Raw genomic sequence first — 117,500 nt, forward strand, 5'->3', positions numbered from 1 at the left:
GCAATGTGCAGTACAACAAAAATGTTTTTTTTTTTTTTAATTAAACCATGTAAACCTATTCTGGTACAACCTCTAAATACAATTATGAACCTGAAAATGCATAGCGTAATATGAGTACGTTAAATCCAATCCACCGCTGCAGAACGCGGATCAGTACTGACCTGGAACGGAGGGTTGTACTTGGTGACTTCCACGGTGAAGTGGTCGGAGATGGCGCCGCCGTTGTCCTGCAGCGTGACCAGGCAGAAGTAAGCCAGGCAGGGAGTGTCTGACGGGTGCCAGGCTGCAGCCAAAACCACCAGGCCGGCGCTGAAAACACACAGCACAGACTCCGGCTCAGTTCGGCCTCACATATACTCAGTTTTACTTTGGATTTCTTTGAAAAAGTACTTTGTATCAGCACCCAGAAATCCTGTGAGACCGTGTCAGTAATTGAAAAACGGTAAAGGTTCCCTGTGATCAGGGTTGTAATGTAACAAAGTACAAATACTTTGTTACTGTACTTAAGTAGAATTTTCACGTATGTGTACTTTACTTCGTTATTTATATTTCTGGAAACTTTCACTTTTATTACATTTCCTAAATAAAATGTATACTTTTACTCCGGTACATTTCCCCTCAGCATCTTCTTTACTCGTTACTTGCAAGAAATGTTTTCGTACGTAGGAATAAAAATAAATAAAAAATAATAATAAAAAAAAAAAAAAAACAGTTTTTCTCTTTGTTCATGTCAGACTTTGAATTTGATATTTAAGAAGCCGTGGTAACCCTGAATATTATGTTTTACTATAAGGAAGCCACAATAAAGTTCATAAAAGTTTGTTTTTTTTACTTTAACTTTTATTTCTAATAGTTAAGTACATTTAATATATCAGAAAATTACTTTTGATACTTAAGTACAGTAAATATCAGATACTTTAAGACTTTTACTCAAGTCATTTTCAAGACTAGATATCATCTTAGATTTTGGATATCGTGATATGACATAAGCGTTGTCTTTTCCTGGTTTTAAAGGCTGCATTACAGTAAAGTGATGTACTTTTCTAAATTAAAGTTCTAAAAGGTGACTTTAACTTCTACCAAAGTCATTTTCTTGTAACATACTTACTACTTTTACTCAAGTACTGCTTTAAAACAAGACTGCCTGTGATGTGTGTGACCACCAGAGGTGTGGAGCAATGATAAGTTTAGTTTATGTTTATTATGAGCATAGAGATATCACAAATGCTTTTTTTTTTCTTCAAATATATGAAGTACATTTTATATATTGCAACTTCTTTAAAGCTATAAAGCATAGTTTTCGTTCCCCCATGAGGAATTCTAAGTAATGACAACAAAACGGTCGGTGCGTCCACATGATACAAGCCTTCTGTGATTGCGCACCGCCCCCACACAGCTGCTAGTAGCCAAGGAGGACACGGAGGATCAAAAAAACATGATGGACTCTTCAGAAGAGGTAACTATCTTCACTTGAGTTTCTGCACAGGAAAGTCGCCGGACGCCACAATCTTCTGAACATAGTCATACTGAGAAATCCAGAGAGAGTTGTGTGGAGCTGATAGTCTAAATTAGCTTTGTAGAAACTCATTTGGCAACGGCCTGAACGTAACGGACGTTCATTAATATCAAAAAGTTAAAACACTAAAGCTTTAATTCCTTAGTACACAAGACTTTCTCACACAGACCATTTCTGTGATCAGATTATATCTGATTATTAATTTTAATTCGAAGTCTCGAGCTTCCATTTGTCTCTTTGCATGAAGAATTTATTTGCTGATTTAAAATACTGGCCTTGATTTAAAAAAGGCAATACAGTTAGAGAGGATTAATATAATGTTCAGGTGGGTAGACTGTTTAAATTTAGAATCCACTGAAGCTTAAAATACGGCAGAGGCAAATGAAGTCCTTTTATTCTGAGGTGTAAAGCAAGCAGGAAGTCATTTGTGTGGATATAAACACACAGATGAACACACTCACTGGCCGAGCTTCATATCCAGGTAGGTCACCTTCGCTCCCTCCTTCAGCTCCTCGTAGTTGCTTTCTGATCCCTGGCGGGAGACAAATGTTGAGCATGAAGGACATTCACAGTGTTATAAAGAGAACATGGAGCAATATTTCCGGTATAAATGATAGAAGTTAACGGAGGATTTGATTTAAGAGTGTGTAGAGTGTGTAGAGAGTGGAGAGAGAGAGAGAGAGAGAGAGAGAGAGAGAGAGAGAGAGAGAGACGGGCTGGGGATGGTCGTACTGACCCAGATGGCGTCGCCGATGCTCTCGGTCAGAGCTCTCTGGGCGTCCCAGCTGAGGATCTGCTGCTCCCAGCTGTCGTCCAGCTCCCATTTACTCAGACTGGAGCTGGTCAGCGTGTAGAGGCAGCCGGCTCCGCCCGTCCACAGCACGCTGTGGAGCTGCAGCAGGCAGACAGACAACAGGTTCAATCTTAAAACGGTGTGCACCGCTCCGGGTTAAAACGACATGTTTCCTCGGAGCGGTGTCAAACAGGCTTTGAGGTATGTTTTTTCTCGCTTGGTGGCTGTGTCACAGGTGAAACCCAATCAGCAGCGACGTGCATGTCAACTTATGGTAATAAGAAGGCGGTGTGCTTGCGCACACAGCAGGGTGTTCAACGGACCCCCTGTTTCAGTTTAAATTATAGGTATTGAGCCATCTGATGCTTTGACAAACCGTACTAAGACCTACGGAACTCCACACTTTTTGTCTTTACAGTCAAATCCGTCAGCGTGACTCACTGTGTCGCTGGCAGGTTGGGAGAGGATGCCGAACAGGGTGGAGACGCGGCGTCCGATGCCGGAGAGCATGCCCTGGCCCTGCTGCAGGGCTCGGTACTGCAGCTTCCCCGAGGAATCCACACTCGCTCTCAACAGCCGACTCTTCTCTGAGGACAAGACGAAGCTTCCACCCTGAGAGAGGAGAGAAAGGTCAGAAGTAAGGCCGCCTGCACACGGCCTGTGTGGCGTGAGCGCGTCAGCTGCGTGGCGTGTCCGTCTTTATTTTGACTCCCATGTAAACAGGTTAGAGCTTGGACGCTGCCTGCGTGACACGCACGTCTCAGGCGCGGCTCGAGCGTGCGTAAAATAAATAATACGCGTGCATGCTGGAAATAGGACCAACGCCTATTTTTCATGCGACACGCAAGCGTATTGGAAGCGTTTCCAGGCAGAATAGAATAGGAAAAAGATGTTTATATGTCATTTTGACACAAATACATATAAATAAAGGACATTTTGATGTTTGAAAGTCTCTACGTTTTGACATAAATGCAGATATAAATGTAATATAAATCGATTTTTAAAATATTGCACCTGTCAATACAGAACGAAATATTCTGTAGCCTATTTTGCCGTCAATACTGCCGACGTTGTCTTTGCTGTAATCAGATCAGTATATATTTATGTTTAACATGAAGTATACTACTGCTTGAGTGCATTTTAGGGGAAATGGGAAACGTACATGTGTACAGACAAGGCCAGCAGCAGCAGCGCCGCGTCAGACACGTTTCTGGTGTGCGAAGACATAGAAAACGCCACGTAGCCGCCACGCAACAGAAACGCCACGCTCACGCCACGCAGGCAGGGGCCCTAAAGACAACAGCTTGAGTTGTATCAGGATCAGTTTAGAGGGTTTAACTGCAAAGTCATCAAACTAATTCATATTTGCTAAAGATTGACTTACACGGACAGCAACAACAAAGTTGCAGGGGTCTCCCAGGTCCACGTCGGTCTCTGTGTAGTTGCCCTCCTGGGCCAGGCTGGGCCACAAGCGAGCCGTTCCCTCCACGGACACCGCCAGGACGGAGATGGACTGTACCGCGGCCGTCTCCAAGGGCGCGGCGGACGACACGGCCACGAGGTCGGCTGCGTAGTTGTACTCGCTGCTGGGCAGCTGTAGCTCCTTACACACCGACAGCTGCAGGGAAAACACACAGAGAGTGGGTCGATTTTAAGACAGTTTAAATTATAGGTATTGATATTGGTTTTAAAGGCTTTGTCTGAATCCACCAAAGTCATACAGTAACGCAAACTACGCGACTGAGGCAGCAGTAGAGCAGCAACTCCGGTGTTCTGCGAGGTAAAATGACGTCAATTTGATGTCAAAGGAGTCTGATGGCTTTGAAGACAGCACGCCGCGCATCGACTGTAAATTAGGGAAGAGGGCTTTTAACTTTTACGCTCCTGACAGATGGAAGTGGCTGCAGGATTCTCTCAAATTAGAACAACTTGTCTCCATTGGGACGTTCGTCATTGGATGATGCTTGAAAATGTGTTACGCAGGGACTGCTCTTGTTTTTAGTGGCCCTCTTATTGACTACAGCAGTAATTCTCACATGTTTTTGTTGTTGTATTTACATACATATTGTAATTTGGGTATTGTTTTTTTGATCAGAATATTTATTTGTACTGTAATTTCTTGAGTGTGTTTTTATTTCCTTTAATTTGTGCTGTAATCAGGACGGCATTGGAAAAAGAGAGCTTGCTCTCAATGGCCCTCGCTGAATAAATAAAGGTTATAATGTATAACGGCTTCAGGTCCCCGTCGTAAAGGGCTGACATCAAGGAAAGCGGTGATAATATTCTAAATACAGTGTCCACTTAAACGTATAGTTTGTTTTAGGTTGGCCTTTTAAGCTGCTGCTCCCGTCCACTGACTGTGGAGAAGGTCCTCATACAACCCCACTTCCAAGGATCCAAACTATCCCTTTAAAAAAGGTCCAATGTGTGGGAATTTCTCCCGTCTAGCGTTGACATCACATATCGCAATCAACTCTCTCGCACCACGCAGTTCAAAGTACGTTTTACAGCTACGGTAGCCGTTCGGCGTCTCTTTTGATCCCGTTTTCCTTCATCAGGGCTCTCCATCTTTGGAAGGCAGCTCCAATGTTCATTCTTTTTTATGATGATGCCGGTCTCTTGCTCTTTTCAATCTCCTTTTTTCTTTTTCTGGGTGAAGAAGAAGAAGACTCCTGTTCCTGAAATCTGGATTTTGAATACATGTGGTCCTCCATGTTTCCTTCTTCAAACTTGCCGGGGCCGGGAAGCTACGATACCCGTTAGCAGCATTAGCAGCAGCTGTGAGTTTATCATGTGACAGAGAAAACGTGAAAGGAGGAGCAGTATGTCCTGTATGTCCCTTACCGGCTAACGTATTTTAAGATGGAGCATGAATATGGAGCATCTACCCCAGTTCATGCAAATACACATGTAACATTTCAAGCCAATAGGAATACTTGGAATTGATGGTGGTGGTAAATATTCATGAAAAAGGGCAACACAGATTTTGATAATGAACAACTGAACACGTTACACACTGGGCCTTTAATTCTCCGTACTGGACTGGTGGACATTGTTTTGCTACTTTGCAGCTTTCAGTTTGTGGATCTTGAACCGTACCTTGGCGACGGCAGTCTGGCAGATCTTCCAGATGATCAGTCTCTCTCCACAAACCATCCAGGCCCAGCCGCTCTCGTTCACCTTCACCGAGATCTGGTCGTCAACTAAAAGGGGGCCGACAGACAGAGAATTGTTCAGTGGCAATAATGTTGATTTTGTAGTGGTGGCCCGCCACGGCAAAATTTCTGCCGCCACGGTCTCAGAAATAGGGCAGACGCACAATGTAGTCGCGGTTGCCTTTTAAATGATCCTGCCGACATAATGCACCCCCCCGTTGGCTGCCGCTCACATTGCAATTTAACAACAAGTAGAACTATTCAGAGGTTATTGGGCCCGTCCAGTTTAACAACAAGTAGAACTATTCAGAGGTTATTGGGCCCGTCCAGTTTAACAACAAGTAGAACTATTCAGAGGTTATTGGGCCCATCCAGTTTAACTCCACATATTGTTGTGTTGACGGAGTTTATTGTCAAAACATTCGCTTTCTTCCGACTATTAAACAAACAGCTCCACCAAAAACGTCACCGCGGTGGGTCCGTTCTAATTGGACAACGTTCAACTCGTCAATTCTGTCAGCTCATCGTCCTGATATCAAACATCTGCAAACATTAAAACGGTGAGTGAGTCAGTGTAATATTTCATTCTATACTTTGGGTTTTGGTTTCCCTATGAAGAATATTTTGTAAAATTCATTTTGTAGACCTGTTGTAGATGTGAAGTGCCCTAGAGTTCCTCCAAAAACACAGTTCAATCACAACTGAAAATATGCCTCATTGTATTGAATAGAGGTGAATAAATATTTGTGTTTGTGTTGCAGCGAAGTGTCAGTTCCGTTGCATACGTAAAATATTTGGTGGCAGGGCGCGGGGCAGGGGGGGCTTGTTGCTCGGACAGACCTGCCCCCCACTGCAAAAAAAAAAACAAAATCCCAACGGAAACACTGATTAACAAACCCAGACGGACAGAAAATGACACCAACAGGAACAGAAACTTCATTTCCCGTTAAGAGACGAGGTGTTCTTTACCATCGGCCATCGTCAGCGCCTCCATCACTTTGACGGGCAGCGACGAGCCGAAGGTTTGCACGTCATAGTTGAGCGAATCAGCAGCTCCGTGGCTCTGGCCTCTGGTGGGCGTGGACCTGATGGAGAGAGAGAGAGATTTAGAGTTAAACAGAGTAAGCAAAGAGTCAGGTCCACCCGCTGAATATTCAGCAGCAATTTCTTTTGTGGTGCTGTTGAATTGTAACAAACTACTATCTACTACTATCCTCCAAAATGATCATACAGTTAAATCAACACCTTCTGTAAGTAGAGGTGTGACTCTTCACTGATCTCCCGATTTGATTACGATCATCATTATATACATTTTTCTATTAAAGCCATATAGGATGTTTAATTCGTAGCATTTTGTCGGGACCCCACAATTATATAATAATAATAATAATAAATATATATATATATATAAATTTTAACCATTTATTTATGTCCACATGAAGAAAAATGGTACAGGGACACAAATGATGCAGTACAATACATACGCAAACTCATGGACCAGTGGCATGCAGCAAGTCTTCACGATATCACTTAATAAGCACAATACTCAGTTCTTAAGGGTATAAGTAGCAACGTATCCGCCATATGTGGCGGATGCCAATAATAGCAGATATGACACAGTACTTTGCAAGCTGTTTAGCCCTCTTTTTGGCCATCCCAAGTTGTTGTTGCCTTCTTACTACCAACCTGTGTGTGTCCTAGGCTACCAAATATGAAAACTAGTAGTCTGCACCTATAGCCTAGCTCCCTCTCTCTCTCTCACACTCACACACACACACACACACACACACACACACACACACACACACACACACACACACACACACACAGTGCGTCTCACTATCTTTGTGGGGACCTGTCATTGACATAATGCATTCCCTAGCCCCTTACCCTAACCTTAACCATCACAACTAAATGCCTAACCTTAACCCTTACCCTCACCCTAACCATAACCTAATTCTAACCCTAATCCTAAAACCAAGTCTTAACCCTCAAACAGACCTTTAAACTTGTGGGGTCCAGCATTTTGGCCCCACAGGTATACTGGACTCCCGGTTTTTGGACCCCACGAATATAGTTAAACAAGAACACACACACACACACACACACACACACACACACACACACACACACACACACACACACACACACACACACACACACACACACACACACACACACACACACACACACACACACACACACACACACACACACACACACACGCTAACGTGTGACACCGGTCAGTGTTTTCACTCGCCTCGTCGACAGAGACGTCCTCCGCGGGGAGAACAGCAGACTTGTGGCCGCTCCGGAGACGCTCTTCCTCCCGGTGGTCCTGCCCTGCTGCCTGCGGCCGGAGCTCGGGGCGGAGCGGGGGGTAAACATGCCTGCTGGGGTAACCCGTGCTGCTCAACGGTAGAGAAATATGTAGAAATATAACCGTGAAAACAATATCCCCACCGACAAGCAAGCCACACTGTAAAACCCTCACCAAACAGCGCGCGGTGCAGTCGCTTGAAATATGCGTCATCAACGGGTGTACGGAAAGTCCCGCCCTTCGCCAAAACAATTGTATTTATTATTTATTTTTAAAAATATTTTTATATTATTTTTTACACTTAACAACAAAAACGCCAACTATCTGGATCAATAGACGCATAATATTATATATTATTTTATTATTATGATAATAAAAAAGGCACTTATTATGATGTCATTTTAGCTTTTACTTTTTGCATCAACAGCCAACCGACAGTAAATAATACGAACCACTCCCAAAAGTTGATATTTAATTGAAATTATTTACTGTTTATGTCCAGTTTGGTTCAACTTTCGCCGCCCACGGAAAAGACTTATCCAGACATAGGTAGTAGACCGTCGATAGGTTTACCCTTGTGATGATGAGGGAAAATCAGGATGACGAGTAGATCATCGATAGCTGTTACTCATCAAAGATGTAGCTAGCTAACCGGGGGGGCGGTAAACCCGAAAACCACGATGGAGCAACGACGGGCAGCGGCTTAGCTTCAGCTGGGAACCGAGTTGAATTAAAACCTCACCAGCTTTTACACAGTAACCGAGTAACGGAGAGCAACAGCACGATATGCAGTGAGTACCGACTTACAACCGGTAATGCTAAGGAAGCGGATCAATCCCGCTAAAAGTTTGGAGCCGCCAGGCCCGCTGCTACTGGCGCTAAGTTAGCCGGTTAGCTCAGTCCAGGAATCCTCCTCTAATGTGGAACACAGCAGGCTTTTAGACTGGATTAACGCGTTAAAAACGCGTTGTGTCAGGCCTCCACGTTAGTTTTACGATAACACATATATTTAAACTGTCAGCAAAGGCGTATTCAATGGGGTTACTTTAGTAAACACGTTAGCTCGTTTCTTTGCTAGCTAGCTACTAGCTACAGAGAAGATGCTGCGCTCAGGAGGGTAAATGTTGTCATGGAGATGATGAATCGGATTTAAAAGCACTATAACGTGACGCGGGAGACGTACAGCTTCTTTTGCAGTCTTTTGACGACTTAAAAAACAGTTTGGAGTTGGAGTGATTGGTGTTCTTCGTGTGTGTCAGTCAGTCAGAGAGAGAGAGAGAGAGAGAGAGAGAGATGGGTGCAGGTGTCTTCTCTGAAAGGTCTCAGGTGTCTGACACTTTTTCTTGTCCAGGTCATGAAGCGTGTTCGCACTGAGCAGATCCAGCATGCCGTGACTCAGTACCTGAAGCGGAGGCAGTATGTGGACACGGATGGCTCCCTGAAAGGAGCCAAGCTCTTCCAGTCAGCGGAAGAGATGGCTGCCAGCCTCACAGGTGAGCACACTGTGAAGGTGAAGATGTTGGTATTTGCCTCTACATGTCAGAGGGGAATATTGCACTTTTTTTATTTTTTTTTACTTTGACTCCACTACATTTATTTAGTAACAGGGTTTTTCCTGACTCAGAAAAGTCATCCACCTTTTAGGGGGGGGTGACTACGCAAGACAGCAAGCATGATCGGTTTGGGTACAGTAAAGGCAATGAGTCTGTGTTACCTTATTTGACAGAAATCTACGCATGTGCCCTGGGCCGGATTAGATAGATAGATAGATAGATAGATAGATAGATAGATTTTTATTGATCCCAAAGAAATGGGAAATAACGGTACATATATACAATTTGGAAATAAAACGTACAACTGTTTCAATAGATTTTAGATAGGATTAACCATATGGGCAACCGGGCAGGGGCCCAAGGCCCAAGCCAAACATACAGTTAGCCTAGATCACGTTAACCTGTCGGCCTGGTGCCACTTTTTGTAGTTGCCTAACAACACAGTGAGACTGCGAGGTAAAAAAAAAAAAAAAAAAAACAGAAAACACTGCAAGGTCAGTTTTTCTTTTCAACAAATCCATATTGAACATTAATGCATCTGTTCAATTTCTCTTGAATGCATTTCATAAGATATGTATTATTAAAATGCAATTGATGATAGTGACTCTAATGCAATATTATTATTTTTTTGGGAGGGGCACAGTGAAGTGTTAATCTGTCCCTGATCATCATCATCATCATCATCATCATCATCATCATCCGAAGAATTATCCACAGATTTTAAACCAGTTAAAATGAATCAAGTACAACTCAGAAATGTTAACATAAATGGTTCAAAGTAGCTTCACGCAACCAGCTACATTAAAATCCATAATAGTAATAATACACCATTGTAATATATATAACACTGACCGGGGCCATTCTGCATAATTGTTATTTTACTTACCCGTACGTGATGGTGTTTGGGTTTTCTCTTCTACCTCCTTCTCTGAGCAGCGCAGACAGAGTCGGGCTGTGCCAACATCGTCTCGGCTGCTCCCTGCCAGTCCGACCCCCAGCAGTACGAGACCCAGTACTCCAGGCTGCGCTCCTTTCTGTCAGGTACCCCATCCACACGCCCACCTGCACCACCCTCACTGCATCCTTATCTGATGAGGAGTGTGTGTATGTACACAGCTGTGTGTTCACCACATGACCATTTAAGGCTACGTTTACATTGCTACGTTTTGGTTTTTAATACTATACTGGGCATGCGCGTGGTAAACAGGAGGCAGCGTGTATACTCCGTCTGTTGCTGGTAGTTGCCATGGTAACGTTAGTAGCTTAGTCTCAGAGAATGACGCGTCATGACCGACAAGACCCAATCAGGCGACGAAATGTTGGCGTTTGGTGTTGCCAAAGGTCTTCGTTTGCGGCCGTTGAGACTGCAACATAACCCCGCAGATTCCAAACCAAAACGGGTCAGAAGTGTTTCCAAATGTCTCCGGTCAGAGGAGGAAACGCCAGAGCAGGGGGAATGAGAGAGGAGGAAACGCCAGAGCAGGGGGAATGAGAGAGGAGGAAACGCCAGAGCAGGGGGAATGAGAGAGGAGGAAACGCCAGAGCAGGCGGAATGAGAGAGGAGGAAACGCCAGAGCAGGCGGAATGAGAGAGGAGGAAACGCCAGAGCAGGGGGAATGATAGGGGGAAACGCCAGAGCAGGGGGAATGAGAGGGGGAAACATTTAAAAACATTTTAAAGTGCTGTTTTCTACTGAAATTTTCTTTCAACTAACACAAAATCTCTATATATATATATATATATATATGTATATATATATATATATATATATATATATATATATATATATATATATATATATATATATATATATATATATATACGCCCTGGTGCTATGTGACCTTGTTTTTAACTACAAACCCTCCCAACACAATTTTATTTTTTTTATTTCCCCTAAAATCAGAAACTGAAATATCCTGGGCGAAGGAGGTGAGCAGCCTCCTCTACCCGCTCTTCGTCTACCTCCACCTGGACATGGTGCGCTGTGGCATGAAGGGGGCCGTGGACGGTTTCTACAGCCGTTTCCACGGCGCCTTTCTCCAGGACGGCGAGCAGCGCGCCACCATCGAGCAGCTCCGCCACGTTCTCACCGCGCAGGACGTCGCCGCCAACCCCAAGCTGAGCGCCTTCCTGGAGCACAAGTACGTGGTCCACCTGACGGAGCCGGCCTACAGCTACCTGCTGCGCTACCTGCAGAGCGAGGACAACGGCGCCCTCTGCCGGGCTCTCAGCACACACCTGCAGGTGAGCTCATTCAAATATATATATATATATATATATATATATATATATATATACATTTGTCTCAGTTTTTATATTTTTTTTATGTTATGTGTGTTAATGTCTGTTTCAGTGTTAATGTGTGTGTGTTAGTGTCTGTGTGTGTGTTAATGTGTGTGTGTTTCAGTGTTAATGAATGTGTGTGTGTTAATGTCTGTGTGTGTTAATGTGTGTGTGTGTGTGTGTGTGTGTGTGTGTTAATGTGTGTGTTTCAGTGTGTGTGTGTGTGTGTGTGTGTTAATGTGTGTGTTTCAGTGTGTGTGTGTGTGTGTGTGTGTGTGTGTGTGCGTGTGCGTGTGTGCTTCAGCCCTGGTTAGGCGTCCTTCCTCAAGAAAATGCTGCGTTTTTCAATTCAAAAACTCTGTGTCCCCATACATTTTGTGTCTCTTTGTGGGTTTTTGTTCAACATGTTGTCATAGCTTCTTGGTCCATAACGGCTACCGTAGTTGCAACACACATTTGAAAAAGCGAGGCACTAGAGAGCACTATTCGTTTGAATGCAAATTACAATTTCACCGCTAGATGGGAGGAATTCCTACACAGTGTACCTTTTTAAGACAAAACTTGCTAAATAAAAAATAAAAAAAAGTCCAACTACAATCATAAGATCTGAGAAACGTCTTTTAGTTTACTTCATTCTTAGGGCTTAAGGTGCTGCACCTAAACCTTATAATGGCGAGGAAAACCCTGCTTGTGTATGAATTGTACTACAAAAATAAACTTGCCTTGCCTGCAGGTGGAGGTCTCCGCCTCGAGGCGCACAGACTACCAGCTGTACGGCGCTGCCGGCGGGCCGACCGCCGCCCCGAACTCCACCTCCTCCTCCTGGGCGGGATTGGACGGGGCGGAGGGCGGCGAGGGGGTGGAGGTCCCCGCAGGGATCCCGCAGAGCGAGGCGGCCCTGGAGGCGCTGCAGGACTGCATCAAGAAAGTCCGCGAGGGCCCCCCGACGCTCACCACCGTGTGCTTCTACGCCTTCCACCACACGGAGCAGACGCTGAACACGGCCGAGGTGTCGGCCGACAGCCGGCTGCTGGCCGCCGGCTTCGACAGCTCCACGGTGAAGCTGTGGAGCCTCCGGGCCAGGAAGCTGAAGGCCAAACCGCATCGGGCCGACGTGTCGCTCATCCACCTGGCCTGCGACGTACTGGAGGAGGAAGTGAGTTGACCGAAGGGATTAATATCTTTAGGGCTGTCTCGTCTGAGTCGATGAGTCGAGGAATCGGTCTTATTAGACTAAGATGTCTTTTTCGATTGGTCTTTGTTTTGTCCTTTTTCATGCTGAAGGATTTCTTTCTTGATTAACTGATTAGTTTTTTTTGTCTGGAAAATGTCAGAAAATGGTGAAAAAACGTGGATCAGTGTTTCCCAAAAAGCCCAAGATGACGTCCTCAAATGATATTTTTTTGTCCACAACTCAAAGATATTCAGTTTACTGTCACAGAGGAGAGAAGAAACTAGAACAATAGTCACTTTTCCTCTAAAAAAACACAAAAAAAACTAATCAGTTGAACTTTGCAGCTCTAAAAAGATGCTGAAATCCCCCCACGATTAGTAGATCACTCGATTAATCTTCCACAATTTTGATCTTTCATTGTGAATGTTTGCTGTTTTTTTTCACATTTGAAGATGTTATTTTGCTCTCTAAGAAACCAGAAAAAGCTAGTTAACGCTACACTTAGCAGCAGCTAACGTTACCTACCGTTAGCTAGCAGCTGGAGTAAACACGGTTAAAATGCTGACAGCTAAACGGTGTAAAAGTGTGACCGTATTTCACTGGAAAGGATTCTAACACCAGACTGTAGCTGCTGCTGTTGTTGAAAAACACAGACTCAGCCTCGCCTCGCCAGCCTCGTGGTGCATTCAAAGTTATTGTAAAATACCCTTCTCCCATCCAGTGGTTGTTTTCGCTGTTTAAAAAAAAATATATATATATATCTCTCTCGGTTCAGGCACCGTTTTAAAAGTACCGTTGTATCATGTTGATAAGAGCATTAAAATGAGAAAAAGTAATGGGAGAAAAATAAATCAAGAGACATTTAGAATAGAGAAAAATGTGTGATTAATTGCGAGTTAACTATGACATTAATGCGATTAATCACGATTAAATATTTTAAGCGTTTGACAGCACTAATAATTAACACCGTTAACACTTTTTGAAACTATTTCAGCTTGTGTAGGCCTGTCAGTGCTTTCTAAACATATTGAATACACTTTTAAAAATACCGCGATAATACCGAAAAGCGTGATAACTTTGTTCACTATAACCGTGAGTGTTGAAGCTATCCTATAAGCCTCGGTATGGATGGCATGGTGTTCTCAACGCATAGCAAAAAGATCTTAGGTCCAGAGATTAGTTCTCTTTGGGTGGTGTTCCCGTTTATTATAAAGGTAAAAAAAGGGTATTTCACATAAAATAGTACTTCACCCAGTGGTGATTACTAAAATGCTGTGGCTTATTGTCGGTGGAGTGGGTACTCGCTCGGCTACGGTAAGAACCGTGTGTTCCCCGCCATCCACACCTTGCCCTCACTGATTGCCACACCTGTAGATATACCTAATTCACAGTGACATACCACACCCAATGCAATACTCCCCCAAGTGGCTAAAATAAGTATTAACTAAATTAATTTAAACAAAAAAGTGGATATAAATGGCTCCTACAGTGAGGTTAAATTTTCATACCGTTACATCTCTAGTCACATGTCACCTTCCCCCCCCCCCCCGTTGTTTCTCCCTCAGGCAGATGAAGAGGACGCCTCCGGCAGCGAGATAAAGACGCTGCGAGCCCACAGCGGCCCGGTGTTTCGCACCGCCTTCCTGACGGACAGCTCGGGCCTGCTCTCCTGCTCCGAGGACACCACCATCCGCTACTGGGACCTGGGCAGCTTCGCCAACACGGCGCTGTACCGGGGCCACGCCTACCCGGTGTGGGACGTGGACGTCAGCCCCTGCAGCCTCTACTTCGCCAGCGGCTCGCACGACCGCACCGCCCGCCTCTGGACCTTCTCTCGCACTTACCCGCTGCGGCTCTACGCCGGCCACCTCGCCGACGTCGACTGCGTCAAGTTCCACCCAAACTCCAACTACCTGGCCACCGGCTCCACGGACAAGACTGTCCGTCTGTGGAGCACCCAGCAGGGGGCGTCCGTTCGCCTCTTCACCGGCCACCGCGGCCCGGTGCTGTCCCTCGCTTTCTCCCCCAACGGGAAGTACTTGGCGTCGGCCGGCGAGGACCAGAGGGTGAAGCTGTGGGACCTGGCGTCAGGGGCGTTGTTCAAAGACCTGCGCGGACACACGGACAGCGTCACCAGCCTGTCCTTTAGCCCCGACAGCAGCCTGGTGGCGTCGTCGTCTATAGACAACTCGGTGCGGGTGTGGGACATCCGGAACTCCCATGGCGGGACGCCGGCCGACGGATCGTCCGGCGAACTGGTGGGACTGTACACGGGGAACACCAGCAACGTGCTCAACGTGCAGTTCATGGCCTGTAACCTGCTGCTGGTGACGGGGACCGCACAGGAGAAAGCAGAACCGTAGCCGCGGCTGTCTGGGTGGGTTTTTTGTTTTTGTGTTCGGGAGAAAAGCTCGAATATCTCCAGAACAGGGCTGCACGATATGAGGAAAACACACACACACACACACACGCTGATAAATAGGATTGGGCATTAAGAACCGATTCCTACTTGGAATCAAGAATCAATAAGAATTGGAATCAGAATTGTTAAAATCCAAACGATGCCCAACCCTACTGATAATTAGCGCGTTAACGATATTACTTGTGATAAATACACAGATATTAAAGTGTTCTCAGTTCTGCTGCTTTCAGTATTCTGCTAAAATACGACAAACTGCTTGTTGAATTCGAAACAAATGAAAGTAAATCATTTCCAGCGTTCTTCTATTAGACCAACTGAACACTGAATCGCATATAAAGGGCACCACTTAAAGTGACATTACGACGTGATTCTGCTGATATTCAAACAAACAACAAAAATCTCAGTGTGTCTTCCGCGATATGTCGAAGCCTTTCGCGATATTATTATTAGGGATGCCCCGAATCCAACCATTTTGGGGGTTCCGCCAAATACCGAATCCACAGGTTAAGATTCTGCCGAATACCGAATCCTCCTCCCTTCCTCAGTAAACACAGAAACCGAATACCGAATCCTCCTCCCTTCCTCAGTAAACACAGAAACCGAATACCGAATCCTCCTCCCTTCCTCAGTCCATTAACACAGTAAACACAGAAACCAAACCGCATCAAAAAGCCCAATATTTGGCCGAAGCCGAATCCTGGATTCGGTGCATCCCTAATTATTATTGCACAGTTGATATTGTGATGACGATTAAAAAAAAGACGATATATTGTGCAGCCCTACTCCAGATGTTTGTTTGAAGTTGCGTTTTTTTTTGTTTTTTTTTCTCTGAGCCAGCCAATGAGAGGTGAGATCTCACCACCTGCACACAAGTTTCTCTCTCTCAAAAAAGAAGCAAAGTTAAGCGTCTTTATTAGCAATCCACAAAGTCTCATCCTTCTAAAACTGTCTTAGATATTTACCTATAGGTCAATGATAATTCGTCCTTGGTTGGTTGTGTTTTCTTATTACCAAAGCGTCTTGCCTAAATATCAGTATTAAATTCTCCAGGGCTGCAACTAAAGATTATTTTCATCGTTGATTTAATCTGTCGGTTCTTTTCTCGAATGAATCGATTGGTTGTTTGGTCAATAAACTGTCAGAAAAAGCCCAAGATGACGTCCTCAAATGTCTCTTCAGGAGTGGAGAAACTAGAAAAGATTCCCATTCAACCAGCTGCAATCAGAGAAAATCAAGGACAACTAATCCATTTTAACTTTGCAGCTCTAAAATTCTTCCTCAGTGTAAAGTTTGATTCACTCTGCCGTCATGCACACGTTTTTTTTATGATTTATCAAAGCAGCATATAAAATGTGACTGTTTTGGAAAATACATTTCCTGTTAAATGAAAATAAAAAAATTGGAAATTGCAGACGTCACCCCTAGATTTCACCAGGCGCGTTTAGGGTTGGGCATCGTTTGGATTTTAACAATTCTGATTCCGATTCTTTCTTCCGATTCCGGTTCTCATCGATTCTCGATTCCGGTTCTTTGAGGGCTGGAGTTGAAATGGGTCACATGCCTATTTTTCTTTACAAATAAGAGGACCGTTTTATTTTGATTCAATGGTGGGTTGCAGTTTTACAGCTTTTTCAACGTAAAATAAAGCCACAGTACAGTAGAGCGCCGCTTACTGTGCTCCAAGGCTGCAACACAACAAGCGCCTGGTCGCTACGGAAACCAAAACTTGCGCTAAATGTTAAATTGGGAAGCGATGATCGGCTTTGAAACCAAATCCTCCAAACGATTCTACTAGAATCGTAATTTTTGAAACGGTTCGCAGTAGGAATCGGTTCTCGATGCCCAACCCTGGCGATAGATGGTCGGCATATCAAGTTCTACTTACTCATCCGGCGAACACGGCAACATCTCATCAGAGGCGTGTTCACAAGCTCGCATCGTCCGTGCGTGTGTGCGTGTTGCGTTGTGTACAGGCAGCACTGAAGGCAGTCTGGCACATTCAGCCCATGGCCAGGCATGTGTGAGCACAGAGCCGCATACGCTGCAGTGAGAGCCAAGACGATGCTTGTGAGTCCAGCGCATCCCAGAAGCGTCTCTCCGCTCCGTTAAAAACACGCCCCAGGTCTGTTTCTGACGGAGCCGTGGGGGGGGGGCGTTCAACACACCGTGCAGGGAGTGGAACGGCTAAAGCATCCTGTCAATATTTCAAAATAAGAATCCCATCACTTCCCGATTTCAACAACTTAAACACAGCCGCACAGCTTAGAATCTGTGTTGATCATAACTGGACTAAATGGAAGAAACCACTAATGGGATGTAGACTGCTTAATTTTATAGGAGATGCACAAATCTGCAGAAAGAAATTACCAAAACAATGAAAATCTGAGATTCGGGCACACATCTGAGACGCTCCCGGTGTGGTACGACGCGTGGCGGACGTCAACACAAAACCACGGCGCGGCCGGAACGTGGCACATCCGCGCCTGGGGATGTATTCCAGGGTCAGTTTTATCCAAATTAGGAAATTAAAATGTTTTCATATTCTGAACGGAGGAAATACGGAAATAAGTATATATAATAAATAATAAAAGTTAAAAGGTTTTGTCGCACCGATGAGTATTAAGAGGATAAACTGTTCGCTGGTGTGGAGAATATTGGGAGTAGCCTCTGCAGTAAACCGTACACGGAGTTACACCTTCGTCATGTGGAAAGAACAGTCTGACATTTAGAGAAGCACATACGTTGAGCTGTTTTACCCAAAAGTCATTTCAATCTCTGTGCATCCAGTACGGAGAGAGCCAGGAAATGTTTAGCCTAGCTTAGCACAAATACTGGAAGCAGGGGAAAATACCCCAGCTTCAATCCAAAAAGTACACATATATATATATATATATATAGGGTTGGGTATCGTTTAGATTTTTACGATTCCGATGCCGAACCGGTTCTTGAAAAACTGAAAAATCAAAGAAAGGCTCTTTCATAGATGTGGTAGCCGTAATATGCTTTTACGTCCGTTTTGGTGAGCCCAGAGGGAAAATATGGCATTTTAAAAGTAGCCTACATTTACGGTAGCTAGCTAACGGTAGACTACAGAGAGAGTGTGATATTTTTACGTCCCGTTTTGGAGCGACGGAGGGAAAATATTTCAGTCGACACATTAAGTGGAACCGAAATGAGGAACCGGAATTTGCGTTCTAATCCGGTCCGATTCCTACCGGTTGTGTAGGAACCTAATTCCATAGTGGAACCAGGTTTCAGTACCCAACCCTATATATAAATATATATACTAGGGCTGCACAATTAATCGCAATTTTATCCAAATCGCAGAGGGGGGTGCAATATTTGTTAAAGGCAAAATATGTGTCTAACTCTAACCGTTCTAAATTAAAGTATCGTGGTGCTGCAGAGACGTCCCGGCCTACAGATCGTATCCTACAGACTAAAGAAAAGAATCGTCGTTTGGTACAAAAACACTCATTCCCTCCAATATCAGGTGAATCATATCTCAATCACAATATCAGTCAGAAAAAAATCGCAATTGGATATTTTCCTCCCATCGTGCGGCCCTAATACATACACCTTTCAACGACTCTGAAACCATCTTGTTTACATCCTGTTCCCCTGTTGTGTAGCTGGTCTAAACGTGTGTAGGGCCGAGGATCGTTTCAGTACAAAAGTAGTCAAACCTTATTTGGATACTTCACTTTGAGGAATGTTAACGTGATTGTTCTTTAAACACAAGCAGACGCTGAAGAACTGAGAAGCCTAAATAAATAAAAACTCAACATTTTAAATTGAATCCGAAGTCGGTACGATTACAAATCTGACCAGACATTTTCACGATGGCTTCGGCCGCTCGACAGTTTTTGGTACTTGGTGCTACAGACGCTTTAAAGCTTTAGTGCGTAACTTTTTGATATTAATGAACGATAACGTTGCAGTCAAGCCGTTGCCAAATGAGTTGCTCCAAAGCTAATTAAGACTATCAGCTCCACACAACTCTCTCTGGATTTCTCAGTATGACTATGTTCAGAAGATTGTGGCGTCCGGCGACTTTCACGTGCAGAAGCTCGAGTGAAGATAATGACCTCTTCTGAAGAGTCCATCATGTTTTTTTAATCCTCCGTGTCCTCCTTGGCTACTAGCAACTGCGTGGAGGAGGAGGAGGGGGGGCGCGTGTGCGATCACAGAATGCTTGTATCATGTGGACGCGCCGACAGTTTTGTTGTCATTACTTAGAATTCCTCATGAGGGCGACAGAAACTACGCACTACAGCTTTAAAGTTGGTACCAAAAAATAGATGCAGAGAGCCGAATGTTCAGGGCTTTATGAGAACTGGTTTTCGTTAAAGGCCTCAAAACATAAATATTGAATAAACAACGCGATGAGATTGTTTTTGTCCGTCACTTTCTGTTCCAAACCTTTAGTCAGTATATTATGGCGCTTTTCCATCACACGGTACCTGCTCGACTCGCCTCGACTCTACTCGACTTTTTTGGGTTTTCCATTACGAAAAAAAAGTCCCTGGTATCTGCTAACAGGAACTTTTTTTTTTTTAGTACCACCTCAGTCGTGGTTCCAAGCGAGCTGAGGCGTTACCAAAAGGTGACGTGAGAGCGACAGAGGGGGCCGTCCTGAACAAACTCGCCATTTTTAAACAGTTTATCCAGCTGTGTTTTTGTTTTCGCTGCCTCCAGCCAGTCTTCTGGCTGTGGAAACAACAACACACCTTCCACGTTCTCTCTCTCTCTCTCTCTGGGGTCCCGACAGCTTTGTGGGGCCAAAATGCTGGACCCCCCCCCAAGTTTAAAGGTCTGTTTGAGGGTTAAGACTTGGTTTTAGGATTAGGGTTAGAATTAGGTTATGGTTAGGGTGAGGGTAAGGGTTAAGGTTAGGCATTTAGTTGTGATGGTCAAGGTTAGGATAAGGGGCTAGGGAATGCATTATGTCAATGACGGGTCCCCACAAAGATAGTGAAACAAACTTTTGTGTGTGTGTGGGGTGTTAGGTCACGCTATGACGACCAGCCACGCTGAGGCGGTACTAAAATCTGCAATGAAAAACGGACGCACAGTGCGTCGAGTCGTGGCGAGTCGAGCAGGTACCATGTAATGGAAAAACGCCTTTAGTTACAAATACGACTTCAAATGAGGTTTTTCTTACTTCTGGAACAGAAACCGGAGCTTCTGATTTTTTCACTTTGGCGCTCGATTAAAAGTTTGATAACCAGTCCTAGTTCTGGACTCATCTGACTCTGGGTAAGACAGCAGAACATAAGAAATCTTCTCTAACTATTGCTCTGTTCTTTTCAAGTTCTCTTTGTTTGACCTGCCCCTTTAGTACTTCATCATCAGCTTCCTTTCTTTAGGATTTGAAATAGATTCATCAAGTAAAAAAGTCAGTCCGTTGCACAGACGGACAAAATGAGCCTGATACTCAGCGACGTGCAGCTTCAACTCCGTTTGCTATTGTTGCACAAATTCACATTTACAGGAAGACAACTTTTTCGCAAATGAAGGAAATGTTTCCCATTGATGCTTGTCGAGTTTAGAGACTGTGTTCAGAGGTTTTAAAGGGTCTCAGTTGTCGAAAGTTTGCGCGTGCGAGCAGCTTTTAAAAAACACTAGAACAGGAAGTGGTCGTGCTTCTTCTCTCTTGGTTTTTGTCTCCGAGTCGGCCTACTGTAAGTTTTGTTAAAAAAAGAAATTGTAAATAGCCTTGTGGAGGAAATTTCTAAGAATCAAAGGCTGTATTTTTCGCACTATTCTGCGAGTGTAAAAGTGTAAATAAACTGTATTTTTGTAATATTTTGGCTACCAAGAGTCGCCATCCAGGTTGTGCTTAACTTAACGAGGACTAAAAAAAAAAAAGACTGATTTTTATATTTCTGTTTTCATACATTCAAAGTGTGATTGTATTATTTTTTGTTGTTGTTTTGAATATTTCATTCATTAATTCAGCCTGGAAGATGTTCTTTATGTTTGTCAGTACACTTTTCTTCCCATCCTGTTGCCCTAAAACAAGGAATAAATAACAGAATTTATTTGAACTAATGCTGCAGTAAATTCATTTCTTTCTCTTGTCACTTGTTATCCTGCTGGTTTCAGTCTCGTGTTACGTGTGTGATTCAGCTTTATGTCCAGTAAAAACACTCTGAGGCACCAGACTGGATGGACAGGACACACACACACACACACACACACACACACACAATTTACAGTCCTTCCAGAAAAATGCTTTTTTTTGTGATTGTTGTGGGCAAAAATCCTTGATTATGCGGAACGTTTTCTTAAAAAATGCGATGGAATATGCAGACTATTTATTCAACTTTATGCAATGAAATTGCGGGAACTTGCAAAAATTGCGGGAACTTGCAAAAACTGTGATTTCATCATGGCTTCATCGCGGGTTTTTTTTTTTATTTTTATTGCAGCTTTTCGATGATGTTCACGTTGCGTAATTACGTCACTTCATAACGTTCCCATGGCAACAGGGGAAAACGGCTGCTCTTGTGTGAAGTAAACGCAACATTTTTCAACTTTCTGCTAAGATATGTGTGACTTATTTGCAACGAAAATGCGGGGATTATGAAATCATGCAAGCCCCGCATAATTTTGCGTGGAAATCAGCAATTTATGCGGCGAAAGTGCGGCGTGTTTGAAAAAATGTCACGTTTTTCTGGTGGGACTGAATTTAAAAGTGGCTCTGGTTATAAAGTCATATCGTTCTTATTTTTTTTTAAAGTCCAGGAACAGACTCAAACTTAATTTCACATTCTCATGATCAGGATAACAGAAGAAAGACAAGACGGTCAACTTTTGAATAATGACTCGTCATCTGCTGGAATGATGATGACAAAACAAACACTGAAAAGTGATGCTCCATGCAAGGGTTAAACAAGCAATCCTCGGCTCGTATTCAAGAACAAGAAGCTTTTTATAGACTGTTTAGCTTAAAAGGTCCAATGTGTGGGAATTTCTCCCATCTAGCGTTGAGATCACATATCGCAATCAACTCTCTCGCACCACGCAGTTCAAAGTACGTTTTACAGCTACGGTAGCCTTCACGCTTCAAAAAGCCGCTCTCTTGCTCTTTTCAATCTCCTTTTTCTTTTTCTGGGTGAAGAAGAAGAAGACTCCTGTTCCTGAAATTTGGATTTTGAATACATGTGGTCCTCCATGTTTCCTTCTTCAAACTTGCCGGGCCGGGAAGCTACGATACCCGTTAGCAGCATTAGCAGCAGCTGTGAGTTTATCATGTGACAGAGAAAACGTGAAAGGTGGAGCAGTATGTCCTGTATGTCCCTTACCGGCTAACGTATTTTAAGATGGAGCATGAATATGGAGCGTCTACCCCAGTTCATGCAAACGCAAATGTAAAATTTCAAGCCAATAGGAATACTTGGAATTGATGGTGGTGGTAAATATTCATGGAAAAGGACAAGTTTGTGAACGGGCAACACAGATTTTGATAATGAACAACTAAACACGTTACACACTGGGCCTTTAAGAAGGAGGAGAGCTTTCTCAACACGTAAAGGAAGACTTCATCCTTCAGTTTATCACAAACATTCAACATCAACCCATTGAAAATGGAAATTGAATTGAATGAATAAAAAAGAATATTTTGTAGCCAGCCTAGTGGAAGAGGGGGTTCTTTTTCTCAAAATGTGGAAACATTTTTTTTTTTGAAAATTATGAGCTATAAATACTTAATTTTGGTGACTTTTTATGCTGGATTTGACATGCAGGAAACCGCAGAAGGCCGGAATCGAACCCGTGACCTCTGCGTCTATGACTGAGCCTCTATATATGGGCGCTCGCTCTACCAACGAGCACGCTCTTTGATGCACTGAAAATATTTACTACAACGTTGTCAAATTGCTTACCAAGATCATGTAGCACCTTTTTAAGTGCACACACACACACACACACACACACACACACACACACACACACACACACACACACACTTTTGTTTCACTATCTTTGTGGGGACCCGTCATTGACATAATGCATTCCCTAGCCCCTTACCCTAACCTTAACCCTTACCCTCACCCTAACCATAACCTAATTCTAACCCTAATCCTAAAACCAAGTCTTAACCCTCAAACAGACCTTTAAACTTGTGGGGTCCAGCATTTTGGGCCCTACAGGGCTGTGCAGACCCCACAAGTAGCCTATACTTTATTCCACGGTTTTTGGACCCCACGAATATAGTAAAACAAGCATGCACACACACACACACACACACAGTTCACAAGTTCAAAGACCACACTAACTTGTTTACTATAACAACAAAAAACGAGTTCAGAAAAAAACGGACTTAACCCTTGTGCTGTCTTCCCGTCTTTTTCAACACTTGTCGCTTTAACCCCGAGGCTTTCGAACCAGCCGAATGCCTCCCCCCTTGTCTACGGGCCTGCACCAACACAAAAGTAATAACAGCACAGTACACGTTGGGTAAATGTACTTAGTTTCGGTCCACATGTGTATTTATTGCAGGATTGTGTCTCAGACTGCGTTGGTTTAATCGAGGTGTACCTATAAATATAAACTATTATAATTATATTATATATTATAATATTAATATAAAATAAACAACTGAGTGCATAATATATATTATTATAGATTAGGAATTTCACTACATTGTACTATGTGTATGTGACCACTAACAATGCTGTTTGTTATTTGTGGATATGATAAGACTTCATTGATCTCTTGGTGAATTTCACAAACTACCCAGCAGTATGTATAACAGAGCAGACAGATTCCATTCTGTCAAGATACACGGCTGCCGATTGGATTTGTATTGTGATTTTTTTTATTTATCGTGATTAAAGAAGTATTGCTTTTCGATAGTATTTAGTGTTGCGATTTTCTTTTTCTTCTTTTACAAAAACAAAAGTTGAATAATACACTTCTAGAGACAATATACCATGAGACATTTCTAAAAACTAATTGTTTTCTAAGAAGAATGAACATCACGTCAGTCTGACATTTATTTCATTTTTAAAGAAGAACATAACATGGTTTTTCTGCACTTTCCGCTTTCCTGCGGTGGCCCTGAAGTGCAAACAACGGCAGCAAATCCCACAACGTGACAACATTAGTAAGACTGAAACGGAAAGGGTAGGTACATATTTGACACTAATCCTCGTCATGATGTCTGTCATTTACAAATGGGTCCGTGTACGTTTTGATAGTTCAGATAGTCGTGCAAACATTCATCGTGCAGGGAATGTTTATATGTTTTTCTTTTTAACAATCTTGTCTCTTATTTAGAGGCTTTTTTATTTGTATTATTCACCTGTTTTGCACTTTTGCTGATGTTTGCACTGATAGGACTGCATCCATTTTTGTTGTTCATGTACAATGACAATACAGACTATTCTATTCTGTAACTTACACATTTCTACACTGCGGTACTTTTACACGAGTACTATATCTGAGTACTTCTCCCACTACTGCTATCTACTGCCCCCCTGAGGCCGCAGTGCACCATGTCCAGGTGGAGGTGCATGTAGTTAAAGAGCGGGTAGGATGCCCACCTCCTTCACCCAGAATATTTCTGTCTGTCATTTAGGTCAAACTGCAGTCTCCTACTCCAAACTGCTGAGGAAAGAAGGCTAAAAATTCATCAAAAAAGGGCTTGAACGTGAGATTTTGTCGATTCTTGTATTCAAAACGCCTGAGAGCAATCAAGCCCTCACAAACTGTAATCCCTCTGCGCAACACACACTGTAACTGTACATACATACTCGTCTGAAGTTATGTAAGGAATGCGGTGTGTGCAGCAGGAATGTCGCTGCTGACAGGAAGGAGGACAGCCTGAGATCTGAGTCTCAGAGTGATGAGGGTGGGGCGGCAGGGTGCAGCAGGGACGATGGTGGCACACCCAGACTCTGTCTGCACGGCCTAGAGACAGAGAGAGAGTCAGACAGACAGACAGAGGGAAAGAGAGACAGAAAGAGAGAGAAACACACAGAGATAGACAGGGGGGGGGGGGGGAGAAAGACAGAGAGAGAGAGAGACACAGAGAGAGAGAGAGAGAGAGAGAGAGACAGAGAGACACACAGAGAGAGACAGACAGAGAGACACACACAGAGAGAGATAGACAGAGAGAGATAGACAGAGAGAGACAGACAGAGAGAGTCACACAGAGAGAGATAGACAGAGAGAGAGAGAGACAGAGAGAGATAGACAGAGAGAGAGAGACAGAGAGAGGGGGACAGAGAGAGATAGACAGAGAGAGAGAGACAGAGAGAGGGGGACAGAGAGAGAGAGAGAGAGAGAGAGACAGAGACGTTGGGGGCTTAAAACACCATCAAGCTCACTCAGTCATTGTTTTTTTGTCTCTTTTTGGTCATTTTACTTCTTCTCTGGGCACACAATTCCCCACCCAAAATGCATAACATTCCGGCAAACTTTGTAAAATGTTTACATTATAATTATTATTATCAATTGGCTTTGGCTCAAAACCTGGAGGTCACAAGATGATTACAAAAGTAAAAAAAATATAATAATTCTTGTTTTCAAGAATGTCCTCTCATCTTTGCTTATTGTATTTTGAAAGACTGAGAGACCTTTGGCCTCTAAAATGATTCAAGTCATGAATGAATGAATGAATGAATGAATGAATGAATGAACCCACTATAGCTCAATAAGCAACAACACGTCTGTGGTCCTTTAAGTGCATTAAACCCCATTCAGAGATGCTGATTTGAACGAGTACTTCAAGTTATTTAATGTATCTGTTGCCAAACCATCAGGACTTCATTCTTACAGTTTCCTGCAGGCCAAGCCCAAAGAAAGAGAGAGAGATAAGAAACTGGAGAAAGAGAGAGAGAGAGAGAGAGAGAGAGAGAGAGACAGCAAGGGCGAGGTTCACTGCCACAGGAGGACAAACCAGTTTGTGTGTGGTGGGTGTGTCCCTGAGAGTCCTGACAGGCTCGTCCCTGCATCAAACACACACACACGCTTCAGGAGCCTCGCTCCATCACACACACACCACCTCACGTCTCCGTCTCCCTTCCACTCGCTGAGCTTCTTCCCTCTGAAGAAGATGCCTGTCCAGTCCACTCTGTCGCCCAAGGGCTCCAACAAGGCCGTGGACACGCAGGCGGACGGGAAGTCCTTTGAGCAGCTGAGGCAGGAGTGTCTGCAGAAGGGGGTCCTGTTTGAGGACCCAGACTTCCCCGCCAACGACTCCTCGCTCTTCTACAGCCAGGCCGTTCCTGTCGATGTGAAATGGAAGAGGCCCAAGGTATGTGGACACACATACAGTAACACTTCTTAGATTTGAACTTTTTAGGGGGCTCGGTTGGTCCGGAGAACTGAGCAAGTTGTGCCAGAAAAGTGTCCAAATGTCTTTAAATCTGTGAAGATTGAGCATATTTGTGTCTTCAATTCAGTTTTTGAAATGTTGAATGAATGAAATGTTGTGGTTTGTAGGTGAACTGTTGGTCTGATGAGAGGTTTTGTGACGGGTCAACACTTGCTTTAATATTCTAGCTGTTTTTGGGGATACAACTGGTCACATTTACTTTTCTTATAGGCGCTGAAAAGTCTTATAAATGTAAGGGAACGGAACTCTGGTTCAGGACAACCTGATTAAATAAAAGACAGTTGACTGAATGAGTGTTAGAAATACAGAATTACTCTGCAGAATTACAGAGAATCTCGAATTACTGATCTGATGGTACTGAATACATGAAGTGAAAGCTAATTTAAAGTTTTGGCTTTTAAATACAACGAAAGAAATTAAGCATTTATCTGGTCGTACTCGTAGCTGCAAAACCAGTTCGGCAAGAAAACAGTGTAAATAGAAGCAAGTACAGGTGCAGTTTGCTCTCTCTGAGCTCCGTACGCAGACTTTATCCCCACACGCCTCAACGTTATCTGCAAAAAAAATTCACTCTGCAGCAGCTCAGACGTTTGATTTGGTTGAATTTAGCCGATCAGCTTTGAAACATTTTGTGGAAGCTTTCTTGATTGACTTGGTATCTTGATGTCTCTTATGTCATTTCACGCTAAAAAAAAAAGTAACGTTTGCATTTCCAGCTTTTCTACCTGTTAACATTCACTGAGCTGAGTAAACTGTGAAAAAAACTCACCACTCATGTTTGCTACAATGACTACACATTTCTTTGTTGGGCGTTCCTTGAGAGTAAATGCTTCAGCTGCCTTCAGCAGGTGTGTGTGTGTGTGTGTGTGTGACTGGCTGATTAATATTGCTGGAATGTGAACACACCTTTTAAAGGTGACTGTGTCACCTCCCAACTGTCATTGTTTTATCTTCTTTTTTTTTTTTAAATAACCCAACCGGTTCTTTTCCTGTTCCTCTACAGGAGCTCTGCCAGGACCCAAAGTTCATCGTCGGAGATGCAGACAGGACAGACATCTGCCAAGGACAGCTGGGTCGGTACACACGGTTGTCTCCATGAGTCATTTTTATTGATTGTCCATCCATCCATCTTCTTCCGCTTATCCGGTCTCGGGTCGCGGGGGTAGCAGCTCCAGCAGGGGACCCCAAACTTCCCTTTCCCGAGCCACATTAACCAGCTCCGACTGGGGGATCCCGAGGCGTTCCCAGGCCAGGTTGGAGATATAATCCCTCCACCTAGTCCTGGGTCTTCCCCCGAGGCCTCCTCCCAGCTGGACGTGCCTGGAACACCTCCCTAGGGAGGCGCCCAGGGGGCATCCTTACCAGATTCCCGAACCACCTCAACTGGCTCCTTTCGACGCGAAGGAGCAGCGGCTCTACTCCGAGCTCCTCACGGATGACTGAGCTTCTCACCCTATCTCTAAGGGAAACGCCAGCCACCCTCCTGAGGAAACCCATTTCGGCCGCTTGTACCCTGGATCTCGTTCTTTCGGTCATGAATTTTTATTGATTGATTGATTTAAATTCATTTTGAACATGTTAAAGAAAACAGAAAGGGTCGTACATATTCAAATTATTTGATAAGATTTTGGTCTAAACAAAAACGACATTTCAGAAAACACAAAAACATTTCAGAAATGTTTGTTTTTGTGTTTTGTGAAATGTCGTTTTGTTTTCTGAAATGTTGTTTTGCGTGAATTGCCGTTTGTGTTTTGTCCTTCAGGGGCCTCCGTAGCTCGAGCCATAATTTCACACCACAGACAGAAATACATAAATGTTTTTTCGTCGTAAGCACCTTTACAGTTTTGAAATATATGTATACATTTTGTGTCTTATCATACGCACATATTTCCCTCATTTACCCACGATGCATCTGTTTTGTCACCACAGGGGACTGCTGGCTCCTGGCAGCCATCGCATCCTTGACCCTAAAAAAAGACGCCATGGCCCGAGTCGTCCCCCGCGACCAGGAGTTTGACCGCAGATACGCCGGCATATTTCACTTCCAGGTACACAGCCGGCCGGGGACGTAACGTAACTCAACTCACGATTCCATATGATTCACGGTTTGAAGTTCACGATATGATTTTCTCAAGCTGAGGAGTGACGCAGCAACCAACAGTCATAATCGTCACCTCCTCTAAACTGTTCTATTTTTAAAAGGCTCAAAATAAAGGCATTTTTTTTTTTAAATTTCAGTTGTTTTTCTGTTACAGAGATATTAGGCTTAGGCATAATTTATATTATTATATTTCCTTTACATAAATCATGACATTTGCACCATAAATTGATGCAGAAAAGGCACAAATTGTTGCAGAAAAATTCACCAGAATGTAGAAAATGAAGTGTGTGATATGCTCAAAATTAAAATTTTGCTCAACCCCAAAGTTTTGGCCTTGGGCTGAGGCTTTAAGAGGATTTTTTTTTTGTGTTGTGGGGGGGCATGTTGGCTTGATTGATTGACAGGTGTCTCGGCCTATCAAAGTTAAATAGAAGGTTTCTGCTCACAAGTGAGCCAAGAATAACAAATTCTCAAAATAGAAAGGAAATTATTCCGCTTTTTGTGTCTTTTCAGAATCAAAGTGAATTGAATCGGGTAATAATTGGTGAGCAGTGGATGAACAAAATGTTTTTCGTGACACATTCTCTGTTGCTCCCTCAGTTCTGGCATCACAACCAATGGCTGGACGTGGTGGTGGACGACCGGCTGCCAGCGGTGAGAAACAAACTCATCATGCTTCACTCCGCCACCAACAACGAGTTCTGGAGCGCCCTGCTGGAGAAAGCCTACGCCAAGTAAAAAAAAAACTACATTCTTTACCTCCTCCTTTATCACCACAGCGCTGTGGAGTTAGGTCTGACTACACCACAGATGCATTCTGGGACAGGAGAAAAAAAAAACGCTCTGGGTTGTTTGCATTTCTTTAAACCAATCACAATCGTCTTGGGTGGTGCTAAGCTGCGGACGCAGGGACGGTGGTTCTGCTAAATAGTCTTGGGACGGAACTTGTTCTAGTGGAATATTTGCACCCTGCAAAAGAAAAGTAACACACAATACAGTAACGTGAGCTATTTAAGTTAGCTGATACATGGTTAAACATCATTAGCTCTTACCAGTGTATCTCTGTGTGTACTTTGTCCACAGCAATCCCACCAATCGGTCCCAAAATGTCCCAGTTAGAGAGGAAATGCCCTAAACATATTCTTTGTAAATCTTTACAATCATCAATCCTGCCTTGTTGCACGATCCCAAATTTCTTCAAAACTTGACATTTTCAAGGTTGTTTGTTGTTGTTGTTTCCCGAAGCGAAGAGATTTTGAGGACGGCAACACACAGAGAGCGGGATGTCAGGCAATTATCCTGGAAATGTACTTTCTGTAGGTCCAGACTATCTCCTGAGTAGGCTAACATTTGATAAATCAAACAAACAATCAAGATGCCCTGTTTTTCACTGAGGATCCGTCATGTAGTGTGCAAACTGGAAAAGATTTATCGTCAGGGGAGCAAAAACAATGCTCAGTAAATTTCATAACATTACAGTTTGATTTTAGTCACGCTAGCAGCTCTTATATATCTCATACTTTGAGTAGTAGTAGTAGATAACTTTATTGTCCCCGTGGGGCAGTTGGGTTTGCGGAACAGTCGCAAGGCACTTCATGATAGGACATCAGACATATGATACAAATAAATAGTCCCTACATCAGACACCAACAGACATAACATGAAGAACATACATCACACACTACAATACACTACACTATACACCCTTGGGTATGACCAGACCAGCCGGACATCTAGCTTATTTTGACTGATTTAAGGCTTTTATTAGCCTGACAAGCCAGACCCACATCCAGATGTTGGGTCTGGGAACTCACCATTGGCAGGGCTCAATCCGAGGGGCGGGATAAACGGTTGTCTTTCAAATTCCCTCTGCACGCAATAGGATAGCTCTACAACCAACCAGAGCAACGCTAGTTGATAGATTCAACAGGTTCTCACACTCATCTCGTAAAATACGGACGCTTGGTCAGGTGCCTTTGTCGTTCTTATTGACACTAAAAGTCTCCTTTAGCGCTATAAGTAAACGTGCTTGGTCGGGACTATTGCCGTCCCTTTAGCGCTATAAGTAAACGCGCTTGGTCGGGACTATTGCCGTCCCTTTTGAAAATAAAAAGCGACTATAGCAAGCGTGACATGGTTATGTTTAGGAAAGGGTCGTGGGTGGGCGTACTGTTCTGTGACACGCGGGAGGAAAATAAAAAGCGACTATAGCAAGCGTGACAAGCGGGATGCGAACCCCGCTCTCCTGGGTGAAAGTCCTGTGTTTGTTTGACCCATCCACCACCCCAACCAACCCCTATACGCGGAAATTCGCCCTTACATACTACTCGCTAAATCCTCTCTAACTGCTGCTCTCCCCGGTGCGTTACACAAACACGCTGAAAGACGCCTTTTTCGTCACATCAGACGCTGACAGCCACTGTCCAAACGTCCTTATTTTACGAGTTCGGAATGAGAACGGGTTGATAGATTCAACTTTGGCCGTATCCGGTCGGCAAAACTCCGAACACATCGTCCTTTTTTAAGAATGACTTCAGTGCCGTTCTTTGTTCTTTTCTCAAAGAAAAGCTGAACTCCAAGTCTTCCAGAGTCGCGGCCAAAGCCGATTCCAAAGACCGCTGTTCTCCAGCAGCAGCAGCCATCTTCTTTGTTTTCAAGTAGCGGGGAATTCACGCAGAACCGTCGCAACTCTGCCGTCATTACGTTAAGCCCGCCCACCGACTCAATACACGATATGATTGGCCTGACTAGAGTTTGTTTTTTCCAGCTTGCAAGCCAACGGAGAGTTCCTAGACGACCCTGGCTGCAAATTACATTTGCTGCCACTAGGGTGCGTCTAGATTTCTAGGCTTTTATGGCTTGTGGTACAAAAGAGAATTTGGATCTGTTCTTGGTCAGAAACGACGCCAAGATGGAAGTAGTTTAAAATGATATATCAGGGGGTGTGTGTAGTCACATACAATGTTATTGATCTTTCTCACCAGTCTGTCTTTGTAAATGTGTTCAATGCTCGGTAGAATCTCTAAGTTTGGCCTTCCACTCCATCTCTTTGTTAAATCACACTGTGATGCGTTTGTTTCAGACTGCACGGCAGCTACGAGTCCCTGAAGGGTGGCAGCACGATGGAGGCCATGGAGGATTTTACCGGCGGTGTCGCGGAAATATACGAAACCAAGAGCGCTCCAGGCAACCTGTACGCCATCATGAAGAACGCGATAGATAGAGGCTCCATGATGGGATGCTCCATTGATGTAAAGACTCTTTTTAGTTTTAGTTATTTATTTTTGTAATATATATATATATATATAAAGATTTTTTTGTGTGCCTCCCCTCATGTAAGAGGTTTACTGCAGCCAAGCTGTATGTTTTAAACCCCTCTGGGTGTTTTGGTTTTCTCCAGATCACCAGCTCCGCGGAGTCCGAGGCCAAGACGACCACCGGCCTGGTGAAGGGACACGCGTACTCCATCACAGGCCTGGACGAGGTTAGACTGGCTTTATGTAAATAGGGGGAGATTGTAAATGTGGTTGTTTCTATGTGTCTATATATACTTGTCTTTATGTTATCTGTTGATCTAAAATCCAAATCACGATTAATTGCACATTTTACCTCGATAACGAAAAATTAACGATAATTAAAGGTGCTGTAGGTAGGATTGTGAAGATCCAGGACTTAGCCAAAATTTTTTTAACATTGACAACTTCTCAGTCCCTCCCCCCTTTTTGCTAAAGCCCAAAACGGTCTCCTAAGCCCCTCCCCCCCACAAGGGAGAATGAATGTGTGTACATGAGCAGTGATTGACACACAGTTAGACACCCCCTCTGGCCTGATTGGTGCATCTGAACAGGGAGCGGTGGATTTTTGCAAATCTCACTACAGGCTGTAGGTGGTGCCAGAGGAGCTGGATTTATTTTTAATGACCTGCTTCATGTAGTTCTACTGGAACATAGGGTCAGTTTCAGCAAATACGACAGAAAGTTAGTTTTAGAAGTCTTACCTACTGCACCTTTAATTACGTTGTTCTAAATCATCTCTTTTTGAAGCCAAAATGTTGACAGACGACGGACACTGCGGTTTTTTTTTGTTGGCACAAGTTGCTCAGTTGACTCTGACTCGGTGTTTGAGTTAACCTCCGTTATGCTTCTCATGCGGCTGACTGGTCCGGGCGAAGTCACGTGACTACACACGCGGTAGAATGTTTTTAAGGAGAAAGTAGGCCTTCCAACCGGAATAAATTATTGAAATTGTCGTCATGGAAAAAATACGTCGATAACAGCTTCAGAATTTCGATACTGACAAATTATCGATTAATCGTCCAGCCCTATGTTAGACTGTCTATCTATCTCTGACTGGAACCAGTATCAGTTCAGTCACTTTATTATCCCTGATGGGAAACTTGAGCTGCAGCCAGCAGTGCAAGATAAAAAAATTAAAGAACACATACAAAATACGTACAATGTCCGCACTGCAGACCAGGGTTATTACAGCAAACCAAAACCACGATAAGCATTAAATAAATAGTTTTAGTACTCTAAGAATAACAACTTTTTGTCTCATTTTTTAGGTGATTGTCAGAGGCCAGAAGGTCCAGCTGGTCCGGATCAGAAACCCCTGGGGTCAGGTCGAGTGGAACGGCCCCTGGAGTGACGAGTAAGCTAACGGACCCAGTCTTAAGCCCAGCGGGTCAGTTTTTGACCCGCTGGGCAACTGAGGTGGTGACCCCACCAATTGCTTTGTAGTTTTCACATTTGATGTCTATGTGGGTGTGTTAACGTGATGTGTGTGTTTTTTTTGTATATGTGTTACATATTTTATGTGTTTTTATGTGAGTTGTTGTGCTACGGAACATGAAAAGAAGATGTGTGGAAATGATTATCCCTATGGGACACTAAAGACTCTATTGACTAAATGAAGTAAAGAAGGGGGGAGAGGTGTCACTTAGTGACGCTCTGGGGCGGGACCCCATCTGCGTCACTTTTTTACGCCAAGGGCCTTTCATGCTTCTCGCTACCGTTGTCTCTCTTCACAATATGTCATCAGCGCCGCGGTCGAGCTGCTACTGCTCTGCCCGGTGCGTCCCATGCCGACACTGAAGGGTGCCTTTTGGTGCCTGAGGGCCACTGACCAAGTATCAGTTTTTGACAAGTTGGGAGTAAGAACAGGTTGGCACAACGGACAATACCTACTTTAGCCTAACTTTAAAAAAAAAATGCATACAAGTATACACAAAGTACACTCATGGATGGATTATGAGGCCCTTGGAAACGGACATACAAAAGACCCATCATGCCTAATTTATAGGAGTAAGAAAATGACTAAAATGACTACAAAACGATATGCAATCTCTTTGTGTTCCTTTTTTTCTGGCCTTTTTGTGTCTGTGGTTAGGCATCTCTCTGTTGTTTTGCGTCCTAGTAGTCAGTTTAGCATCTCTTTGTCACTGTGAATGTTTTAGATCTCTTCGTGGCTTTTTTATGTCTCTTTAGTTATTTATTCTTTCTGAGTTTTACGTCTCTCTGTAGTTGTTTTTCATCTCTTTATGGGCATTTTACATCTCTGTAGGTTTTTGATCTGAAAGACACGGATACTAAGTCATTATTTTGAGAAACTAAAACCCTATTTGCACAGGATAAGCATAGCCTGGTGACCTCTAGTCATTTGTAATAATTACGGAGGTTGTCTGTGATCCTAATCCCATGTGAATCGGCCATGTCTGTGATTTGGCGAGGGTCGTATATCATTTTTTTCAAGATTTATGTTTCCTGTGCGTCTTTTTATCCCTCTCGCGAAGACGGATATGGAATCGCGGGGGGCTGCGGACGCCGACTTTCATGGCCAACCTAGTCTGGACCACTGCCCGAACAGAGACCTCTGTCCCCAAGTCGACGCGCTCCCTGCGGCTTTGTCTGAGGGGCTGAGGAGTGATGCTGTGTAGGTGCCGCCGCGGCGGGGATAGGGGATGCGCTTCTGGTAACCTCTACTGGGCGTGGTCCAAAAAGACATGGAACCCCGACCCAAGTGTGGTGCAGCGGCCTCGTCCTGGCTGTCCTCCGCGCGCCTCCGGGTATCCAACTCTCGGGGTACAGATATGTCAGTAAATTTGAGTAAAAGCAGGCTTTGCTTATCCCGTGCGAATACGCAACATGAAACTCAGATGTGGGGTCATTTCTAAATCACACGAGGTCCCCAGATGATATTAATCCAGTGCAAATAGGGCTTTAGTCAACATTTTAATAAAGTTTCTTATTATAATCACTTACAGGATCTTTTTTTTTTTGTCTCTTGTCTATTTCAGCGCCAGAGAGTGGAACTATGTCGATGCAGCCGAAAAAGCTCGCCTCCAGCAGAATTCATCAGACGATGGTGAATTCTGGTGAGTCCACTGCACGTGATGATCTGGTCCAAACTTAAGATTAAGAAATATATTTATCTGTATTTGTACAGATCTTATCTGGATTGTAAGTAAATATGTTGGGATAGGGGATGGAACAATCCAATTTCAGGTTTTGGTCCACGAACCTTTGAATCGTCGATCTTTTTACAATATGGGACCTTTAAAGCTGCATTAAAATTATTTTATTACTATAAATTAAGACTTTCTTTTGGGTTTTTTAAACTCGTTCCAGACTCCCAAACTTTACTGCAAGTCTGCAAAATGCATTTCAAAAATGGCCATATGAACACATTTAAATCTGCTTTATTCTGTTGTCTTTTTTTTTTAACATTGTCCTACTTTATAACGAAACTCGGTGGTGATGTATTCTGAGCACAAATGTGAACAAGCTGAACTCTTGTTGTGTAATTTGGAGACGATGATGATTGTGTTTGTGAATTCCAGGATGGAGTTTGGAGACTTCAAGAACAACTACGACAAGGTGGAGATCTGCAACATGACCCCTGACGCCATGAACGAAAACCCAAACCGCCGCTGGGAGGTCAGCATGCTGGAGGGAAACTGGATCCGCGGCACCACCGCCGGCGGCTGCAGGAACTTCATCGGTGAGACCGCCAGATCTAAGAAGGATCTGAGAGTCAATTTAGCTTTTTCTGAAAGTCCGACGCAAGTGTCTGTGCCAGTTTTAGACCGACGCAGTTGTCAATTTTCCGTCCAGCGCCCACGTCATTTAAATAGCAAATGCACGTGCGCTCATCTTTGATGATCGCGCCATTGACCAACAAAAACCTGGTCTAAAGTCACTTACGCAGCATTTCATTGTTATTTTAACAGCAAATTAGTAAAATGCACCTAGGTTCGTGCACAGCATGCATACACTATGCTTGTTACACACACAGGGACACACAGCAGCACACACACATGCAAAAGATTAAAAATAAAAATATTATGGTGCAAATCCTCCATCATAACAGCAATGCTCCAAGGTCCAAACGTGCCTGGCTTTTAAAGGGAATGGGAGATGATCTCTGATTGGTTGATTGCATGTTACGCCCAAAACACACCTCTGATTAATGAAGACACTAAGTACAACCCTTTTTTTCCGCCGTCAAACTAGCAAAAGTGGATTTGGATACGCCCTAAATGCACCTGCGCCATGCGCTTCACGCCGTGCGCTTAGATCGCTAAAATAGGGCCGTTAGTGTTTATATCCCCAAACTGCCCTCTAACTCTCTGCATCTTAAATCCGCAGATACATTCTGGACCAACCCGCAGTTCCAGCTGCAGCTGGAGGACGCTGAGGATGACGACGACGACGTGTGCAGCGTGATCATCGCTCTGATGCAGAAAGACAGACGGAAGAAGAGGAAGGAAGGAATGGACCTGGAGACCATCGGCTTCGCATTGTACAAGGTCAGAAAGAAAGCAAGAGAAAAGAGAGACTTGTGCTTTTTTCATTAAAAATAAAGCATAAAGCGCAACAAGGTTTACAATCGACATTTAAGTGTTTACTGGCAGTGAAAGTGAAAGAAGTCATCTGAACAACCTTTGGGTCCGGATTCCTATTTCTATTATTTTACCAAAACTAAAATTAACTACAAAACTTCCGAAAACATGCAACGATCCGTATGACATGTTACGTAATCTTACCGTTCTATTTAACGTTGTGAAACGGCGACCGTTAAGTGACTGTATAGTGTTACATTTAGGCACCAAAACGACTTGGTTAAGTTTAGAAAAAAAAAGGTCATGGTTTCAACGACGTGAATAACGTATAGCATATATACATGCGTATAGCATATATACATGCGTATAGCATATATACATGCGTATAGCATGCGCCTCGGTAGGTGCCAGATCGGATCCGCTAGAGGTGTCGACGTCAAAGGATATGCCTTGTGGCCCGCCTTATTCTGCCTCTGATTGGCTTACCCAGGTAGTCTTAAGCTGCAGACACACCGACCAGACGGCGGACTCTCGGCAGAAAAGGCAGTTGGTCTGATCAGTCTCCCCGAGTTGGTCAAAATAGTGCCTCGGAACACACTGAAGAGACGAGACGTAATACGTCTCCATAACAGCAGACGGCGCTATTTTGTATTGTTGCCCAAAAATGAAAACCAGCAGCTGATTGGACGAACGCGTCACGTGGGTCTGGTATCTCCGGAAATTCAAAGCCAGACTGTCATGGCGGCTTGTTCAGAATACGATCTCATATTGTACTAAAATAGTTCACCGAAACGTGTTTCTGAAAACATTTGAAGAGAGAAATAGGCCGTGCAGTTGCTGAATCTGTCTTCATTTCAGATCAACAAAGGTCAGTTTAACAGATTTTCGTCAGATTTTGAGAGACTCTAGTCACGCTCATTCCGCTCCTCGTTTCCGGGTTAGCACTCCACCAATCAGATGGGTCAGTTGAGTCCGACTGCCGGCAGTGCCCGCCTTCCGATTCAACATGTCCAATCGGCCAAAATGAAGGCCGACGGCCCCTCGAACGGATGACGGCACAGAACACACCGAACAGACTCGAGTCACCGACCTCGCCAGACTGTCCAACGGCCAATTATCGGCCTTGTGTGTCTTGGGCTTTAGCCTAACCCTAACCAATCCCCACTTCCCATGCCTAAACCTAACTACATTGAGCAGTGTAGCAGATCTGATTTCGGATTTACCATGTGTCTCCTGGCTCACGATTATGTGGGATATAGTCTATATCCACGATGTTCCACTTCCGGGATTGCTCCAGTGCCGGCGGAAATTCTGCCAGATGTCTCTGTTTCTGCCAGATGTCCGTCCCTTTCCTCTTTCTTTGTGTTGGTGTTCTAACCTCCGGTGGATTTATGAGGACTATGGTTAATAACTCCTCAGATCTCTGCAGGGTAAATCCAGACAGCTAGCTAGACTATCTGTCCAATCTGAGTTTTCTGTTGCACGACTAAAACAACTTTTGAACGTACACACGTTCCACCAAAACAAGTTCCCTTCCAGAGGCTATTTTGCAGAGGCACCGTTGCTCCGCCCAAGACGATTGTGATTGGTTTAAAGAAATGCCAATAAACCAGAGCACGTTTTTCTCCAATCCCAGAATATTGTGTTGACTAGCCAGATCCTCCTCCGCAGCGCTGTGGAGGAAGGTCTGGCAATGCGAGACTACGTGGGATATTATTAAGTATAGCATTACTTTTGATCAGTCTTGTATAAAGTACTTTAAAGCAATACAGTACTTGACTGAAACACTGCTTTTGATATACTGTATAACAGTGAATGTGAAGTACATGTGTAATGTAATGTGTGTAGCTGTTCGGGAGCTTTCGATAATGTCACTTGATCCTGTGAAGTTGACAGAGAATTACTAGTAAACATGAGAAGTCTTTTAAAAGCTTTTAAAAATCTACAATTCCAACTGAGCAATGTCCATCTGCTGATGAAGGTCAAGTGATATGATTGAAAGCTTCAGGATCGCTACTCAATGGACCTTGAGGGTCAATCCTCTGGCCTTGTACTTCTGTCACACTGCTCTACCTTTGCCAATCACATTTTGTGCGCTAAAATGTGTTATTTAGAATATTTTGATCCGGTTAGAACGAGCTGATTTAATCTGCCGCTTCTGTCCGTTCAGGCCCCAGAAGACGGGGACCACCTGGGGAAAGACTTCTTCCGCTACAACCCGTCCGCGGCTCGCAGCAAGACCTACATCAACATGCGGGAGATAACGGAGCGCTTCGAGCTGCCTCTGGGGAAATACGTGCTGGTCCCCACCACCTTCCAGCCCCACAAAGAGGCCGACTTCATCATCCGGATCTTCTCTGAGAAGAAGACTGCAGCTCTGTGAGTCTTGGAAAGTAACTAAGTGCATTTACTCAAGTACAAGTAAGAGGTACTTGTACTTTACTTGAGTATGTCCATTGTATCCAAAATAAAGCTGCAGTTGTGTGGACGTGAGGCGTAAACGTACGATATGAAAAATATATTCCTTTTTAAAGTTACAGTGCGTAGTCCCATGAGGGATTCTAAGTAGGGCTGTCAGCATTAACACGTTAATTGTGATGCAATTAAGGGCCGAGCATACCGCGTACATTTTTTTAAATCGCATTAATCGCATGCCGCCATTTATTAATTTATTTTACACTTCACTCGGCTTCGCGTCGTGCCTAACAGGCTACTATTTTGACCCTTTGCCGCACCTTTACTTATCATCAAGCTGCCATACTTCCTCGTAACCAGTGGCGGTTCTACATTGAATTACACCCCGAGCGAGAGCAGTCCAAAAGTTGGGGTAGATCTCCGATAGATCCTTATCATCCCGCGTCCCCCCCCTTGTCAGGCAACATAGGCGCCGATAAAATAGAAATTCAGCGATTAATCGCGATTTAAAAAAAAGTAATCGTTTGACAGCCCTAATTCAAAGTAATGACAACAAAACTGTTGGCACGTCCACATTATGCAAGTCTTATGTGATCGCGCACGCACTCCCACCCCTCCTCCATGCAGTTGCTAGTAGGGCCTAGCCAAGGAGGACATGGAGGGTTAAAAAAACATGATGAACTCTTCAGAAAAGGTCATTATCTTCACTCAAGTACTGCGCGGGAAAGTTGCCGGACAACACAATCTTCTGAACATAGCCATACTGAGAAATACAGAGAGAGCTGTGTGGAGCTGATAGTCTTAATTAGCTTTGTAGCAACTCATTTGGCAACGGCTTGAATGTAACGGACGTTCATTAATATCAAAAAGTTATGCACTAAAACTTTAAACCAAAACGTAGTAGTGTAGATGTGTATGAGTAGCCAGTCACGCTGCATATTGAACCCTTTCAGGCTGATTCAAGACCCCTATGCTTTGAACAAGGGTCCTGCATCACCTTTTTGGGGTTTTAATTCAAAATAATCATTATCAGAAAAGGTTTAATGCCACAGTAAGTTACACTTACAAGGAATTTGCCTCTGTGATTGGTGCATACATAAAAAAAAAACATACTAAACACTAATATGAAATAAACAATAAATTCAGAAACAAATATATACAAAATAGTTGTTGCATAAGAAAATGGAGTGGCTCGCTCTACGTTATGCCTTACTTAAGCTACGCAGCAGCATAAAACATAACATAGCACAGATATTTAAAAAATATAAAAAAGGTTTAAATCTTTATAACAACTTGTGTTTGTGTTCCACAGGGAGATGGGGAGCAACGTTGACGCCAACCTGCCAGATGTAAGTAGATCACCCAGGAATCAATAATCACTCACCCGTTCAGTCCCTCAACCTGTTGATTCATTTCTTCATCCCAACCGGTTGTAATCTTTACACATTTATATCAGTTTTTAACCGATCGACGATGCATCCATCAATTTGTTACATTACATGTTACTGGTAGCCTGGAAATAATGACCCAAATCCGAAAGATTAAGGGTCTGGCACAGAGTAATGAAAATGGCCCAACTCGAGGGGCGACACCAGTTAAAGAAATAGACCAACAGATCCCGTTGCTCTGGACGGAGACCAGTGAAGTATATTAGAAGCACTTTTCCGGTGATGAGCGTTACTGAGCAGCCTCAAACTGAGCTTGAAGACGTAAATGTGAAGTGAGCAACCTGTCTGAAAGTTGTAAGTCTTCTGGTAGCTGTGCCAAGAGAAATCTCAATCATTCCCAATCTAGCAGAGACGGAGAGCGTAGGTATATGTAAGGAGATAACATGGACACAGGCTAATTATTGATCACTAAAATGATAGTTAACATTAGTAATTAAACTTAAACAGCTAATGTAAGTCCAAACAGCCTGAGAGCTTCTCCTGTACTATACGGTAATTCCTCTACTATGCGACAGTAAGTCGCGTGGTTATGACACAATCGTTAGCCTATTTTTATAAAAACGTCTGCTACGGAGCCATAACATGAGGTACAAGGTAATGGAGCCTTTTATACATTGTCGTGTTTCTTTAGAAATAAACAATGGACAAATAGAGTCTTTAAACGCTTCAGATGTAAAGTTATTCTCTGTCAAAGTGACGTCAAAATGAATGGCAGTCAATGGAATGCTAACGTCGGGTGATCGCTTTGTAGCATTAAAATGGCGCCATAGGAGATTCGAGCTCTGAGGCGAAGCTTACCCCCTTGATCCAGAGCCCCATACGCTTAGCTACCAGTGGAGCTAACTGGTAGATTAAACTCTTAGCTACCGGTGGAGCTAACTGGTAGATTAAACTCTTAGCTACCGGTGGAGCTAACTGGTAGATTAAACTCTTAGCTACCAGTGGAGCTAACTGGTAGATTAAACTCTTAGCTACCAGTGGAGCTAACTGGTAGATTAAACTCTTAGCTACCGGTGGAGCTAACTGGTAGATTAAACTCTTAGCTACCAGAGGAGCTAACTGGTAGATTAAACTCTTAGCTACCAGAGGAGCTAACTGGTAGATTAAACTCTTAGCTACCAGCGGAGCTAACTGGTAGTTTCAACTCTTAGCTACCGGCGAAGCTAACTGGTAGATTAAACTCTTGCCGTATCCGGTCGGCAAAACAGCAAAAACGTCCTTCTTGCAAATGAACGATTTGAGCGCCATCTTCTGTTCCTCTTTTAGATAAAAAGCCAAGTCTAACTCGTTCATTGTGGCAGCCAAAGCTGTTTCAAACAACTGGTGTTCATCCATAGCCATCTTGCAATATTTACTAATGACTTGGACGTCGCAGCGCTGTCGTCATGTGTTTAGCTCGCCTCTGGCCCGCCTATATCAGATACACCGATGTGATTGGTGCAGCTTGGCTCCAAGGGCATAGTTAATGAGCATTATTACCGAATGCCAGAGTGACTCGCTGAGCAAATTCAAATTGTGCTTTAGCGAGAACTCTGGATTTCCGGGGTACGGCTCAATATCTGCAGAAACAAAAATCAGTAGAATTTTTTGTAGATGGTCTTGTGTTGTTGAGGTTTATGCTGTATTCTTATTTTTGTTGTTCATGCTTTGTTCTCATGTTTATGCTTATATTTTGTCTTTCGATGTAAAGCACTTTAAAGGTGCAGTAAGCGATGCTGCACAAAGATTGTTGATATTTGAACTCAAGCCAAACAAATACAACCCCCCCTTCAGAAGCTCCGCCCCTCAGATTCACGGACAGACACTACTGGCCGACCGGCACATTCACATGCATGCAAAAAGTGTATTGGATTAACATCACTTACTATACCTTTAAGTTGATGTGTATTGAAAGGTGCTATATAAATAAAATTGCCGTTGCTGTTTCCATGAACGTTTCCTGTGCTGATGTTGTTGTTTCTTGCAGCCGCCCATGCCTTCCGCTCCAGAGGAGGAGACAGATGAGGAGAAAGGCCTGAGGAGGCTATTTGATCAGCTGGCTGGTGATGTAAGGAAACACTTTGGAAAAAAACGGCTGTATTTTGCGTATTGGGAAATGATCTTTGATCTTTGATTTTTCATTTCTGTTTTCTAGTGATTTTATTTTTTGTTATGTGAAATAGAAAATCAAAATCAAACCATATTTTTAAATTTCTCTTATCCCCTATTGACCATGAAAAGGAAAAAAAAACACCTTCTATTTCAATTTTAAATTTTATATTTTAAAACGAAAATCAAGCAAATCGTTTTTAATTTTTGAAAACCCGCTTATGAAAGGAAAATCGAATGACCAAAATATACACTGAGCCTGTGGAGGCAATCCCAGCCCACTGGCGCTGGGTATTTCAATTTGTTCAACAAATGTGGACAGAACAGGTTCATTGTAAAATATGACTTGTTATGTAAGCATTACAATCTTTAATGACTTGAATCTTACTTTAGAAACAAACAAAAAAAATGCTTTTAAAAATAAGCTAGTTCTGTCATATCTGTTGATCATGCACACAGCCATCTTGGAAATGTTGTCATGGAAGCACAAATTGACAAACTGTCACATGATCGCTACCAGGATGATCCATCAGCGTCACTCAGGGGCTTTGTCACTACCCGATGTGAGTCGAGTGCAGATGTGTGTTGCGCATGCTCAGATTTAAACGGTTTAAGGCATAACGCCTTTATTATTTTTATTGTATTGACATTACAGAAGTCTCTCGTTAGCATCTTGTAGGCTACTTCAGCCTCCTGTCAGGGTTTCAGGGAATGTAGGACCCAAATGCGGAGAAGGAAAACAGAGGAGTAGTTAGATGATTTAATTTCCAAACAAAAGGTGTCCTGAAAACATCAGGCAATGGAATCCAAAAGAAGTAGCAGTCAAAACAGGAGTATAGGAAACAGCAACACTGAGCCAAAAACGAACACACAGACCTCAAAAACAGAAAACACACCAACAGGAACATTAATCCAACAAAAGACAAGGGAAACACAGAGACTAAATACAAGGGGTAACAAGGACTAACAAGGGACAGGTTATCCAACAGGTGGAACACATAAGACAATCACAAGGGTGGGAAAACTAAAGACAGGAAGTAAAACCAGACAATACAAGGCAGAAAACCAGAGATATCAAAATAAAACAGGAAACAGAACATATACAGAAACTTGCAATCATGACACCTCTAATCTAGAACTGATATCAGGGATCATGCCGTGAAAATGTGATGCCTTACGCTAAATAATAAATTACTGCTATGTAATGTGTGTATATATATATATATCTCATTATTCTGTGGCTAACAGCTAAACAGATCTGCGTGAAGTCGCAAAGTGACGCATGCGCAACTCACATCTGCACTCGACTCACATCGGGTAGTGACAGCTTTCCAGAACATTTACAGTGTCTGACACCTATGTTACCGTGAGTCCTTATGGGTTAAGTACAGAAGAAACTTAACAGGGATTCTCATACATAGCACATTTAAACTACATTTGGTAATATTATAATTAAGACCTTAGACTCGTAGATGAATAGGTGTGTATGTATGAGATTAAAGTTTGCTTTTCCACCCAGGACAAGGCTATCTCTGTCAGAGAGCTGCAGCAGATGCTGAACGGCGTTCTGAGCAGACGTAAGTGGCTGATTTTTGTCAATTATTCATCTTTGGTTTACTTTCTTTTTTATCTTTCTGATTTGATTAGACGGAAAGCAAAATATTGCTGTTACACAATACTATTTATTTATGATTTTACTTCTTAAAATGTAACAGTCTGAGAAGGGAATAATTATGCTCTTTGTTTTGTTGATTAGGCATCACAATTAGACATTATTTAACTTTAAAGGCCCAGATATACTAGCTTTTTAATGATGTGTACGCGTAGACAAGCGGCGGTGGTGCGAACAGCATCGTTTACATACTTGCCTGCGTACTTTGCGTGTACCTGGAGGATTAGTCTCGCTTTAGCAGACCCTCCTCCACAGCGCTGTGGAGGAGGGTCTGGCTAGTCCACAGCATTCTGTGATGGGAGAAAAACGTTCTCTGGTTTATTGGCATTTCTTTAAACCAATCACAATCGTCTTGGGCGGCGCTAAGGGCCGGACGGAGCCACGGTGCCTCTGCAAAATAGCCTCGGGATTGAACAAGTTTTGGTGAAACGTGTACGTTCAAAAGTAGTTTTAGTCGTGCAACAGAAAACTCAGATTGGACAGATAGTCTAGCTAGCTGTCTGGATTTACCCTGCAGAGATCTGAGGAGCAGTTAACATAGTCCTCATAAATCCACCGGAGTTTAACGTGCCAAGAAAGCGTAAGTTAACGGACATCCGGCCGAAAAGAAGCAACATCCTGGAAGTGGAAGATCGTGGATATAGACTACTGAAGGATTAAAGTGGCCATGTAATGCTCATTTTTAGGTTCATAATTGTATTTGGTTGTACCAGAATAGGTTTACATGGTTTAATTTTCAAAAAACACCATATTTTTGTTGTACTGCACATTGCTGCAGCTCCTCTTTTCACCCTGTGTTCAGGTCTGTGTTTTAGCTACAGAGTGAGACCTCGCGACTTCTGTAACATCTTTGTTGGGAGTCGCACATGCTCAATAGCTAGGTAAGGATCACATCATCTAGCTAGCTGTTTGTTTCTACAACTTCAGTAGTACAAGGCTGGATTAGCCGGGAGACTTCTTCTAAACGAGGGCACACTTCCAACTTTGCGTGTGATACCTGCAGACGAGGGACATGGAAGTAGTTCTTTGTAGATTACGGTGAACTAGTGTGTGTTGTAGCAGTGTTTTGCCATTCAGAACGAGCTAGCATGCTAGGGCTAGCATAGCCCTAGCATGATGCGGTTAGCCACCTTGTTTCGGCTAGTGACGTAGAAAGCCGTGCAGATTTTGACCAGCTCACCCAGAGACTGAAGGCAGGATACATTCAGAAACCCGTATCTCACTCAAAACAGCATGGATGCTTTTTTTTCCCAAGTTTGTATGCGTGTGGAAGCACCAGAGACACAAAATAACACCCCAAATCCCAGAAAAAAGTGATTTTTTCATAATATGGGCACTTTAAATATATATCCACTAGGGGGCAGATCAGGGACAATCTCATCCCTGGCTGACATCAGAAGATATTTCTGGGCTGGAGTGTGGAACAGCTGCTGTCAGATAATATACTGCCCCCCACATTTATGTGCTGAATTGCATCTTGCGGACACGTAGCGTTAATTTCTGAAGAAGTGCGCAACATACGCTCCCAAGAAATGCAGGATACGCGCGGCAGCCTTCTTACGTACGCGAACGCGTAGTTAAAGGCAAGTATATCTGGGCCTTAAGAGGTCACAAGACCAAAACGCTGAGAACTGACTATTGGAAAGCAGTTCAGAAGTTTAAATGCAACTTAATGGGTTATTATGTAAAAGAAACAAGTCTTTCAAACCATACGATGATATCAGTCAATTGCTCCTACCCTCAAAGTATCGAAATTATATGTGCGGCAATCATTTGATGCCAAAATACTGCAAGTGGCACTTTTAATCTTGCCTGTCCAATATGTTTCTGTACATGTTTAATCACTTAAGTGATTAAAAATCAAAAACCTCCTATCTGTTTTTCAGGAAAAGAAATTGTATTCGAAGGCCTGAGTCTGAGCACCTGCCAGAGTATCATCAACCTGATGGATGTATCCTTCCACATCGCTCACTGACTCGTTTCAAACTAATGATTTCAAGCTTCATAGGGCAGTAAAATATGATTTTAAAACAACCCAAATTTTTAAGTTTTTTTCCCTTGACAGTAAACCAGGTGGACAACACAGGGATGCTGGAGTTCCAAGAGTTTAAGGTCTTCTGGGAAAAGATGAAGAAGTGGATCGTATGTGTCGATTTATGTGTTTAAAACTGTAAATCACAGATGAAAGAAGTAATCAGATCTTGGAATACCAAACTATAGAAATACTCAGTTAAAAGTCAAAGTACTGCATTCACAATGTTTAATTAAGTAAAAGTACAAACATATCAGCATCAAAAATATACTTAAAGCGTAACTCTCGCCAAAATGCAACCTAGGGTCTTTTTGTGAAGGTACCCGAGTCAAACGTTCGTTTTAAAACATATTTAGGACGGAAGCGCCACTTTTAAGATTTACCGTATTCTCGTTTTCGGTCGAATGGCCTTTTGAATGGGAGAGCTAGGGGCACTACTACGATCGCATCAAAATCACTATTTTTAAAACACTAAGAAGGCTCGACACAACATGAGACTTTGCTCCAAGTATCACCAGGGGCTCTACACCTTAACGAAAGCATTGAGAACATTGTTTGTGTACACAGAGTTTACTAAAAAGAGAGGTTTTGAACAACTCACTTTAGCAGTTATTGTTACGCTATCTGCTATCTTGCCAGTCAAAAAGTGCCGATCTCTGAATGCGAATGAACGGACTCCATAGGAGGAAATGTCATTCTTATATGAGGCTCCTTTTTCAACTACAAGGTCAATATTGTGTTTCACTAACGACAAAACAATGAATTATCCGTGCATTTATATGGAACTAAGCTTTAGCAGCTTTCCATCTTTACTCTCCTCCCTGTGTACGTTGCATTCGGAGATCGACTATTTTTGACTGGCTAGCTGGACGGCAACCGGAAAAACCAACAGCTACAGTGAGTTGTTCAAAACCTTTGTTTTTTGTAAACTCTGGGTACACAAACAATGTTCTCAATGCTGGAGTTCATGTGTAGAGCCCCTGGTGATACTTGGAGCAAAATCTCATGTTGGGTCGAGCCTTTTTAGTGTTTTAAAAATAGTGATTTTGATGCTTGATCATAGTAGTGCCCCTAGCACTCCCATTCAAAAGGCCATTTGACCGAAAACGAGAATACGGTATAATAGTATAATAATAATCTTAAAAGTGGCGTTTCCGTCCTAATTATGCTTTCAAACTAGGGTCCATTCACAAAAAGACCCTAGGTTGCATTTCGTTATGCTTTAAGGTCTGGGTATTATGCTCATTTCCAGGTCCAGTCTTGTATTTTAGGGTTCTACTAGAACATGTTTGTGTGCTTTAATGGTTAGAAAAACACTTAATTTTCCTCATGCTGTGTGTCTGAATATACCTGTATTCACCCTTTTGTCTGAAATGCTGTGAATCAGCTGTGGCGGTGGAAGTTTTGGGATTTCGGTTCTTTGTGCTTCAGGCAGTGAAAGGGTTAAAGGTTAAAGATGGACTTGTGTGTTTGCAGATGCTCTTCTTGTCCTTTGACACCGACCGCTCAGGGAAGATGTCGTCCTACGAGCTCCGTAGCGCTCTCTCAGCTGCAGGTGAGAGTCGCCTAATAGTGCACTTTATTTGGTTTGACCATTGTCTTTTTTTAAAATTCTTCTTAGTACTCCATTTTTATGTTTAAATGCAAAGGAGATGTTTTGTTCATATATGGAGATGTAATGTATTGACATCCCTTATATATCGCACGAAAACGTATGCACACTAATTGGTATGATATCCTACGAAATTAAACCACCGCCGGCTGACGACCGGTCACATGGCATTTAAATCTAGCCGCCAAAAAGTGACTGTCAGCCGGCTACAGAGCACTGTGAGCTGTCTGTCCTTTTATATGCCGTGGCAGTTGGGTTTAGCCGACAATAGGTGACCATTATGCATCGACGACAGTTAAAGCTTTAGTGCATAACTTTTTGATATTAATGAACGTCCGTTACATTCAAGCCGTTGCCAAATGAGTTTCTACAAAGTTAATTAATACTATCAGCTCCACACAACTCTCTCTGGATTTCTCAGTATGGCTATGTTCAGAAGATTGTGGCGTCGAAGTGAAGATAGTTACCTCTTCTGAAGAGTCCATCATGTTTTTTTAATCCTCCGTGTCCTCCTTGGCTACTAGCAACTGTGTTAAAGAGGGGTGGGGCTTGTATCATGTGGACGTGCCGACAGTTTTGTTGTCAATACTTGGAATTCCTGATGGGGGCGGCAGAAACTACGCACTATAGCTTTAGGTTTGGCACCAAAACGACAAGTTAGGATTAGGAAAAAGATCGTGGTTTGGATTACATAAACTCCCGGGACACCAGAACGCATTTCCTGGGTGAAATTTTTTTGTTTTCCCTGGGACACATACTTTTCTCCCCGGCTTGAAAGCCCTGTGTTTTGTGACCCATCCATTGGCCCCCCCGACCAGTAATCTTTTTTTTAGCTAAATTGAACTGTAAAGACCGCTAAACTTAACTATCACGTGACCGGCCAGCTGTCGCCTATTTCGTAGGATTTCACGCACAGCTATTGTGACGTTAATACTGTATATAGGCCTACCGCAAAACCCATGTTTAACATGTTATCTGAATACAAAAAAATAGAGTTCATTTGCATGTTCTGTGCAAGTAAAATGTGTTTTTTTTATAACTATAATAATAATATTTTTTCCCAGGATTTACATGTGATCGCAAAGCATTTAAATTTCTTTTTTTCATTTCTTTTTTAAAATGTATTATCTGTAAAGTTGGTAGAAGATGTATTTGTTTTACTATTATTAGTGGTGTAGTAAAAGTGATAAAAGTATTGGCTCAATTAATAGTGGTAGTAGCAGCAGTTACACTACAGCTAATAAAAATAAAGTCTTTAGTTTTGTTGTGTTTGTGCCTTGTTCCCATGAAGGCATGCAGCTGAACAACAAGCTCCTGCAGCTGATCGGCTTGAGGTTTGCTGACGACAACTACGACATCGACTTCGACGACTACCTCACCTGCATTGTCCGTCTGGAGAACATGTTCAGTACGTCACAATACTCTGCTTCTGACTGGCTAGTAGTCCTTACCTAGATACTGTCAGGGCACGCCCTCATACTCTGCTTCTGACTGGCTAGTAGTCCTTACCTAGGTACTGTCAGGGCACACCCTCATACTCTGCTTCTGACTGGCTAGTAGTCCTTACCTAGCTACTGTCAGGGCACGCCCTCATACTCTGCTTCTGACTGGCTAGTAGTCCTTACCTAGCTACTGTCAGGGCACACCCTCATACTCTGCTTCTGACTGGCTAGTAGTCCTTACTGCGCATGTGCGACTTCCAACAAAGATGGAACAGAAGTGCGATGCACTACAGATCTGATTCTAGAATCGCCCCTGATTATATTTACAACTACTAATGATTGAAGTGAAGATTTATTCATGTTAAAACAACTTTAAGAAAGGTATTTGCCACTTTAAGCTGACTGAAAGTCTATCCTCTTCACCAGGAACTTTCCAGGTTCTGGACAAGGCTAAGAGGGGACGGGTGAAAATGAACATCATGCAGGTAAAAACCACTTTATAATATCACACCTGGATCTTTAATCTCTGCAAATACTTCTGAGGTGATTGTTTAACAAGATGTTTGGGATTTATCCTGGGATTGTCTCTGTGGTCACAGGCTTTATTGTGCTTATTTTTCTTAATTTAAATAGAACTGAATTGATCTTTTAATGTCCTGTTCAATTGGCGTTTATTTTCTCTTCCCCTCACAGTTCCTGATGTTGTCGATGAACGTCTGAGGAGATGCTGAAGGCAAACGGAAGCCACCGGAAGAACAAAAACGTGTGTCCGTTTTCTGAATGTTCAGGCCATAACGATGCATACACGCATTTTCTTTTTCATGTTTCAAATTCTCAACATCTATCTGTTGTATTTTTGTTTTGTTTTTTTTGGACTAAATAATGTGAGATACTGCCTGCGCTAAAGTGTTAGAGAGGTTGAGATCAAATCGTTAAATGTGCTGACTCATGGTTTTGGACAAAACATTGTTTTATTTTCTCTCTGCTCTCTGCAGGAAATGGAAATATATTTTGAATAAAAGGTCTGACTTTGATGTGGGGAAATGACAGATATGAGTTCTCATTTGTGATTAATAAATCACTTTTGTAAATGTCAGTAGCTCTTTTCTAGTCTTAACGACTACTCAAAGCGCCTTTACGGAGTACAGGAACCATTCACCATTCACACACATTCGTACGCTGTGGCCGAGGCTGTCGTTACAAGGTGCCACCTGCTCATCAGATAAACATTCACACACATTTACGCTTCAATGTGGCGGCAGAGTTATGGACATACTGAGCCTGTCTAGGGTTTAGTGGGGACCCCAGACAGGACTCCATTGCAGTAGTCCAAACGGGAGGTAATGAAAGCATGTATGAGGGTTTCTGCCACGGAGTCAGAGAGTGATGGCCGGAGTCTGGAGATGTTTTTTAAGATGAAAAAAGGCTGATTTGGTGATAGATTTGATGTGAGTATGGAAAGAGAGTGTGGAGTCCAGGATTACACCAAGGTTGCGGACCTCAGAGGATGGGCAGATGGCGCACCCATCACCATCCAGGATGAGATCTCCAACCTGCTGGAGCAGCGCCTTGGGGGCCACAACCAAGAGCTCTGATTCTGTTTCTGTTACAGTGAAATATTCAAGTAAAGTACCTCAAAAGTTTACTTAAGTACAGTAGTTGAGTAAATTTACTTAGTTACGCTCCCCTAAGTCTGCAGGCAAGACATTCATGTGTTTGTTTTCTTAAGTTGCAGCCGAGGGGACGGTCACGTCACTATAGGGGTTGTGAAAATAATCGTCATGCAGGAGGAGGATCAGTGTAAAAACTGTGCAGGTTAAAGATAGAAAGACTGTTGATTGAACTGGAAGAACAGGAAACATTTCACAACCACTATTGTTCAGAGTGAGATATGGAAAAACACCAGAGGGAATTTATTGAGGTTGGATAGAAAGACAATTCATTCAGACAATTTATTTACAACCAAGAGTTTGTTGCTACAAAGCTAATTTAGACTATCAGCTCCACACAACTCCCTCTGTATTTCTCAGTATGACTATGTTCAGAAGATTGTGGCGTCCGGCGACTTTTGCATGCAGATATTCAAGTGAAGATAATGACCTCTTCTGAAGAGTCCATCGTGTTTTTTTAATCCTCCGTGTCCTCCGTGGCTACTAGCAGCTGCGTGTGTGTGTGTGTGTGGGGGGGGGGTGGTAGTGGTGGTGGTGCGCGATCACTGAAGGCTTGTATCACGTGGACGCGCTGACAGTTTTGTTGTCATTACTTAGAATTCCTCATGGGGGCGACTATAGCTTTAAGATCTGCCTCAATACAGATAAACAATATTAAAGAAATAAAGGGTGCATAACGAGTAATATAACAAAATGTAAAACAGAACAACTGACATGATCAACAAAGTGAAGTAAAGAAATATGAAGTTAGGAGAGAAGGAATCAAATCAACAATAGATTAAAACTGGCCAGTGCAAACCACCCTTAAAACATATTCTATAATTCCCTTTACATAATTAAAGACATTTGCACCATAAATTGATGCAGAAGAATTCACCAGAATGCAGAAAATGAAATGTTTGATGTTCAAAATTTCAATTTTGCTCAAAAGTGGAGACCTCAACCCCCTAATGTTGAACCCAAAGTTTCGCCCTTATGTGTGGATGCGTAGAGTGACCTAGGGGCAGAATATGGAGTTAGCAGGTCAGTAATGTAAAAGAATTATTATTATTATTATTATTTCACATCAAAAATGTCTTCTTGGAAACCCATATCATAGTATTCATCTTGTTGCTTATTCCCAAATAAACTTGCAGTTAATTTTAGCACCACAAACCAGTGGACACACAGAGAAAATGGAGATTTTGGACAAAGACGTGACTCCTGTGGGATCTAGTCACAGTAATAAACCATTTTGTGTATTTGTGTGACCTTTTGGCTTCATCGTTCCCATTCCATTCCATGCCAGGAAATCCTTAAATAGGCAAGATATTCCCTTTGAAATACTTAACAGACTGCATAGTAAGGGCTTGAATGCTTGCTTTGTTTGGGTTCCTGCCCATGTAGTGTAGGCGTGGATGACGGCAATGTGGATATACCTGCCAAACAGTCACTGGAATCACAAACTGGCTCCATTTAGTAAAAGCTGAGGTTAAAAGTTACGTCTGGTGATGTTCTATATTTTTCTTATTGCTAACAAATCACATTAAAAAACCCAAAACCAACAGTAAATGTATCTACTAACAAGTATTGTCTGTGTATCAAAGCTAGGGCTGAGTTTTAGAAATCGATTTTCCGATTCGAATTAATCATTTGAATGATCCAATACCGATTCAGAAAATTTAAAGAAAGTTAGTTAAAGTTAGAGTAAAGATATTGGTATCATATGAAACTAGACTATCTAAGGAATCCATGTCACATTAAATAACGCTCCAAAGTTTGGCGAAATTTTGGCAAAGGAAAAACTGCCATGGATATTTTCACAGATGTATGTATTTGGGTATACCATCAAACTAATTCTGTCTTCGGGCTGGGCAATATATCGATATTATATTGATATATGAGGCTAGATGTCGTCTTCAATTTTGGATATCGTAATATCCTGATATGACACAAATGTTGTCTTTTCCTGGTTTTAAAGGCTGCATTACAGTAGAGTGATGTGATTTTCTGAACTTACCAGACTGTTCTAGCTGTTCCATTATTTGCCTTTACCCACTTACTTATTATATCAACATAACTCATGATTATTTATCAAAAATTTCATTGTGTGCATATTTTGTGAAAGCACCAATTGTCAACCCTACAATATTGCCACAATATCGATATCGAGGTATTTGGTCAAAAATATGGGGGTGTTTGATTTTCTCCATATCGCCCAGCTCTATTCTGTCTCTATGTAACTGCTTTGGGGGTCAATTCTTAAAGACAACATTCAAAAATGTTTAATAATGCACCAGGTAAGAGTAATTTGTACAACAGGAATATTTTCTCTTTCGGGGTGGTATTAGTTAAGGGTATGAATGAATCAAATGTACTGTCAACCCACTGCGATTACTTTCCATTCCGGCAGGTGGCGGTAATGCGCCTATAAACTGGTTTTCCAACGAGAACTAACACAAGACTATACCAACAATGTATAATGTAGAGGGAACACAATCACAGTCTATAATTATATGAATTACGTTATTAATACAAACACACGTTTACATTTTCGATAACCCATAAAACACAAAGAATAATCTAAATTAATCCCGTGTGCTCTTTACATTTAAGCACATTCATATTGTTTTTTTTACTCCCCCGTTGTTTTTCCGAAATGGTTCTTTCCAGTAATGGTGGCAGCAGCACGTTGAAGGAGAATCCAGCGTGGATAAACAACAACAACGGCACTTTCTGGATTTAAACGGTTAATTGTTTTGAACAGCTACCTGTAGTTTGAGGTTTGAGCATCTCTAACCCCTATTAGTCGAAGGAAACCAGCAGATATTCCGTTACAAGATGGTAAGATGACATTTCTAAACTAAGCTAACGTTGTTAGCTAACAGCGGCTAACGTCACTGACGTGTATCCATCAGAGAAACTGTACTAATGGCAAATAACGTCGTCAACTAAATGTCCGGTTGTATTGTAGTTACATAATTACATTTAAAAAGTTGTAGCCTTGATTAGTAGTTAGTTAAAGTATAATGTTCCCCTTTTTGCTGTTGTTTTTGTAACTAACGTTAGCTAGTTAGTTAGCTGTTTCCTTCTCAACAGTGAAATAAACTTTGTACACAACAAAATTAGTTAATTTAACTACCACCAGAGATTTAGAAGTACCTGACTTTCGTAAAGTTAGTTTACATACCCTATTATTTGAGAAGTGTCAAAGTTGTTAATTCGGCTCATGTAACATGAAGATACAAAGACACAGGGTTGAGATTTGGGGATAAACAGAAGCCCATACGGGACTTTTAGGGATTTCTTAATAACACCAGTAATGGTTTCATTTTAACTTTAAGATTTAAGAAATGCTGAGCAGCATTTGCAATACGTGGTAGAAAAGAGTGCAAATATAAAGAGTGCACATTTAAAAATAACAATAAGGTGCAATGCCAAAAAAAAAAACCGTTAGCTGTATGGATCTTGCTGGTTTGCAAATACACATACTGTAGGCCAGCACAAAATGAGGTTGTGTGTATTAAATGACATTTTACCCACAGCATGGACAGGTTGTTGGTGTTGAGGGGAGTGAGACAGCAGATGGGATTGCAAAGACAGCATTGACATTAAAGGATGGTGAAATACTGAATGTTCCCTTTGGTAAAGGAGAGGCCAAGTCATTGATTAGAAAAGCAGTGAGTGGCGTATGGCAGAAGAAGTGGGACACAGACACTAAAGGGAGACACTATTACAGCATACAGAAATCAATTAAGGTGAAGGGTTTCAAAGGGAAATGTAGAAGAGATGAAGTGGTTTTTTCAAGATTAAGGTTTGGACATACTGGCTTAAAATCTACGCTTTGTTTAATGGCAAAATGTATGTCTGATAAGTGTGAGGTCTGTAATGTTCCTGAAAATGTCGAGCATGTCCTCCTGAAGTGTAGTAAATATGATTCAGAGGCACATCTTACGTGACAAGATATATGAATTAGGACGGGGATGGAATTTAGCAGGGATTTTAGGGATGGGTAAGGACTCAAGGGAGTGCTGCAAAGCTCTGTTTAGCTTTCTTAAGTCTACAGGATTAGATCGTAAAGTATAGTTTTTATTTATTTATTTTATTAAACTGTAACCTGAAGTACTAAAGCCTTGATATTACATACTCCGGTACAGTAGGTGGCGGTATGCACCTCAACAAGTCGGTTGCGAAAGAAAGAAAGAAAGAAAGAAAGAAAGAAAGAAAGCACGGACAGGTACAGTCAGTGTCAGTTGTCCGTGACCCCGAGGGGGTCCTCAGAGTTAGTGCAGGGAGGGCCACCAAATTATGTTAAAAAATGTTTTGAAGTTGCTTTTTCCAACATTAAAATCGGTATATATACTCACACATTAATATAAATCCAACATATTAATAGCAAAGGTAAATTTGTGGGAAAAAAACATTTAATTTACACATTGAAGATAAGATAACTGTAGGTAAGGTAGCCACAGGATTCACTGTACTTTAACTTTAATGACGTTTAAATAATAACCATTTATTTTTCATCCATTCGGCCCAGTTTAATGTGCAACTTGATTGTATACAGTATATACAGTAGGGCTGTGGTTTCCAACCTTTTTGGTCTGATGTATTGTAATTAAAGTATAACTTATTATTATTATTATTACTACGTACCCCCACAGTCCTGTCAGATGAACTCACATACGCCTTCATTGATTCCCAATGTGTATGTTCCTAATGTATAACACTATTCATCATATAAAAGTGAATAATGTTAATTTTTTCACTATGAACTGTCCATATTAAGCCTTGTTTGGGTAGCATCAGGGCTGAGTCCTTACCGCACCTGGGTCCATGAACTTCCTGTTTCAATCCAATCACAATTTTATATATATTTTTTCAAATTAGTTGAGCTACTCTTAAGATCTTTCCACGTACCCTCTGGCGACTGCAGAAGGGTACACGTACCCCTGGTTGGGAATCTCTGCGGTAGGGGGTCCCTACTCGGTCTCTCTTTCAGCTAAGACAGAAGACACACCAGCCTGATGATCGGCCGTCGGACAGTCTGGCGAGGTCGGTGACTCGAGTCTGTTCCGTGTGTCCCGTGCCGTCGTCCGTCCGAGGAGCCGTCGGCCTTCATTTGGGCCGACCTGACATGTTCAGTCTGGAGAAGGCAGTCAAGACTCACCCGGAAATGAGGAGCGGATGAGCCTCTCAAAATCTGACGAAAATCTTTTAAACTGACCTTTGTTGATCTGAAATGAAGACAGATTCAGCAACTGCACGGCCTATTTCTCTCTTAAAATGTTTTCAGAAACACGTTTCGGTGAACTATTTTAGTCCAATATGAGATCGTATTCTGAACGAGCCGCCATGACAGTTTGGCTGTGAATTTCCGGAGAAAAAAGACCCACGTGACGCGTTCGTCCAATCAGCTGCCGGTTTTCATTTTCTGGTAAATAATCAGACTGTTAATGGAAACAATACAGAGCAGCGCCGCCTGCTGCTATGGAGACGTATTACGTTTCGCGCACGCGCAGAGCGTACGCTCAAGTCGGCGTCTCCTCAGTGTGTTCTGAGGCATTTTTTGGACCTCGGGGCAGGGGCGGATTTAGTCATTTTGGGGCCCAAGGCAAACACAGACATGGGGCCCTCTACATCTCGTTTCCCCCCTTTTGTCAATCCTTATTTTTCTAAGAAAGTCCTACTTGTAACTTCTCTTCAGCAGTCTTCACACAGCAATGATGTCTAGACTTCGGGGGTCCGTTTCAGGTAGAAGGTTTAACAAACTCTGAGTCTAACCCTGATCTCTGAGTTGATTTGACTGAGATGGGAAGAGTTTTCGGTTTCAGAACAGCTGCAATGAGTTGGTTCACGCGCGTGCACCACCACAATAAAAAGGCAGCATGAATGGAGCCATGATTCTACAATTCACCATTGTAACAACCACAAACAAACGGGTCGGCGGAAATACTCATGCGCACAAACAGCGAGTTTGAACATGTATTTAGTTAAAAAAGTAAGACAGCGGCTGCTGCTGCAAAAGAGAGAGAATTGGTGTGGGAGAAAATTGCTGCTCGAGTCAATGCATAAGCATTAAAAGTGTATTAATTTCATATTTAATCACAGTTAACTTATAATATTAGCCTACTAGTGAAAACTGGAATTGTATTACACCTATAATTTCATTTGGGTGCAATCCTACTAGCGAAAAAGTAAACTACTAGGCCTACTACTATATCCCATTCTGAGGCTGCAGCACCATGCTCATTAACAGAACTATAATTTATAATCATTTATTTCTTTTTTTATGTCTCTGACTGGTTTGTGTCCAGGGAACAATACAAACAACTTTTAAAAAACGTTTCAGAGCGGGTCACACTTTTCTGACGAGTGGCTTTACTATTAGCCTACAGTATGATCTGCATCACCAATAAAGAAAACTGCCGTTTGCAAAAAACGTAATGCGACACAAAAAAATACCTCTCAAATCGGTTATGTGGAAATGAAAATACATTTAGTCGGGACTCAATATCATCTCCCGACGTAAACTCTCTGTGAAGTAATACAGCTTTTTCATCAACGGGATCGTCGACAAAAGGACATGACATGTTTGAGAAAAAAACGTTTTAAAATCTGCCTAACAATAAGTTTTATTCATGCAGATAACAAACTGCATTAAAATGCACCTGATACAGACTGAATGAATGAATGAGGAAATGAGAGAGAAGAAACCTCGAGTTTCTCTCAGTCTCCTCCCTCTGACAGGAGACTGTGTGTGTGTGTGTGTGTGTGTGTGTGAGTGAGTGAGTGAGTGAGTGTCTGTGTGTGAGTGAGTGAGTGTATCTGTGTGAGAGTGTCTGTGTGTGAGTGAGTGAGTGTGTGTGTGTGAGTGAGTGAGTGAGTGAGTGTCTGTGTGTGAGTGAGTGTATCTGTGTGAGAGTGTCTGTGTGTGTGAGTGAGTGTCTGTGTGTGAGTGAGTGTATCTGTGTGAGAGTGTCTGTGTGTGTGAGTGAGTGAGTGTCTGTGTGTGAGTGAGAGTGTCTGTGTGAGAGTGTCTGTGTGTGTGAGTGAGTGTCTGTGTGTGAGTGAGTGTGTGAGTGAGTGTCTGTGTGTCTGTGAGTGAGTGAGTGTGTGTGTGTGTGAGTGAGTGTATCTGTGTGAGAGTGTCTGTGTGTGAGTGAGTGAGTGTGTGTGAGTGAGTGTATCTGTGTGAGTGTCTGTGAGTGAGTGAGTGTCTGTGTGTGAGTGAGTGAGTGTCTGTGTGTGTGTGAGTGAGTGAGTGTCTGTGAGTGAGTGAGTGTCTGTGTGTGAGTGAGAGTGTCTGTGTGAGAGTGTCTGTGTTTGAGTGAGTGTATCTGTGTGAGTGTGTCTGTGAGTGTCTGTGTGTGAGTGAGTGAGTGTCTGTGTGTGAGTGAGAGTGTCTGTGTGAGAGTGTCTGTGTGTGAGTGTCTGTGTGTGTGAGTGAGTGAGTGTCTGTGTGTGAGTGAGAGTGTCTGTGTGAGAGTGTCTGTGTTTGAGTGAGTGTATCTGTGTGAGTGTGTCTGTGAGTGTCTGTGTGTGAGTGAGTGAGTGTCTGTGTGTGAGTGAGAGTGTCTGTGTGTGAGTGTCTGTGTGTGTGAGTGAGTGAGTGTCTGTGTGTGAGTGAGTGAGTGTCTGTGTGTGAGTGAGAGTGTCTGTGTGAGAGTGTCTGTGTTTGAATGAGTGTATCTGTGTGAGTGAGTGTCTGTGTGTCTGTGAGTGAGTGAGTGTCTGTGTGTGAGTGAGTGTATCTGTGTGAGAGTGTCTGTGTGTGAGTGAGTGTATCTGTGTGAGAGTGTCTGTGTGTGAGTGAGTGTATCTGTGTGAGAGTGTCTGTGTGTGAGTGAGTGTATCTGTGTGAGAGTGTCTGTGTGTGAGTGTCTGTGTGTGTGTGTGTGTGTGTGAGTGAGTGAGTGTCTGTGTGAGAGTGAGTGTATCTGTGTGAGAGTGTCTGTGTGTGAGAGTGTCTGTGTGTGAGTGTGTCTGTGTGTGAGTGTGTCTGTGTGAGAGTGTCTGTGTGAGAGTGTCTGTGTGTGAGTGAGTGTATCTGTGTGAGAGTGTCTGTGTGTGAGAGTGTCTGTGTGTGAGAGTGTCTGTGTGAGTGTGTCTGTGTGTGAGTGTCTGTGTGTGAGTGAGTGTATCTGTGTGTGAGTGTCTGTGTGTGAGTGTCTGTGTCTGTGTGTGAGTGTATCTGTGTGAGAGTGTCTGTGTGTGAGAGTGTCTGTGTGTGAGTGTCTGTGTGAGAGTGTCTGTGTGTGAGTGAGTGGATCTGTGTGAGAGTGTCTGTGTGAGAGTGTCTGTGTGTGAGTGTGTCTGTGAGTGAGTGTCTGTGTGTGAGAGTGTCTGTGTGAGAGTGTCTGTGTGTGAGTGTGTCTGTGTGAGAGTGTCTGTGTGTGAGTGAGTGTATCTGTGTGAGAGTGTCTGTGTGTGAGTGTCTGTGTGTGTGTGTGTGAGTGAGTGTATCTGTGTGAGAGTGTCTGTGTGTGAGTGTGTGAGTGTGTCTGTGTGAGAGTGTCTGTGTGTGTGTGAGTGTCTGTATTGTCATGTCTAAAGCGCTACAATCTGACCTTGCGAGCTTTGGCCTCAGCAAATCTTGTTATCACTGATTCCATATCCATAACGTTAGCAGCAATATCACTTGAGCAGCCTGGGCTGGCACTGTTGCCGTTGCTTTCCTCCCGTTTCCTCCTTTTTTCAGCACCACTTGGGTAGTTTGGCTTCATTGTAGCTCTACTCTGTACACTGTCTGTTACTCTACACACGCACCCTGTCTGTCTGTCACTTTTTTTTCCCGTATTTTGGCGCATTACAGCCTTGTCACTTTCGCAGATGCGCAGTAAGTGAGATAATGGAATAGTCCAATCATGTAGTGAGGTGGGGGGGGGCCCTCCGGTCTGCGAAACTAATGATTTGATGCCATTTTTCGCAAATGGAGTTTTAGAAATATATAATTTGCGAAAAGTAAAAAAAAAAAAAAACCTTAAGCATAAGTTAATGGGGCATTTTGGGGGCCCCTAGGTAGCTCGGGGCCCAAGGCAATTGCCGACCTTTGCCTAATGGTAAAGTCCGCCTCTGCCTCGGGGACCCGACTGATCAGTCCTGACTGGCTTTTCTGCCGACGGTAAGCCGTCTGGTTGGTGTGTCAGGGCCCTAACTGGTCCCCGGCCTAAAAACAGACCCCTGAAGACCCCTGCTTTACTGTTACATTCTCACCAGCGGTCGCCAATACTCACTGCTGTGTTTATGTCCTCCAGCCTCATCGGAAGAAGAAGTCGTTCATTGAAAAGAAGAAGGCCGTGACCTTTCACCTGGTCCACAGGAGTCAGAGGGACCCGCTGGCTGCAGACGAGAAAGCCCCGCAACACGTCCTGCTGCACGCCAACAAGGTACGCATCAACTGTCTCGTCTTTGTTTGTTGTTTTGTTGTTAGTGGTTAGGCCTGCAACAATATTTATAATTGTCTAATCGCATTTTTTTTTTTGTTTCGTTACATAATCGCAGTTTCTTTGTTTAACTGCGATTAATTGCTAACATTAGTCCTAAGGTCCTAAAGTGTGTAACTGTTGATGGTAATGGTCAATTTTATGTTGATTTAGGCAAGAAATAAACTTTGTAATATGCTCATGAAGAGGTGTGGTTACGTTATCTGGGTCACATAACAGTGATACAACCAAAAGATGTATCCTGGGATCCATTCAAACTAATTGTTTGTAAAAGTAACAAATGAATACATGTTTTTAAATTTGACTGAAAGAGACAATTCTATCGTTAATCGCAATTATTAACAGTTAATTGTACAACAAGATTTGGAATTGTTACAGCCATGTCAGTGTCATAACCTTGTTGTCTTATCACAGCGTTCATAATGTTGAAAAGATAGCAATATTTGAAAGTAGTAACTCCTCGAGGCTCCGTCTAACCCAGGGGGGTCAAACTCAACTTCCCAGAGGGCCGCACTGGAAAATAAGAATCATATCAAGAGCCAGACATGTAGAGTTTATTAACATGCTTTAATTTCGAAAAAAAAAAAAAAAAAAAAGTCAAATATGACTGTGTGACTGTATTATTGCATGTCTTATAAAGTCTTCTCACTTACAGTTTGGTCAGCAAAAAATTTCTTTAGCCATTGTAGAAAAAAGTGGCAAAAAAGTGAGAAAAACAATGAAAAAAGTGTCTCCAGAAATGATAAAAACTTCAGAAAAAGCAACAAAAACTAGGTGTGCCAAAGTTTATTGTGAACCTAAATTTATATGCAGGCTGGATCGAAATCTGCGAGGGGCTGGATTTGGCCCTCGGGCCTTGAGGCCCCTGCCCTCGGGGGAATTTTTTGGAAATGTTTAGTCTAATGCGTTGCCGTGACTTTGTGTTTTTGAGGTTTCTCAGGTGGACACAGAGAAGAGGCGCGAGGAGCAGAGGGAGTTTGGCGTGTTCTTCGATGATGACTACAACTACCTGCAGCACCTGAAGGAGCCGTCGGTCCCGTCGGAGCTGGTGGCCGCCGGCCCCCGGCACACCGACAGGCGACTTCATCTCGAAGATGAAGAGGACGAGGAGGACGAGGAGGGTGAAACGGACAAGGCCATTTCTGTAAGTTGACTTGGGAGTCATGGAAAAAGAAAAATAATTAAAAAAATGGTTTCCCAGAACAGGAATAGTTTTGAGAACTTAAATATTTGTACATCTTACAAAAACAGGGGTTTTCCTGGCTCAGAATGATCGTTCGGCGTACAGTAAAGGCAATGAGTCCGTGTTACCTTATTTGACAGAAATCGATGCATTTTCCTGTCATTTCTGACAATTTGATAAACACATAAATAAATAAAGCCCCAGTTAACAAAACTGGTTAAAAAAAATTCTATTAATATTTAAATAAATCACCAGAAGAGTCCAGTACAGCCTGACTCTGGAGATAAAACTGAGATTAGCGCTCATATTCAAGTTTATGTTCTGCTTGTGTTTTTTATTTTATTTTATTTATTTAGAGAAACAGGGACAGCGTACAATAAACATTAACCTCAAGAGGAGAGATGCATAGTACCAGGTTTTAGCTCAAGAGCTAATTTTCACCCGTAGTCCCTGGGCAGGCTGACAGTAGCTAAAATACATAATACATCATACATACATGAATAATGAGTTTTACATTGTCCAAATAAATAATATAAAAAAGGTCATATTCAAACCTTTCATGTACTCAAATCTACTCATTTAGATCTCAGAACACACACTCACACATACACATACACACACAGACATATATCCGGTCACATGTGGGTACAAATTTGATTTGACAAAAGCCATGTCTTTGCCTGTCTTGCAAACGTGTAAGAGTTTGTGCTTCTTATCAACTCTGTAGGCAACATATTCCACTGACGAGCGGCCACACAAGAACAAGTATTTATTCCAAATGTTGTTCAACGGTTGTTTGGTAAATTGGGCGCCGAAAATTCATTAAAAAAAAACCTGCAAAAGTTCCAGGGTTTCAGATTAACATGCTAGGTTTGTCATTATTGTAAACGTCAGATACTTCCACTAAGGAGGATTCTGTTTCTGTTTGTTAGAAAGTCAGTATTTTTTCTGGGGCTTTCCCACCTCTAATGGACAGGACAGATGAGAAAGGGGAGAGAGAGGGGGAAGACATGTAGGAAATTTTCACAGGTTGGAGTCAAACCCTGGACCTCTGCGTCGAGACATAAACCTCTAAATATATGCGCGCCTGCTCTACCCACTGAGCCTACCCGGCCACAGAAAGTCAGTTTTAAAATCACTTCAAGTATTTCAGTGATGTCTGGTGGACCAATAAAGAACTGGTTAGTTTTTTGTGCAAATTGTGTCACTATGTGGAAATGAATGAAGCTCTTTTACATTTACATTTTTACGTTCATGTAGTTTTAGCCACATTTTTGGGCAAAGAGGCAAAATAATTTTGCTTCCGTTTTCTGGATTTCTTCGTCGAACATCTTTTACTTTTGCAGTTTGTTTTAGTAAGTATGATTCGAACAGCATCCCAAATAAATTAACCTCAAAATATTGCCATTTAAGATTTTCTCATTATTATTTAAGAGGATTTTTCTTTATGCAGCAGCAGATCAGACGTTGGCTGCTGTTATCCCTACATGTCTCTCGCGTACATTCACACAATTGGTAAAAAAAACAAATAAACACAAGAATGTTGACATTCTCTGAATTTGTGCACTTCGTATGGAGTTATGTAGAGTCAATGTAGAAATCTGCACTGAAATGATTCCTATTTTGTTTGATGAACAGGCCGCTAGCATCAACCTTCCTTCTTCAGTGTTCGCCTCAGAGTTTGAAGAGGAGGTGGGACTTCTGAACAAAGCCGCTCCTATCTCAGGTAAGCAGCCCGGCTTCAAACACGCTGACGGACTTACCGGCAATTTCCACTGGATGCGGAACGTCTGCGGAACGTCTCCGGAACGTCAACGGAGTCATTAGGTTTCCCATTAAAGTCAATGTGTGTATTTCCACTGACTGCAGAACGTCTGCGTCCCGACTCCGTCCCAGCTCCGGCGGTCCGCAGCCCTCCGGAGCAGATACGCAGAGTTTCTATTTTTGCTGGACGCCGGAGAGCTCCGCAGCAATTCAGCACACGGCAGATAGTGCGGGACAGGAAGTCGAGCACAGAAACAAAATAAAACATCCGGTTAATTTTCAAAGTAAAATACACCGTGCTCACGGCGGGTCATATTTTCCTGCACTACACCTTGAAAACACAGCTCAGAGTTGTTTCCCCTCTACTCCTCTGGATGGAAACAAACTGGTGTTGGTTTTGTGGTTCTGTTTATAGAAACTACATCCTGTTATATCACGCGAACATACGTCAATTCGCGAGATCTCGTGGTTGGCTGGCACCGTTACGCAACAAATCCGGACCTAGTGGGTATTGACGGACGGCGGAGCACGCAGCCGTTCCGCAGCGGAGCCGGTTCGCAGACGTTCTGCATCCTGTGGAAATCCACGGTTAAACCTGTGTTGTTCCAAAGGTAGAGCAATGTCATCTTTTAAGTAATCTATTATTATGCCATAATAATCTTTTAGCATATTTTAATTCAAGTGTCTGAGAGAAAAGTTCTTGGCTCTGTTTTCAGGCTTTAGAAAATCTAGTTATCCCGGGAAACTTTAGCCAATCACAGGTCATTTCAGAGAGAAAGAGCGTTCCTATTGGCTTTTCTGTGCATGCGTTACCTGTGCGACAAAGAGGGGAAAGGGAGAGCTACAGAACAAGGTCTCAGACTACTTTAAAGTCTGGCATTTGTTTTGTATTCTGGGCAATTATAGGCCGAGCAATTAAAGGAACCAAATTATCATCATATTGTCTGTATTTAATGTTGTCTCTTTGGATTACATTTTTTTTTTTTTTGCACCAGACTAATTATCATGCGTCTACACTGTTCAGGATTTCAGAAGCAGTTTTAGAAGCTGAAACACAGAGTCACTTTCTCCTGATTCAGGGAAGATTTTAATAAGAATTAAAAAAAAAAAAGAAAAATCCAGTTATGTTATCACTTTCAGCAGATTTTGGGATTGAAACAGAAAACTTGACTAGCGACAATTCCTCCCACTGAAAAGGTTGAATTGAATTTAATAAAGTTATAAGAGATCGGATGCTTCTCAGGCCAAAATACAACAGTATCTTGGTGTATTTGTAATAACAAAAGCATGTTAAACTTTTTTGAACTTTATCATTTCTCGAGAATAGTTCCTTTATGCACATACAAATAAACTGCCTCAACGCAATGTCATGATAAAACGGGACATATTTCCAGTTTACTGTCCCCTCTCGCTGCTGTTTTGTCGTCCCCAACACATGAAGCTGTCTAAAGCAGCTTTAACCCTCCTGTTGTCCTTGTTTACAAAAACTTTCTATATCAGAACTATGACAAAAGAACGTTGAAAAAAGTGACAAATGTTGGAAAAAGTTACAAAAACGCAGAATAAAAGTGACCAAAAAAATCGGAAAAAGTGACAAAAAAAAAAAACCTACCAAAAACATCGCCAAAGGTGACAAAAACTTGTCAAAAGAAGTGAAAAAATACATTGGAAAAAAGCGACAAAAAAAAACGTGTTTAAAAAAACTGACATAAACATAATTAAAAAAACGCCCCCAAAACATGTAAAAGAAAAATTTGAATAAAATTGACAAAAACGTCGAGAAAGGTGTAGAAAAAGAAAACAAAATGTTGAAATTGGGTTGAAGGGTTCAGAAGTCAGCATCTCGTTTGTGTCTTGCTCACTGTTTTCTGTGTGTTTCCCTTCAGGACCACGGCTGGACATGGACCCCGACATCGTGGCTGCTCTCGACGAAGACTTTGACTTCGACGACCCCGACAACCTCCTGGATGACGACTTCATCGCCAAAGCGAACACTGCGAGCGGAGCCGCGGACATCGAGTAAGAAATGAAACATTTGTCTTCCATTCAATTTTATTTATAGTGTCATAACAGAAGTTATCTCAAGACACTTTACAGATAGAGTAGGTCTAGATCACACTCTGTAATTTACAGAGACCCAACAATTCCCCTCCCAAGAGCAAACATTTGGTGCAACAGTGGCGAGGAAACACTTCCTTTAAACAGGCAGAAACCTCAGACGGACCCTTAGCGTGACGTAGCAGAGTGTATCAGGGCATAGCAGGGCGCCTACCAAGACCACGCCGACAGCTGCAACCATGATTTAGGTGCCACCCTAATCCAGGGAAAACTGTGGGGCGAGAAAACATAAGGGCTCCGGAGAACAAGCTCCCCAGAGCTAGGTTAGTAACAAGCATTTGCTCACAGATAAAAAGTGAGAAGAGAGAAAAAGGAAGTCCCCCGGCAGTCTAAAACTATAACAACATAGCTACAGTGAGGAAAATAAGTATTTGAACACCCTGCTATTTTGCAAGTTCTCCCACTTAGAAATCATGGAGGGGTCTGAAATTGTCATCGTAGGTGCATGTCCACTGTGAGAGACATAATCTAAAAAAAAAAAATCCAGAAATCACAATGTATGATTTTTTTAACTATTTATTTGTATGATACAGCTGCAAATAAGTATTTGAACACCTGAGAAAATCAATGTTAATATTTGGTACAGTAGCCTTTGTTCGCAATTACAGAGGTCAAACGTTTCCTGTAGTTTTTCCACCAGGTTTGCACACACTGCAGGAGGGATTTTGGCCCACTCCTCCACACAGATCTTCTCTAGATCAGTCAGGTTTCTGGGCTGTCGCTGAGAAACACGGAGTTTGAACTCCCTCCAAAGATTCTCTATTGGGTTTAGGTCTGGAGACTGGCTAGGCCACGCCAGAACCTTGATATGCTTCTTACAGAGCCACTCCTTGGTTATCCTGGCTGTGTGCTTCGGGTCATTGTCATGTTGGAAGACCCAGCCTCGACCCATCTTCAATGCTCTAACTGAGGGAAGGAGGTTGTTCCCCAAAATCTCGCAATACATGGCCCCGGTCATCCTCTCCTTAATACAGTGCAGTCGCCCTGTCCCATGTGCAGAAAAACACCCCCAAAGCATGATGCTACCACCCCCATGCTTCACAGTAGGGATGGTGTTCTTGGGATGTTACTCATCATTCTTCTTCCTCCAAACACGGTTAGTGGAATTATGACCAAAAAGTTCTATTTTGGTCTCATCTGACCACATGTGCTGGTTTAAGCAGGGGAACCTTCCGTGCCATGCATGATTTCAAACCATGACGTCTTAGTGTATTACCAACAGTAACCTTGGAAACGGTGGTCCCAGCTCTTTTCAGGTCATTGACCAGCTCCTCCCGTGTAGTTCTGGGCTGATTTCTCACCTTTCTTAGGATCACTCAGACCCCACGAGGTGAGATCTTGCATGGAGCCCCAGTCCGAGGGAGATTGACAGTCATGTTTAGCTTCTTCCATTTTCTAATGATTGCTCCAACAGTGGACCTTTTTTCACCAAGCTGCTTGGCAATTTCCCCGTAGCCCTTTCCAGCCTTGTGGAGGTGTACAATTTTGTCTCTAGTGTCTTTGGACAGCTCTTTGGTCTTGGCCATGTTAGTAGTTGGATTCTTACTGATTGTATGGGGTGGACAGGTGTCTTTATGCAGCTAACGTCCTCAAACAGGTGCATCAAATTTAGGATAATAAATGGAGTGGAGGTGGACATTTTAAAGGCAGACTAACAGGTCTTTGAGGGTCAGAATTCTAGCTGATAGACAGGTGTTCAAATACTTATTTGCAGCTGTATCATACAAATAAATAGTTAAAAAATCATATATTGTGATTTCTGGATTTTTTTTTTTTTAGATTATGTCTCTCACAGTGGACATGCACCTACGATGACAATTTCAGACCCCTCCATGATTTCTAAGTGGGAGAACTTGCAAAATAGCAGGGTGTTCAAATACTTATTTTCCTAAGAGCTGCAGAGATAGGGAGGGCGCGCGCCGTGACTGTGGCTACACACCCTCCCCCGCCGGTCTAGGCGAACACTGCAACTCCTCACTCCCTAACTATAAGCTTTATCAAAGAGGACAGTTTTAAGTTTACTCTTAAATGTGGTGACCCCGAACCCAGACTGGGAGCTGGTTCCACAGGAGAGGATCCTGATAGCTAAAGGCTCTGCCTCCCATTCTACTTTTTAGGAACCACAAGTAACATTTCATAAATCTTATTAGATAGCTCCTCGGTCCTCGGCTGAACCAGAAGTTGTTCTGTACCTCCTCGGTGAAGGGCGTCTCAAAGCTCTTATTTCTGCAACCGAGGAGCGAGCGTCGAGGAGGGATCATCGAGGAGCTATAGGTGAGGATACACGAGATTATAGGTGAGGATACACAAGAGCAGCCTTCACGGAAACCGTGCAGCTGAAGGGGTGGCTAACTCCGCCCAAACAGCTGACAAATTCACGTGACGCTTCAGAGGAAACGACGTCTCATCCCTCTTTCTCCCATACCTCCTCGGTGGGAGGGACTAAGACGCGAGGAAGGGACGCAAGTGGAGGAGTCGAGGAGGCAATTTAGGGTTATGAGATGCATCTATAAGAGGAATAAGCTCCCCGGAGCTAAGTTAGTAACAAGCACTACTGGTACATGAATGTAGGGTTGCACGATATTGACAAAATGTGATATTGTGATATCAATTATGAATATTGCGATATCGATATTAATTACAATATTTTTAAACAAATTACAAAAGTTACTGGAAAACACATCAAAATAGATTCATAACAACTACAACACAAGGTTTATTTCAACTGACAGTCATATTGGACTGGTCCAACATGAATAAATAAATAATGACCATGTCTACAGAACAGGACATGTTTGACTGGTTGGACAGTATAAAATATATAAATAAAGAGAACAGGACATGTTTGACTGGTTGGACAGTATAAAATATATAAATATAGAGAACAGGACATGTTTGACTGGTTGGACAGTATAAAATAAATAAATAATGAGAGCAGGACATGTTTGACTGGTTGGACAGTATAAAATATATAAATAATGAGAGCAGGACATGTTTGACTGGTTGGACAGTATAAAATAAATAAATAATGAGAGCAGGACATGTTTGACTGGTTGGACAGTATAAAATATATAAATAATGAGAGCAGGACATGTTTGACTGGTTGGACAGTATAAAATATATAAATATAGAGAACAGGACATGTTTTACTGGTTGGACAGTATAAAATAAATAAATAATGAGAGCAGGACATGTTTGACTGGTTGGACAGTATAAAATATATAAATAAAGAGAACAGGACATGTTTTACTGGTTGGACAGTATAAAATAAATATATAAATAATGAGAACAGGACACAACTGTTCTTTCTCTTCTCTGATTGGTTCCTTTTAGTTGTCTCTATCCATTTCTTCACTTACACTGTCACTCTGTTGAAATATGAACACACGTGGTACGCTCCATGGGGTTTGTCACGTAGTGGACCCGTGCGCTGACGTGCACTAACGTGCAAGTGGCACGGTAACCACGGTAACCAATGAAATGATGATCATTACAGCGTTTCAAGCTCTAAATCAAACACAACCAAGCCACACAGCCAACGGACGGGACGCAGCGCTCCACAAAATAAACTAAATATTGCATACTTATCGCGACACTGTCGATATAATATTGCGCAACGTGATATCACGATAACGATATTGATTCAATATAGCACCCCTGAATGAATGCACCCAGACGGAGCGAGAGATCAATATTTATCAAACTTGTCTGATTTAAAGGGGTGATAGAATGGTTATATACGGTATGTCACGCTGTTCCTTAAGGTCTCCTAATAGGGTATGTAACATTGGTTGGGCTGAAAAAATGACTCTTTTGCTGGTTGTTTTTGGCCCTAATGCTACCCTGTTAAATGGGACTTGACTGAAACGAGAGCTTTTCTGCCTTATATGGTCTGCTCATGAATATTTAGATGAGCTGCACGCTGATTGGTTGAGTTTAGCACACACACACACACACACACACACACACACACACACACACACACACACACACACACACACACACACACACACACACACACACACACAGAGACACACACATTCCCCTCTATGCCACCACACACACACACACACACACACACACACACACACACACACACACACACACACACACACACACACATTCCCCCTATGCCGGCCGCCCACCACACACACACACACACACACACACACACACACACACACACACACACAGAGACACACATTCCCCTCTATGCCACCACACACACACACACACACCACACACACACAGAGACACACACACACACCACACACACACACACCACACACACACACACACACACATTCCCCTCTATGCCGGCCGCCACCACCACACACACACACACACACACACACACACACACACACACACACACACACACACACACAAACCATTTTTTCCTCAGCGGCAGCTTTCTTCACCGTTAGCTCCAAACTACAGACATGCCCAGGCATGCCCGCTATGCCGCTGGCTTCAAACTTGATTTCTGCCCCGAGTCCCCCGACACATAAACTCATCAACTAATCTTACTGTACAAAGCAGCAGATACAGAGTTTCGTTACAGTTTATTCATCCTCCTGTGTGTCGCACACACACACACACACACACACACACACACACACACACACACACACACACACACACACACACACACACATACACCTATGCTTTCGGCACTGTTCGCTGAGGATCCATGTTGGAAAAAAAAAAAGTTAACGTACCGTGAACCGCCGCCGGCAGGCAGCTCCTGCACACCGCCCATTGCGAGTCCACTGCGCCACTGATTTAAATCCACATGTCCCGCTCAATTGTCCGATATCTCCTCCTTTTCTCTGGGCCAGTATCTCCTGAGAGAGCTCCGGCCAGCGTGCAGCGGGGTCTGACAGTCCAGGCAGAAAGCCAGCGATCCGGGCAGGCACCGCGCCGCTGTCACGGCAAACTGTGGAGCTCCTGAACTCCGAAACAGTCGTACTAAATTTGCAATTAGCCATTGTGGTATCTGACTATTTACCATTGTGATCTAAGTTTTTGGTATAAGGAGGATGCATGAACTTTACTCTACACTCACTAAGAACATCTGGAAATTGTTAACATGAGTAGAGGTCCCCCCAAGACAGAAGATACCTTTTTTGGAGTTGTACCAGATAACAGGCATTGATTGGCTAGTTACCTGATCCAATCATATACTTACAAAATTACGTCCTATGTTGATACAATGCATTGAGATATAAGTTTTGTCCACACAAAGAAAAGGCAGAGCGACAAATTTTGAAGATTGGGTTGGTCGTCTCTCCAGATATCCATGGGTCTGTAAATTGATGCTGAAAACTCTGATGTAATAAATCTTTTTATACCAAGAGCAGTGTCTACGAAGTTCCTTCTCCATACAACGGCAACATAGTGCTGCAACTAAAATATACCACACCATCAATTTTTGTAAAACGGCCCATATTTGAGCTTTATATAGTTGATTTCTCGCATGAAAAAGTCTCAGAAGTGAATTTAGTAATGCAACAGCAGATGAACAGTGTATAAAATTTCAGAGATTTGCGCGAACGAGATTTCGAAGACTAACTGACCTCAGATCAGTTGTGGCCTATGTAAATTTTGGGGCCTTTTAGCTTTGTTCAGATTCGCCCGTTTTCAGAGGCAGTTTCAAATTGTGAGATTTGCAGAGGAACGAGGTGTCAGTGGGATTTTGAGGTTCTATGTATGTCCTAGTTACCCTCCAAACTGTCGTTTTTCAGCTATGACAAGGTAAAATCGGTTTTGCATTCTATCACCCCTTTAATTTGAATGTGTAACCTGTGACAGAGATGACGATGACGAGGATGACGATGATGACGAGTGGGAGGACACAGACGAGGAAGGCGACTTTGACTCTGAAGGCGGGTTTTCGGGTGACGAGAACATGGAAGGCCGCGGACCAGAGTTTCTCTTCATGGACGAAGAGACGAAGAGTCGATTCACAGAGTACTCGATGACGTCGTCCGTGATGCGGAGGAACGAGCAGCTCACCCTGCTGGACGACCGCTTCGAAAAGGTGAACGTTTACTCTTTCTGACACTGTCGGGTGACCAGGGCCACATGGAGTCTGCCGCCGCAGAATTGATTCTGCAGATGTTTCAGCGGATTCAAAAATAAAACTCAGACTGTTAACCACCACAAGCAGAAAAGCTATCCTCTAAATTCCTGGGTCTGCAGTGATTACTTACACTGAGACAGTGGTGGAATGTAACTAAGTACCTTTACTCAAATTCTGTACTTAAGTTTAAATTCAAGGTACTTGTACTTTTACTTGAGTGTTTCCATTGTATACTACTTTATACTCCTCCACCTACATCTTAGAGGTAAACATTGTACTTTTTACTCCACTACATTTGTCTGACAGCTGTAATTACTTTTCAGATTTTTCATCCCCTTCCTGTCCAGTGAAAACCACGTAGCTCCAGATGTGTTGATGTTGAATGTTTGTGATAAACTGAAGACTTTATTGTCCCTAAGGGGAAATTCTTTGTCACAAACACAGCACTGTTACATAGAAACAATAGTACAAACATAACAGAATGACATGCAGGGGAATAACACAGATAGGTATCTTGTTTAGGGTTGCTATGGCTGCAGGCGCCAGGCTTCTGCCAAAGGGAGCTCTGTTGCATCTCAGGGACCTGTACCTGCGTCCAGAGGGCAGAATGGTGAAGCGACAGTTGAGTGTTTGCGTGTTGTCCTCTGATTTTGTGGTTGTGAAGTGTGCGATGGCCTTAAAATGATGACTGGCTCACAAAGTCATGTCTCTACCTAAACACCAAAAAAAACGTTTGTGTGGCGTTTACCAAACAAAACGTGAAGGTGTCACATTCTCATGTGTTCCTTAGAGCAGTGGTTCTCAAACTTTTTTCAATATTGTACCCGCTCTAAATAGCCTTTTTAAGCCAAGTACCCCCTGATCAGAGCAAAACACATTTTGTAGAAAAAAAAGTCTATATAAAGAGGTGCCATACAGCGCCGGCAGTGATAGATTCACTAAACACCAACCTTTTTTAAGCAAAAACATTAAAATGGTACATTTCAAATGTTTAGAATCCATCACTTAATTCATTCATTATCATAGTATAATTATTTTAGGAATTATGCCAAAAATGACACATTTTTTAATTAGCATTTTTGCAAACATTTCACGTCCCACCCTCCAGTCCTCCAAAGTACCCCTAGGGGTACACGCACCCCCATTTGAGAAACAGTGCCTCAGAGGACAGGAGCTTGATATTGTTAATGAATTCAAGTATCTAGGAGTCATGTATGACTCCACCCTAACGTTCAAAAGTCATGTAAAAAAAGGTGGCAAATAAAGTTCAATTTAATTTGCAGGATTTTAAAGAAGTTAGGCCATTTCTAGACACCAAAGCTGCCATGTTGTTGTTGTTGTATACTATGATCTTTTCACATATTGAGTATTGTTTTACTAACTGGTCATTAATTAGCATAACTACTCTTAAAAGCATTGAATCTCTATTTAAGAAAGCCATAAAAACTTTTGATAAAAAGGTATTGTCATTTCACCATTGCGATGTCTTAGAGAGGCATACATTTTTTAAGTTTTGAAAATGTTAAACATTTCAGGTATGCTTGTTTGATATATAAAGTGTAAAATATAATCATTATAATTTTTGTTTGTTTTGTCAATGCATATGTCACCATTATGTGTACCTTTTAATGTATAGTGAATGAGTGCTGTATGACTGCTGGCTGTCTCTGTTATTCACCTGCCTATAGGGACTGCAGATGGAAAGTAGTTATTTTTACTAATTCTGGCATATTTACATGGTGTTTTTATACAACAATGTTCATAAATATGCACGGTCCCTATTAAATAAACCAAAAAAATAAAATAAAATTGAGATCTGAGAGTGTAAGCACATTCTATTTCTATATGACATAACTAACGGTTAAGTTATAGGATACACTCTGCTGCTCCGTCTCCTCAGACAGTCTCCTCAGACCGAGAGTATGGTGCTCTGAGTAACCGAACGGTCCAGTTTGTGCCGGAGCTCCAGAGCTCGGAGAGACTGTTTACGTACTGTTTCCGTACATTTCAGTACTTACTTTGTCTTTTGGTGTGACATGCAAACTCTGTCCGTCTGTGTTGTTGTTTCAGTTTTACGAGCAGTTTGATGACGACGAGATCGGCGCTCTGGACAACGCAGAGCTGGAGGGCTTCATCCAGCCGGACAGCGCTCGCCTGGAAGAAGTTATCAAAGACTATTTCATACAGAAAGAGAAAGAGTGAGCACATTCTTTTTATTCTTGATCTGATTCTGTCATTTCTCGTGATGGGAAGTTTTTATTAAAATCGTCTGGGCCCAGTTTTTCAAAAGTAATCCAGTGGGATTTCAGATCACAGATTGGATCAAATCTTGGAAATGGGTTTTTCAAAAGCAAAAGAGGGATTCCGAACTAAGATCAGACCATGTAATCCGATTTTACATGTGATGTGGATCAAACCTGCCCTTTTTGGGTTTTTCAAAACTTTGAACTCGGTTTGGGAATTATTTGATCCAACAAAACAGGATTATCCTGATCCCATCAGAAGGGTGGATTCAGTTGTGATTTTTCGAACCAAATAAAATCAGTTTTTTTTAAGTGAATGATCACAAAATCAATGTTTACTGCTGATATATTTGAAGCATATATGAAGCCTGTCACATCTAATGAGATATAGTAAACCCCAAAAAAAAACAAAAAACGGTGTTTCTGTTTCTTAAAATTAAAACAAACAGTGGCTATTTGTGGCCACCGGTATTTTGCCTACCTGTTGTTCTCTGGTAAGCCAGTAGGCTACACTGTTGGTTCTTCCATTGAAGGCTCTGGTTAACAGGATTTGGTAATCCTGAAATTTGGTATTTGGATAACAGTGATCCAATCCAATGTTGGAAAGTTGGAAACTGGCATAAAAGTAAGAAGGATCAGGTGATCCTGGATAGCAAAAACATGGGATTTCCAAATCTGTATCAATTTGATCCAGATTAAATTTTTTGAAAAACTGGGCCCTGGTGGACGACGAATGCTGCATCAGGTTTTTGTTTCTTTAGCTCTAATCACCCCCCCGCTGACTTGACGTGTGTCTTGTTTGTGGTTTAGATACCTGAGGCCTGATGACTTGGGTCCAAAAGAACTTCCTGTCCTGAAGGAGGAAGAGGAAGATGATGAGGAGGAAGACGAGATGGAAACGGTTGTTATCAAAGCTCCGGAAGAGAAGTGGGACTGTGAAACCATCATCAGTGAGTTTCATTTTAACTTTGCGGATCAGTTTTCTTGGAAAACCTTTCACTCATCCGACAATGTCTTCATCATCAGCAGAAACATGCAGCAGAAATCCTCTTTAATTACTTTTTTTAACCTATGAGAACATTCAGCCGCCGAAACAAACGCCACAATCACATTGAACTTAGTTTATAGCTTCACTCAAGACATACAGTAGTGCTCATAAGTTTATGAACCCATGCTAAAGTTGACTAAAAAGAGGAAATTGATCTGAAAATGAGGAAAAACCCAACCTTTAAGGACACCAATTTTCTTTGTGAATGAATAATGTGGCATGGGGTACTTTCAATAAGATCATCTCTCAATGCAAATCAAAGCAGCTATTAGGCTAACTGACATAAAACCATCTCTAGGTATGGTGAAGGGTATGTGATGATGTGGGGTATGGTGAAGGGTATGTGATGATGTGGGGGTATGGTGAAGGGTATGTGATGATGTGGGGGTATGGTGAAGTGGGGTATGGTGAAGGGTATGTGATGATGTGGGGTATGGTGAAGTGGGGTATGGTGAAGGGTATGTGATGATGTGGGGTATGGTGAAGTGGGGTATGGTGAAGGGTATGTGATGATGTGGGGTATGGTGAAGTGGGGTATGGTGAAGGGTATGTGATGATGTGGGGTATGGTGAAGTGGGGTATGGTGAAGGGTATGTGATGATGTGGGGTATGGTGAAGGGTATGTGATGATGTGGGGGTATGGTGAAGGGTATGTGGGGGTATGGTGAAGGGTATGTGATGATGTGGGGGTATGGTGAAGGGTATGTGGGGGTATGGTGAAGGGTATGTGATGATGTGGGGGTATGGTGAAGGGTATGTGGGGGTATGGTGAAGGGTATGTGATGATGTGGGGGTATGGTGAAGGGTATGTGATGATGTGGGGGTATGGTGAAGGGTATTATGAGAATTTAACATAGGGGTATGTATAATTATGGCCCCTGTATTTTAAGGAAAAACATTTATTTATTTATGATACATTATTCATTCACAAAGAAAATTGGTGTCCTTAAAGGTTGGATGTTTCCTCATTTTTTTAATTAAGGCATTAAGATCAATTTCCAAAAGATGATTTTTTTATTCTTAGGGCGTTTTCACACATACCTCATTTGGTCCGGACTTTCGGACTTTTCAGTTTGATCCGAACCAAAATTAGAGGTGTGAAACCTCCCCCGGACCACGGTCCGGATCAAAAGACCAAATTTTGGTCCGACCAAAAGAGGTGGTCTCGGTCCGGACCAAACTGAACCATGGTCCGGTTCGTTTAAAGTGTGAAAGCATTTTTTGGATGGTTCGGACTTTCGGACCAAATACAAGGAGCTCTGGCAGGCTCTCCTTGTGTTACAAGACCGGGGAATAGCTCGGTGCTTAGCCTGTACATGAGAGAGTGACGGTGACTACGCTCAGAGGAGACAGCTGTCGGCTATCAGAGCTGAGAATACAGCAGCAGTTTATTTGTTAAGTGGTAGTAAATGTAGGCTACTGTGTAGGTTTCCGTTTGTCTCTGAATAAATTCTCCAGAAAGTTCCAGTGTCTTGCTTCTCAACATCACAACAAAACAAAAAGAGCCACGGCAGTAGGGGAGAGCAGCAGTCAGTGGAAAAAACTCAGACACAGAGAGAGGAGACGAGAGGACAGGGAAGCCCGTCAACAAACCAATCAATTATAAGTATCTGGAGACGCAGCTCACGTATGTGATGACGGCAGGACGTAGTTTTGTCACGTAGAGATCTTTACTGCGCTTGCATAACTGCAGTGTGAAACCAAAACTTACCGGATCAAATGTAGACAATGTAACAAAAACATGAACCTTGGTCCGGACCTTGGTTCGGACTTTCATGTGTGAAAACGCCCTTAGACGAAGATAAAACTAAAATCAAACTTCAATTCTTATCTGTCTCAGGAAGACAGCAAAGAAGCATATGTCCGAAAATACTCTGAGTGAGTGTTGAGTAATGAGTTTTCCAGTTTTTGCAGCGCTTTTTTTGTCTCTAGCAAACTGGGGACAAAAATCCAGCAATGGGTAATGTGATGTAAACAACTGAGCTAATTATAATCATACAAAATATAGCCACATTTGAGAGCTGCAGATTTCTATTTAGAGACATTTCTTCAAAGATTGTTGACTTGTTGTACATGTCCGTATTCCCCCGTGGGTGGGAGAGAAATGTATTTTTTATTGCTCTGTATGTCTGGCACGTATCGCTGAATTGACAATAAAGTTGACTTGACTCGACCTGAAAGATAACAGTTCAGTGGAAGCCGTGCCACACCAGAGCTGACCCCAGAACAGTTAATAAAAAGTAAATGAAATGGAGCCGGATGACTCTCACTCGACTTTCAGTGACGCTGCGGTCGTCTTTTGTAATAAAACTCCACGCCGTAGTATTTTAACTTTTATATTTTTAAACTGAACAATGGAAAATGTGACAGAGAAGCACGCTCTGAAAACTTGGACGACAGGTGAGGTACCTGTCGGCTGAGGCCTTTTTTTAAGCATTGTCATTGGAAGCCAAAGGTTAGTCTGGTCACGGCCGTGCAGTAAAGTTTATTGTTTTAATGGTTGACTTCTGCGGTAATGAAGCACCAATCTCAAAATGTGAGGAGTGGTTTGGTATGCATTTCAGGCCTCAGGTGGCCGGGTTAGCTCAGTTGGTAGAGCAGGCGCACATATATAGAGGTTTACTCCTCGACGCAGCGGCCGCTGGTTCAACTCTGACCTGCGGTCCTTTGCTGCATGTCATTCCCCCTCTCTCTCCCCTTTCATGTCTTCAGCTGTCCTGTGGAAATAAAGGCCTAACAATGCCCAAAAAATAATAATAATAATAATAAAAAAACATTTCCGGCCTCAAGTACTGAATGTAAAAATATAATGTTTATTTCTTGATGAAGTTGTTTAATTTTTGGTGAGAAACTAGTCGTGCGGTCTCACTTGAGACAGTTCAACAACTGCCTTCTTATTCAAATATAAACTTGAGGTCATTACAATTGGTTGTTATTCCTATTTGAATTGTCTTTAAGAAATCATTTTATAATTTGAAAAAAACCTCATCTTTCAGGTGTTGAAACAACTTAATTGTGGTATTTTATTTTTCTGTAGTTCATTTATCTGAAGATACCTTCTGTTTATCTTATTTTGACTGCATTGTGTTTTTTGTCTTCTCCAGGCACATATTCCAACATATATAACAGACCCAAGATCATTCAGGAACCACCATCGGTATAAAAGACTTTTTTTGTGTTCTTTTTAAATGCTTTTTAGATGTGATACATGTGAGAGATAACGCACACTGACTAAAAATAAGTCTGGAATCAACCCTTCTCTCTTTTTGTTTCCTTCTGTCGCCAGACCAAGCCGATCCGTGTGTCCAGTAAGACGGGCATCCCTCTGGACGTCCTTCCTGCCAAAGGCCTGACCGCCAAGCAGGCGGAGCGCATGACTCGGATCAACGACTCGGACCTGCCCCGAGTCTCCACCCAGCTCCGCGACAAGGAGGAGAGCAAAGAGGAGAGGAAGGCCAGGAAACAGGCCATCAAGGAAGAACGCAAGGTGAGGAAGAAAAAGATGTATATAGTGTGTGTGTGTGTGCTTGTTTTACTATATTCGTGGGGTCCAAAAACCGGGGAATACAGTATACTTGTGGGGTCTGCACAGCCTTGTGGGGCCCAAAATGCTGGACCCCACAAGGTTAAAGGGCTGTTTGAGGGTTAAGACTTGGTTTTAGGATTAGGGTTAGAATTAGGTTATGGTTAGGGTGAGGGTAAGGGTTAAGGTTAGGCATTTAGTTGTGATGGTTAGGGTAAGGGGCTAAGGAATGCATTATGTCAATGACGGGTCCCCACAAAGATAGTGAAACAAACGTGTGTGTGTGTGTGTGTGTGTGTGTGTGTGTGTGTGTGTGTGTGTGTGTGTGCGTTAGTCGTCAACTATTAAATTAATCACCAACTATTTTGATAATCGATTATTTGTTTTGAGTTGTTTTTTATGAAGAAGTCAAACATTTAAGGGGCGCCTGGGCAGCTCACATGGTGGAGTGCGCGCCCACGTGCGGAGGCTCAGTCCTCGAAGCAGCGGGTTTGGTTCCGACCTGCGGCCCATGACTGCGTGTCATTTACCCTCTCTCTCTCTCTCTCTCTCTCTCTCTCTCCTCGTTCATGGCTACAGCTTTCATGTCAGAAATAAAGGCCTATAAAAAATTCCCCAAAAAAAACTCCACGCCGTAGTAATTTCACTTTTATTTTTTTAAACTGAACAATGGAAAAGGTGACAGAGAAGCACGCTCTGAAAACTTGGACGACAGGTGAAGTACCTGTCAGCTGAGACCTTTAAGTGTTGTCATTGGAAGCCAAAGGTTAGAATCTTATCGATTTCACATTCATGCAGTAAAGTTTATTTGTTTAATGGGAGACACCCCGGGTGAATAGGAAAAAAAAAAATGACTAATAGATATCAGCATGAAACTTCCCCAGTTGATTCCTGACATTAAGACAGATACATTTTGTATTACAAGTTTTTAGAATTTGTATGTTTAAATATGCAAATAAGGTATTATCTCAACTATGTATGTACGTTCAAAAGTTGTTTTAGTCGTGCGAGAGAAAACTCAGATTGGACAGATAGTCTAGCTAGCTGTCTGGATTTACCCTGCAGAGATCTGAGGAGCAGTTAACCATAGTCCTCACAAATCTACCGGAGTTTAAAGGAATACGCCACCATTTGTTGAAATAGGGTTATTCACCGTCTCCTCTATATTTATATAGGTGGGCAAACACATTTTTGTCTCAGGGCATGCATTGTCTTAGTCCGGCAGCGCTGCCGCTAGCTTAGTTTGGCATATCATTGGGGGGGAAGCAACCTCAGCCTGTCAGTCAAGCAATAGGGCATAGTGAACACAGTGGTGCCTGCCTGTAACAGAGGAAATCTAACGTTAACCCATACCGTGACAGCTTTCACCTCGCCGTTATGTACGCTGTCTGAGTGGAGTACCGAAATTTGGCACCGTTTGATTTTTTTCAACGATGTAGTTAAGGCGGCAGGCGTGTCTTGCTTAGGCGGCTGCCTAAGCTGCAAAGTGCTGCGGGAAACCATGACACTTACTAAAGGAAGCGTTATGTCATAAACGTTTATGACTTGTTTATGACACGTTCATGAAAGTGTCATGTCACTCTTATGTAGATACCGTCAAGTAAAGTGGAACGTCAAGTCGTTGGAGAGTCTAGACCAGGGGTCACCAACACGGGGCCCGCGGGCACCAGGTAGCCCCCAAGGACCACATGAGTAGCCCTCAGGCCTGTTCTAAAAATGAAAATTGAATATTGATATCTGTTTCCCACCTTGTTAAGTCATTGTTGATAATTATTGTGAGAAATCATTAACGTAATCAGTGTCTTCACATAGATGAGTATCATTAATCATTAATAATCATGTATAACTAAAGGCAAACTGAGCAAATTAGTTATTTCAGAAGAGCGTATCAAACTGGTAGCCCTTCGTATGACTCAGTAACCATGAAGTAGCTCTCAGTTTCTAAAAGGTTGGTGAGCCCTGGTCTAGACTATTTTGGCATCAAACAACTAATAAAAACCAAACTGATCAGAAACGTTGACACTTGAACTTCAGTGTGATCTAAAGTACCTTAAAATGACAGAAACCATCTCGGGGAGAAAGTTATGTTTGATGTTTCCTTAGATATTTTTGTTTGTTTGTTCCATGTCCCGTAATGCCAGCCACCAGGGGCCGATTAAAAATGTTTCTGGCTTCACACACAGTGAAGGAGTTGATTTATATAGGTGAAACTCGGAAAATTAGAATAATGTGCAAAAGTTAATTTATTCCATAACACCTCAGCAGTGCCACAGGCTGATGGCATCCATGCCACGCCACATTGACGCAGTAATTCATGCAAAAGGGGCCCAAACTAAGTACTGAGTACATATGCATGATTATACTGTTCAGAGGGCCGACATTTCTGTACTTAAAAACGTTTTTTTTATTGATTTCACGTAATATTCTAATTTTCTGAGATTTTGAATTTGGGGTTTTCATAAGCTGTAAGCCATACTCATCAAAATTATAACAAATAAAGGCTTGAAATATCTTGCTTTGCATGTAATGAGTCTAGGGCTGTCCTCGACAAAAGAAATTCTTAGTCGACTAACACTAATATAATTTTGTGGATTAATCGATTAGTTGATGTAATCGACAGAGCTGTGCTCTTTGAGAGGTGGTTCAGACTAGAAAAGCACAATATCAATGTAGTTAATGAACCATCAGTAAAACTGACTTTCTCCACAATTAATCCTGCAAAAGCACCACTTTAAATCGTGTGTTTACCAGAAATGTGCTCATAAGTTTCTTGGAAATGAGTAATTAAGCATGAATAAGCATAAAAAATGACTCGTCAACTAAAGAAATCTTAGTCGACTAAGACCAAAACGACCGATTAGTCGACTAATCGACTAAGAGGTGGCAGCCCTAAATGAGTATAATAATATATTAGTTTCACCTTATAAGTTGAATTACCGAAATAAATGAACTTTTGCACGATATTCTGATTTTCCGAGTTTCACCTGTAGACTTAACCAATGGGCTCTGAGCTGAGAGCCACAGACAGGAAGTCAGACTGTATTAACAGACGGATTAATACATTGTTGGTTTTGGTCCTTTCATGTGATTTGTCGGCAATATCCTACAACCAAACAACCAGCTCAATCAGATGGTTTGTGACAGTGATTTGGTAGATTTTGCTCTTATCCAAGTGCAAATTACACCAGAGGCATCTTCTGGGAAGAAAAGACATGTAAAAACAGAGGAAAGCATGTTGACAAAAGATGAATGCATGAAACTATCAAGTACAATCACGGTTCACAATTATTATCCAAATGGCTAGTGAATGTTCAGATTTTACAACCCACTCAATAGATTACCATTGCATTTTTGGCTGGTTAGTGAAGCAAATCTGTTAGCCACATAGCATATTTTACCAGCGGGGTCAGCCCTGTGTTCCCACAGCCCTATGGTCCCACATTTTTAAGTTTTTTTTTTTTTTTTTTTTTTAATTAGGCCCTATGTTAGGGTTAGGGTTACATTCCATCTGTAGCCCATTGCTACTGGATAATAGGTTGGGTGTAATTGGCTACCAAATTGGGAGAAAGGGGGATAAAATCTGATACTAATGTATGAAAAAGGAAATGTGGGAACATAGGGCCTTATTTTGAAAAAACAAATTGTAGAAATGTGGGAACATATGGCTGTGGGAACACAGGCACGCTCCCTTACCAGCATTAGGCTGGTAGATGGGGCTTATTTTGAACCCTGAGTACAGTGTGTTAAATTCTACTTGTGTGTGTGTGTGTGTTTTTGAATAGGAGCGGAGAGTGGAGAAGAAAGCCAACAAGATGGCGTTCAAGGAAGAAAAAGTCCGCCAGGAGAAGCAGATGTTGAACCTGAGAACAAACGTTCAAGGCCTGAAGCTTTAGCAACAAACTTTAGCCCGCACAGACTTTTTACCCGTTGGTGGCGTGCGTCATCAGCGGACACGCCGCTCTTCACCTCAGTGGAGCCAAACGAACGACGCCAGTCAGACGACTGACGGGGTGCTGAGAGGCTCAGGTTCTCTCAAATCATCACGACATAGTTAATTTAATAAAAGGAGCAAAAACTAACTTTATTTACAGGCCTTGTCATTATGTTGTAGCAGGTTGAAATCCAGGAATACTAAAGGCTTGGTATTGAGTAGGAGTATTAAAAACGTATGAGCCAAAAGTTGGTTTTGCACATCTTTTCCTATTGGTGATCTTGTTTACTCATCCTCTGATCAGATCTTATCTGGTATTTTGAGTAATACGCTTTATTGTTGAAAGTTAGACAAGAAGATCGATACCACTCACATTCAAGTCTTTGTCAGAAAGCATATTTTGTTGGAAAACATTCATATTCCTCATAAAAGGGTATCGTTATATTTGTATCTTAAGATATCCATCGATACCCGGCCATACAAACACTTCTTTATATTTGGAAAGACAAGAAAATATCAATATTGTTTGTCTCTTTATTAAAAAAATTTAAATGCAATTTCTCTGTGAGATTTCATTTGGATCTCATCAAACTGCACCCAACACATTAGAAGTATGAGGAACCTCAAAGTAATGTAAACAAACTCAATGCAAATGTGATGCGAGCAAAAGGAGAAACCCTCCCGCACGTCACCCACACAGCCGGTTCTGCAGGCTTTAATAAAGGAGTGGCACTGTTTGCTAGGCTGAAAGGTATTTATAACACCTACTAACCTGCTGCATACAGGGGAAAGTCCACATTATAGGAGGTGCTCGGTTTAACTTGCAACATTTAAATCAAAACCCTTAAAGGTGCTCTAAGCGATGTTGGGTGATGTCACGTCTTGTTGCTGTTCGAAGTATTTTCAAACAAAATGGAGGCTAGCTCGCCCCTCCCTCCTCCACATCCTGTTCCGTCCCCCTCACTTCCGCATACTAACTCCACCAACCCCCACCCCCAAATCCTTCTTGTCGGCTATTGGCTGGAACTCTGTTTGTTTGTTATGTTTGGTGGTGCAGGTTGGCGCAGTTTGTTTTTGTTGCCGTTTGTGGAGCCTGGGCTGTCTACAGAAACCACGTTTTTTTACAGTGTGTTCAGGGGACAGACAGCTAGCAGATAGTAAGGAGATGTTTGCTGTATGTGACAAAAAAATGTAGCCTAAAAAACACGCGACATCGCTTAGAGCACCTTTAAGTTTGGTCAGAGCGACCAGTGAGAATTTCACTTAAATGACAGAAAAAAAAAAAAAAAAAAATCTTATTTACCTTTTAAGTGGTACTTAAGTTGAATGGAATTCTGTAAGTGGAACTCAAAATGCTAAAAACACAATTACATCTCCAAAACCTTTGCCATGAATGGTTTTCATTAGAACTTCTTTCTACTGAAGAAATAGTCCCTGGGAAAACTGGCAGTGTGTCCTGTGGATTATTTGTGGACATTATTTCTAAAAATAATTGAAAGTGATTCAATTCACCCTCATTTTATTGGAATGTTGTGGCAGAAATCCTAAACCAAACCGTGTGATTTGGTTGAACTCTGTCTTTTTTAAAAATGGACATGGAGCCCCTTCCCTTCATGAATAACAGCTGCACATACAAACCGGTTTTAGCCGATACTAAAAGACAACAAAGAGCTTATACAGTACACCTTTTGATGCGTTCTTCTTTTGGATGTACTTGTTTCCTTGAGATAAAAACCACCCCCTTGGTTGCCTTTTGAAGTAACCGTTCTGCACTGCAGCATCTGATAAAATGCCACAGGAGCTGAGACCGGATGAGGGTTGTGACTGGAAGATCCCCGGTTTGTTTTCCGCCGAGCCAACAGAGTCAAACAGCATCGCAGCGATGAAGAATGTTAAAATGGGTTTAAAAGCAGCTTAGGTTTCATATTGTTGAAAAGCGCCTACTCCAAAAATGTTTCTCTGCATTGTTCAGGCGATGTATGAAATCTTTTTAATCCTCTTTGTGTTGCAGCTCTTTGATTTTAGAGAGATTCTCGGGCTACCTCCAAAAACAGCTAGAAACGCAAACCAACGCTATCCTTCAAAGGACAATTCCGGCGCTAAATGAACCTAGGGGTTAATAACACATGGGTACTAAGTCGACCGTTCTCTGGGACATGTTTTCATGCTAATCGAAGGTGACCAGTTTTAGCTAAAAATGCTAGCTAGCTTATAACGCTAGTCGTCGGGGCAGAGGGTAAAGTAAAAAGAAAGCGCTATTTCTATAGCACTAACACGGCTCAAAATAGCACCACACTTCTACGGTAGCATAATGAGGGTCCCTAAACTGTCTGTACACTTACAAAGTTCTCAATGCTTCTGTTTACATATAGAGACCCCATATAGAGACCCTCATTATGCTACCGTGGAAGTCTGGTGCTATTTTGAGCTTTGTTAGTGGTATAGAAATAGCGATTTCTTTTTACTTTATCCCTGCCCCGACGACTGGCGTTATAAGCTAATTAGTGGTTTGTGCTAAAGCTGGTCACATTCTATTAGCATAAAAACATATCTCAGAGAACAGTCGACTCGGTACACGTGCTATTAACCCCTAGGTTAATTTAGCGCCGGATTTGTCCTTTAACATGTAGGTCAGTGCATTTTCTAACAGTGCAGTCAGGAAGAAAAAAAAAAGTTTGAGCGTCTCTCAGGGGTCTTCTTGGCAAAGGCACAACCTCCCTGAGTGCAATGTTTAGGCTTTATAGTGCATAGTTAGCCCTGAGGTACGAACGTGATGGCTGATCCAGGATGAGTTAAAAGTAACGCTATACAAATTTAAAATCCCAAATCAAGACTGCCTTTCCCTCTCGCTGTAACCCGTGACCATGTCTCCGTCCCCCATGTCCACCTGCAGATTGCGTGGCAGGTTGTGTGGGCAGTCGTAGGGAGACCGTTCATTCTCTTCCATCCCTTCCACATCGATGGAAAGCGTCTCCGTTTTCACCGAGTCCTCTGCGAAGTCTTCGTCTCCCCTGTATCCATCTCCAAGTTCTCCCCCGGAGGAGGAGCAGCAGCTGTCCTCGGTGAGACTGTCCCTGTCCTTGGAGAGACTGTCTCCGTCCTCGGAGCTGACCGACAGGTTCTTGCAGGGTTTGGCAGGGATGACGGTCAACAGACTGTAGTCTGTGCTGGACACAGGATCGTACTCCCCGTCCCAGTGGTTTCTTGCAGCTTCAAAGTCTTCCTGACAAAAGGAAAAGGGGAAAAAGAAAGGTTTTACAACAACAACATAATTACTAATTATTAGGTTGGTTGGTTGGTTGTTGTTTTTTCCCCGATTTGACTCCTTACCAGAGCCGAGGGAAGACTGGGTAGCTTCATCGTCCAGGCTTTTGCTTTGCAGATCAGAAAAATAACCACACTGATTACGACGAAGAGGAGGAACAGCATTATAGCAAACGCTATCGCAGGGAGCTCTGCAATCAAATCAAATAAAAAGAAAAAAAAAAGTCAAGTCAAAATAGTTACTTATTTTGAAGAACAGTTTTTTCAAGTCAGGTGACAATGTGTATGCTGGATTAGTTTGTGTATCTGTAATCATTCTTCCTGGGTTTTAACTCTCAGGTTGAAAGGCAGTGACACACCAACCTGATTTTCGGCAGTCTGGCGAGGTCAGTGACTCGAGTCTGTTCGGTGTTTTCCGTGCCGTTGTCAGTCGGAGGAGACGTCGGCCTTCATTTGGGCCGATTTGACATGGTGAATCGGAAGGCGGGCAGTCGGACTCAGTGACCAATCTGATTGGTGGAGTGCTAACCCGGAAATGACGAGCGAGATGAGCCTGACTAACGGCTCTCAAAATCTGACGAAAATCTTTTAAACTGACCTTTGTTGATCTGAAATGAAGACAGATTCAGCAACTGCACGGCCTATTTCTCTCTTAAAATGTTTTCAGAAACACGTTGCGGTGAACTATTTTAATACAATATGAGATCGTATTCTGAACGAGCCGCCATTATGGTCGCCAGACCCACGACATGCGTTCGTTCAATCAGCTGCCGGTTTTCATTTTTTGGGCGACAATACAAATTAGCGCCGCCTGCTCTTATGGAGACGTATTACGTCTCGCGCACGCGCAGAACGTACGCTCGAGTCGCCGTCGCTTCGGTGTGTTCCGAGGCACTTTTTGGACCAACTCGGGGAGGCAGTCAGTCCGACTGGCTTTTCTGCTGATGGTTGGCCATCGGGTTGGTGTGTCAGAGCCTTAAGAGCATTTCCCACATCTTCTTAACCCTTGTGTTGTCTTCCCATCGACCATGCAACTTTTTGTTTTTCTGGGTCAAAATTTAAAATGAAAACTTCAATGTCTTAGTCATCTTTTTCGACACTTTTGTCGCTTTCCCCCCCCCCCGATGTTTTTGTCACTTTTTTTCTGCGCCTTTTGATATTTTTGTGTTTTTTTCGTCCCACATTTTTAAATTTTTTAACTTTTTTTCAATGTTCTTTTATCAATTTTCTTTTTCAAATGCTATAAAATTTTTATAAAACACCCAAATTCAATGAAATTAGTGAACTTGTCTTTCATTGTACTTGTGAAGAGCGTTGCAGGGAACCATCCACGTTAACTTTTTACAAAAATTTGGTTGAAAGAAAACCCAAATTTCTGATATAGAAACTTTTTGAAAATGGGTCAAATTTAACCCGAGGACAACAGGAGGGTTACATTCATCTTTTTAAGGTATTTGCATAATAACTTCATCAAAATGTTCAGAACAAACTCAGCTTTCCGTATAGTGAGACCCAAATCTGTCCCAGAGTGATGTGTAAAGAGTTAATTGGGCGCCAACGCTGAAACGTTGATGTTCGCTTTTTGAAAGTCCTCAAATCTCTTTTGAAAACAAACCTTAACTTATGATGTGTTCTGACATGAGTCTACCAAAGTCTTTAGGTTCACAAAGTACTGTAATATATGAATAAAAACTTTTAGATGTCTGAAATGAAATTTTCTAATATCGTTTTTTGCCAGTGCGTCTTATTCTCAGAGGGTTAAAGGTGCACTATGAGTTCCTGCATGGTTTCAGCGTGATTTCATTTTTGTCTCAAATCGTAGGCATCTCTCCTTGATCCGCTAGCTGCCTGGTCCCTGAACACACCGTGAAAAAGCCCGGTCTCGGGAGACAACACAGGGGTCATAAACGTCAAACAAACACTAGAGGCACAGGATAGGCACCAAAATACAACAAACCACGTTCCAGCCAATCACCGACAAGATGGTTGGGGGGGGGGGGTTAGTGACAGTTAGGGAAACATGAGGGGAGGGGCGAGCTTGCTCTGTTTTGTTTGGAATTTACTCGGTATGTCAACAGAAGTAACGTCATGCAGGAACTCGTAGTGCACCTTTAAGAGATCCCTCCCTGATATACTTTGTATAATTTTCTGGGTTTTTCTTGCTTTTTTAGTTTTTCAGCGTTGATCCAGAATGAAAATCTGCGGAATTTAACGGACCGTTTTTCTGCTCGGGGTGGAGATGTGTTAATTTTTTGTAATTTCTGAAAATTCTGAGCACAACCTTAAACATCTACAGCAGGAATATTAATCCAGAAACATCAGATAGAAGAAGGAAAAACACTGACAGGGGAACAGTTTACTACACCATAAATACATTTACTTAAACTACATTTTGCTGAAACATACTTTTACTTCAGTAAGGTTTTGGACTTTTTACTTGTACTTGAGTATTTTCAGTGTGGTATTTAGTACTTTTATTTACAGTTTTACAGTACAGTTTTCTGCAGGTTTCACCAAGTCAAATTTAAGACTTTTTAAAGACCATTGTGAATGAAATGTAATACCTTTATCACAGCATCAACTGAGCCCTAGATCCAGTTTTTCAAGCCAAGTATCGTTAAACGTGCACTTCCCCATAGCTGAAGAATAAAATCCGTTTTATGTCTGTGGTACAATCCGAAAGAGCCTCACGCCAATAACACGAAAGCTGATTGGCTGCAATATAAGTTGCATGTTGGTCTCATTTGTAGTCTTAATGCGGCTAAATTACATTTGGACTAATGAAAGAAAGAACTACAACGCCACAGAATAAAGAAAAAAAAGAGCATTAGAGGAAGCGTTGCATGGACGCAGGAAAATAAAGACCTGTTTAAAATTATTTTAGACCTAGAGCACATTACTTCAGTGATTTGATACTTCACCGCTGCCTGTTATGTTTAGGGCTGCACGATATGGGGAAAATATGCGATAACGTTAAATATCGCGATAAAGATATTACTTGCGGTAAATAAACATATTACAATGTACTCAGTTCTGCATTTTTAGTATTCTAATAAAATACAACAAATTGCTTGTTGAATTTAAAACATTTCTAACATTCTTTTATTGAACAAACTGAACATTGAATATAAAAAGCACCACTAAAACAGAAGAGGTTCCATTTTAATGTGCAGTTTTCTACTGATATTTTCTTTTAACTAACCTCTTTAAAAAACCTGCGTCCATCGTGTCTATCGATATGTCGCAGCCTTTCGCGATGCGTTTATGGCGGCCGCTGATATTGCGATGACGATAAAGAAACGATATATTGTGCAGCCCTCGTTATGTTCAGAAAATATTTCACGTGACCGGACTGTACCATGTAATCCTTGTAAACCAGAGACCTCAAACAAAGATGTACTGACCCATTCTCGATGCAGAAAGAAGACAAAGTCTTCCCCGTTAAGACTTACCAGCCGATGGAGTCGATGGAGTGGCACAGATGTGTGTCTTTCTGAACAACACATAGCTACTACGGTCCTCCTTAAACAAGCTTCCTGTCAGGTTGACGCACTTCTCCGCCCCCTCAGGAAACGAGATGTCATGTTTGCAGTTTTTCTGTTTCACCGTGCAAACACCGTCAACATCTCCCTGAAAGTCACAGAACATATACAGCTATAATAACACTGTTCTTGAAGTACTGCATGAATGAATTCATGATTTTTCATGAATGAATTCAGGATAATTCATGTACCACTATTATAAAGTATTACCATCTCACTTTCATATTAGTACAATGGTGAACAAAGCATTTGAACTCCATTGTTTTTTTGGGGTGGAAGCAGAAATGTCTTTCAACAAATCTCTGCTTCTTATTAAAACTGCTTTAATTTCAGAACTAGAGATGTTCCGATACAGATACCAGTATCAGTATCTCCTCCGATACTGCCTAAAATGCTGGTATCGGTATCGGGAAGTACTGGAGTTTATGCACCGATCAGATACCACGTAAGAAAGCCCTAAAGAAAATCTACATTATTGTTTTTCCGTTATAACTGACTGTCAAACTGCAGAATAAAAGAAAGTTCTGGGGCGTTCAATGTTTGTGTTTGTTCATGTTTCACAAAGAGTTTAACCTGAGCCAGACCAACAACAAAGATAGAAATAATATCACATCCATACAGGGATAGTAGAATACAGTTGTTAAAACATAATAAAATATAGGACACACTGGTATCTGATCAGTACTCGGTATCGGCCGATACGCAAGTTCAGGTGTCAGAATCGGTATCAGGAAGCAAAAAATGGTATCAGACCATCTCTATTCAGAACGCTAGCTGGAAGTGTGATATTCTTGACAGTGCACCTGTGGTGCAATTTCCAGAAACAGCATGTTGTGGTATGATGAGACTAAAAGGGAACGCTTAGACAACATCAGATCATTCATAGGTCACAGGTCAGGGGACGAAAACATTCGGCAGTCTCTAATAACCAAACCTGTTCGTGTATACAGTAATTATATTCGTCTCTCTACAGATTCAGGGAATCTAGACAGCTGCATGATGAGGGAATGTTTTGTCTCAGGACTGTCTCCTTTTGGAGGTCGTTGGGCCAGCCACACTTTAGCATACATCCCAGAGAGAGAGAGAGAGATAGGCTGAACTAGGCGTTAGCATCTGGTACTTCCCAGAGAGAGAGAGAGAGATAGGCTGAACTAGGCGTTAGCATCTGGTACTTCCCAGAGAGAGAGAGAGAGATAGGCTGAACTAGGCGTTAGCATCTGGTACTTCCCAGAGAGAGAGAGAGAGATAGGCTGAACTAGGCGTTAGCATCTGGTACTTCCCAGAGAGAGAGATAGGCTGTACTAGGCGTTAGCATCTGGTACTTCCCAGAGAGAGAGATAGGCTGAACTAGGCGTTAGCATGTGTGTTTAGGCACCTGCAATATCTTTGTTTACCTTAAAGGTTCAGCTAAACGTAACGCCGAGTTTAAATATTCCTTCAGGAGGACAGGAACTTCAGAGTTGGGATGGCACTGCACAATAGGCAAGGCAGTTTTATTTGTATAGCACATTTCAGCAACAGGGCAATTCAAAGTGCTTTACATAAAACATTAAAGAGCAGTTAAAAACGATAAAAAAAAGACGCAGTTAAGAGCGATTAAAAAAAATTAAAAACAGATAAGAGATGAGAATAAAATTTACAGTGCAGTATAAGAACAAGCTAACTGAGTCCAACTCGGGCCTCCCAGAGGACTTAGCCGGTTCCAAACTGGGCCAATAACACATCCTGGTTAAACTTCATTCTCTTCTTAATGGTCTCCTCAATTGAGTGTTCATTAAATGCTCTTGTGTAACCCCGATTCTCCACCAGGCGCGTCTTTGCTGCGTTCCGGTTTTGTTCCGTCCTCCGCCATGCGCCAGACCACACCGAGAGCGTCTTAGAAGCGGAGCGTCTTGACTGCCCGACTCACACATTTGATTGTCTCTACAAGTACTTTACAGTCATTCATTAATTCATCAGTCAGTCATTAAGCTAGTATCTACCTTCCGCTCCAGGCACTCATACAATGTAACTCCATGCCTTCCCTTTTCGTTTTTCCACCTCCAAGATTTTGGTAAATTGACTGGATGCTCTCGCTGTTTCACTTCCTGCCAGGCTGTCAGAACGGTTTGCGTGAAAATAGACCTGGTGCGTATCTTTAGCAGAGCGGAGAGCCGCTTCAAGGTCTCCCGAACCTTCCTCGCGTATGTGAAAGGAGTCGTGCTGCTTCAGAGTTTTTACTTAACATACCTGTCCTCCAAAATACAGTGGTTAAACATTATGATATGGTACTTACATAATCTGAAGAGAATTTAAAGATGGTAGCATCCGTCTTGACAGCGTGCTTCAGTTGGCTGTAGTAGTGGAGGGGATTCCTGAAGCTCACTGTGGCGCCCGAATCCTTTTCATACACATCCACGGGAGGGAAGTCTAATTCACCTGGGAGGAGAAACGTCTCTTTATAACTCAAACATCATCGTCTAACTTGAATAGTGGCTTATGTCTGATTTTTTTTTTTTTTACAGGGAAATAAACACATTTTAACATCTACATGTTACTTACATTTTATTTTGACCGTCTTTAAATCATTAAAGGATAATGTTTCGGATGTTACTGGTTCGGACTGGTTGCCTCCCTCTACGGCTGTCACGGTGACGTAATGTAAGTCCATGTAGCGCTTTTCGGACGCCCAGATGTAGTCGCTCAGATTGTACCGATGGTCTGTGGTTTCGTTCTGATAGGGTTTCCTTTAATATGAGCAACAACACAGCAGATCAATCTGTTATTTTACTGAATCTGATCAGCAGCCAAAAACTGCACTCACAAACACAGAGTATCCTTGTCCAGCTGCTGCAACAAATATGCAGAGGCGGAGAAATCACTCTGCACAGAATCATCTGAAAAGTGTTTGATGGTTACTTATTTGTGCTGCGAAACAATCATAGAGTAAGCTTTATTTATCTCTGTATACAATGACAGATTCAAGTAGTTCTGCTGGTGTACAGTTGGACTGGAGTATGTGATATTAGCTGTTCACTGAATATGAAGTGTAAAGCCCTGGCCATTTCTAGCACTTAAGGTAGTTGTTATGCATTGCTCCCGGGTGCAAAATTACGAATCCCACTATTCAATTCAATTGGTTGGGGTTAGGCATTTGACCTCGAGTGGTTAAGGTTAGGAAATCTGATTGGTCAGGTGATAGGACCTGTACAAACCAGGTTACGTTACTTTGCGTAAGCATGGACGCCTGGCCAATTCTAGCTATTGAAGGGCGGGTCTTGGCGTGGCCATAGTGGGAAAATGTATCGCCTCCCGGGTTGTGACCCAGGTGATCTCTGAAGTATCACGACCAGGGATATACCCATGTTAGTCTCGCTTTGCCAGACCATCCACACGCTGCGGAGCGGAGGAGGGTCTGGCTAGTCCACACAGCATTCCGGGATGGGAGAAAAATGTGCTCTGGTTTATTGCCATTTCTTTAAACCAATCACAATCGCCATGGGCGGTGCTAAGTGCCGGACGGAGCCCCTGCAAAATAGTTGTGCAACAGAAAACTCAGATTGGACAGATAGTCTAGCTAGCTGTCTGGATTTACCCTGCAGAGATCTGAGGAGCAGTTAACCATAGTCCTCACAAATCTACCGGGGTTTAAAATTCCAACAAAAAAGAAAGCGGAAGGTTGAACCCTGAACAGACAACCCTGGTAGGTGGTGTAAAAGAGGTAAGTGACTTTATAAATCCAGGGTTATAATAAGAATCCATGCTTTTTGGCGCTGAAATATGTTCAAGTATTAATAAAACAGTTTGAATCTAAATGCATTTTTAAATCATATCACATATCAGATAAATCTTGGATAGAAAATACAGTATGTTGAACAAGTTATTAATCATTTTTAACCACTATTTTTTCAGTAGTGGAATGTAACTAAGTACATTTACTCCAGTACTGTACTTAAGTACAAATGTTGAGGTACTTGTACTTTACTTGAGTCTTTTCTTTTCATGCCACTTTCTACTCCTACGCTACATTTCAGAGAGAAATATTGTACTTTTTACTCCACTACATTCATCTGTTACAGCTTTAGTTACTAGTTACTTTACACATTAAGATTCCTGCACACAAAACACATGTAGTTTATAAAATATGAAACTGGCCAACAATATAACGGCCTACAAGTCACGCTGAGATGATTAGACCATTAAATACACTGTTTGCATCCTTTACACTTTCTAAAATGGGAGGATTCTTCTGCATTGAGTACTTTTACTTGTAATACTTTAACTACATTTTCCTGATGATACTTACATACTTTTACTTAAGTAACATTTTTAATGCAGGACTTTAACTTACTGTAAAATACTTCTTCCACCGCTGACTATTTTCTTTTAGGTTTTTTAACATTAATATGAGTTCCCCCAGTCTGCCTATGGTCCCCCAGTGGCTAGAAATGGTGATAGGTGTAAACCGAGCCCTGGGTATCCTGCTCTGCCTTTGAGAAAATGAAAGCTCAGATGGGCCAATCTGGAATCTTGCTCCTTATGACCTCATAAGGAAACAACATAGGGAACGAAACGGGAGCGGGACGGGATTCTTTCTCTCGGGATTTTGCAGGACAGGATTTTTTTTGGGGGGGCAGTCACGTGATCAGGATGTGACGGGAGTATTTTCGTGGGCTCGGGATGGGATGGGAGCGACAATTGATTCCTGTGTCACCCTCTACTACAGACACAGAAATGGCACATACTAAGGAAAGCTCACTGTGGGACTGGTTCTAGTGGCTGTAATTCTGCACCAAGACTGAATTTAGGGAAAGAGACTTCAGATACAGTATTAGGGGACCACTAAGGTCTATATAAAAGAGACTTCAGATACAGTATTAGGGGACCACTAAGGTCTATATAAAAGAGACTTCAGATACAGTATTAGAGGACCACTAAGGTCTATATATAAAGAGACTTCAGATACAGTATTAGGGGACCACTAAGGTCTATATAAAAGATACTTCAGATACAGTATTAGGGGACCACTAAGGTCTATATAAAAGAGACTTCAGATACAGTATTAGGGGACCACTAAGGTCTATATAAAAGAGACTTCAGATACAGTATTAGGGGACCACTAAGGTCTATATAAAAGAGACTTCAGATACAGTATTAGGGGACCACTAAGGCCTATATAAAAGAGACTTCAGATACAGTATTAGGGGACCACTAAGGTCTATATAAAAGAGACTTCAGATACAGTATTAGAGGACCACTAAGGTCTATATATAAAGAGACTTCAGATACAGTATTAGGGGACCACTAAGGTCTATATAAAAGAGACTTCAGATACAGTATCAGAGGACCACTAAGGTCTATATATAAAGAGACTTCAGATACAGTATTAGGGGACCACTAAGGTCTATATATAAAGAGACTTCAGATACAGTATTAGGGGACCACTAAGGTCTATATAAAAGAGACTTCAGATACAGTATTAGGGGACCACTAAGGTCTATATAAAAGCATCCAAATAGCACCATGTCATGGGCCCTTTAATCAAACTAATTCGAGAATTAGCAAAGTTTTAGCAAAAGTTATATTTTCTCCTATTTGAAGTTCAGGAGAGTTGAGTCTCACCCTTCAGACCCTTCGATCTGTACTATGAATCTGGTTTGTGGTCCATGTTCGCTGTAGTCCCATGTGACCGCGACATGGAGATTCAGGCAGCTCAGCGTCACGTTTGTCGGCGGCGGAACTGCAAGAAAGAAAAAGACAAAAGATCAGTGGCTGATAGGGGTGGGAATCTCTTGGCACCTCACGATTCGATTCCGATTCAGAGGCCAACGATTGGATTCTTAACCGATTATCGATGCAGCTCGATGCAACAATTTTTGTATGTACATTTCCATGGGGGAGTTTGCTACTCAGAGTTTGCTAATCACTTCCTAGACAAAGCTTAGATTTTGACATATATTTGTCACACACAAGTTTTAAGGAAATGTTTAGTCTACTGAGGTTTTTATTGTGTAATCATTCCATGCTTAAGCCTTTAAACATGCTGAAAGTCACCTTCTCTCACGGTAATCTTCCACGTCAGAGGCTCAGTCTGTTTAAAGGTGGAGAATTGGCTTCTTAGAACATGAAACATGAGGTGGTCAGATGTCATGTGATAAAGTAGATGAACAGCCTATGTGTGTTTTGCCTAAGATATACATGTGTATATTTCGACAGTGTAAGTGAAGAAATAGATAGACAACTAAACGGAACGAAAAGTTGTGTCCTGTTCTCTTTATTTATATATTTTATACTGTCCAACCAGTAAAACATGTCCTGTTCTCTTTATTTATATATTTTATACTGTCCAACCAGTAGAACATGTCCTGTTCTGTAGACATGGTCCTTATTTATTTATTCATGTTGGACCAGTCCAATATGACTGTCAGTTGAAATAAACTTTGTGTTGTAGTTGTTATGAGTCTATTTTGAGTTTTACCGTAACTTCTGTATTTTTACATATGTTTAAAAATATCAAAATTAATATCGATATCGCAATATCACATTTTGTCAATATCGTGCAACCCTAATAAAATACATTACACATCCAAGCAAATCAAAGCACATCTGTGCAAGCACGACACTCACACACAGTTACAACACCTACGCTGCTACAGACCAAAGCACGGACAAAAAAACACATATTTTGGTGTAGGCTAGTACATGCTTGGCAAACAGTTCCAGTAACCCTTTTGTACCATCAAACAACAGTGTGTTGACAGGTAGCTGGCAGCGATAGGGTGACACAAGACCAATAACAGGTACATCAAGGTGCCATTGTGGTTGCTCAGCATTCCACCGTTTGGTTTCGCAGCTACTGCCTCGCCGGTTTGTAATCCTCAGACATAGCTGGGAGACAAAGTCTCTTCGTGGGTGTTTAAAAAAACAAGAATAGTGTAGTGTACCTAACAGTTTTAGTCTCATCTTATCCTAATGTTCTCTTTCCTGTTCACTGATCAAGTTCCTGTTGTTCCGTATGACGTTTCGTCTGTCCTGAAACTATTTCACCTAATCAAAAAACTTTGAGTGTATCCTGATTTAATCAAGTCCGTCTGCCTTTATCTAGCTTCAGGCTGTTTACTTCTGTGTAAAATCTACGTCATTGCTACGTGCGTAGGTACGTGAAGACACAAACCTACGCCGGACCCCCCTACACACAAACATACCGGCTCGACGCACACACCAGCGCACAAGTATAAACATCCGGCTATTTACGTAGGCTACGGTGAAAGCTCTGCGTGGAGCCTCCGCAGAGCCATAAAACAGCCTTTAGTGTTGAGTAGGGTTGGATACTGAGTTCAATACTTTTTAGGCACAGACCGAATTGCCTCTACAGTATCGAGTAGAGATAAACTGATTATCGACTCTGGCTGATTATCGAGCCGTTTTTTGGCAGTTTGCAGATTACCTGTATCAGCGGTTTATTTGCCTGATTACTGATTAAAGTTAATGAATTAAAAGTCTACTTTGGCTCGGCTACAGCTCTGTGTCTGTCCCTCTGCTTCAGTTTCTATCACCACTGAGTCTGACTTAATGTCCCGCCCACAACACTATCTGACTCTCTGTTACTGGGGATTATGTTCAAAGTTTGTCATTTATTAAATAGTTGCTTAAAGCATTTAAACTAAATTATTTGTTGGAATTTGTAACATTCCAAAATCGTAAATTTTGACTTAAAGATTTTCATTTTCACTGTAAATGCATATATATAATGCATACACTAATAATCGGTATCGCCCTTAAGAAACCAGTATTGGTTGATCCCTAGTATGGAGTATCGAAAAATGCCTAGCCAATCAATCCCCAATTTCAATACCTAAGGAGTAAATCTCATCAGCATCAGTGAGCCAATAAGCACGCAGCATGCTTCTACCAAGATCTAACAATGCTTGCGATTGGCTGTCTAACGTTATACGTCGTAGAGACACACCAGGAAAAACTCACGCTACACAGAGACAGGGCTCACGTAGTAGGAGCTGGAAAAAAGATAAAGGATTTGTGCCGTAATGTTGTCATTTCTTTTTGTTAAAATGGATTTTATAAAATTGGTATCGAAAAAAGTAGCATTCAGAAACCGGTATCCAAGTCACGGTATTGTTATCGGTACCGGTATTGAAAATGTTTGAACGATACCCAGCCCTAGTGTTGAGAGGAAGCATTTAACCTTTTTTTCAGAGCCCAGGTTGGCTCTAGAGAGATTCACACCTTAACTTATCAAAGCACTTTTAATTTGATGGAGCAGACGGAATTGAGTCTATGCAAATCGACTCAGACAGACTTGTGAGTTGAATGTGCTTCTGAGCTTTTGTTTATTCTGTCGTTTCCCGTAAAACTTGTATAAAACCCTGGCCAGAAACTCATTCAGGTCAGAGAGAATTCTGCAGCTTCTTGTGAACTTCTGTCTCCACTGTGCAGTGAATAAAACTTAATCTGAATCAGCCACAGTCTGGCTAGTCCACACTGCATTCTGTGATGGGATAAAATCCTGCTCTGGTTTATTGGCATTTCTTTAAACCAATCACAATCGTCTTGGGCGGCGCTAAGCACCGGAAAAAAGCTATTTAACAACAAGTAGAACTATTCAGAGGTTATTGGGCCCATCCAGTTTAACAACAAGTAGAACTATTCAGAGGTGATTGGGCCCGTCCAGTTTAACAACAAGTAGAACTATTCAGAGGTTATTGGGCCCGTCCAGTTTAACAACAAGTAGAACTATTCAGAGGTGATTGGGCCCGTCCAGTTTAACAAGTAGAACTATTCAGAGGTGATTGGGCCCGTCCAGTTTAACAAGTAGAACTATTCAGAGGTTATTGGGCCCGTCCAGTTTAACAACAAGTAGAACTATTCAGAGGTTATTGGGCCCGTCCAGTTTAACAAGTAGAACTATTCAGAGGTCATTGGGCCCGTCCAGTTTAACAACAAGTAGAACTATTCAGAGGTTATTGGGCCCGTCCAGTTTAACAAGTAGAACTATTCAGAGGTCATTGGGCCCGTCCAGTTTAACAACAAGTAGAACTATTCAGAGGTTATTGGGCCCGTCCAGTTTCGCTCCACATACTGTTGTGTCGATGCGCCGTAGTTTATTGTCAAAACGTTAGGACAGACCTGCCCCCACTGCTAAAAAAAAATCCTAAAAGAAACACTGCACACATAGGCGTAATTTACAGGGGGGTTACAACCCCTACAATAATCAAATTTTCTTTCCTTACATAAATAAAGACATTTGCACCATAACTTGATGCAGAAAAGGCACAAATTGTTGCAGGAAAATTCACCAGGTTGCAGGAAATGAAGAATTTGACACTCAGAATGTCTAGTTTGCTCTAAAGTGGAGATCTTGCATGCCCTTGCATTCACATGACCTTTGCTTTACGATCCGGCTGATTTACAGCATCACAGTTGTTAAGGTTAAAGTTTAGAAACTCCAGAAACTTAAAAAAATTATTTTGGAAAGTTTTCCGGAATGTGTCACTCATCAGCGTGAAAGACGAGCACTTAGATGTGTTTTTCCTGGCTAAAAAAAAAAAAGCACTGGATGGGGGAAATGTGACCTGAGGTGACCTTTATGAGGAACAGAAACTGTTGCCACTTTAAGACTGTCAACATTTACAGTAGTCACATCTACACAGAAGTCTGACCACCCAGAAACCACACTACACCCAGAGAGAGGAAGGAACATCCAGAAACACTCCTTTTAAAAACCAGGAAATGACTCCTGAATTCTTCTCTAAGGATGTTAAATAAAAGAACATACGCTTCGGTCTGGGTCAGTGGTGTAGTCCACGTGAGTAGACACAGTATACTCACTAAGAAAGCTCCAGGATTTCCATATACCCACTTAAAAATGCCCAATGACATGCAACAACATACCGTACTTTCCATTATAATTTTGATATATTTTGACTTGTCATCTGTGTTTTATTTCTTCGCATATGCTAAATAAAAGGTATTTCCACCATTAATTGGTGCATTAAAGTGTATCCGAATGAAGGAAATGAAGTCTTTGACGCTCAAAATAACCCTGGGGAGGACACCCAGACCCCCCCACTATGATATGCCGCCCATCCCCCAAAGCCAGATTCTGGCCAATATATTTATACAGTACAGTACAGTATACCCACTACAATACATTAGACCACACCACTGGTCTGGGTCCACCCACAAAAAGTTTTAAGCGTCAAACACTTCATTTCTGGCATTCTGGTGAATTTTTCTGTAACTATTTTGTGCCTTCTCAGCATCAATTTATGGCACAAATGTCTTTACGTAAATGGACATTTTTATTATTAATTATTCTCCTGTATTGTTTAGTTATTTTTAAGGTTTATTTGCACAATTTAAAATATACAGAATGACAAAGATAACAAACAAATACAGTGCAGGGAGAGGTAAAAAACCCAGTGGGCTTATTTGAAGCCTCCACCTTAATCATTTTAAAATTTCATAACATCATATCAGAACAATAAACAGAGAAAACCATGAGACAACATAAAATTGATACTGAAATGTGGGAATAAAAGGTATTGAATTCAAAACAGATCAACGTGTGTGTGTGTGTGTGTGTGTGTGTGTGTGTGTGTGTGTGTGTGTGTGTGTGTGTAGTGGTGTAGCCTACGTGATACGCAGGTACACGCAGTATACCCACTAAGAAAGCTTCAGGATTTCCACATACCCACTTAATACAATGACATGTAACATAGATATATTTTGAATTGCCATCTGTGTTTTTCTTCGCATAGGCTAAACAACGGTATCCACTTAAATTGGTGCATTAAGTGTATCAGAATGAAGGAAATGAAGTCTTTGACGCTCAAAATTTCCCTGGGGGAGGACACCCAGACGCCCCACTCTGATATGTCCATTCTGATCCATAGGCTATATTTATATAGTACAGTATACCCGCTAAAAATACATTAGACTACACCACTGTGTGTGTGTGTGTGTGTGTGTGTGTGTGTGTGTGTGTGTGTGTGTGTGTGTGTGTGTATAGGATATTGGTTAATTTATATGTACTATTAACTAACTAACTTGTTCAAAACTTACTTTCCATATTCAAAACATCACACGTATTTCGGGAGTTTTTTTTTTAGGAATCATGTACATCTCAACAACAAATCGGTTATAAAATGAGACTGTTAAAAAAGACACAAGTTATTAAAATAACTTCATTTTTCACGCTCGTGTCGTGTTCTTTCATTTCCAGGATTTTGTCTGCATTGAGTATTTTTACTTTTATACTTTAAAAGTGTACTTATGTAGGCCTATATATTTTTTTTTTTTTACATTTTCCTGATGATACTTACATACTTTAACTTAAGTAACATTTTAAATGCAGGACTTTTACTATAACAGTATTTTTTACAGTGTGGTATTAGTACTTTTCACTTAAGTAAAAAATATGTACTTATATAAAAAAATGTGAGGATTTTTCTTAACTTTAATACTTTTATTTAAATAACATTTTCAATGCAGGGCTTTAACTGTAACAGGTTGGTTTTACAGTGTGGTATTAGTGCTTTTAGTAAAGTAAATCGGAATTCTTCCACATCTTCCACTTACCATAAGCAGTAGCAGCAGCTCGGCTGAGCAGAAGGACCAGCACGGTGGACAGCAGCATGTTTCCAGGGCAGGCCTTACGAAGTGTCCGCCTAACAACCGCTGAACTCCGGCTTCCTCCTCAACACTGACACGCAACAATAAAATGTATAAAAAGCGAACGAGCCTTCTTTAGAAACGCATTAGAAAACCTTTTACGCAACAACGTGAAGTTTCCGTATGACAAGTTCCTGATTTTCTTCCACAGAAATTTGACTCAACTCACACGTCGTCTCCCAGTAAGTGTAGTAAGAGCGGGGATGATTCACCTGCTCAACCGGGAAAAACACACCTTAACTTCACCGGAAACCGTAAGAAGGCGTTGATTGTTTTTGTTTTTTTACAGTAATCTTCATTTTCTTCAAAATAAAGGTTTTTAGAGTCTGCACAAAAGAAGGGTGGAAAAAAATAAATAACTAAATGTGATATGTAATCTCCATTTAGACAGACAGACAGACAAGAAGACAGACAGACATATAGACAGATAGATACATGTAGATAGATAGATAGACATACAGAAAGACAGACAGACATATATATAGATAGATAGATAGATAGATAGATAGATAGATAGATAGATAGACAGAGATACAGTTAAATAGATAGATAGATAGATAGATAGATAGATAGATAGATAGATAGATAGATAGATAGATAGATAGATAGATAGACAGAGATACAGTTAAATAGATAGATAGATAGATAGATAGAGAGACAGATAGATATACATATATATAGATAGATAGATAGATAGACAGACAGACAGACAGACAGACAGACAGACAGACATATAGATAGATAGATAGATAGATAGATAGATAGATAGACAGATAGATAGATAGATAGATAGATAGATAGATAGAGAGGCAGATAGATAGATCGATAGATATATTTGACACTCTATAATATATGGATATATTATGTTGTTTTTATGTGTCTTTTTTTGTAGGCCTGTTACTTGTGCTTTTATTGTGAAGGTCTAATCCTTAAATTTCCGGTTGTGTTTAATGTCTTTTGCACAGGTGAATCAGCTCCCAGTGAAAGCTGGTGTTTGTCGCCACCTACAGTTCAGTTCAGTGCTAAGCGCCGGATGGAGCAATGGTGCCTCTGCAAAATAGCCTCGGGAAGGAACTTGTTTTGGTGGAACGTATGTACGTTCAAAACAGAAAACTCAGATTGGACAGATAGTCTAGCTAGCTGTCTGGATTTACCCTGCAGAGATCTGAGGAGCAGTTAACCATAGTCCTCAGAAATCTACCGGAGTTTAAAATTACAACACAAAGAAAGCGGAAGGTGACAGATATCCGGTCAAAAAGAGGGACATCCGGCGGAATTTCTGGTGGCACCGGACCAATCTCAGAAGTGGAACGTCGTGGATGTAGACTAGGGAGAGATTGACTTTTTTAATCCGTCCTCATGTGTGTAACGCCACCGAGAAGCTCTGATCCCAATCACTCATTCCACTGGATGGCAGTAATGCAGAAAAGTCATTGTACTCACAGAAGGAAGAAGCAAATGTCAGAGTAGAGTAAAAGTCAGTTAGTTTTGAAGCTCACATTGTTTTTACATTCATACGGCTTAGGTGCTGCCCAAAACTGCTGGGGTGCTGCACCAAAGCCTTATAATCAAAGTCAAAGCATCTTTATTAGTCTCCCCAAGGAGAAATGTGTTTTGGACACTAGGAGAGTTACAACAGAGACACACAACAAGCACAGGGTTAAAACAATTCAAAGACAAATGTACAGTTAACATTTGGGCCACTCAAAGATTATGCAAATTGCAAATTACCATTTTCTATACTTGTGCAAAAGAGCCATCCTTCCTACATTCTTCTGTTCTCCCATGCCTCGTTCCTACTTCCATAAGGATCCATGCATTCAGTCATAAATAAACATTAATTTATCCATTCATAAATATCCATACATTCAGTTATAAATATGCATTAATTCCTCCATTCATAGCCATACATACATTCAGTCACAGATATACATGAATGAATTCATAGTCATATGTTCATCGCTGCTCATTAATGAGCTCGATAATGGTTGGGAAAACACTGAACCCAATGTATACAAATGTTCCACACCTTGGAACATTTGTATACATTCACACACAAGATGTCTCACACACACACACACACACACACACACACACACACACACAAGTGCTTTTACACTCCCCAGTTTTTACACTGTGTGTGTTTGTGTGTCAGCAGTCTGACAGTCTGTCGAGTCATCACGGTCATCCTCATCCTCAGCAGTCAGAGTTTGATGGCTTCTTTAAATCCTTTGATTGAAGGATTTAAACCAGAGCGAGTTAAGATTCTGCTGATTTTGTCAATCTGTGTGGAAAAAAAATAAGCTTCAGCTCTGTTCAGTGACAGAAACGGACGTAATCAGGCTTCTAACGGAGGCTTGGTTCTCTAATCTGACCCTGGTGTCAGTGACTAAATACTCTTCAATTAAATTATTTTAAATAAACTTATTGCATATTTACTTGTGTATGTATGTGTATGTATGTATATGTGTATGAGTATATGTGTATGTATGTGTATGTGTGTAAAATATATATTTTTTTGTTTTTCTCTTCTTTTTTTATTGTTACTTGTATTTTTAATGGGGGGGGGGTCAGTTGGTGTTGGAGTAGTCAGGCTTGGTAGTACTGTGTGTATGTGTGAATGTATTTTGTATTTTCTATTTAATTGTCTTTAGGAGCCCCTCGAAAATGAGATGATTCATCTCAAGGGATTATCCTTCTAATAAATACTCTGAAATTTAAGTTATTGTAACTTTTTTATTCAGTGTGGCCCTTGAGTGCAGATTTTTTTGTCCAATCGGATGTTAATTATAAAGAAAAGTTAATGAAATCCTGAATAATTTAATTGGATAATGTTAATAATAATAAGTGCATTACATGCATGAACAACGATTAAAACATTTAACAACCGATAAAAAACAGTAGAGACGAATAAATAGATTTTGAAAACAAGTATCTTCCTTATTCTAATAAATCAATCTGAGTGACCAGGTCAGCTCGTCACACACACATTATCCATCCTATAGATACAGTATTATATATATATATATGTATATATATATATTAGATTCTCTCTCATGCAACACTTCAGTGAGGATTAATATAAGGAGGCAGCCGGCACACACACACACACACACACACACACACACACACACACACACACACACACACACACACACACACACACTCTCATCATTGGCCTGAATCCTGTTGCTGTGCTGCACGTGTCGACATGTGAGCAGCTGCTTAACTCCCTCTCCCTTTGCCTGCTCTCTGCTCTGTTTGCCCCACTGGACCAACAACTGGATGCTTTAGTTGATCATCTATTTACACTACAAACTCATTTCTCCATCTGTCCATCCGTGGGTCCATCGTCGTCCCTGAGCATCATGCGAGTGCTGTGGGACAGCAGCTGGATGAGGTTCGGACCGGCAGGCAGAGGCTCGTACGACTGGGTGACAGGAGCGCCATCCACACAGGAGAAGCAGGTGTGTGCAGGCCAAGTTCAGCAGTGAAAATCTGAAAAAAAATTCTCCTCTCATCCCTTAAATCAACCTAACCTTTTGTGGATTTAAAAATACTAGGAAAAATGTTCCTTTCACATTTTGTTTCTGCTTGTTTCAGGGCTTACAGCAATTGAAAATTTTAAAATGAAGATATTCTTAATCTTAGCAGACTTTGGTCTAGTCTTTACAACGATCTAAAATAACATGCTGTGCCTTTGAATGAAGCTTGGCCACACAATGTGTTTGCAAGGATCAGTCCACTGTTGCTGCTAAAGCTGAGGAGGCGAAGATATTAAACACAAAAACAAATGGAGAAATATTTCAAAAAATCAATACAAATTTCTATATGAGAACTTTGTTTTTTATTCTTTCCTGCCCCATTAATCATCTCACGGTTCCTCAGACTTATCTTCTGGTCTTATCTTAGTCCATGCTCTGCTTTTATACTCATCAAAGTGTCTCAACATTTGACTCTGTGTGGCTAAAGGAGATTTCTAAAGATCTCTTTAGTCTAAAAGTTTAAAATGTGCCGTTATTGACATACCGTACAGTATAATTCATGTATCCGTTCCCTCTTTATTCTTGAAAAAAAGAATAAAAATGTCCCCTGACAAACTGACAACTCTCCAACTGTTGAATTGTTGAAACTTGATTTGTTAGGTCTTTGTAAGTCCACCATGCAACTTGTTGTCCTCCTGGGTTAACCCTTTTTCCGAGGTTCTTCAAGCTTTTTTGAGGTAACAGTGGCATTTTTTCTGCCCTTCTTTTTTCACTACCTCAACATCAACTTATTCCCATTAGTTGTACACTTCATTTTTTTTATTCATAGTCAATAAACCTTATTTATATGAAATTATACCTCATTTTTGAGTTAAAAAAAAAGCTGAAATTTGGAATTATTTTCGACAAGTAGTTACGATTGAGTGGATAATCACAGACCATATTCCATAGTTTTTCAAATGCTGTAACATTTAATAAAACGCCCCAAATTCTATGAAAGTAGAGATCTGATCCTTATTTTCCCTTGAGAGGAGCGTTGTATGGAACAACCCAATGTTATTTTTAGGCAATTTGCTTGAAAGAAACCCAAATTTTCTGATGTAAAGACTTAGAAAACGGGTCCAATTTGACCCTAGGACAATAGGAGGGTTAAGTCTCAGACTTTTAGGATACCAACAGTTTGTACCGAGAGCAGCTGAGTCACACTCAGACAGATTGAGATTTAAAACTGTAGAGGACCAGAGTCTGCAGGGTGCCGGATCATCCAGGCAGCATTAACTAATTGCTAGAAAAACTGAGACAGGGGGAATTTGGGACACTCTGAGCCACATGTTGTTCTTTCACAGCTGGAAGGATAAAGGATCGCTCTGAATCTGTAAACACATTTGTTACACTGAAAACCAAAGATTACACTGTTGTTGTAACATTGTTATAACGGTTAAATCTCGATTGAATGATGACGTGAAATCGTCACAGTCTGCGAAATTAAATAGGAGGAAAAACGTATTAAGCTTTGCGATTCCTGTCACTTCAAAAGTTGATTAGAACGACTTGTGCCACTCTTGATGGATGCTGAAAGAACTCACTGCAGAGAAATGATGACTCCATAGTGGTGTTGTGCCTTTCACAGCCAGATGTGTGATGGTTAACAATCTTGCAAATGGTTGAAATGACTCTTTAACTGAAGGAAAAGGCTTCGCTTCTACAACCTGCGTCTTTATTTTCTCGTTAAAGATCTTGAGATGCAGTAGTCTCTTATTGCCAGCTTTATCTCCACAGTGCTGTGGTCTGGCAACACCACAGATGCATTCTGGGATAGGAGAAAACAGTGCTGCGTTCCAGACACAATTTTTAGCCCGTAAGTTACGACTTCAAGTCACGACTCACGACTTGGTAGCGTTCCAGGCAAAGTCACCACAAACCCTTCTAGCTAGCGGCTACCTACCGGCTACTGATATTAAGCTGTGGCTTTCAGAAAACTTTCTTAATTTGAATGAAGATAAAACGGAGTGTATTATTTTCAGTACTTCAGGCACGCAAAATGGTCCAGCTTTGAGTTTGGGAGCTCTAGCATCCTACACTAGGTCAGCCGTCAAAAATTTGGGGGTTACTTTTGATTGCAGCATGAAATTTGACAAGCAGATCAGTAATGTTGTTAGAATGAGCTTTTTCCAGCTTCGTCTCCTGGCTAAAGTTAAGCCTTTCCTCAACAGGCACGATCTAGAAAAGGCAATTCATGCCTTTATTAGTTCTAGGTTGGATTATTGTAATGCTCTTTACGTTGGTCTGAATCAGACCTCCATCGCACGTCTTCAACTTGTGCAAAATGCAGCTGCTCGCTTTTTAACAAACACATCTAGACGTGCACATATCACTCCCGTTCTCTACACCCTTCATTGGCTCCCTGTGCGTTTTAGAATCGATTTTAAGATTTTATTGTTTGCTTTCAAGGCCTTAAATGGTCTAGCCCCGGAGTATTTGTCCGAAATTTTAACATTGCGGGAGCACAACCGGTCATTGCGGTCTTCAAACCAGCGACTTTTAGAAGTGCCAAGGTCTAGATATAAACGGTGGGGTGACCAGGCTTTTGCAGTTGCTGCCCCGAGACTCTGGAACAAGTTACCCCCTGATATTCGCACTATTACAGATGTAGCTCTTTTTAGGTCCAAACTTAAAACGCATCTGTTTAGTCAGGCTTTTAATACGTAGCAGTGGTGTGACGATTTCGTTCTTTTGTTTCTCTGTAACTATTTCTGTTTTTACATGTTCTTTCTTTATATTGTGTGATATGTGTTTTTATTCTTGGTTTCGATGTTAAGCACTTTGGATACCTGCTGGTTGCTGTAAAGTGCTATATAAATAAAGTTTGATTGATTGATTGATACCTACCGTTGACGTTAGTGTTAGCTGATAGTAGCGATTTCTAGTCGGCTACATATTTTGGGCTTCATTTAGTTGTTTTGATTACAATGTGTGGAATTACTTTACGTTGCCTATTTATGTCTATTTATTTCTATTTCTCACTGTTAATCACCAACGTCTGTACAGCATCAACAGGGGTCACCATTGTTGTTTATGTGTGTGTGACGTCAAAACTGGAACTGGGAGTACAACGATCTGGTACGAGTTCACGAGTAGTAAGTTACGGGTTTGACTGCCGTTGCCTGGAACGCAGCATAGCACTCTGGGTTTTTTGCATTTCTTTAAACTAATCACAATCGTCGGGCGACGCTAAGCTCTGGACGCAGCGGCGCTGGCTCTGTAAAATATTCTTGGGAAGGAACTTGTTTTGGTGGAACATTTGCACCCCGCAAAAACCCCCGCCACTTACTAAATAAATGAAGTTAACTGTTCACACAATATAGCAACATGAGCTATTTAAATTAGCTGATACATGGTTAAACCTCATTAGCTCTTACCAGTGTATCTCCGTGTGTACTTCGTCCACACCTATCCCACCAATCGGTCCCAAAACATCCCAATTAGAGAGGAAATGCCGTAAACATATTCTTTGACATTTTTAACAATCATTCCCCGTAAGAACCAAGCAGGCCTGCCTTGTTGCACGATCCAAATGTTCTTTAAATCCAGTTTAAGCGTGTAGTTTGCTAGATCGAAGTTTGTTGTTTCCCAAAGCGAGAGGACTTTGAGAACCGCAGCAGCACACAGAGAGAGGAAGGTGAAGGGCAAAGCCTGGTATCACGCGCCAGATGTCAAGCTTTATCCCGGAAATGTACATTTTACAAATACACACCAACGATTGGGCCCCACTTACAGCCCACTTTAGATTAGACAGCAGCTGTGTTGTATTATGAGACCAAGATGAATACAACCTGGCCCCAGGTTCTCTGTAATTCTGATTGTTTTAAGTGTGTAGTAATTTGATTAACTTTATTTAGGAAAAGCACCACGTGAACACAAGATAAACTAAAATAATAACGGTGCTAGAACTAGATTTCGACACAGGACTCTGTAAAACTGAGCCATAACATAATTAAATGATGCACAACCTACTTTATATTGGCCACTTTTTAGGCCCCTGGAGATCTGGTCTAGACCGCCTCTGTAAAGTGTCCTGAGATAACGTCTGTTATGATTTGACTCTACAAATACAATTGAAATTGAATTGAAAAGCTAGACAAATATTTATTTAACCCTCCTGTTGTCTTCGGGTCAAATTTGACCCGTTTTCAAAATTTCTATAGCAAAATTTTGGGTTTCTTTCAACCAAATTGCCCCAAATGTGGATGGTTCCATGAATTGATCATTGACTTTGGGGTGTTTATAGCATTATTCTGACAGTCTGTGATTATCCAACATCATCCTCTGATCTTAATCTTAGTTATCTTAGTTAGTTAGTTAAGAATTAAAATAATTCATACTTTCTGCTTTAACTCAAAAAATTCATTAACACTAAATTAGTTTTGTTGACTATAAATTTAAAAAATGAGTGTAAAAATTGTGGTAATAAGTTGCTGTTAGTGTATACTGGTGGTAGTTGAATGTTGAAAAATGCTGCAAAAACATTGAAAAAAAGTGACAAAAGTGTCAAAAAAAGTTTTTAATTTTCAATTTCAGGAAGGACAACACAAGGGTTAACTCAACTCTTCTTTGTTGATCTCCAGGGCAACAGCTGGAATGAGTTGGAGCTGGGAGAGGATAGAAAGATGGAGCTGGTGCTCTGCGTCGTCGTCCCGGTCGTCTCCGTCCTCCTGCTGGTTCTCCTGGTCGGTTTGGTTTACCGCCAGTGTTCCCGCAGCAAACTGACCCTGGCCAACATCATCGCTCTGGACCTGCAGGACGCAGAGGGGAGCGCCGAGATTCTCTCGTCCCTGACCAGGAACGCAGAGCGCCACACCAGCACCAGCTCCGATGGGTCGGACGGGGTCTTCGTCATGGTCTACCTGCCTCCGCCCTATGAGGAAACGCTCACCAAGATTAGCCGGGCCGCCAGCCTCTACGGCTCCAGAGACGTGGAGTCAATAAAGATAGAAGACCTGGAGGCCAAGCTGTGTCCAGATCTCAAAGCCAGCTGCCAATATGTGTGATAAAAAGACATTATAACTCCAATATTTGTTGTTTTTTTAATAACTTTGTTGTCTGTGTACTTACTGTATGTAAATATTACTCAACTCTGCAGCTCTACAGAGCTTTTTAGCCTCCGTTAGCTTGTAGGTTTGGTTTTTACGTTACATTTACTGTCTGGTTGAAGCTCAGTGTTTCTATCAGCAGCAGGCGGCTGTTTTTATAAAACAAGCTCTGATAAAGCCCAAAAGTGCCAATCGATAAATTAGATGTTGAGATATTTTACAGGACAAGTGACAACTTTGACCTGCCGGTGGCGCTATAGAGGAAAGGTCAGAGGATTACTAAAGTCAGTAGGCTATGTCTTTGGGCACCATGAGTATCTGTACCAAATTTCATTCCAAACCATGAAACAGTCCTCAAGATATTTCACTGAAAACCAACATAGTCAAGCTGTTGGTGGCCCTCAAGGATCCAAACCATAGCCATAAGTGTTGGTGAGATGTTTCAGTCCGGACCAAAGTGGTTAACCGACCGACTGATTGTCTGTCAAAATGCAACACAATGAAGACCTGTCTGATGATGAGTAACAGAGTAACAGAGTAAAAGTATGACCTCTGGTGGTGAGAAGTCCAAACAACAACAACATAACTCAGCAAGTTTAACCCTTGTGTTGTCCTCGGGTCAAAGTTGACCCGTTTTCAAAGTTTTTTATATCATAAATATGGGTTTCTTTCAACCAAATTGCCCAACAATAACATGAAAACATGCATGTACATTGTATGCAACCCATACAACATTCTTCACAGTTAAAATTAATGATGACTTTTATTGAATTTTGGGTGTTTTATTCAATTTTATATCATTGGAATTTTTTTTTTAATGGTTTCAAAACAGTTTCCTGACTAAACTTTGACATAAACCTGTCTGTGATCCACTCAACATTCCTCTGCTCTTACCTATTAGTCAAAATAATCCATAATTTCTGCCTTGCTTTGACTAAAAAAATAGGTATAATGTCATATAAATTAGGTTTATTTACCATGAATAAAAAGAACATTGAAATACTGTAAGTGACAACAACGTTTAAAAGTCTTTAAACTGTATGTTTGGCCTAATGTAGGTCTGGTTAAAAGACTCTACATAGTACTCTATGTAGAGTATTTTAACTGGTTAAAAGACTCTACATAGTACTCTATGTAGAGTATTTTAACCAGACCTACACTAGGCCAATGCTTTGCGAGAAAGGGAGAACTTGCTCGGGCGCGTGTTCAGGGCTGCCAATAAACCAATGTCAGAAACGTTAAATAACTTTGAGTGCGGTGACCAGTTTATTCAATGACGGCATGCTCACCGTAGCACAGATAGGCTATAATTAAGTATAGTCCATTTCATTTTAGGTAGCCTAAGTTTCATTCTGCTTTCCAATTCATTACAAATCAACCGTGAATTAATTCTTGGCGTCGCACAATGATAGTAAAATTTAATTTCATCAGATCGTTAGGGGCCCCCTTGGAGTGTCAGGGGCCCTGGGCACGTGCCAGCTTTGCCCCATACCGTAATACGTCTATGCTGACATGCGACGCTGACAGTAAAAAGCTGCTTGCTTTTCCCTTTGCCAAACACACCTGTGTATCTCTGGCTGTTGATTACCTTTATGCATTTCCGGTGACAATGCTCCACCTAGTGATCAAACACAAAACTGCATATATATTCATGTCACCAACGTGCTAATAAAAGTTACATTATGGCTCCAACACACTGTATAGTTTTTGGAAGTTAGATATATTTTATGGTGATTAGCAGGAAATTTGACTTAGGCTACATTATGTTGCCATTAAATTATTCTTGAACCTGTGAAATGAATGCAAATGAATGTTGTTTACTAGTTTTTGGGATAAAAAATAAACCATGAGCATACATGTTTAAATAGAGCAGCATACACACTGGCACATTAATAACGGGCATGACAACTTATACAAAAAGAGAAAATCTTCTGCCAAAAGGAGGTAGTCTGGCATCTTTGGTAGAGCACGGTCTTTAACTTGTTGTAATCCCAGATTTAATGCTCTGTGTTACGGTTTTGATGTCATCTGTTCTCATTTCACAGCTGTAATAACAGTTCAACAGCTCTTAATTCAAAATAAGACAGTGGCTGTTTTTTTTCTTCAACATTTTGTCACATTTGTCATAAATTAAATAGTTGTCTTTTTTTTAGGAAAATGAAATATTCAGCCCCCTCCCCTACCTGTTCATTTCCATTCCCATCCCTTACATCTGTGAGTCTTCTTTACATGTATAGCAAGTAATAGTAAAAGTAGTTATTTCTTTAATTTAATAGTAATTTAAAGTCTTTCAATCATCATTATCAACGTGCACATTTTGGAGGAAATTCCTTCATCTGACACTTTTTCCCGCAATGCTTTATGGCAGATTTTATTTTTAGATCATAGACACAAAAACACAACAAGTGCAACATGTTTGACTTTATTTATGTCATAAATCGGCACTCATAGACCTCATATAGGTTAATATTTCCAGTGATAGTTATGGCACTACATGCATTCAGCAAAGTAGTCGGAGGCGTTCTTATTGCTGCACTCCGGCTGGAAGATGAGCCTGATCCTGCAAAGAAACAGAAGAGATCAACAATTCATTCACACGAGTATTGATTTCATGATAAATAGTTAATTAATTAAAGGCAGGGTTGTTTTTTTCGAAAATACATTTTTCTATCTTTTTTTTGGCATGTATGCCTGTATTTGATAGGACAGCTTGACATGAAAGGTAACGACATGCAGCAAAGGGCCTCAGGTCGGAACCGAACCCGCAACCGCTGCTGCGAGGACTGAGCCTCTGTAGCCTACATGGTGCCCCAAAAATCCTTTTTTTTATATATATTGTTTGAAATGGTCTTTACACCCTGACAGCAATAAATAACTTATGGGCTCTGAAAAAGGTGCAAAAAGATCTGTCATCTGTAGCTGCTGCAATCCAACACGGTCTCACGGCAGTTCGTGAAATGGTCACGTTATTTTTAATCTATTGATTCGTGTACACGGACACGTTCATCTCGTTTTGTTCGTGGTGGTGAGCACGTAATGGGAAGCATCTATACGGAGGTTGGGTTTAGGAAAAGAAGAACGGGGAAAGGACACGTCACACGCCGGGACACGATCCGCAGTCTCTGGGGGACGCAACAACGGGGAAATGAAACGCCACACGTGGGAGACAGCCGTGGGTCTCTGGGGACGCGTGACAACAATGGGACGGTTGTGTTTAGGAAAAGAAGAACGGGGAAAGGAACCGGCACACAAGTCTACCAGAGAATGGAGGGGTAACACTTTACAATAAGGTACACAAAAAAATAGGTAGTTACTGTTTTTGAAAGGGTAGTTACTGTTTTTCAGAAGGATAGTTACTGTTTTTCAGAAGGGTAACTAATCATTCGTTACCCTTCTGAAAAAGGGTAACTACCCTTCTGAAAAAGGGTAACTACCCTTCTGAAAAGCAGTAACTACCCTTCTGAAAAACAGTAACTACCCTTCTGAAAAACAGTAACTACCCTTCTGAAAAGCAGTAACTACCCTTCTGAAAAGCAGTAACTACCCTTCTGAAAAACAGTAACTACCCTTCTGAAAAGCAGTAACTACCCTTCTGAAAAACAGTAACTACCCTTCTGAAAAGCAGTAACTACCCTTCTGAAAAGCAGTAACTACCCTTCTGAAAAGCAGTAACTACCCTTCTGAAAAAGGGTAACTAATCATTCGTTACCCTTCTGAAAAACCGTAACTACCTATTTTTTGTGTACCTTATTGTAAAGTGTTACCAATGGAGGATAAAACTCAGCAAAAGTTGCCACTGCCGCCATGTTTCCCCTCTTTCTGTTGGACAGGTACGGGTTTTACTTTGTTTATTGTTTCCAAGAAATGTCTCGTGCACGTCAGGTGTGTGGGTCGGTGCCTCGAGGAGGAGATGCTATTTTCAAATCATGCTAGCTTTTCAACATTACCAACCGTGCCTGGGTTTAATTTCTTGCATTTAAAAGGCAAATTACCAAAGGTTGTATTGTTACATGCAACACATAGACTACATGAAAATATAACTTACATTCTTATTAACTCGTCAAGTTTGGCCGCCCCGAAACCATTTTCACTGTGGAAATATTCACAATAGAAATAAATTCATATTAACAAAGATAGGTAGGGAATGAACCAAGGCACTGCAAAACAGATTAAAAAAAATACAGCAAAGTCAACATAAAATAACGTACGGGGGCCTGTTTCACAAAAGCAGAATATATAAATCCAGGATAACTGATAAAGCGAGGCTTGACCTAGTCTAATCTGAGCATCCTGGCTTGGTGAGTTTCCCGAAGGCCAAGACAGGCTGAGGAGGAGGACTAGGTTGAGCCAGGTTGAAGTAATTCAGATAGATGCGCGTCCACGGATTTCCTCAAAAGACCACGAGGTCGATCACAGATTTACTGATGCCAAAATGGAGAATACGCATTGTACATACTTTATACAGAGTGAACAGCAGCTTCTTGTGGAAGTATGATCACGTGAAACACATTATTTGTATAAAAAGAAAAGAAACACGGCCGCTGTAATGAAACAGCGAGAGAAAGCGTAGCAGACGATCACGGACCGACTGAATGTGTAAGCAGCCTAAATATATACATTAACTGACCACTGCTCTGAACTGAAACCGTCATAATCATACCATTCAAGGATTAGGCTACTAATCATTTGCACAAATTAACAGTTGTAGCCTACTGTTTGCCTTAAAAGTAAGCAGAAGATAATGTTACTCAGGAAATTTACCATGAAGATCAATTTTCTAGGCTAGAATATGATGCGTAAATATTTACGCATCATATTCTAGCCTAGAAAATATCTCTTTCACTCTGTTCCTCCCTCTCTCTCATGGGCTAAAATATAAATTTCCTAAGTCATATTAACTTCCACTGCTCGCTTTTAATACAAAGTGTACAACTGTTCATTTTTGCAGTTGACAGTGACTCATTGAATGGTTTCAGTTAAGAGCAGTAGTTCATAAATGTATATTTTTAGACTATCATTCAGTCTGTCCACTAGCCTATTATCTGCCACGCTTTTTCTCGCATTTCTTTTATTTTTAATTTTTTATAGAGGATGAGTTTCCTCCTCTACATATTATATGCCTTGCTCCCTTGTATATATGGACATAGAAAATAAAGACATTGAAGAAATTGGACTCTAATATCTAGAAACTATAAAGATAATTAAGTGATAAATTCCATGCACACTGTAAACATGAATGGAACAGAGTATATTCATCAGTTATTTCCCCCCCAGCAAAATATAAGGTAAATAAATATTGATGGTGTCCTCTCCCTGTTGTTACATGAATGTACAGTAGCCTACATCACTAGATAGTTACTGGTCCAGTGAACTAAGACTTTAATTTGGGAGGATTGTACAATTAGGATATGTTCTTTAAATTGTACAGTCCTCCCAAATTATAGTCCCAGTTTACTGGACAACACAAATTGTGTGCTAAGAATGCCAAATACAATGCACATGGAAGCTGAACAAACATGATCCTTATTGTTAAATAATTTAAAAAAAATTAGTCAACTAAAATAATTCAAGGTGCATTTGTCAACTATAGAAATGTACAGCATTGTATGTATTGCCCTTAGTAACAGACTTCATTTAAAACACATTTGAAATTTTATCAGCCTTTTCTACTTATCTCAACAACTGTCATAATATATTCATCAAACTTCTAACAACAATATGAACAGCAGTCTTCATACAGCAATATAACAGTAACAATGGCTGTCACATGAATAATTATAAAAAAACATAATGGTCACAACTTTAAATAATAACAGTACTTAAATGAACAGCAATATGCACCTGTTTTATTTTAATCCAGGCTGATAACAATAGGGGAAAACCACTGCTGGGTGATCAGAAAAGGCTCCAGGATTAAATAAATCCTGGCTGTTAGCCTGGTCCGGAGCAGGCTAGCTGTTAGCCTGGCTGTTAGCCTGGTCAGGAGCAGGCTAGCTGTTAGCCTGGCTGTTAGCCTGGTCAGGAGCAGGCTAGCTGTTAGCCTGGTCAGGAGCAGGCTAGCTGTTAGCCTGGCTGTTAGCCTGGTCGGGAGCAGGCTAGCTGTTAGCCTGGTCAGGAGCAGGCTAGATTCACAGAATAAATCTCCATGGTGATTTATGTGCCTCCGCTTTCGTGAAACCGAGTCAAGGCTAAATTCATCCAGGATAACGGGGAAATCTCGACTTAATCCCTTATCTTGGTTTTGTGAAACAGGCCCCAATAGCCTACATTTAAAGAAATATGTTTACTGTCCAAAGGGTTTCTGTAGGGTTGTAACGTCACCATTTTACAGTATTTTTTCGATTGCTTAAGCACTATACACTACACACAATTAGCACAACCACACACTCAATAAGCAGAACACCTCAGACCCTTTGCAAAATGAAACACTTTTTTTTTTGCAAAAACTGTACACTAATTTATGAAAACCATATTTTGTTACCATATGAAACACACACACACTTCATATGACTTAATTCTGTTTGAACCAGTTACACACTGCTGTTGCTAACCTAAAACACTTTTAGCAATTCTACTTCTCAGTGATTTGAGTACTGTAAATGAAGTAGGCCTACATAGAGAAAGTACAAATATACAATAAGTTCACCAAACACTACACAAGACCAATGCTGCAGACTGAGGAAAATAGAATTTATTTCTCTCCATATACCCAAATCAGTCAACATGTCAACATGGAGAATCACAACAAAATATGTCCCAGTTTTCATACAGCTACTACAGTAGTGTGCATAACCCTGTTAGCTCAGCAAACAACAGACCAACATAAAATACTGTATCCAGGTTACAATTACAGTAAAAAAAAAAAATCTGAAAAAAAACTGAAAATACAGTACAGTTATGGACCTTTTATTTAAAAAATGAACTTACATAAGTTGGCTGATGACCTTCATCACGCAGCTGATGTCGTTGTGTACGTCTCCATCAACAAAGTCTGAAAAGAAAACAAGTTCACTGGTTTAAGGCAAAGATGAAAAATTATTTGACTTGAGTAAAAATTGTTAGGCTTGTCCTTAGTGAGCTGTTGTTAATTGTCTGAGCTGTCACATAAAAGCATCTGTGTATGCGTACAACACCAGTTTCTAGAACAGTTGTGAAAAGTAACTAAGCATATTTGCTCAAGTAGGCTACTTAAGTACACATTTGAGATACTTGTACTTAAAGGTGCAGTAGGTAAGACTTATAAAACTAACTTTCTGCCGTATTTGCTGAAACTGACCCTATGTTCGAGTAAAACTACATGAAGCAGGTAATAAAAAAAAAATCTGGCTCCTCTGGCACCACCTACAGCCTGTAGTGCGATTTGCAAAAATCCATGGAGGCTTGGTGGCTGTTGGAGGATCGGTTGCCTGTGAAGGATTAGTTGCCGGTGGAGGTTTGGTGGCTGGTGGAGGATTGGTTGCCTGTGAAGGATTGGTGGCTGGTGGAGGCTTGTTTGCCGGTGGAGGCTCGGTGGTTGGTGGAGGCTTGGTTGCCAGTGGAGGATTGGTGGCCAGTGGAGGCTTGGTTGCCGGTGGAGGCTCGGTGGTCGGTGGAGGCTTGGTTGCCGGTGGAGGATTGGTGGCTGGTGGAGGATTGGTGGCCGGTGGAGGCTTGGTTGCCGGTGGAGGATTGGTAGCCGGTGGAGGATTGGTGGAAGTGGAGGATTGGTAGCCGATGGAGGCTTGGTGGCTGTTGGAGGATTGGTGGCTGTTGGAGGAGGCCCCTGGCCAGTGGGTGTTGTGAGGTCCCCAAACACTGCTTGCCTCTTCCCCCTACTATGATGTCCGCCCGTGGGAATCAACTCAGTCACCGCGCTGGTGTTAAAACCTGACGCAAGCTGTGACACACAACTGAAAGCAGGGGAGAGAAGAGAGAGACAAAAACTTTTACAAAACTCCTTTACAGACTATTCAATTTTCTCTGAATATTCATGAGGTCTGTCAAAATGAACGCGGTAATAACAAGTTAACGCAAATTCCTTTTTCCGCAAGTAATTACTTTCACGCATGATTAACGCACGCACGTTTTGAGATTTGGGCCTTGGGCCGCTCCGTAGTTTGGGCAATGAGGAAGCAATGCAGCAGTAATGTTGTGGATTGCTAGCAGAAACAAACCTTCTTGAGTAGAAATGGATAAAGAAAAAGGTCTTTTGAACAGCAAGTTAAATTTCAAAGCCCTTCCAGATTGTTCTTTCGACAAGACTAAAG

The 117,500-nt window shown here is 41.8% G+C and overlaps 6 protein-coding genes and 1 long non-coding RNA gene across 9 annotated transcripts in view; 4 read left to right on the forward strand and 3 right to left on the reverse strand.

The window, feature by feature from the left end:
• Positions 1 to 7,971, reverse strand: part of nup133 (nucleoporin 133) — a 41,150-nt gene extending 33,179 nt beyond the window's left edge. The window contains exons 1-8 of the mRNA XM_036000455.1: positions 7,725 to 7,971; positions 6,434 to 6,549; positions 5,409 to 5,512; positions 3,694 to 3,927; positions 2,751 to 2,921; positions 2,253 to 2,408; positions 1,978 to 2,048; positions 162 to 309 (exon numbers count right to left, since the gene is read on the reverse strand). Of these exons, the coding sequence (XP_035856348.1) occupies positions 162 to 309; positions 1,978 to 2,048; positions 2,253 to 2,408; positions 2,751 to 2,921; positions 3,694 to 3,927; positions 5,409 to 5,512; positions 6,434 to 6,549; positions 7,725 to 7,852 (1,128 nt within the window). The 5' untranslated portion in view covers positions 7,853 to 7,971. The remainder of the gene's footprint in view (positions 1 to 161; positions 310 to 1,977; positions 2,049 to 2,252; positions 2,409 to 2,750; positions 2,922 to 3,693; positions 3,928 to 5,408; positions 5,513 to 6,433; positions 6,550 to 7,724) is intronic.
• A 378-nt stretch (positions 7,972 to 8,349) lies between these two features.
• On the forward strand, positions 8,350 to 15,307 carry taf5l (TAF5-like RNA polymerase II, p300/CBP-associated factor (PCAF)-associated factor). The gene is made up of 6 exons (XM_031302708.2): positions 8,350 to 8,575; positions 9,136 to 9,277; positions 10,274 to 10,378; positions 11,241 to 11,581; positions 12,354 to 12,776; positions 14,360 to 15,307. Exons 2-6 carry the CDS (start codon positions 9,139 to 9,141, stop codon positions 15,155 to 15,157), a joined length of 1,806 nt encoding a protein of 601 aa, XP_031158568.2. The 5' UTR covers positions 8,350 to 8,575; positions 9,136 to 9,138; the 3' UTR covers positions 15,158 to 15,307.
• A 10,853-nt stretch (positions 15,308 to 26,160) lies between these two features.
• capn9 (calpain 9) lies at positions 26,161 to 50,245 on the forward strand. Its single transcript, XM_036000460.1, has 20 exons — positions 26,161 to 26,482; positions 27,567 to 27,636; positions 28,493 to 28,611; positions 29,265 to 29,398; positions 31,747 to 31,915; positions 32,065 to 32,148; positions 33,229 to 33,314; positions 34,960 to 35,037; positions 35,503 to 35,663; positions 36,311 to 36,471; positions 38,675 to 38,883; positions 40,232 to 40,268; positions 42,334 to 42,414; positions 43,975 to 44,032; positions 46,014 to 46,078; positions 46,201 to 46,269; positions 47,636 to 47,714; positions 49,063 to 49,179; positions 49,640 to 49,698; positions 49,907 to 50,245. Exons 1-20 carry the CDS (start codon positions 26,282 to 26,284, stop codon positions 49,931 to 49,933), a joined length of 2,064 nt encoding a protein of 687 aa, XP_035856353.1. The 5' UTR covers positions 26,161 to 26,281; the 3' UTR covers positions 49,934 to 50,245.
• Positions 50,246 to 53,500: 3,255 nt separating this feature from the next.
• On the forward strand, positions 53,501 to 82,451 carry ltv1 (LTV1 ribosome biogenesis factor). Of its 2 annotated transcripts, none has more exons than XM_031302711.2 (11): positions 53,501 to 53,706; positions 60,120 to 60,251; positions 61,240 to 61,452; positions 63,130 to 63,217; positions 65,142 to 65,274; positions 71,188 to 71,416; positions 73,529 to 73,656; positions 74,512 to 74,651; positions 77,854 to 77,906; positions 78,036 to 78,236; positions 82,055 to 82,451. In XM_031302711.2, the coding sequence occupies exons 1-11, from the start codon at positions 53,704 to 53,706 to the stop codon at positions 82,163 to 82,165; spliced, it is 1,431 nt and encodes a 476-aa protein (XP_031158571.1). In that variant the 5' UTR covers positions 53,501 to 53,703; the 3' UTR covers positions 82,166 to 82,451. The 2 variants fall into 2 exon arrangements, with proteins under 2 accessions (XP_031158571.1, XP_031158573.1); XM_031302713.2 differs by having other exon boundaries at positions 61,249 to 61,452.
• LOC116052188 lies at positions 59,369 to 79,644 on the reverse strand. Its single transcript, XR_004105520.2, has 3 exons — positions 79,632 to 79,644; positions 76,451 to 76,455; positions 59,369 to 59,941 (listed from the first exon to the last, which is right to left on the reverse strand). It is a non-coding gene; the product is annotated as an uncharacterized LOC116052188 (long non-coding RNA).
• Positions 82,452 to 84,658: 2,207 nt separating the features above from the next.
• Positions 84,659 to 100,919, reverse strand: ifngr1 (interferon gamma receptor 1). Of its 2 annotated transcripts, XM_031302714.2 has the most exons (7): positions 100,587 to 100,919; positions 94,611 to 94,728; positions 91,551 to 91,735; positions 91,285 to 91,427; positions 88,930 to 89,097; positions 85,534 to 85,659; positions 84,659 to 85,426 (listed from the first exon to the last, which is right to left on the reverse strand). In XM_031302714.2, exons 1-7 carry the CDS (start codon positions 100,642 to 100,644, stop codon positions 85,031 to 85,033), a joined length of 1,194 nt encoding a protein of 397 aa, XP_031158574.1. In that variant the 5' UTR covers positions 100,645 to 100,919; the 3' UTR covers positions 84,659 to 85,030. The 2 variants fall into 2 exon arrangements, with proteins under 2 accessions (XP_031158574.1, XP_031158575.1); XM_031302715.2 differs by lacking the exons at positions 85,534 to 85,659; positions 88,930 to 89,097 and having other exon boundaries at positions 100,587 to 100,918.
• Positions 100,920 to 103,916: 2,997 nt separating this feature from the next.
• Positions 103,917 to 109,234, forward strand: LOC116052186 (small integral membrane protein 28). The gene is made up of 2 exons (XM_031302716.2): positions 103,917 to 104,146; positions 108,790 to 109,234. The coding sequence occupies exons 1-2, from the start codon at positions 104,048 to 104,050 to the stop codon at positions 109,210 to 109,212; spliced, it is 522 nt and encodes a 173-aa protein (XP_031158576.2). The 5' UTR covers positions 103,917 to 104,047; the 3' UTR covers positions 109,213 to 109,234.
• Positions 109,235 to 117,500: the final 8,266 nt, after the last annotated feature.

Source organism: Sander lucioperca, chromosome 4, assembly GCF_008315115.2.
Source record: "Sander lucioperca isolate FBNREF2018 chromosome 4, SLUC_FBN_1.2, whole genome shotgun sequence".
NCBI lineage: Eukaryota > Metazoa > Chordata > Actinopteri > Perciformes > Percidae > Sander > Sander lucioperca.

Coding starts and splice junctions, on each gene's coding strand:
- taf5l (XM_031302708.2), top strand. CDS start 9,139: ATGAAGCGTGTTCGCACTGAGCAGATCCAGCATGCCGTGACTCAGTAC. Junction 10,379..11,240: donor GCTGCGCTCCTTTCTGTCAG/GTACCCCATCCA, acceptor CCCTAAAATCAG/AAACTGAAATATCCTGGGCG. Junction 12,777..14,359: donor GCGACGTACTGGAGGAGGAA/GTGAGTTGACCG, acceptor TTTCTCCCTCAG/GCAGATGAAGAGGACGCCTC.
- capn9 (XM_036000460.1), top strand. CDS start 26,282: ATGCCTGTCCAGTCCACTCTGTCGCCCAAGGGCTCCAACAAGGCCGTG. Junction 29,399..31,746: donor CTGGAGAAAGCCTACGCCAA/GTAAAAAAAAAA, acceptor CGTTTGTTTCAG/ACTGCACGGCAGCTACGAGT. Junction 33,315..34,959: donor AACGGCCCCTGGAGTGACGA/GTAAGCTAACGG, acceptor TGTCTATTTCAG/CGCCAGAGAGTGGAACTATG.
- ltv1 (XM_031302711.2), top strand. Junction 61,453..63,129: donor AAACGGACAAGGCCATTTCT/GTAAGTTGACTT, acceptor TTTGATGAACAG/GCCGCTAGCATCAACCTTCC. Junction 77,907..78,035: donor TCATTCAGGAACCACCATCG/GTATAAAAGACT, acceptor TTCTGTCGCCAG/ACCAAGCCGATCCGTGTGTC.
- ifngr1 (XM_031302714.2), bottom strand. CDS start 100,644: ATGCTGCTGTCCACCGTGCTGGTCCTTCTGCTCAGCCGAGCTGCTGCT. Junction 94,729..100,586: donor AGCTGCTGCTACTGCTTATG/GTAAGTGGAAGA, acceptor TCTTTCTTGCAG/TTCCGCCGCCGACAAACGTG. Junction 89,098..91,284: donor TTAAATTCTCTTCAGATTAT/GTAAGTACCATA, acceptor TGTGACTTTCAG/GGAGATGTTGACGGTGTTTG.
- LOC116052186 (XM_031302716.2), top strand. CDS start 104,048: ATGCGAGTGCTGTGGGACAGCAGCTGGATGAGGTTCGGACCGGCAGGC. Junction 104,147..108,789: donor CATCCACACAGGAGAAGCAG/GTGTGTGCAGGC, acceptor GTTGATCTCCAG/GGCAACAGCTGGAATGAGTT.